Source organism: Carassius auratus, chromosome 2, assembly GCF_003368295.1.
Source record: "Carassius auratus strain Wakin chromosome 2, ASM336829v1, whole genome shotgun sequence".
NCBI classification, from domain to species: domain Eukaryota; kingdom Metazoa; phylum Chordata; class Actinopteri; order Cypriniformes; family Cyprinidae; genus Carassius; species Carassius auratus.
Window position 1 is genome coordinate 7,369,059 of NC_039244.1, and position 144,179 is coordinate 7,513,237.

General features: G+C 37.6%; 3 protein-coding genes and 2 long non-coding RNA genes across 6 annotated transcripts; 4 read left to right on the forward strand and 1 right to left on the reverse strand.

Moving 5' to 3' along the window:
• Positions 1 to 10,804: 10,804 nt before the first annotated feature.
• On the forward strand, positions 10,805 to 12,330 carry LOC113110592 (uncharacterized). The gene is made up of 3 exons (XR_003293178.1): positions 10,805 to 11,206; positions 11,326 to 11,415; positions 11,899 to 12,330. It is a non-coding gene; the product is annotated as an uncharacterized LOC113110592 (long non-coding RNA).
• Positions 12,331 to 33,105: 20,775 nt separating this feature from the next.
• LOC113114623 (adseverin-like) lies at positions 33,106 to 47,043 on the forward strand. Its single transcript, XM_026281508.1, has 17 exons — positions 33,106 to 33,251; positions 34,737 to 34,922; positions 38,649 to 38,803; positions 39,137 to 39,298; positions 39,955 to 40,104; positions 40,622 to 40,711; positions 40,954 to 41,086; positions 41,735 to 41,823; positions 42,131 to 42,346; positions 42,872 to 43,005; positions 43,101 to 43,191; positions 43,616 to 43,786; positions 43,861 to 44,035; positions 44,102 to 44,217; positions 44,315 to 44,392; positions 45,313 to 45,373; positions 46,095 to 47,043. The coding sequence occupies exons 2-17, from the start codon at positions 34,742 to 34,744 to the stop codon at positions 46,253 to 46,255; spliced, it is 2,163 nt and encodes a 720-aa protein (XP_026137293.1). The 5' UTR covers positions 33,106 to 33,251; positions 34,737 to 34,741; the 3' UTR covers positions 46,256 to 47,043.
• A 7,886-nt stretch (positions 47,044 to 54,929) lies between these two features.
• LOC113110599 (uncharacterized) lies at positions 54,930 to 61,543 on the forward strand. The gene is made up of 4 exons (XR_003293179.1): positions 54,930 to 55,022; positions 56,707 to 56,736; positions 57,917 to 58,032; positions 60,991 to 61,543. It is a non-coding gene; the product is annotated as an uncharacterized LOC113110599 (long non-coding RNA).
• A 2,022-nt stretch (positions 61,544 to 63,565) lies between these two features.
• On the forward strand, positions 63,566 to 81,732 carry LOC113114631 (guanine nucleotide-binding protein G(I)/G(S)/G(O) subunit gamma-12-like). 2 transcript variants are annotated; one of them, XM_026281528.1, is made up of 4 exons: positions 63,566 to 63,803; positions 63,910 to 64,004; positions 79,486 to 79,594; positions 80,432 to 81,732. In XM_026281528.1, exons 3-4 carry the CDS (start codon positions 79,490 to 79,492, stop codon positions 80,555 to 80,557), a joined length of 231 nt encoding a protein of 76 aa, XP_026137313.1. In that variant the 5' UTR covers positions 63,566 to 63,803; positions 63,910 to 64,004; positions 79,486 to 79,489; the 3' UTR covers positions 80,558 to 81,732. The 2 variants fall into 2 exon arrangements, with proteins under 2 accessions (XP_026137313.1, XP_026137305.1); XM_026281520.1 differs by lacking the exon at positions 63,910 to 64,004 and having other exon boundaries at positions 63,568 to 63,803.
• Positions 81,733 to 82,473: 741 nt separating this feature from the next.
• On the reverse strand, positions 82,474 to 85,060 carry LOC113114643 (growth arrest and DNA damage-inducible protein GADD45 alpha-like). Its single transcript, XM_026281541.1, has 4 exons — positions 84,903 to 85,060; positions 84,324 to 84,425; positions 84,025 to 84,241; positions 82,474 to 83,305 (listed from the first exon to the last, which is right to left on the reverse strand). Exons 1-4 carry the CDS (start codon positions 84,941 to 84,943, stop codon positions 83,192 to 83,194), a joined length of 474 nt encoding a protein of 157 aa, XP_026137326.1. The 5' UTR covers positions 84,944 to 85,060; the 3' UTR covers positions 82,474 to 83,191.
• Between the last annotated feature and the right edge of the window lie 59,119 nt (positions 85,061 to 144,179).

The window sequence follows — 144,179 nt, forward strand, 5'->3', positions numbered from 1 at the left end:
GTGCAGTTATTATAAAGTGTTATCAATGAATTTGCTAATGTTAACAAATTAGACATTATTTTACAGTGTTATCAAATCCTTAAATGACTCATAAGCATTTGTGAAAGTTCTGCTTGTATTACAGCTTAGTATTGATCTGTGAGCTGAACAGATTTACTGTTACATCCATGAGATTATGTAAATTAAAATAAATATAATGTCACAGGATGTCATAGGTCAGTATCAAATGAGTTTGAAATTATTATTTGCAGCACAAATAAGGTTTTTTTAGGATTTTTAAAAATCCCTAAAACTGTCAGAAAAAGGTTAAGGCCTAAGCTATTTCTATGTGAGTGGCTAATTTTATTTTTGTTTTTATAATTGTAATACACAAACTATGAAATTATACAAAATGTATAAAAAGATAAATAAATAAATACGCACACATTAAAAAAGCAGCCAAGTCGAATGAGTTTCCTTTTTTATATAGATTAAAATTGAAGACAGAAGCAAGTGGTAAATGTGGTCACTTTAATATTCAAATCCAGTAGATCCAGTTTATGTTCACGTGGCTGTTTTCGTTTATAGTCGCCAAGCTATTATGTATTTTGAAATAATCTTGTCCGTTATGTGTTCGTTCGTACGACGAAAGGCAGAATCCTGCAGCTCCAGAGATATGTTATTCTGCCAGTCGCGCTTTCAAATAGTCTTGCACACTTAAACAGGTCACAAACACCTGCATTTAGCTCTTGTTGTGTTACAATGGGTTTATTGTGTGCATTTGTGGTAATATTTTATTTAAAAAAGCTCTTAAACAAGAATAAATTCGTTTGTTTTGAGCTGGACACTGTACGCGCTGATCGGAGGCGGTGATTTCAGATAGGCAGCTGCAAATATTTCATTTTCACACAAACAGTTCAAAAACATCTTAATTTAGCTCTTGGTGTGTTCTAATTGGTTGATTGTGTGATATCGCTGTAATAATTTATTTTTAAAAGCTTTAAAACAGGAATAAATTCGTTTTCTCTGAGCTCTTTACTCCAGACGCTCGTGGTCACAGCGGTGATTCATCTCTCCTATTTCTCACGTATCTCTGACCAGAAATAATTTATCCATGAGCCCTGAACCGGTAATAATCAGATATGTTGGTTTAGCTTGTCAGTGTGAATTAAATCTAAGTATTTGTTTGTATTTTTAACCGATTTAAAAGTGAAAGTAAAAGTCCGGGAATTGAACCTGTAGGGGCGCAATTTCTCTCAGACAATGGAAGTCTGAAGCACATATACTCAAACAGAGGGACAGAGTGAGATGAGATGTCTGACAGTTTTTTTAATTTTCTGTTATCCATACAGTGTTGTAAAGTCGTGAAACTATGCATATTTCCTCAGAATGACTTTTTCATCTGTATGAAAAAATTCTTTGACGTGTTTGGAAGCTGCAATTTAAAAATACAATAATGATTCCCTTTGTAAGATCATTTAAAAAAATCACCACGGCAAAACCATTCAAGCTATCCAAAATCCATTCACAATTTAAGTTCCTATCAGAAATACTGATGTGTGTTCAGAGTTTTGTGAAATTCTAAGTATGTTATTTGCCTCAAAATCACCTGAGAAGTATTCCAGTTTGACATGTTGCCACGGCAACAATTTTTTAGATATCAATATCCCCCTTGCAGATTTATATCAGCTGTGTTTTAACATTATTCTGATGAAGTTTGAAGCAAATCGAGTAATAATAAGATGCTGAATTCAAATCATTTTGAAAATGACACACTTCCTTCTGCCAGTTGGTGGCGCTATAACTTTGACTCCTAATAGTCACATATATGCGATCGACATCATACAACGAATAATCTGATGAAGTTTGATTAAAATCAGGAAATGTATGTGGATGGTATTAGACACTTCCTGTTTCTAATTTCTCGCCATAATTTCAACGCCTCGCCACGAGCAAACCGTTCGAGATATCAAAAATCCCCTGGCAATTTTTCATCCCCAGTGTCTTGAGATCATGTTGACCGAGTTTGGCGGCAATCGAGAAAAAAACCTATGACAAGTATTTCAAATTCCAGAGCATGCGCTTTTTACATAACTCTAAATAGCTGACTTCCTGTTGGGTGGAGCCTATGACATGCAATACGAAAGTTGTTCGGCACGATGAGATCTATATGTGTACTGAGTTTCATATGAATATGTGCAAGTATGTGTGAGCTATACATCAAAATTTTTGACTGTGTTCCAGGGGGCGCCGTAGAGCCCCTGTGCCACGCCCGGGTCCCAGCCTCTGCAGGCTCCTAAAGGCCACAGATTCCAAAGTGTGCGCAAATTTTCAAGAGTTTTTGAGTATGTTAAGGACCCCAAAAGCCCCCACAACTTTGACGAAAAATTTGAATACTAAACCCTAAATAGCCAACTTCCTGTTGGGCGGAGCCTATGATATGCAATACAAAAGTTGTTTGGATTGATGAGATTTATATGTGTACCGAGTTTCATACATCTACGAGCAAGAATGTATGATATATGGCCCTCCATATTCCAGGGGGCGCTGTAGAGCCCCTGTGCCACGCCCGTGTATCAGTCTCTGCCCGGCCCTAATGGCCGCAGGTTCCAATCTGTGTGCCAATTTTCAAGACTTTTTAAGCACGTTAAGGGCCCCAAAAGCCCCCGAGACGTTGGAAAAAAAAAAAATAATAATAATAATAATAATAATAATAATAATAATAATAATAAAAAATAATCCTAAGGAAAACAATAGGCCTCTCGCCCTTTGGGCTTGAGCCCTAATAATAATAATAATAAAAAATAATCCTAAGGAAAACAATAGGCCTCTCGCCCTTTGGGCTTGAGCCCTAAAAATAATCCTAAGGAAAACAATAGGCCTCTCGCCCTTTGGGCTTGAGCCCTAATAATCCTTAGAAGAACAATAGGGCTCTTCGCCCCTTCGGGCTTGAGCCCTAATAAGAATAATCCTTAGAAGAACAATAGGGCTCTTCGCCCCTTCGGGCTTGAGCCCTAATAAGAATAATCCTTAGGCGATCAATAGGGCTCTTCGCCCCTTCGGGCTTGAGCCCTAATAAACAGAGCAGATACAATAGGGTCCTCACACCATCGGTGCTCGGGCCCTAATAAACGGAGCAATTCCAAGAGGGTCCTCGCACCGTCGGTGCTCGGGCCCTAATAATAAACAAAGCAGATACAAGAGGGTCCTCGCACCTCGGTGCTCGGGCCCTAATAAATGGCTGTCAACATATTTCCTCCTGACTGCTCGCTCTGCTTACTGTCTATCCGCTCCCGAGCTCTGGCTGGATCTGGTTTTCCCGTTTTGCTGAGCGGTGCAGCCCGAGTTATTTTCTGTTCATTGCCAGTTCATTCTAGGGCTGCGCGATTTCTACATGGCTTTATAGCACAATTTTCCACGGCCCTGACCTCCCGCAGTATATGCTATCAGAACCAATCAGAATGCAACAGAACAGACCGGGCATGTCTAACTCCAGGTTTATACACTGTCTGCGCCTTTTTTCCGAGCTCATGTTAACGGATCAGAGCGTTCACACTGCATGCGGTAAAAATAAAAACGTGCGAAAATAATTAATATCTAGCACGCTCGTGCATTATTTTGATGTGCTTTCGCGTTACAATAACGCACTCTCACTGCTGCTTCTGAACCGCTTACAAACGCACTGCAGAGGGAGTAGGCCTACAGTATGTGTGTACCTGTATAATGTATAACAAATCTATTTTAACACCTGAGGCACCGCTACATTTAATTAGCTCTATGAACAATGCATTGAAAAAAAATTGTTTGTTAGTTTTGTTGCCATAAGTCTATAAATTTTGTTACACCTTTACTATAGTGATTATTTTGACTTATGTCTGTTCTAGAGACGTTAAAACGTTTTGAAGAAATAAATTCAAAGAAATCGCGAGTGTTTTTTTTTTTTTTTTCATATCGCACAGCCCTAGTTCATTCAATAAATACAGTTAACAATCTAGTTTCTGAATTCTAAGTTATTAACCCAACAATAGCGGGGTCAGTTAATTTTTTTGCAGTGGGACGCGCAAACATATGTGTTTGGTTGTGTGGGCCGCGAGCTGAAAAATGTTGGGAACCACTGTTCTAGGTAGCTATTATGAAATTGCCTGAGTATTGAGAACGCAGCGGACTTGGGGGATTATAATGTAAGGCTCATTCAAATACTGAGATGCTAAACCATTCAGGGCTTTATAAGTAATAAGCAAAATTTTTAAATCCATACGATGTTTAATAGAGAGCCAGTGCAATGTTAACAGAACAGGGCTAATATGGTCATACTTCCTGGTTCTAGAAAGAACTCTAGCTGCTGTATTTTGGACTGCATGGAGTTTGTTTACCAAGCGTGCAGAACAACCACCCAATAAAGCATTGCAATAATCTAACATTGAGGTCATAAATGCATGGATTAACATTTCTGCATTTGACATTGCAGCGTAGGCTGTAATTTAGATATATTTTTGAGATGGAAAAATGCAGTTTTACAAATGTTAGAAACTTGGCTTTCTAAGGAAAGATCGCTATCAAATAGCACACCTAGGTTCCTAACTGATGACAAAGAATTGACAGAGCAGCCATCAAGTCTTTGAGAGCATTCTAGGTTATTACATGCAGACACCCACATCCCCCACTTATACGACGCCCCTGCTGCTTAGGGCACCCATTTGACCGCAACAGCCTTGGTTCAAATACATGCTGTGGTCTATGCTACCTTGTGTATATGATTCACTCTGTGTGATCCTGTCTCTGGACTTAAACACACGGTGTGTACACTGCAGACGTTTGTGTGACACTGATGTGAAACCAAGTCTTTATTCACCTCAAAGAAAATAATATTTACTCCGTAACACTAGCTTAAAGATATCCTGAAGGCTAAGATATTTATACTAAAAGCAGCAAAACTTTATTTTATGAGAACTTCAACATCTTAAGTCAGTAATCTCAGTGGTGAGTATACTTTATTTATTATTCCTGCTCTATATTGCTTTTGGATTGAGTCTGATTTGTGTGCAATTTGATCTTTTTAGTCAGATGTTTTCAACTGGTTCTTCTTAATGAACTGATAAAAATCTGTATTTTTTATAGTGGCTATCCAGTAATTACAATAAAGTATTTGAAATGTATTGGTTAGGAATGCTAACATTCATTGATGAAGATTTGTCATTTTGTTTCAAGATTTCAGTTGCTTTCAGGTTTATCTTAAAAACTATGATAAATATTGAGCAGGGATGAGCTCTTACTGACTTAGCATCCTATCATAGTACTATGCTTGAATACACTGAGCTCTTCAGAATGACTTTAAGAGACATGTCCCAATACTTTTGTCCATATAGTGTATATAATTTATTATTATTTAATGTTTTATGTTTTCAGCTGTATTATATTACAGACACTCAACAAACCTTCATATTGAGGTCACATCATTAGACTTCACATTTAGGTCAGATATATAGCGTGTATCCTGATTAGCAGAATGTTTACTGTAAATAACCTAAAACTAGCATAAATTATAATATGAGTAACTGACCAAGCACTGTATCATATATCATTTTGATCTGATAATTTTTGCATATTCTGTATTCATTCTCCTGATAAGTTTTTTTTTATGCCATCCTTATTAATACCCTATCAATAAATAATAAGAGTCATTCATGTGTTTGAAGATATTTATAACTATGCCTAAGGGTTGTTCTGCTCCAGCACAAAACAAGCTTCTTTTCCAGTAAAAAACTCTTTGTACTGAACCTCCAGGAAGTTGAGCCTATACCAAAGCATGCTTTTTGTCACATTTTAAACTTTTCATTGGTTACTCTAAACAAGTGTTTGTAGAATTACTAATATATACAGTACAGACCAAAAGTTTGGAAACATTACTATTTTTAATGTTTTTGAAAGAAGTTTCTTCTGCTCATAAAGCCTGCATTTATTTGATCAAAAATACGGAAAAAATTGTAATATTGTGAAATATTATAACAACCTAAAATAATAGTTTTCTATTTGAATATACTTAAAAAAAATAATTTATTCCTGTGATGCTAAGCTGAATTTTCAGCATCATTACTCCAGCCTTCAGTGTCACATGTAACATCCAGTCTATCACATGATCATTTAGAAATCATTCTAATATTATGATTTATTATGAGTGTTGGAAACAGTTCTGTGCAGGAAATGTCATGCTTGGGGTATGTTTTGTGCAGCAGGAGTTGGGTCTCTTGTACAGCTACATGACAGGGTGAATACAAATGTTTATCAGAACCACCTCAACAACATATGGTACCTTCCCTGCAAGTATCTCCCAATCAGCCTGCAATTTTTCACTGATCACTGATCATAATCTAGATGTGCTCTGTTTGACAGAAACCGGGCTAAAACCTGATGATTGCATTATTTTAAATGAGTCCGCCCCCACGATTACTATTATAAACATGAGCCAGATCTAAAAGGCAAAGGGGGAGGTGTTGCTTCAATTTATAAAAATGTTTTCAGGATTTCTCAGAGGGCAGGCTTCAAGTATAACTCGTTTGAGGTAATGGTGCTTCATATAACATTATCCAGAGAAACAGATGTTAATGATAAATCCCCTGTTATGTTTGTACTGGCTACTGTATACAGGCCACAAGGGCACCATACAGACTTTATTAAAGAGTTTGGTGATTTTACATCCAAGTTAGTCCTGGCTGCAGATAAAGTTTTAATAGTTGGTGATTTTAATATCCATGTTGATAATGAAAAAGATGGATTGGGATCAGCATTTATAGACATTTTGAACTCTATTGGGGTTAGACAACATGTTTCAGGACCTACTCATTGTCGAATTCATACTCTAGATTTAATACTGTCACATGGAATTGTTATTGATAGTGGTGAAATTATGCAGCCAAGTGATATCTCATTATTTAGTTTTATGCAAACTTCAAATAGCCAAAATTGTAAATTCTACTTTTTGTTACAAGTATGGAAGAACCATCACTTCTACCACAAAAGACTGCTTTTTAAGTTATTTTCCTGATGTATCCGAATTACTTAGCATATCCAAAACCTCAGAACAACTTGATTATGTAACAGAAACTATGGACTCTCTCTTTTCTAGCATTTTAAATACAGTTGCTCCTTTACGCTTAAGGAAGGTTAAGGAAACCAATATGACACCATGGTATAATGAGCATACTCGCATCCTAGAAAAGCATTAAAAACTGCTAGATCCGATTACTTTTCTTCTCTTTTAGAAGAAAACAAACATAAACCCAGGTCTTTATTCAATACAGTGGCTAAATTAACGAAAAATAAAGCCTCAACAAGTGTTGACATTTCCCAACATCACAGCAGCAATGACTTTATGAACTACTTTACTTTTAAAATCGATACTATTAGAGATAAAATTGCAACCATTCATCCGCCAGCTACAGTATCGCATCAGACAGTGCACTATAGACCCCCTGAGGAACAGTTCCACTCATTCTCTATTATAGGAAAGGAAGAATTGTATAAACTTGTTAAATCATCTAAACCAGCAACATGTATGTTAGACCCTATTCCATCTAAGCTCCTAAAAGAGGTGCTTCCAGAAGTTATAGATCGTCTTCTGACTATTATTAATTCCTTATTGTCATTAGGATATGTCCCCAAAACCTTCAAACTGGCTGTTATTAAGCCTCTCATCAAAAACTACAACTTGACCCCGAAAAACTAGTTAATTATAGACCAATCTCGAATCTCCCTTTTCTGTCTAAGATACTAGAAAAAGTGGTATCCTCACAATTATATTCTTTCTTAGAGAAAAAATGTCAGGATTTAGACCGTATCATAGTACTGAGACTGCTCTCCTTAGAGTTACAAATGACCTGCTCTTATCATCTGATCGTGGTTGTATCTCTCTTTTAGGTTTATTGGATCTTAGTGCTGGGTTTGACACAATTGACCACAACATTCTTTTGCATAGACTTGAACACTTTATGGTTTAGCACCTCAGTATTTGAATGAGCTCCTTTTACATTATAATCCTCTACGTCCGCTACGTTCTCAAAACTCAGGCAATTTGATAATACCTGGAATATCAAAATCAACTGCGGGCGGCAGATCATTTTCGTAACTGGCGCCTAAACTCTGGAATGATCTACCCAGCATTGTTCGGGAGGCAGACACACTCTTGCAGTTTAAATCTAGATTAAAGACCCATCTCTTTAACCTGGTTTACACATAACATACTAATACTGTATGCTTTTAATATCCAAATCCATTAAAGGATTTATAGGATGCATTAATTAGGTAAACCGGAACCGGGAACACTTCCCATACCACCTGATGTACTTGCTACATCATTAGAAGAATGGCATCTACGCTAATATTAGTCTGTTTCGCTCTTATTCTGAGGTCACCGTAGCCACCAGATGCAGTCTGTATCTAGATATGAGGGTCACTGCAGTCACCCGGATCCAGTACGTATCCAGACCAGATGGTGGATCAGCACCTAGAAAGGACCTCTACATCCCTGAAAGACAGCGGAGACCAGGACAACTAAAGCCCCAGATACAGATTCCCTGTAAAGACCTTGTCTCAGATGACAATCAGGACAAGACCACACAAAACAGATGATTCTTCTGCACAATCTGACTTTGCTGCAGCCTGAAATTGAACTACTGGTTTCGTCTGGTCAGAGGAGAACTGGCCCCTCAACTGAGCCTGGTTTCTCCCAAGGATTTTTTCTCCATTCTGTCACAGATGGAGTTTCGGTTCCTTGCCGCTGTTGCCTCTGGCTTGCTTAGTTGGAATCACTTCATCTACAGCGATATCGTTGACTTGATTGGAAATAAATGCACAGACACTATTTAAACTGAACAGAGATGACATCACTGAATTCAGTGATGAACTGCCTTTAACTGTCATTTTGCATTATTGACACACTGTTTCCTAATGAATGTTGTTCAGTTGCTTTGACGCAGTGTATTTTGTTTAAAGCGCTATACAGTATAAATAAAATGTGACTTGACTTTACTTTTAAGACAATGCCCCCATCTCACTGCAAAATGGATGGAGCATTTCTTGAATTTGAAAGCATTAAAATAATAAAATGGCCAGCCCAGGGTCCTGATCTCAAACCAGATGAAAATCTCTGGTATATCCATGACAACAAAGTTATGGCTGAGAATCCCACTACAGTTACCGAGCTATGGAAGAGACTGGACTGGATTATACCGACACAATGTGAGAAACTAGTGATATCCTGCGGCCGCAGATATGCTGAAGTCATTCAAAGCAGTGGCGTCTACAATTCCTGTAAAGTTTTGCAAAAAAAAAAAAAAAAAACGATGGCTGCGTCCGAAATCGCATTCTTAACGAGTAGGTACTTAATTTCAATAATTCGTTAAAGAGTACGTACTCTACAGCCAAATCTCATTGAGTATGAATGCGGTCCGCCATGTTTACATTATCATGTGACCTATGACGTTATAACAAGCACAACAACTTCAAATATATGACTGACTGCTACAGGTCAGCATACTTCCGGGTGGTATTAGGGTTACAGAATTCCACAGCCACAATAAAGAGGCTCACTAAACAGTGGAGAATACAGTGACACTAATGACAATTATTTTTTTTTTTTCTTTCTATAACTATGGTGTAAAAGGCTGCCTACTCCCAACTACAGAAGGGAACCTTTCAAATTGAGGGCAAAGTCGATCATATTCCCAAACTTTCTTCCAACGAAAATAGCCAGGTTGTCAACCACTTACAGTTAAGGGATAACCCACAGGAAGGTTACTTTTGCAACAATGGCAAATAACCATGAACCCTGGGGCTTAAATGTACACTTAAAACCATCTAACCTGGTCATGATTTCCAAAGAGCTGATCCAATTGGGCTTACTGGGATTTCAGGGAACTGGGAACAGGACCCTTTACTCAAGCTCTAAAAGGGCAACACAGGCTTCTAACAATGGTCTCCACACTACCTGACAGGAATTTAAGGGAACCATTTTGATGCTACTGAAGGAGTGGATGCCGAGTTGCCATATCCTTCATTCTGATATTAATTATATTATTACATGATTTCTTGTTTGACTATTAATCAAGTTATAGCAAGAGTGAAATGTGTAACCTTATGTGTGCTGTATTTCTTTTCCTCAAGATTAATGTCCACATATTATGTGTGTGTATCCAACCGTAATGATAAGACACTTGCCAGTGCTAGAAAGCCTTGAATTTTAGATAAGTTCTCTGTGTATGTGTGTTAGTATCTGGCTGTACAGGGAGAAGTTCAGACAGTCCCAGGACAAACAATCAACTGCCAGTGTCCAGCGTATCAGATATACGTCTTTGGAGAGTTTATCTAGGTTTTGGAACCAATCAGAAATTTGTTGACTCATGTATTGACACAATTAGTATCCTCTGTCAGGGTATAACTGTGGTTGAGTTTGATTTGTACGGGGCGGCCTGCGAACTCCTTCGAGAGTATTGAAGCTGACTTCTGCTGATGAAATTGCAAACTATTTTCTTCAAGTAAAATTATTATTATTACTTGAACTCATCTCTGACTCCTGGTCTTTATTGAGACATATCTGGTCCTTGGGTTTTAACTGTAAATTCCCCTACACTACCCACCCCCAGATGACCCTCCCACTCTCCTCAAGGCCTCAGTATGGACTTTCAACAAACTGGCAAATGGCAAATGATACTCGGTTTCAGCTCTTCATGCAAAAAGCCCTGCTACATATGCATGACTTCACACTAGACAAATGCAGCCAAGATGAATACATCTAAATATTCGGTCAAGTAATGAATGAATGCATGTGTTAATGAAACAATTAGGCTATATTTTATTTACTGACAACAACAGGAGACATGAATAAACAAGTAAAATAATAAATAAAAGTAACCGTTACAATAAATAAAATACAAGTCAACAACACATGAAACAAAACTTTATTCAGACATTGTTCTGTTTTTGAATGTTTACAGACGGTGATCCCACATCCGTCCATCACATCCCTCACTGCTGCAGTCAGACTGAATCTGATCATGATGAGAGAGGGACATCGAGTCCTTGTCTGAGTGCATAGAGAGGATGAGGAAGACCATGATGAAGACCCTGAACCACACAACCCTGAACAAGAGCAGGAGAACATGTGCGGGACGATCTGACTGCTGCTGTGTCTGCTCCAAACATTTGTGTCTGCTCACCATGAACATGACTCCCTGTAAAACATTTAAAACACTTTATATCATGTTGTCAGCATTCTATTAATTGCTGAATTTAATTTAATATTTTTACAATTCCATGTTAATTTGATATAGCTTCATTATTTCTGTGGTGTAGTGAACTGGACTGGTCAGCAGAAGGTTGCTGGATCAATCTCCACCGGTGTGTCTTTACTCCAGGTTCTCCAGAGGGATTGAGTTCAGCACTGTAAGTCACTTCAGATAAAAGTGTCTGGCCAATTAATACATGTAAATGTAAATTTTGTGAATGCTTTTTGTGTGTGTCTTGGGCAGAAAAATGCTCAATAAAGCTGCTTATTTCTTAAAGCTTTTTTTCTTCAATGTTCTACAATAATAGTAATGCATGCATACATTTAATACAGTTTCTATTTGGGGTTTTAAAGGGTCAGGTCATCTAAACATATAAATTCAGTCATAAATGACTTGCCTCCATTCTGTTCAATCCTTTACCTGAACATAAAAGGTGATTTTGGTCAAGTTTCTCCTGCTGGTTTGTGTTCATACAGTATCAGTCAATGGAGCCTGACTTTCAGATTCTTCATGACATTATTTGATGATACTTTAGAAAATTCTGAAACTCAGGCTTTATTGACTGATGTTGTATGAACAGAAACCAGCAGAACAAACTTGACCAAAATCACATCCTCAGTGTCTTTTGGTTTTTCTCTAGATGCTCTTGCTGGCTCTGGGGTCACTGAAGATGAAGAGACCACAGCAACATCTGGTCCTGATGAGAAACAAGAGGAGATGCAGTGATTCATGTGCATTTCACCCATGGCACTCCATCTTCTCCATCCTCAGTGCACACAGCTGTCTGCAGACATTTCAGATCCTGCAAAGATGCAAAAACACAAAACAAAAGCAGTCATTTTAACAGCACAGTGTCACTTCATTTGTGTATTAGAAGTAACAGAATGATCTTACTTTAGATTTTGGTTTCAGGTTTTTTCCACAGATGCTGCTGTCACCTGCTCCACCACAAAAGATCTGCATCAAATGTACAGGATCAAGAACAAGAATCAGAAAAGTGCTGTAATAACTGTTTATTAATACACTACAACTTAAGATTTAAAATATGTTTTGATGACTGTAGTGTCCTCACTCTGAGAGTCTTTGATGGCATCATTCCTTCATCAGTCTCTCTGCAGCTGATAAACATACGTGTGTCTCATCTGTCCCTGTAACATCCAGACAAGAGTCAGTCTCCTCTGTCATTATCTGTGATATACTGCATTTACATGTTGAGGTAGATGCTGATGTGTTCATTCACTTTATCCAACACAAGAGTTCCACAATTTATCAACAATACTAATGGTCAAATGAAATAGATAACTCATGTTTACTTAATGTAGATTTATTTATTTACATTACTTACATTAATCTAAAGCAAAGTAGACAGTTGATTCTACATAATAACACACACATTTTTCACTCAAATGTCTGTTCATGTGATTTGCTCTTTTGCAATTCTCTTAGAACATTTCTCTGTCTCATATTAGACAGACATTTAATCGTCTTTATGATGTATATGGTTCATGCAAATCCACTTTGGAGACGTACATGTGCTTACTGGAGATCCGGGGCTTGTACCATGAAGCTGGATTAGGTGGCTAGCCAGCTATGTTTCAGCTTAGTTTCCGCCAACCCTGGGTTTTAGGTACTATGAAAGTAGCTCGGCTTTAATGGGTGTTCGTTGCCATGGTATCTTACGCTGCACGGCTAACCTGCTTTGGGACAGGTTATGTCCTGGATTCAAGATCTCAAAATGAAGGTGAACCAATCAGATGTGAGAGAAGTGACACATGTCTGACACAAAGTCACTCCAGTTTATCTTGCTCCAAATTAAAGGTCACTTATGCTTAAAAAAAAAAAAAAAAAAAATCTGGTTTAATGATAATAACTGAGTCATTTTATGTTTTATATAATTATTGTAATTCATATTATTATTTATCTCTTACACACAAGCAATTTTAGTTTAACAGTTATTATAAATAAATAAATAAATAAATATTAATGTATACAGATCATGTAATATAAATAAGCTGTAGTATCAAAAGATTGAACTATTTTAAAAATTACAATTCTGAACTTACATGTTCAAGTCTCTATCACTATATATTTTCAAATGTATAAACTAAGTTAACAAGTTCCACTTGTGACTACACTGATGGAGCAAGATCATTTATTTTATTAGTCCTCCTTCATTTTTCATATGACATTTAAATGTGTCATATTCTTCAATCTCTTAACCTTTAGCAAAACCTTTAACCTTTAGTCCCGCGAGAAGTAAATCAAACTTGCTTTGTATTGCAATGCTCGTGATTTGCTGTTCGCTAGTGATGTCACACATTCATGTGCACGTGCTCCACAAACTCAGGATCAAAGCCTGAATTGACAAAGAAAGTTGATGATCAGCATCATGGTACCAACAAAGCGGGATTGGAGAGGTTTGGTTTTGTCAACTCAAAACTAATCTTGTAACTCTGAATTTGTTCAGCTACCATCATGGTACAGGCCCCCACTGTTCGCTTTACATAATAAAACATGTTTTGTTGTTGTTGTTGTTTTTTTTACAAATATACTTAAATGTTACTGGCTAGCATCTTTACACCTTAACAAATCAACAGTTTACTCTACAGTAGCTCAACAAATACGATTTTATCACATGGGAACCGTGTTTTGTTTTATAATACTCATCTTTGTAAACACCCTCTACGCTGCTCTCCTTCACGTTCGATGACGATTTAGCCTTTCCGCGTGGCATTCTGGGATTGAAAAGTATCCATGGCCGAACCCTTCAGTATCTTCGCTGAAGCAGTAGGACATCCGGGTATTTCTCGCCTACTGTTTTATGGTTCAAGGTTTCGAACGTACTTCTTTATTCACATACTCTTTCCCCCCTAGTAGGTGAGTAGGCATATTAGAACTCAAAATAAGTATATGTACAACTGAATCTTGCGAGAGTTATTGCAATTCTCGCCTACTCTTTTATGAACGCAAAATGTTCAAACATACTAATTTGTCACATACTGCTTTTTCCATACTATATAGTAGAGAAGTATGCGATTTAGGGCGCAGCCACTGTGTTTTGCACAAAATAAATACTTTATTTTGACATGCATGTTAGTATAACAGTGGCATACCCGTAGCTAATATGATAAGATAAAAATATTTCAGAAAAAAATCAAGAATTTGTAGATTGTTCTCTATTTTTGAACTAATTTTGAACTTCTCTATCTTTTTTTTCTCAATATTTGGTTAATTTTGACAGTCCACTTTAGACATTCTATATAAATAATTTTGCCACTGCATGTTGAATACCAGTCATTACACTTTATTTTTCAGTCATTACACTTTATTTTTCAGACATTCTACTGTTAACTTTGCACGTACATTTTAATGAAGCTAACCTGAACATAGGATTATGCATTGTTATGATGAACCTCCCCATGATAAACACAGTTTTATCTGTTTATCTGGAGGAGACACTCGATGAGACCAAAGGCCTGCTGGATAAGAAGAGTGAAATAGGTATGCAGCTCCAGTGACCACCAACAAAACAATAATGGGCATAAACTTCTGAGTTTTATGGTGAAACGTAAGCCTTTATAAAAAAAGTGAGCAGTCACTGTTGTACTGACCATGTGCTTACTTACTGCTAAATTCCGAAAAAAAAAAAAAAAACAGAATTTAGCAGAATTTAGTTGTCTCATCGAGTGTCTCCTCCATCTGACTGAGCTGAGAGGCTTTCGTGTTGCTGTCTCTCCTCAGACGCAATAGCTTGAGCTCCATGTCTGACAGCTCCACTCGACACTTACTCATCTCTGAGCTCAGAAGCCTGAAAAACACACACAGCTTAGCATTACTTTTCCTCAGTGTTTTTAGAGCTTCTGTCTGGACCAGTTTTTTTCAGTGAGATTTTTTTGGCTTACAATTTAAGAATTGTCCAATTCAGAATTTCTGGACACTTAGGGGTTTGCAATCCTCACTTTAAGAAATGCTCACCCAAAAGAGGTTTGAACCTCACTAGGGGGGCATCCATGAGCTATCTATTCTAGTCTAGTGTAGCCTAGACTAGTCCACAACCCTGATATAATAATAGTTTTATGTTGTTGTTGTTGTTGTTGTTTTTGTCTATGTGTCTCAGTAATGGACCTTGAAGAGAAGCTCCACCGCAGTGAGATGGACATGAGGAACTCACTGCAGCGGGCACAGTTGCTGGAGGGACAGTTGCACGAGGTGCGTGGCGAGCTGGTGGACACCTTGGACCACCTGCAGGAGCTCAGAGACTCGCTGCAGTGGACACAGCTGACGTCAGACCAACAGCAAGCAACTATCGATAAATTAGCTGCTGAGCTCAGGTGAGCTGCTCCACTACCTTTCTCTGACTGCTGGGAAATCATAGCAATCTGCCCATAGCTGGATACAGAGCAATTCTGAGGTTTCTTACACCCTTACTCATGGTTGGCTGAGGACAACCTAAATTGAGCACTTTGTGTTGTTGCTTGCATGCCTCGGAAAGAGATTGTGATGGATCTGTAAAGGCCTCAAAACATATGTTGTGTTTTTAGATAACCGTCATACCTTGTTCAGATGCACAGAAGGTCAAATACTTGCTTGTAAATGCCTGCTGCTTACATCCTGTTTTGTTGGTGTTTCTTTCGTTCTTCCTGATGGACATCAATGGTTAATATGTCTCAGCAGAGACCTATGAAGTCATTCCAGTTTCTTTTCATTTCCTAAACCCAATTTCTAACACTTCATACATATGCTTTATGTATAAATATAGTAAATGCACTTTGAATATGAAAACACAAATGACATTATACTGCTCTAACATCATAATTGCCTAAACCTACTGTTTTAATTATAAATAGAGCCATTAAAACATATTTATTGTAATAATGTGGTATGTATTATATTGTGATGATATAATTTATTAGTTTATTCACTAATATATATTTGTTCTCTTAGTAAATTGTTTTAACAACTTCAGGCTTTTGTACAATGAATGTTCATATAATGACATCATTCTATGTCCCTGTAGTCTACTGGATTTGTGGAGTAGAGTTAAACATTATTATATATACTTACATTTAAAAGTTTAGAGTGAGATTTATTTTTTATTAATACTTTTATTTAGCGATGTATAAAAACGTATCAAAAGTGACAATAAAATGTTTATAATGTTACACAAGATTTCCATTTAAAAAAATGTTCTTTTGAAATTTCTGTTTATCAAAATATCCTCAGTTTTCACAAAAATATTTAGCAGCATGACTTCTGAAGGGTCATGTGACACTGAAGCCTTAGAAACGTAAACACTAGTTCCATTATTCAGAATGTTATGAATCTTTGTAATCTAGTGCTTTATAACATAATTTGATATCATGAATATTAATTTTGTTGAAATGAAGCACATTTACCAACCTTCACCCATTTCAGCTTGGACAAAATCATTAAAATTACAACAATCAAATGATTTCTTCATAAATATAGCTTTATATGTAAGTTTTAATCACAGAAAATATCCACACAACTCATGCCATATGTGATTCTATATGTTCTTGTACTTTTTTTTCATATGTTTGTGAACAGTAGTATGCTGTGTGCCCCATATTACACACAGCACACAAAACAGAACTAAGCGTACACTCAGTACTCATATGATAACAATAGCAGTGGATTGTGATGTCTGTGAATGTTGGCTTGTAACAGATTTGCAATTTCAAAAGCTTATGCACATGTAGATCTGTTCTATTAGTTTTGTGCCATTACTGGTCACCAGTTAAAAACAAAGTGTGTAATTTCTGCAATTGATAAAATAATGAACATCCTCACTATCAGCCTATTTATTGTATTAAATAAATGCAGTTAAATTAAGTGCTTTCAGGCCGGACTGGATACTTACATTTATATATATGTATGGTTGTTTTTGCATATAGGATGGGGAGGGAGTATTTTAACCTAGAAAACAATCTATGCAATCTATTCTAAATCTATTGCAAAAAAATAATCAGTTTCCCTATCATTGGATGTGTTTACAGAGAGTCAGAGGGAGCTGGAGGAAAGGAACTATGAGGTGCTGGATCTGGAAAATGCTATGAAAGAAAGACAGGGAGAGCTACAGCAGAGAGCACAGCTGGTACCACATGTAAACATGAGCAATTACCTCCATGTCTCCACTCCAAGCCACAACTGAATGTGGCCATTTAGGAGCATAAGCTGGAAATGGAAAAGTACGTGTAGTATTTACAGGAAGCTCTGGAGAAGAGCCAGAAAGAACTAATAGAGAAATAACAGCAAGTGAGTCATTGAGAGTAACCATAGATTAGTTTTTTAATGGACAAATGAACTGACGAGATCTCGTTGCTTTCTGGACAGATGCAGTTCTTGAAGAAGTTTTTTTTTTTTTTTTTTTTTTTACCCTGTATTTAACGAGGTAACTCGTGAACTTACAGATCATGTCAAAAACGTGTCCAGGTCTTTTTTCAGACCCAAATCTAAATAAAACATTTCATTTTATTTTCACTTAAATTCTAAGAAGGAGATTTAAACCAGCAACCCAAAAAAAATTGAATAATAAAACATTACATGCCAAGGGGAAATAACACTGTTACATTTACGTTTACATTTACATTTAATCATTTAGCAGACACTTTTATCCAAAGCGACTTACAAATGAGAACAATAGAAACAGTCAGGTCAACAAGAGAACAACAACAGTATACAAGTGCCATGACAAGTCTCAGTTAGTCTAGTACAGAACGCATAGCCATTTTTTATTTACTAAATGAAAAGACAAGAAGGAAAAGTGCTAGTATTAGTTGGTTAATTGCTGGCAAAAAAGATGAGTTTTTGGATGTTTCTTGAAAATGAGCAAAGACTCAGCTGTACGAATTGAGATTGGGAGGTTACAACATTACAACTCTTGCTATACAGAAATTTAACAATACCGACAGGTTGTGTAACACTAATCTTCACTGGATGTTGTTCAAGTTATTTCTTCTTCATACTTTATCACGGGTGCCATGTCACTTGATGTTTACTGTACGATCTAAAAATTGCAAAAAAAAAAAAAAAAGACTAAGCCTTTCAGACAATTGCACTTTTTAGTCTCAACTTATATATGATTATGTGTGTGTGTGTGTGTGTGTGTGTGTGTGTGTGTGTGTTTCAGGGTGCTCTTGTACTTGGCCAGCAGCTGCAGGTGTATCGTGAGCAGCTCCAGAAGATGGTGCAGGAGCTACAAGAAGCAGATACATGCTCTGAATCTCTGAACAGATAGATGAAGTCACCCAGCAAGCACATAAGAAGGTGAAATGTCTGCAGTTTTAAACTCAACAGCAATGTTTTAAGGCACTCACATATTTCCATTTCATTTCAAGTTCATTTAGATTCATGTGACCAATTGGGTTTTCCGGATGGGTGAGTGGGTCTGTAATTAGCCCGTCCAGACAGATTCAGGATAATTTACAAACCTGTTTTGTTATTTTTCACACTGATGGATTGACAGTGTGATCAGCCAGTTGCTTTGATATGGTGGCATTCCTGAACTTGTGTGTTCTTTCACCTGTTATTTTGCCTTTTTGCCCTTACATTCACTGCAGAGAGAGGAGACTATGCAACCCCCTTATGCACAACTTAGCAATAGATTATATGATCTGAAAGTACACTTTTAGCATCAGTCAATCAAGCATTTTTAAACTTGAAATTAAGCAGTAAAAAAAAAAAAAAGATAACCATGTATGAATGCCTTCATGAAATCCATAACCTCTTTGTTGATTTGCTATCGGAAAAAGAAGTTCAGCAGCTGCAAGAAGAGAGGTCTGTGATGGAGAATGCTCTACAAAGGCTAAGGTCAGACTCCAGGCCACCATTACTACCCTACAACAGGAGCTTGAGCAGCAGAGATAGGAGCACCACAAAGAGGTTTGGAGAAACAGAAAGTTTGTAGGACAGTTGAGTTGGTTTGCTGGATCTGAACCTCTCTCTCTGCCTCCCAGCTTTCAGCTCTCCAGCAGACATGTGGGCAGCTGCTGAAGGTGTCAAATTGGATCTCCAGCAGCTAGCGTAACTCTCAAGAGCAGCTGAGCCAGCGGCTGCAACAGGCCCCGAGACCAGCTTGACGAGGCTAGATCTACCTCTACTCACCTACACGCTGAGTTTCACAGCAAAGAACAGCTCCTACAGAGCCCAGCCAGCAATGACATGTGGGGCCCAGATGAGGGCTTCATGGGCAGCAAATATGGGCCCCATTATGGGCTTGCACCCGGGATCCATATCGGGGCAAGCCGTGGAAGCCCAGACGTACTAAAAGTGGAACCTGTAAGGGTACTGCATGGGTCTTAATTGGGCAATTCATGTCAGACTCATTTGGGCCCCAAATGGGTCTAAAGTGGGTTTGCACCCAGGATCCAGCCGTGGATGCCCAGATGGGCTTTAAAAGGGATCTATAAGGGTGTTATGTGGGATCTTAACTGGGCAATTCATGACAGACCCATTTGGGCCCACCTGCTTAAAGGGGTTGGATGCCAAAATGGGTTTTAAGTGGGACCTGTAAGGGTCTTAACTGGGTAATTCATGTCAGACCAATTTGGGTCCCACCTGGTTTACATTTATTCATGATGCTTTTATCCAAAGCAACTTACAAGTGCTATTTATGTCAGAGGTCGAACGCCTCTAGAGTGTCTTGCTCAGGGACACATTGGTGTCTCATGGTGGATTTGAACCCGGGTCTCCCACACCAGAGGCATGTGTCTTATCCACTGCGCCAACAGAGTTTAAAGTGGCTTGCACCAGGATTCAACCGTGAATGCCCCTATGGGCTTAAAGTGGGCTCTGTAAGGATCTTTAAACCGATACCAATATTTACCGACATTGAATTTTAAAGCCAATATCGGCCAATAATATCGAGCATCCCTAGTTGTCTAAATATGTGTTTCTGGGACTGGACTATTATTAGAAGTGTTACGGTAGACCTGCAACCTTTCTGAGAGTCCACTAATCAGCATAATTCAACACAGCATAAACTTTGACCTATTTTGATGTTTTTATTTTTTATTTTTGGGAAGTTACATTTTTCATTTTCTGCATGACTAACAAAAATGACTGATGGATTGTTTTGGCAAAATATCTACATGTATGCAATGTTTGTTTCTTTGGTGACTAGCGTGACTTGATATGTATTGAGTTTTAATTACTCAATCTCAACATGCTTGATTAGCCTACATGTAGAGTTACTACAAGTTACTAAAACATGTACAGTAAGTAATTGCATAACTCAATAGGCCTACATACAGTAGATACTTTGCGCCTCTGCCATGCAGGACCCATGTGTTCCCAGTTCAAACCCAACTTAGCACATAAATATGCCATTCAAGACCCATATATGTGTTCCCAGGTCAAACCCATGCCCACTTGGACCATAAATATGCCATTCAAGACCCATATATGTGTTCCCAGTTCAAACCCATGCCCATTTGGACCATACATATGCCATTCAAGACCCATATATGTGTTCCCAGATCAAACCCATGCCCACTTGGCCCATAAATATGCTATGCAGGACCCATATATGTGTTCTCAGTTCAAACTCAATGCCCAATTGGCCCATGCCTGTCCCTTATGGGGCCTATGTAATCAGCTCATATGGGCTTCCTATGTAGGACTCATACTACAAAACCTACATGGGACCCGCTGATTTCACCCAGCCAAAGCCCATGCCCACACAGTAACCATGGAACCCGCAGTTAACCCAATTGGGCCCCACATGTCATTGCTGGCTGGGAGTGCTAATGAGTTCCTTCTTATCAAGGTGCATGACTCACTGGATGGTGTCTTACAAAACCATAACATATAACATTTATTACTTATAATATCACATTTATATTAGACATCCATACATTCTCCAAAACTGCTTGGCCTATCCCACCATTTTGGACCAACGACAGGGAAACAAACTGGCTTACAGTATATTAAAAGAGGGCTTATATTAAGTTAAAGTTAAAGTTTTTACATATAAAAACAGTTAATTTCTAGAGTTATATTGTGAGTAAAGTTTATGTATATGCAGCAGTTTGGCTGTACAATTTGGATTCAAAATAATCTAATTTATAAGCTAATTTTTTTTTTCTTCATAGATAAAAGATGTTTTTGCTGTACTTGTAGGGCTACACAATATGGGCACAAATATTTTGTAATTTTATAATATGACAAATAATAATAATAATAATAATGCATAAATATATTTAAAATTCTATTACATTTTAATGTTTCTCTGTAAATAAAATAATAAAAATGTATTACTATAATAGTATTTGAGAACAATTTTGTTTTAATAACAATTTTATAATAATAATAACAATTATAAATCTAATGAGTTGATATAATTATAAATGTGATCGATGATAATATATAATTCATTAATACTATTTATTGTTAGTATTGTTGTTTTCGTTCTTATTAAACAAAATATTAACAAAATAAGAATACTATTATAATATATATATATATATATATATATATTTTTTTTTTTTTTTTTTAATGAACAGTATTTATGAAAATAATACTAATCTTTTAATAATATTTTTATTATAAAAATATAAATATTGTTAATGCAATATTCTTCTTCTTCTTCTTCTTCTTCTTATTATTATTATTATTATTATTATTATTAATAAAATATTATCCTTTCAGGACTGAGTCTAGTTCACAGCCCAAACTGAACATTATGTCTTGAAGTGTGAACAAAGAATGGGCAGAAATAAAAGAAATATATAGTATGATAGAATTTACTCTTGTTTTGAGACTTAAAAAGGACCTATTTCTTACATAATGGGAGAAATAAACTGAATACTGCAAATGAAACAATAATCAATGTCTTTGATATAAAGGACCAAAGTACTCTAAATTAAATAATTCAATAAATATTTAATTCAGTAAAACAAGTTAAATGTACCAATTTAATCTGAAATAATTATGTAATTTTTTTTTCATAATAAAGACGATTTTAACAAGACTGTGATGATGTGTTTCAGCGGTCAGCATCTTAAAAGTTTTTTGTATTTTAATTTTATTTTTTAATGTATGTACATAAATGTATGTACATTACAATACTGTGCTTTGTATTATATGACCTTTGCATCAAATTACAAAAAACTTTGTTAAGGCTAATGCAAGGATGTTTCTAATACAGCGTCTATGGCAGTGACGGTAAATTTGACATTGTTCTCTCAACTGACTGCCAATATAAATCATGAAAACACTAACATGGAGTTTTTCTTTTGCTAATTTGAGCAAATGGGAAATCAAAAAAATATATTTGTTGTAGTCTCCCATTGACTGCTATAGAAGTTTACCCAACTATGGTCTATTGCAACCCATTCTATTGATGCATGCGTGTCAAGTGTCTGTCTGTCAATAGAAGGAAGCCACACCCTGTACAAATACATGATTCGTCAAATAGACGTCATTCATTTATTCAGCATATTATTATGAAAAATAGCTTTTTGAAAAAGCACATTTTATTGTGAAAAAGGAGATATTCAAACACCGCAGTAGAGTGTAAAAGAGGGTTATCTGAAATATTTTAAACAATAAAGGCTGTTTTCATGGAATTTTACTAAATAAATGGATATATTAAATAGTTTTATTTATTCAAATTAAATTTGTAATTATTATATAATTATTTCAGAATAATTTGTACATTTGATTATTGTTTTATTGTATTCATTATTTATTTAATTATTTCATTTAGAGTACTTTGGTCCTCCATACTTTGAATCTGTAAACCTATATTTGCCTTAAAAGCAGACTGTGACTAGGTTTTGGAACAGAACCAATTTATGATTTTTAATACCCATCCCCCAACCTCATTCCTTATACAGTACTGTGTTTTCTAAGGAGTCAGAGATCACCCGTCTTCAAGCCAAGCTCTCCCGTTTCAAAAGGGCCACAGAGCTACACAGCATCACACTTCATCACAAACCCAGCACTCCTCCCCCTCTCGCTACTCCTCTCAAAGACTATTTTCTTCACAGCTCCCCGCCCCCCTCTCACAAAAACACTTCAGCAAGTTCTAGAATGTCCGTGTGGCAGAACACCACCTCTGACACCTTCCAGACAGCTTCCAGACAGTTTGCAAGCCAGTGTACAGGCTGCAATGCTGCTGCCCCCTCTCCAGACAAGACCTGACAGGGTCTGAGCACCCATGAGGCCACCTCCACTACAGTCCTTTAATCCACTCACATACATGCTGGACCAAGAGCAACCAGAGGAACTAGAACTAGACTATCTTTTGGGTATGCTGAGGTTTGTTAACCAGACTCTGGCCCTACAAGAGCAACAACTTTTTTTTTTTTTTTGTCCATAGAGTGTGAGTAAATGAGGTCCAGTGTTGTTTTGGATCCCAGTTACTTTCATTATATATATGCAAAAATGTTGAAACATTCTGCAAAAAAAAAAAAAAAAAAAAAAAAAAAAAAAAAATGCAGTCAGTGATTTAAAAAAAGAGAAATATACACTTTAATTCAGCAAAGATGCAATAAGTTAATCAAAAGCTATAGTAAAGACATTTATAATGGTACAAATGTTTTCTATTTAAAATAAATGCTGTCATTTTTAACTTTTTATTCATCAAAGATTTATAAATGTATTATGACTGTTCACAAATGTTTTCAACATTGATAATAATAAGAAAGGTTTCTTGAGCATCAAATCAGTATATAAGAATGGTTTCCGAAGGATTATGTGACACTGAAGACCGGAGTAGAGTTATAGAGTTATAATATAGAGTTATATTAAATATATATTTATATTTTATATTTTAAATTGAAATAATATTTCACAGTATTAGACTTATGATTAGTCTGTATGTTTTATAAAATAATTGCAGTTGCGGAGAGCATAAGAAAATCTTAGTCATACATGTTTAAAACAACATGAGGATGAGTCCATTTTGAATTAACTTAATTTTGCTCTTTTGATTTGGACCTGCAAGCCATCAATTAACCACCTTAGCAACTGCATAGCAACAAACTGAAAACACTCGAAACACTAATCTTTTACTTTTTCTGCAGGAACATAATGAGGTGGCAGCTGTACAAGGTTTGTCCTTACAGGAGAATTTATCACCTATTGATATTCCTGAAGTATTTTCAAAATAACTGGATAAACGTCCAAAACCTGCTGATTCATTCATTTTGCCCTGAGCTACTATGAATATTTTATGAAGCCTAAATGTTACATTAACCTCACTTCAGTTGTGTCAGTTTGGTTTAGCTTGAAGTGTTTGAGCTTGTCTAGTAAATAATAAATAAATAACTTTAAAGAGGTGTGTGAAATATGGCAAATAGTCTAAGAGTTAATACTTGACTAAATGGGGCCCAGGTAAGGAAGCAGACAGACTGGCTAAACCGACCGTCTGCTAGCTGCCTCCCATCACAGAGGTCAGTTAATTCTCAGCACATAGAGACTCTTTCACCTAGATATCACACTATAGAGACTGTGTCTGTTCCCCGAACTAGAAAATACAAAAAACGTCCAAACCAAGTTAAGGTTAACAATTTAATTGAGGTTCAACAAATAAAAAACAAATGCAATATGGATAAACAAATGATAAAGCTTGGCTTATTGAATATCAGATCCATTTCTACGAAAACACTTTTTGTAAATAATATGACAACTGATCATAATATAGATGTGCTCTGTTTGACAGAAACCTGGCTAAAACCTGATGATTACATTATTTGAAATGAGTCCACCCCCCAAGATTACTGTTATAAACACGAGCCATGTCTAAAAGGCAAAGGGTGAGGAGTTGCTTCAATTTATAACAACGTTTTCAGGATTTCTCAGAGGGCAGGCTTCAAGTATAACTCGTTTGAAGTAATGGTGCTACATATAACATTATCCAGAGAAACAAATGTTTATGATAAATCCCCTGTTATGTTTGTACTGGCTACTGTATACAGGCCACCAGGCCACCATACAGATACAAGAGTTTGGTGTTTTTTACATCCGAGTTAATTCTGGCTGCAGATAAAGTTTTAATAGTAGGTGATTTTAATATCCATGTCAATAATGAAAACGATGTATTGGGATCAGCATTTATAGACATTCTGAACTCTATTGGTGTTAGACAACACGTTTCAGGACCTACTCATTGTCGAAATCATACTCTAGATTTAATACTGTCACATGGAATTGATGTTGATAGTGTTGAAATTATTCAGCCAAGTGATGATATCTCAGATCATTATTTAGTTCTGTGCAAACTTCATATAGCCAAAATTTTAAATTCTACTTCTTGTCACAAGTATGGAAGAACCATCACTTCTACCACAAAAGACTGCTTTTTAAGTTATCTTCCTGATGTATCCAAATTCCTTAGCATATCCAAAACCTCAGAACAACTTGATGATGTAACAGAAACTATGGACTCTCTTTTCTAGCACTTTAAATACAGTTGCTCCTTTACGCTTAAGGAAGGTTAAGGAAAACAGTTTGACACCATGGTATAATGAGCATACTCGCACCACCCTAAAGAGAGCAGCCCGAAAAATGGAGCGCAGATGGAGGAAAACAAAACTAGAGGTATTTCGTATTGCTTTGCGGGAAAGTAACATATCCTACAGAAAAGCATTTAAAGGGGGGGTGAAATGCTCGTTTTCACTCAATATCATGTTAATCTTGAGTAGTACTGCATCCTTCATAACTCTAAAAAGTATTTAGTTTTTTTATATTCATAAGAGAAAGATAGTCTGTACCGATTTTTCCCGGAAAAACACGAGTGCCTGGAGGCGTGACGTGTGGGCGGAGCTAAAGAATCACTAGCGCCAGTTGCGTTGAGAGCGTTTGGAAGCTGTGACAGCTGTGAAGGCTGAAACTGAACAAGAGCAGCAGCAGCAAGGACTCGCTCTGAGCGGGGCTCGAACCCGGGTCTCCGATGGGAGGCGGACGCACTAACAAGGAGGCAGAGATATTTTAAGCAGTTTTACTCACCGCCTGTGGTTCCAACACACAATCGTGACCCTTTTTCGTTGGGATTGTATCATCCTTAAGAAATAAACGATACGCAAATCCGTCATCAAACTGGGCTTTGTTTGTAAAACAAGCATTTTAGAAATGCAGGGAACAAACACAAATACTTGCACAACTCCGTTGATGCTCTGTAAAAATAAACTCCATCCACTGGTCCCTTAATGCTGTTTTTTCTTTGGTAATCTGTGCAGGGTTGTCTTGCCCTGGCAACCAAAAACACTCCTTTTTTGTGACATTTCGCGACTCTCTCGCTCTGATCAGTGATTGTCTGTGCACAGCCTCTCTCTGCTCTGCTATAAGGGAGCGCGCGCTCTTCCGGCAAACGTGCCCTCAGGACCCATATAAGGTAATTCCGCTCCATCTAACGTCACACAGAGCCATACTCGAAAAAAACTTTCCGAAACTTGTGACAAACCGGAAGGAGTATTTTTGGAACAGAAATACTCCTTCAAACGTACAACTTAATTTTTGAAACTTTGTCCATGTTTAGCATGGGAATCCAACTCTTTAACAGTGTAAAAAACTCAGTATGCATGAAATAGCATTTCACCCCCCCTTTAAAACTGCTAGATCTGATTACTTTTCTTCTCTTTTAGAAGAAAACAAACATAACCCCAGGTATTTATTCAATACAGTGGCTAAATTAACGAAAAATAATGCCTCAACAAGTGTTGACATTTCCCAACACCACAGCAGTAATGACTTTATGAACTACTTTACTTCTAAAATCGATACTATTAGAGATAAAATTGCAACCATTCAGCCATCAGCTACAGTATCACATCAGTGCACTATAGACCCCCTGAGGAACAGTTCCACTCATTCTCTACTATTGGAGAGGAAGAATTGTATAAACTTGTTAAATCATTTAAACCAACAACATGTATGTTAGACCCTATACCATCTAAGCTCCTAAAAGAGGTGCTTCCAGAAGTCATAGATCCTCTTCTGATCCTCAAACTGGCTGTTATTAAGCCTCTCATCAAAAACCACAACTTGACCCCAAAGAACTAGTTAATTATAGACCAATCTCGAATCTCCCTTTTCTGTCCAAGATACCAGAAAAGGTGGTATCCTCACAATTATATTCCTTCTTAGAGAAAAATGGTATATGTGAGGATTTCCAGTCAGGATTTAGACCGTATCATAGTACTGAGACTGCTCTCCTTAGAGTTACAAATGATCTGCTCTTATCATCTGATCGTGGGTGTATCTCTCTATTAGTTTTATTGGATCTTAGTGCTGCGTTTGACACAATTGACCACAGCATTCTTTTGCATAGACTTGAACACTGTTGGCATTAGTGGAATTGCATTAGCATGGTTTAAATCGTACTTATAGGCCATCAGTTCGTAGCAGTGAATGAAGATGTATCATATCAATCACAAGTGCAGTATGGAGTACCTCAAGGCTCAGTACTGGGGCCGCTGCTCTTCACGCTTTATATGTTACCCTTGGGAGATATCATCAGGAAACATGGTGTTAGCTTTCACTGTTATGCTGATGATACTCAGCTCTATATTTCTTCGCGGCTTGGTGAAACACACCAATTTGAAAAACTAATGGAATGCATAGTCGATATAAAAAACTGGATGACGAGTAATTTCTTACTTCTAAATTCAGAAAAAACAGAGGTGTTAATTATAGGACCTAAAAACTCTGCTTGTAATAACCTAGAACACTGTCATAGACTTGATGGTTGCTCTGTCAATTCTTCGTCATCAGTTAGGAACCTAGGTATGCTATTTGATCGCAATCTTTCCTTAGAAAGCCACGTTTCTAGCATTTGTAAAACTGCATTTTTCCATCTAAAAAATATATCTAAATTTTGGCCTATGCTCTCAATGTCAAATGCAGAAATGTTAATCCATGCATTTATGACCTCAAGGTTAGATTATTGTAATGCTTTATTGGGTAGTTGTTCTGCACGCTTAGTAAACAAACTACAGCTAGTCCAAAATGCAGCAGCAATAGTTCTTACTAGAACCAGGAAGTATGACCATATTAGCCCGGTCCTGTCATCGCTGCACTGGCTCCCTATCAAACATCGTATACATTTTAAAATATTGCTTATTACTTATAAAGCCCTGGTTGGTTTAGCACCTCAGTATTTGAATGAGCTCCTTTTACATTATACTCCTCTACGTCCGCTACGTTCTCAAAACTCAGGCAATTTGATAATACCTAGAATATCAAAATCAACTGCGGGTGGCAGATCCTTTTCCTATTTGGCGCCTAAACTCTGGAATAACCTAACATTGTTCGGGAGGCAGACTCACTCTTGCAGTTTAAATCTAGATTAAAGACCCATCTCTTTAACCTGGCATACACATAACATACTAATATGCTTTTAATATCCAAATCCGTTAAAGGATTTTTAGGCTGCATTAATTAGGTAAACTGGAACCGGAAACACTTCACACAACACCCTATGTACTTGCTACATCATTAGAAGAATGGCATCTATGCTAATATTTGTCTGTTTCTCTCTTGTTCCGAGGTCACCGTGGCCACCAGATCCAGTATGTGTCCAGATCAGAGGATCAATGCAGTCACCCGGATCCAGTACGTATCCAGACCAGATGGTGGATCAGCACCTAGAAAGGACCTCTACTGCCCTGAAAGACAGCGGAGACCAGGACAAACTAGAGCCCCAGATACAGATCCCCTGTAAAGACCTTGTCTCAGAGGACCACCAGGACAAGACCACAGGAAATAGATGATTCTTCTGCACAATCTGACTTTGCTGCAGCCTGGAATTGAACTACTGGTTTCATCTGGTCAGAGGAGAACTGGCCCCCCAACTGAGCCTGGTTTTCCCAAGGTTTTTTTCTCCATTCTGTCACTGATGGAGCTTCGGTTCCTTCCTGCTGTCGCCTATGGCTTGCTTAGTTGGGGTCACTTCATCTACAGAGATATCATTGACTTGATTGCAAATGAATGCACAGACACTATTTAAACTGAACAGAGATGACATAACTGAATTCAATGATGAACTGCCTTTAACTATCATTTTGCATTATTGAGACACTGTTTTCCAAATGAATGTTGTTCAGTTGCTTTGACGCAATGTATTTTGTTTAAAGCGCTGTATAAATAAAGGTGACTTTGACTTTAGTAGCATGATCAGGTTTTTGCATTTAGCTATATATATATATATATATATATATATATATAAATGTCAATGATTGATTCTTTAATAAGTCTTTAGATATTCAGAAATGTCTATTTTTATGTTAAACTGTTGTGCTAAACTTTATTAAACTTTATTAAACTATATTAAACTTTATGATTAAATTAACTAAGTTAATATGTATCAAAACATACATCCTTTTAATAATAACTGTGTGTCTTTGCAGAAGCATTTGTGTTTACATATGTGTGCACTCATGCATGTTTACACAGGTCCATTGTTTAATGATACAACAAGCAGTGTGTCGTATTTGCTGGTGGTGGAGATGTAATTTGTCTGTTTTTGTAACCAGCACACACTCCGAGTGTCCAGGTGTGTAATTTATCATTATTTAAGGAGGAAGATAAGAACTCTATTATCATTGTGTGGATACAACTAGATTAAAGAACTTGCAATGCTGAAGCAGATCTACTCAAAAGATTTCCAGATATTAAGTATATGCAAAAGCATGGTAAAAAGAAAACACTAGCAAAGCATCATTTCTTCTGTTTTCAGTGAAGGAGGCATTTGCATGCATACAAAAGGTTTCTTTTTTTGCATTGAAGAGGATGTGGTCAAAGATTGGTAATTTATAGCAGTGCGCTCACGCTATGTGCACATACTGAGAGCTCTCTTATCTGGAAACTCATTATACTGTACATTAGTTCATTTCCTGTAACAAATTTACTAAACATAGCTAGTAAGGTTAAAAAATTGTTTAAATAAAAAATGTATATGCCTATATGAGGTGGATCTAAGAGACAGGAAGGACAGAGTTGGTGGTGCTTTCTGTATTAATATTGTGGCTGATCTAGTTGCGTGTGGATTTGATAGTTCTGACGTGTTTAGAGCAGAAACCATGCACTTTCAATCCTTTCAAAGCAGGAACCTTTGGTTTTATGGCACACGACTGTTATGGTTTAATAATATGTGTACTCTTGTGAAAAAGAACTGCATATTTGTATTGAATGTCTACACTTATATACTTATCATATTCTTTTAAACCATACCTGCAGATAATTTAAGGTTAAAGAAATAAAAGGCAACATAATTCTGATGTGCTGGCTAACATCAGATATAAATGTATTTTTTATAGTGGGTTCATATATACCACAAACAGTACAAGACATGTCCACTTTTTATTTTACAGTCATAGAGGCATAAGACATGTCACAAAACAATCACAAAAAAAAGGTTTAAATAATGCAAGAGCACATGATGATGTATCAATGGCTGATGTCCTATGTATTAAAAGCTTGTATAGCTATAGGAACAAAAATATTAATAAAACTTGCCTTTCTGAACATACTGTAAGTGGCCAGAAGGAAAGGGTATGAAATACTGTTGGAGTGGGTGAGCTGGATCATTTATGGTGGATGAAGTGACAGTCTGGTAAGTTAGGGGTAGGAATACCAATAACTGTACTAGCTAAAATATTTGTCTTTGTTTGTTCCTATTAGTAACTAAACATATGAAAGAAACAAATGGCACCATACATAAAAGCTGGGCCGTTAATGATAATATAGGAAAGATGGATAGGTACATACTAAAGCATATGCAAAGTACTTGATTATAATTTAATGGTAGAGTGTTATTCAATATTATAATTGAAGTTAATATATTTAAATTTTCTAAATTGCAACTTCATCTTTACAAATGTGTACAAATATATTTAAATACATTACTTTCAATTGTGAATATAAAAGGCATTAAAAGTATATTTTAGTTTACTATAAATGCTTGTACATTAAGCAGTAAAGTTTAACCATAGTTATTTTATAATACCTTATTGTTTCCTTCTTAAGTGGGTCAGAAAAGCTCTATAAAGTTCAGCTAATTGCATTTAATATGAATTTAAGCTCTAATCATTTTCATTTAGTTGCAATTACACATTGCATTTATTTTGCACTTAAGTTATTTCTGTAATAAATACTATATTTAAAAGTATACCCAAGTCTACTTAATCACAAGAGAATGTTATAAGGGGATGTGAGCGCTAAATTATATTATAATTTTACAGTATATCAGAAAATAGATGTAGAAAAGTTTACTTTCCAAACAAGGCCATGCTTTATCATCTTGTACACTTCCTCCTAACTTTTACTTTTTACTTTTTTCAAACAGACCTTACATTATGTATAACAATTACAACATTATTTTTTATGGCCCCAAACCCACAACTCCCATGTGTGCACAGAGTTTTCTTGCTGGTACATTTGCAATAGCTAGACCACATCCTGACCTTCTGATGGGCTTGCAAGAAGATAAAAAAAATATATTCCAGTGTTTCAATTCCATAGCAGTGTCTTTCTTTTCTTGTTATCTTTCAGTGTCTTGGAAATCTCCTCTCTGAAGCCTTTGCTGGTCTTAACTTGACCTTTACAATGGAGAAGTCCCCAATGGCAGCCATGGCAACAGTTTCCATGAGACAGTAAAGGTCTCTTGTGATCCCCTCTCTTTTGTTTGACTTTTGACATTTCCACAGCTCCTTCATCTTAAATGTATACTTTTGTCACCCACCTTTTTGGGAAGATACCCACATCTGCTGTTTTCATTGGCTGGTGAGTCACAGTTACTCCAGCTTGATCACACTGCTGATGTGTTTAATCCCGGAAACCCACTACCTTTATGAGCTTTATTAGCATTAACATATGCTCTTCATCAGCTCTACTTCCAGATTCCAGTTTATGATCATGATTATAATCTGGTAAATATTACTGAATGATGTTACTAAGCAGAAAAGTTCTCAAGTTCTCATTTTATGTGGTTAACAATGAAGCTTTCACAGTATGCCTCAACCTCCAAAGTTCAGGTTGCTTTTGGTTATCAGTTACCATTTTTGACCAACATTTTTGTATGTTAAAATAGAAATTACTGTTCATGTGTTGTAGATGCATGTTTTATTTCAGGAAGTAAGAAATATAAGCCTGTAAATGTCTTTGAGTTGAAATCAATAAGATATGAGAATTTATGAAACACATTAAAAATGTCCATCTGTAATGTAATTTGTTTTAGCTCTTCTCTGAGCATTTATATTCAATAAATGCTTTGCTATTTTAAATGGCTTTACATGTCTGTGGGTTAATTGAAAGCACATGTTAGTGAGGGAGATGTTTCAAGTTTCAAGCCTCCCCACCATTTCAGTTGTAGGCAACCCACAAAAGCAGCATCTGATTCTTATTTTACATGATACTCTTTTATCTGCCATTTTGCAAGGCCCTTGTATAGAACACATATTTTAAAGCAGTGCATCCTCTATCAGAAGTTTAAAACGTATTCAAGTTTGCCGACAATGTTTCAGTAAATTTACTGTGTTTGTCATCACAGTTGCTCTTGTAACCTTATATTGAACATACTGAGTACTTTAGACGGACATAAAACAGTTCATATGGTATATTATTTAGGTAGCCTATGTTGAAATGGTGGGTGGGGGTTGGGTAAAGTAAACACAAGCTTTTAGACTCAAATATTAAGCCAAAGATCCAACGTTTCAAAACCTAGTGAGCTGTTTGTTTATTTATTTATTTTATTTTATTTTGTTTTATTTTTCTGTGTTTGTTTGTATACTGACATCATGCACACATTCATTATGAGTCTAATGCCCAAAAATGGTGTACATGTGGTCAGCTGACATCAGTTTTAAAATAGCCTACAATTGTATTGAAAGATCACTGTGTTCATACACGCCCCTGTTTTACAGACACTCCCTCCAGTTAAATCGCGGAATCGGTAAAGAAAGACTATACTTTATCTGCCAACGTATCGCTTTTTCTCGTTCACGGACAGCTTTCTGCATCTGCTACAATCTCGTAAGTTTTCTGATTTTACGTCATATCGCACTTAAAATTCACTGGATGCATAATGATAACAAAGCGAATGGAGAGTTCTTTACTGTCTCCAAGTAAAAAATATAATAGCATATAAATGTAACACTGCGCTCACACAGTAACGCAATGTTTGCTAAATATTTGTTATCCAGATGGGAACATTCTTTAATGCATGCCACGTTTCCACCATCGTAAAACAAAGTCCAAATTCGCTGTCAGTAGCCTACTAAAGTAGTAGTACAGTGAATCACTTATGCTCTGAAAGCTGACAGGCTTTGAATACAGTAAAGTACAACAGTGAAGGAAGGACTTAAATTTTTGCAGGATATATATATATATATATATATATATATATATATATATATATATATATATATATATATATATATATATATATATATATATATATGAATGCTTTTCATGTAAATGTAAAGTTTCTTGACTAGCACCAATTCAGCATGATTTTTCAAGGATCTTCTTGTGACACTGAAGACTGGAGTAATGACTGTTCAATATGCAGTTTTGCCATCACATCAATAAATTACACAATAATACTGTATTTTGCTTAAATAAATGCACACTTGAGCATAGGGGCTTCTTTTAAAAGACAAAATTGTACAATAAATTGTATATAAAACCATTGTATTACATAACAGCACAGCAGCAAAGCCTCTTTGGCTGTTAATTTGATAAGTGAAACAGGTTGAATTAATAATACAATGACATGGTCTATAAAATTTGTCAGAGAGCCATTTACACCTGCTGCAGGAAATATGTAAAATACATTTGCATTTGGAATGTGGTTTCTGTGCTTCAAAGCCATGACCTATATTTATAATATTCCAAATAGAAAACAACGAATTAAAACCCATAAGTATTTGCTGTAGATGGACTGCAATGACATGGAGGCTTATTATCTTGTATACCAGCATAAAAACGGATTAACATTAACATGACTGAATGCAGAATGTATCCTTCATTGATTTCTATATGAAAAGCATAACACTTTGTTAAATGTTTAGATTAATTTCTGAAAGATACTAATGTTGACTTCAGATAGTTCAGTTTAGGTAGCATGTAAGCCAAGTTTATCACCTTGACCATGTGTTTCTCTTCCTTATCAGCGGTGTTTTTTAATCAGCACTATGCTGACTAAGATCCTCTTTTCAAAGGCTCAGTCTTATATATCCTGTCACACAGGCACAGAGCTGTATTGTGTGGTGCATAACATTTGCATCTGAGTTTTTGCATGTGAGTAAATGGTGCAGATAGTCCCCATGCTGTGCCAGACTGTGCTTATGGGAGTCAGTGATTCCAGAATCACAGACGTCAGAAGATTCAGACTTCATAGAGTGCTCAAGCAATAACCTACAGCATTGTCAGAGGAACAGATGCTTCTTTTTTCTCATTATTGGTGCAATGACCTGATAATACATCCAAACCTTTTATTTTCTGCTTCACCTTTAGTCACTATGGTGTCCCATAAGGAGTTTGAGACTGCAGGGAAAGCTCCTGGTCTGCAGATATGGCGCATTGAGAACATGGACCTGAAGCCAGTACCTAAGAATCTCTATGGCAACTTCTATACGGGTGATGCCTATCTCCTGCTGTACACCACCACCGCACCCTCATACTATATACACATGTGGATGGGTAAGTGACACACCTGGTGGTCTGAATAGAATAGAATAATTTTAGTTACAGTATGGATGTACAATAATATGAATATATCTTTTCACACATGGTGAACCACATACATTTTTTATTTGCTATGTTTAGTAAGGAAGGATGTGGCCTGTCTGTCTTTTTCAGTTTCACACCATTTAATTTTGAATGCTGCTTTTGCCGTAAGAAAGTACTAGGATGTTTTGTTTAGCTCTTGAGAAATGAGTGTTATTTAATGTTATGTTATGTAAATTTCTTTACAAAGATATGCTTTTTTTATATTTCTGTCAGTGGCATCTGCCATAAATTTAAGCATTAATGCATTTGAATCTTTACTCCAGTGTTTAATACGTCAGTTCAGCCATAAACTAATTTGGTTGATTGGCAATTTTATGTGAATATGCAAAAGATTTCCCCATGCTTATATTACTCATATATTATCACGATCTCTAGCTGGAGTGCCCATGAACTCCACCAGAGGGCACTCCACCCCCGACTCTTGCCACATTCACAGACTACATTCCCCATAATCCTTTGCTTGGACTCAACATCACTTATTGTGTTCATCTGTATCTTGTTACCTTCATCATTCACACTTTAAAGTTTGCACTCATCCACACATGTTGCTGGTTATTAACTATGTCTCCTTCCAAAGATGCAAATTTAACTTATGCGCAAAACTGGAATATCACATAAATCATTTGCAAATATAGCACCGTTTCTATTCAATGAGTCAGAGAACAAAATTCTCACTTCCTAATAAACTGGCAATAAAAATATCTAAGAAAACTAGGAGAAGCCACTGAATATAATAATTTTCATATGTAATAAATTACTTGTGCTTCAGAGAGAGCTGACATAACACAAATTTGGTCATTGCTTTTATAGGTGCATGCCTGCTGTTTGGGAATGCAGTCATGTTAGACAGAAATTATACAGAAATAATTTGATGACAGGAACTTTTTCTTATCAGATAAAAAGTTAATCCTACTCAGTTGTGCGCATACGTTTTTTATGCGGATTTGTAGAATTTATGCGCACTTTGGTGTTTCCATCCAGCATTTTTATATGCGATAATCCAAAATGTGCATACAAATACCGTATTTTCCGGACTATAAGTCACACTTTTTTTCATAGTTTGGCTGGTCCTGCGACTTATAGTCAGGTGCGACTTATCAAAATTAATTTGACATGCACAGAGAGAAATAAACCAAGAGAAAACATTACTGTCTATAGCCACAAGAGGGAGCTCTATGCCGCTCAGTGCTCCTGTAGTCTACTACTGAGCAGCATAGAGCGCCCTCTCGGGGCTGTAGACGGTAATATTTTCTCTTGGTTCTTGGTTCTAAAGAAATGCGACTTATAGTCCAGTGCGACTTTTATATGTTTTTTTCCTCATCATGACTTATTTTTGGACTGATGCGACTTATACTCAGGTGCGACTTATAGTCCGAAAAATACGGTAGGTGGATTGAAACATAGCTATTGATAGCCTATTACATCTTTGTGTTTCCAAGTGCCTTGCATTGTCTTGCCTTGCCTTTTGACCCTGGACTGTTTACCCTGGATTACGATTGTTTGCTGCCTGCCCTGACAATTGCTTGTCTTTTAGATTACTCTTTTGTCTCTTCCTGGATTATACTTGTTTGCTGTTGAATGACCCTGCCCTTTTTTCACCACTCTTATAAATAAAGCCAGCACTTGGATTCTCAACCCTGTTTTCATGTCTCCACATTACAATTTTACCAACGGTTCATGTTGGTCACCTGAATTTGCCTCACTGACCAACAGAAAGTTGCTTTGTAGTGTACATCACTACACTATTGATGGTAGACATTAGACCATTTTTATCTTCAGTAATTTGAATATGAATATGAATGGCTTATTTAATCATTCATTCAACCGATTAATTCAAAAACACTGATTCATTGAGGGAAAAAAAAAGTCACTGGCTGCATTCTAAATCACATACTCTAAGTAAAAAATATGTTCTATATAGTATGAATTTACGTACTAATCCAGACATACTACTGTATGTTCATCATGTTGTTATTTTCATGTGACCACCCAGCATCAGTTGCCACAGCATCAGTTTTGCATTACTGACATTTACAAATCATCTGCCTTGGCCTCATTGCATCCATCATATGCACACTTCAGAATCTTGCGAATTGAAGCCAGTCCCGAAACTTTTTGTCTACTTTTATTTTTTTATGAATGCTGTGAATTCTCACGAGCTTCCACCATTAGCTCACAGAAATATAAAGAATTCTTTAAGTGCACTTTGATCAAGTACAGATGGCATACCTTAGAAGGGTAGTCACTTAAAGGGATTTTAATGGGCATTCAACTCCACAGACTAAAGCATGCCTTCACTTGTTTTCTTGGCACTGCATCAACCGTTGGCTCTCAGCCCACTTAGGTTTATGTGGTCTCTTGTTTAATTTCAGAGACTGATCAGTGAAATGCAGTTTTGGTTCTACCCAGTGAATACTTACTTGTTTTGCTCACAAGCATGCTCAAAACCATAGGAGTTCTTATCCGTTTGAATGGAGCTGTAATGTGAGAAGAAAAGGTTTATTTGAGGACACAGAGTGGAAAATCTCGCAATGTGCTCCATGTGGCTTCTTTATGGTTTTAATTTGGTTCTTATTTTGCAAAGGACAAATCCAATGCTAGTGCTGCTTGGCAAGTGAGGTCAGTTTGACTGTTCCTGTAAGCTGTTTTTTCTTTTCTAACATAATCATCTAACCTTAAACAGTTCTCACAGTTTTTTTCTTGTATGCTGCTTTTGTGTGAAATGATAGTGTAAAAATAGTGTAAAAGAAGCGAAAGAAAATTAATTTAGATTTCTGGGAAATGTGTCAATTTAATGACTCAGTCAAAAAAAAATTATATATATATATATATTTCCTTGCATATTGAATACATGAATGTATCAACATCATTTTCAAAAAAAAAAAAGAGGAAAATGCATGATGTATCATGATATTTCATGTATCAAGTATCAAATATGATTCAAGGGGAGCTGCATCACATGATATTTTACAGCCTGAACTAAACTTGGCTTGAAATTATTCTATATTTTAATTGACATATTGACCTTACTGACATAAAAGGTTGTTATTGTACGCTAAAACTATTAAAAATATTTTATTTAATTAAAATATTTTATTAAATAGAATATCAATATTATGTAAAAACTTAAAAGAAATTAATTTATTAATTAAATGTATTAATTATTAATTAATTTATTATTAAATTAAATTAATTTATTTCAATTAAAGCTAAATAGAAATATAAAGAAACATAAAATAAAAATGACAAAGCACAACAGAATTACTAAAACTAAACTAAAACTAAAATATAAAGAAATATAATCTAATTAAATTAACAGTATATAAATAATAGTGAAATAACACTGTGACACATGAAGGTCTTCGGGGGTCCTCTCTGTGATATCAGATATTGGCCGACAAAATGTTTACAAATATTTAATAAGCAGTCAAGCAGTTTTGTTAATATATTTTTATATTACATATTATATCACAAACTACTTAAGGTTTCTTCAAGCATTTTTATTCATCATATATTCATCAATATATATATATATATATATATATATATATATATATATATATATATATATATAAGATAGCACAGACAAGCAAGCCTTTTCACAAATTTTCCTGTGATTATCTCCCTCTTCTTCAGGCAATGAGTGTTCTCAAGATGAAAGTGGAGCTGCAGCTATCTTCTCCACACAGCTGGATGATTTTCTTGGAAGTGGTCCAGTTCAATTCCGTGAGGTCCAAAACAACGAGTCGCTCACCTTCCTGGGCTACTTCAAGTCTGGCATCAAGTATAAGGTAAACTCACCTTTGCTTTAATAGAAATAGCCCTTCTTAGAAGCAGAGTTAATCATTAACTTGCAATGAGAGTGCAAAAGTAGTCTTCCTGCTGCGTTTACTTTGTAGAAGCATCAGGGTAGAATCAATTATGGCTCTAAAACATCCATTTAGTCATGGCACATTTTACCTTGCAATTTGCTTAGCTCAGTAAATTTGGATGGCTCTTAGAGAAGCGCTCTGCTGAGTGGTGTGCATTTAGTTATTTGCTTGTTTTTTACTTTTTATTTTGGCAAATATCCCAGTATCATTTTATGTAAAGTAATGAGTCAACTGTCTTTTCTGACTCCTCAGCAAGGTGGGGTTGCATCTGGCTTCCATCACGTGTTGACCAATGATGTGGATGTGAAGCGTTTGCTGCACATCAAGGGCAGGAGGGCCATCAGAGCCACTGAGGTGGAGATGTCTTGGAGCAGCTTTAACAAAGGAGACTGCTTTATCGTAGACTTGGGGAAGGTACTGATAACTGACCAGACTGAAATCATTTTGTTTTATTTTTTATACTTTACTATAACAACTAGATCTGTCAATAGAACACATCTGAATAGTTTAAAATATACTAAAATATTTGAATATAATCTGTGATATACACTTCAGTTTAAAAGTTGTAAGTTAGTGTGATTTAATGTTTTTAAAAGAACTCTTTTGCTCGCTGAAAATAGTTATTTAAAATTGTAATAATATTTCACTACGATAACAATTTAAAATAGCTTTTTTTCTATTTCAGTATAAAGTGTAATTTCTTATGTGATGGCAAGTTGAATTTTCAGTAGCCATTACTCCAATCTTCAGTGTCACATGATCCTTCGGAAATGATTTAATATTCTGACTGGCTTCTGAAGACACATTTCTTATTATTATCAATGATGCTTAATATTTTTGTGAAAATTAAGTGTTTTTTTTTTAAAGATTCTATAATGAAAAGAAAGTTCAAAAGAAGTAGCATTCAATATTTATAACATTATAGGCATATTTAATGTCAATTTGTACCATTTTAATTACAAGTAATACATCCTTGCTGAATAAAAAAAAAAATTTCTTTTTTTTCTTCAAAATAAAAGTTTTACCGACGTTTGATTCATTTTATAGACACTTTTCCCATTTTCCATTAGGAAATTTATCAGTGGTGCGGCAGTGACTGCAATCGTTTTGAACGTCTAAAGGCCTCCCAGTTGGCCATTGATATCCGGGACAATGAGAGGAACGGCAGGGCCAAGCTGATCATGGTGGAGGATGGGGCTGAACCAGATGCTCTTACTAAAGTGAGTGAAAGATTTAAGCTTGACTATTCCTGTAACAATTTCCACTCAATCACCATCTGAATTAATCAGCAATATGGGTAGATATCCACTTCAAAATCACTTACAATTTATTTATCTATGTTTGCTGGTTGTTAAATGTTAAAGCAATGTTAAATGTTAAATGTTAGCTGGCACTAAGCAATATAAACATTTCTATAAAATTATATACAGAGGTACATTTTCATAGATGTTGAATAACCACACATTAGGGAATGGACACCATCAACCAAGCCTTATGTAAAACTTGGCACAATGGCTTGCTTGTTTGGGATCTGGCTCTGGCTTGTGTGTTGTGTTAATGAGAAAGCATCCATCATGGCTTTAATGAGAGAGGATGAGTTTGCGTGGCAAATATTCAGTCTGCTATTAGGTCATTCAGCATAGTGTTCAATATTCAGTCCACTTGGCATTAGATGAGTGTTGGAAATAAAGCACTGCAATTCCCATATAGCCTTAAGTCCTGTATTTCCTCTCACAGGTTCTTGGGCCCAAATCCAGCATCACCCCAGCAACTCCAGACGATGAGGAAGTGGAAACCTCCAACAAGAAGAAGGCAGCATTGTACATGGTAATAAAGACTATTATCTCTACTTATATTTTAGCTTAGTTCTGAGTATTTACCATCTTAATTATTTATGAAGGCTGTTGTACATTTACAGCTGACAGCTGTAAAGCCTAAACTACTGTCTACATTATTCACACAAGGATAAAACATTGTGTTTCTCATTATCTTAAGCTTTCATCACCTTTATTTATCTCTTTTTAATTCATGCCTGATTGCTATCTGGTGGTTCATTGTTGTTATTGTAGATTTCAGATGCCTCTGGCTCCATGAAAACATCTGTTGTGGCCCAGACTAGCCCGTTCAAGCAGGAGATGCTTTGCCTAGATGAATGCTATATCCTGGACAATGGAGTTGATAAGAATGTATTTGTTTGGAAAGGTGTGTCTCAATGTGCATGAGATGTTAACTTTAAAAACAAACATTTAAAAAATGAATCCTATTTTCTTTCCTAGCACACATTGATGCTCATATTTTGCATAGTTCATTGGTGCACATTATTCCAAAGAACTCATAAAAATGTATTAACTTACTCTACTCAAAACAACTTTACTTATTGGCTGTTGTCATCAAGAACATGCACGCAAACCTTTATGACTTACTTTCTTTTGTGAAACACACACACACAAAGTTTTTTAGAATGTTGATAACCAAACCAAAGACTTCCACAGCATGACCAAAAATACTCTGGAAGTCAATGGGACCCAAAACAGTTTGGTTACCAAAATATCTTCTTTTCTGTTCCACAAAATAAATAATGCATACAGGTTTGAAACAACATAAGGTTGAGTAAATGATGAGATTATTTTAAATAATGTTATTCAACAGCCAATTGTATCTGTTTAGACATTGAATCTGCTCTATATCAGTTTTTATATCTCTCATATCTAATGTCAGACTGATACCATCTTTTTCCATAATTCTGACATGCAATACAGATCACTAGGGCCCTTTGTTTAAACGCACCACATATTTTTCATACATAGGGAAGAGCTTCACTGAGCATATGCCTCTGCCCTTTACCAACAGGACCAAATGCTAACACATCCGAGCGCAAAGCATCCATGAAAGCAGCAGAGCAGTTCATCAAAGAGAAGAACTACTCTAGTAAAACACAGGTACATACATAATGAAGATTTTAAACAGATCATATTGACAGTCAAATAAATGGAATTGTATTTATCAGCATATTTTTGTAATTGAGTTTTTACCATTTAAATATTCTTGTATGTAGAAATCTGCATTTAGAAACTATTTAAAAAATTACAAAAAAGATTTATTTATTTAGATGTACTGATTTCATATATGATATTACATAAAATATGACTTAAGATATGTTTATTACTATTATTATTCAGGGTTTGTATATATGAAGAACTAATGACCTGTTTACTGACCCTGTTCCTTCAATAATTGATGCTATAGATCCAGGTCCTTCCTGCAGGGGGTGAGACCACCCTGTTCAAGCAGTTTTTCTCTAACTGGAAGGACAAGGACCAAACCACTGGTCCAACCAAGGCCTACACCATAGGCAAAATAGCCCATGTTGAGCAGATTCCTTTCGATGCCTCCAGCCTCCATAACAACAAGGCCATGGCAGCCCAGCACAACATGGTTGATGATGGTTCTGGAAAAGTCCAGGTAAATTTCATTTTGTTCATCAAAATTAAACTTTCACACAGTGACAGGTAGATACACTATCATTCAGAAGTTTGGGGTCGGTAAGTTTTTCTAATATTTAATTATTTATTTATTTGGACATTTCTGTTCATCAGAGAATCCTTTTTATTGTAGTTTCTTTTAAAAAATAATAATAACTTGAGGAACTTGAGTTGATGAACATGATATAGCTCTACGATAATTCTTAAATTAAATCCAAACTAATTCTAGCAAATTAAGTGGCCATCCAGCCTAAATATAATATTTTTTTCCTTATGAGAATGATATTTAGATTAGAAATCTTTTGATGTCACTTACATCAGTAAGGGTCCAAATATAAATTTTCAACTGGATTTAAACCATATATTACATTGCAGTTCATTGCAAATAGCAAATCCAATGTCTTCTTGAATTTGGCATTTAAAGAATTAAGCTGTACCCTGCTTATACATATAGGAAATTTTTTTTAATCAGTCTGTCATTAACACTCATGTTTGTCTGAGTCAGATCTGGCGTGTGGAGGGAGGGGACCGTGTCCCAGTGGATCCCTCTGCTTATGGTCAGTTCTTTGGGGGAGACTGTTACCTGATCCTCTACAGTTATAAACAGGGAACTAGGGAGCAGCATATCATCTACACCTGGTCAGTCCATATGTGTTTATAGGGCTTTATAGTATATTTTGTGTGTATTGTATGAACAAAGTGGCATTTTATTGCATAAATGTGATGTGTGACAGGCAGGGGCTGAAGAGCACTCAGGATGAGCTAGCAGCTTCTGCTTTCCTTACGGTCCAGCTTGATGACTCCATGGGAGGAGCTCCAGTTCAGGTGAGACTAATTTGTTTTTGGAAGAAAAATGCATTTTGAAAAATGCATTTTGAAAACAGAATACAATAATGTTTTTGGCTAACATGGTTAGTATGCTGTTTACTGACAAACGTATAGGGTACAGGTTTGGGTTGTATGTTTTTGCATGAACCAACTTTATGATTTCCCAATCTTGTAGGAATTATTATGTGTTCACATGCCACTTGAGTTGGGCAAGCCTATAAGAAATAAAATAAAATAAAAATGCAAGGAAGGCAAGAAATTTGCTGTGTTTTAGATAGTAACCACCAGGGTGTGATCTTGATCAGAAGAGCCATTAAATTAACCTAGTTTTCTGTTATGACTTTTATCAGATGTAGTCACATGTACCACCAGAAAAAAAATGATGCTAAAATTATTTTATTCATCTCAATAAATTGCTCAGGTGCGAGTAACACAGGGTCAAGAGCCCCCCCATCTGATGAGTCTGTTCAAGGGCAAACCTATGATCATCCATAGTGGAGGCACATCCCGCAAAGACGGCCAGACCAAGACAGGCAGTATGCGCCTCTTCCACATTCGACAGAGCTCTTCTAGAGCCACACGCGCTGTCGAGGTCAGTCACAATCTGAATACTGTCATACTTATAATGTAATGTTTCTCATTGATCACCTATAACTTCCATTTTAGGTTGAACCATCTGCTTCCAAATTAAATACCAATGATGCATTTGTGCTGAAGTCGGCAGATTGTGTGTTTGTGTGGAAAGGCGCAGGTGCCAGTGAGGAAGAAATGTTAGCTGCAAAGTATGTTGTAAGTGTGCTGGGAGGACAATCCACTGATGTGGCCGAGGGTAAAGAACCAGGTGAGAGTCTGCCATGTTTTAATTATATATTATATGAACTCCTTTCTCACATAGCTCTCTCTTCAGCTGGATTCTGGTCGGCTGTGGGTGGGAAGAAGGAGTACCAGACATCTCCAACTCTACGAAATATGGTCAAACCACCACGTCTGTTCGGCTGCTCCAATAAGACAGGCCGGCTAGTGGTAAGTGAGTCACAGAAACACACAGGCAGGCTGGAGGACAGCTGCAGTTTGTAAATATGGTGATGTCATGGGTTGAAGGCCTTGTTCGTTTTCTTAGGTTGAGGAAGTTCCAGGAGACTTCACTCAGTCAGACTTAGCTACCGATGATGTCATGTTGCTTGACACCTGGGATCAGGTAAGTTGATGCAGTACATGAATGTAGTTCAGACCAGGGGTTCTCAACCGGTGGGTCTCAGCAAACTTCTAATGGGGCTTCAAGATTACAAATTTATTTCCCAGATCTAACATGTTCCCTCATTTTTATTTATTTATTTATTATAAATAATATAATAAATATGTAATTTTTTAGATCTGGGAAAGTCATGGAAATAATAAAAACTTTAACATTTAATTTTTCATATTTGTGACTTATAAAAATATTTGTTAAAAGCCTTTAAATTCAAATGTAGAAATGTTGGAAAGGAGAAATAAATACTAATATAATTTCAATATAATTATTTTATTTTATTATTTTACTATATTAATACAGTTTGTGTTAAAAAGGTTTGAAAACAGGTTTGATTACAGCAGGGAAAAAAAAAACTAAAATATCATGTCTTGGGTTAGACTGTAGCTGTGTCCCAATTCAGGGGATGCATTCTTAGAAGGACACAGACTTCGAAGGCCATAGCTTTAAAGTCTGTGAAGGTTGAACCGTGCATTAAATGGGGAAGTCTAGCCTAAGGAGGATTGCTGTGACAACTGCAGCCGATGTGCAGCAATAACATTTGTACTGGAGTTTTATTCAAATGTTTGAGAACAAAACCGGGTAATCTGGCATTGTCTCTCAAAAAAAAACTGTCATCACTGGCGCACAATGAATCTTGGGATAATCTGGGCCATGAAGGATCCATTTGTTGTATTGTTTGTGTCCTGGGAAACGAAGGGCCCATTTCGAGGCCATAAACGCTTTTGTTGTGTCACATTGATGCATTCAGTCTCAAAAAACAGCCTTCAAAGGATGCAGACTCTGAATTGGGACACAGACTGTATTAGCTTGTACATGTACTGTATAGTTAATGGCCAGTAATGCTGAAGAACTGCTGCTTTTTCTAGATCTTCCTTTGGATTGGTAAAGAAGCCAATGAAGTTGAAAAAACGGAGTCGCCAAAAATAGGTGTGTGAGATGTTTACAAAATAATTTTTTCATGATACATTTTTTTCTGTCTTTCCTTACCTTGAGTAAAACCACACACATTATCCCCCTTCATAAAACATGTTCCGCTCCTGGATGCTGATTGGTCAATACAGAATTCCAATTTGTACTCAATATAGTTACAGAATATTCTGTTAATTGAGTGCTACAGGAATGAGTCCTAAACTTCCAGTTTAGTCATCCTGAGGTCATTGAATTTTTGGTTAACACAAGCTAAAGATATTTTTCCATTTTATTCTATGGCAGTAATATGCCACTCATGATTTTAAGGCTTGTAAAAGGCAGTTGCTAACAAATGACTAAATGGGATAAGATAGATTGTCAGGGACCTTAAACTTAATCAGGCCAAACAACTAAACTTCTCTACTCAGTAGTCTCCTTATTTTCACACTTATGCAGTCTATTCTATTTGAGAATATCTAAGTTAAAGATTTTAAGTTAACATCAGAAAAGTTGTCAGAAGCTTAATGGTAGTTACATTTAAGTCGTAGTTTGTATATAGCCTAACTTTAGCTTTTGTATTTAGGCTTCAAAATTCATAAAAGTCCAAAAGCCAATAGAAAAATATTTATTGAGGGAAACAGCAGGGTGCTAACTTACAAGTTGACTGAGAAAAATATGTCATTCCTATAGCACTCTATATTCTATATAACCCATAACTGAGTATGTTCTGTGTCTGTAGCTAAGGACTATGTGGACTCCGATCCTTCTGGACGTCATGGGCTGCCCATCACAACCATAAAGCAGGGGGCCGAACCCCCGACCTTCACAGGCTGGTTCCAAGCTTGGGATCCACATATGTGGGACACTGATCCTCTGGAGAGAATCCGAGCTCACTTTTAAACCCAGAACAGTTTCCTCTTCTTTTCTTTATATAAGCACTTCTTATTCCTGTGCCATAAATTGCAACTTTCCAAGATTTTACACAATCTAAAGATTGATGAAATGCTTAAGGGTCCACACTATATTTTTGTTTCTATTTTTATGTTTGCCATTATGCGATTCGTCTTGGATTGTAACTAGGTTTTTAGGTACAGAAGCCATTGTAGAAATAACTCATTTATTCAATAAGCAAAAGAGTCAAATAATAGGTGAGTTACTATAATAAAGTCATCCATATTTGGCTGGTCATGTTATCTTAACACGTCTGCCCTCATCAGGCAACCCACTCCATGTAAAACAAAACGGCTTATCTAGTCTTTTACAACTTGTGATCATTTTAAGCATAACCAAATGTACTTTTTCAATAAGGGGAAAATTAACATAATTAAAACTGACAGATTCCAGAGACAGATTCCAGATCCATAATTTTATTGAACTTAATCTAGTAAAATGGATTTTGTGGATGTTTAGCTGTTTTCAGGCAGAACCAGCTGTCATATTAGAAGAAATCTACCAAACTGATTAGCACTCATGATGATGGATAAGGTACAGTTTCCCTGTTAACCTTTTTTATTTTGTCAAGTCTTTTAGCTATTTAATTCTGCGATTATGGCTTCTTAACATGTTAACATTCTGAAATGTGTGGCAAACTTCATGACTATTGTTTTTACACCATTTATCTATTTTAAGCTTTTTACTATGATGCTGTTTTGTTGGACTTGAATAAATTTACATTTTGAGAAAGTTAACTCTGCATATTTACTATTTTTATACAGTTCTGAACACATCAATTACATTTTTATAACAATAAAAGTTAATGGTAAAAAAAGAAGATTAAATTAATGCTTTCATTCAGCAAGGACACATTAAATAGATCAAAATGTGTATGTATATAATGACTGTAGGTGTCTTTGGTAATGAGGCCATTCTGTGACAGCGTTGTCTGTGACAGACAGCGGTTAAAGAAGCCCATCTGGAGGTCGGTTAGATGACTTACCACTGGCGCAAACTGAGCAAGCCAAAACTAAATCGTGGACATCGCGAGCCATAAGTGGCCACCAGAATCGTTGCTTAACTAAACCCTTGGTTCAACTTATCCCTGGATGACAAGCAACATTAGAGCAGTGACCCAACTGAATAACCTCGGACCGATACTCTTCCGGCACAAATAAACGATTCGGTGGGCATCCGGGCGGAGGCGTTACCCCTTCTAAGACCTTCAATTCGACCTCCCATACGATTGCTGAGACGACTATTTTCTCAGGTAAAATACACTCGGGAGACACCGGGCATTCGGAAGGATCAAAAAGACGTGACAAAGAATCGGGTTTAACATTTTTGGAACCCGGATGGTACGACAGAGCAAAATCAAAGTGGCCGGAAAAAAAAGTGCCCACCGAGTCTGCCTGGAATTTAGTCTTTTGGCAGGTCTAATGTACTCTAAATTCTTATGATCGGTCCAAATAATGAAAGGTACCCCTGACCCTTCCAACCAGTGACGCCACTCCTCTAAAGCTAATTTGACAGCCAACAATTCTCTGTTACCAATGTCATAATTGCATTCAGCAGGAGATAAACGATGTAAAAAAATGGGCAGGGATGCATCTTATCATCCGAGGCAGCATGTTGGGAAAGAACTGCACCTACTCCCACCTCTCATGCGTCGACCTTCACCACGAACTGCCATGTAGGATCAGGGGCTACTAGGATGGGAGCCGAAACGAAGCGACTCTTGAGGTTGGTAAATGCAGTTTCGGCTGCATTAGACCACCTGAACGGAGTACTGGGGGAGGTCAAGGCGATCAGAGGTGAGACTAGTTGGCTGAAATTATGAATGAAACGTCTATAAAAATTGCCGAACTCCAGAAACCGCTGTAGGGCCTTACAGGAATCTGGATTTAGCCAATCTATCACAGCCTTAACTTTGACAGGATCCATACGTATTCCCTTGGACGAGACGATATACCCTAGGAAGGGAACAGACTGTGCATGGAATACGCATCTCTCTGCCTTGACAAAAAGACCATTCTAAAGTAATCTCTGGAGCACTCGTCTGATGTGTTGCACATGTTCCTGGAGAGATGAAGAAAAAATCAGTATGTCATCCAGGTAAACATATATAAACTGATCTACCATGTCTCTAAACACGTCATTAACGAGTGCTTGGAAAACTCCTGGCAAGTTGGAGAGCCCGAACGGCATCACCAAATATTCAAAGTGCCCTCTAGGGGTGTTAAAGGCGGTTTTCCACTCATCCCCCTTCCTGTTTCGGACCAAATGATAGGCATTACGTAAATCCAGTTTTGTGAATATGGATGCTCACTGTAACCTCTCGGAAGCTGAAGATATCAACGGTATATGATAGGTATTCTTTATCGTGATGTTGTTCAGCTCTCGGTAATCAATACAAGGTTGCAGAGAACCATCCTTTTTACCCACAAAAAATAATCCCACCCCCGCTGGAGAAGAGGAAGGGCGGATGAACCTCGATGCCAAGGAATCAGAAATGTATTTATCCATGGCCTCCCTCTCTGGAATAGAAAGAGAGTAAAGCTTGCCCTTAGGCGGAGACTTACCTGGAATTAAGTCTATAGCACAGTCACAGGGACGATGCGGAGGAAGAGATGAATTCTGAGAGTGAAGTGGTGCTCGCTACTTCGATGTTGGATGAGAGCATTCATAACGACTGGGTGAAAGGAGTGGCAGGAAGCAAGTGCAATAATGAATATTTAATAAAATAAATGACACAGTACATATAGATGAAACACAGATGATACTTGGTCGGAATACACAGTCCAGGAAGATGCATGTGAGAGAAGCATCCGAATGGCGGAGATGAATGAGAAGGGTCTGGCTGCAGACTTGCACTTGCACTCTCAGACTTGCATTCTCAGACTTGCACTCTCAGACACTTGTGCTTCCGCTAGCGACGTCACTTGCAGTCTTTATTATTATCTTTTTTCTATTTATTGATAACTTTTGTTTGAATCTTTCAACATTTTACAACAGTAGCCAGGTGGTGAAGAAAAGAAAAAAGAAACTAAATTGCAATGTCACTTGCAATCGCTACTTGCACTCTCCGCTACCTCAGACGTCACTTGCAATCAGCACGTTTGTGCATGTTGCCAATGGAAACAAGACGCTGTGGTGGTGATTAAACGATTAAAACTAAATTAGTAGGCCTACTACTATACACAAAGTCTTTCGTTAAGCGTTTTCCTCCTGTAGAAAAAAACAAACACTTAATATGGCATAATGTATTAGGATACGTTAAGTTCAATTAAAAGACCAAATTCGATATATAGTGTCACGGGAGGAGCACAAGACAGACACAGTGGGCGTGGCGTCAGGATTAACAGAAATCATAAAATAACAGGGAATAAAAGTGGCCAAAGGGGGAAAGTGTCCAAAATAACAGGGAATCTGATGTCCTCGTTGTGCTGCGGGGTTTGTGTAGGTCGGGCAGTGTTCATCGAGGAAGGGTCCAGGCAAGGGGCGGAGTCCGGCGGCCGCAAGCGCTCCCCTCTTCGGTCCGGGGCGCGAGGGGCGGCGGCTTCTCCTAGCGGCCGCGTCTCTCTCGTTGGCCGCGGCGCTGGTAGGGGATGGACGGCCCGGCATCCTGGCCCGTCGGCCGTGTATACGGGTGCGGTTCCCATCCGGATCGCGGGTCCGGCAGCTCACGTCTTGGTGCACGGGAGTCCCTCAACGCACCCTTCCTGGACCCATGAGGACACCAGTGTGCATGCACGGGGAAGAGACCGGTCTCCTGAGGAGAGGCGCGTTGGGCTTTTAAACAGCGGCGGTAATGAGGCTCCACTTCCTTCAGGTGTGCCCCATCACACGCCGCCAGCCCTGACTCGTCCAGCGCCCCTCCTCTCACACACCCACTCCAGTCGGGAGCCTGGTGAAGGGCGGCAATTTAGGACGGGGTGCCGGTGATAATCAGGGAGGAGGCAGCTGACTCGTCACAATAGTTATTATTTAATGTAAAAAGGCAAGCAGATGGCTATGAACACAATGCGAACGCTTAATGTGGCCTAATAACAGACTAAGATGATAAAGACAATTCAGCATGCATAGCCTATATGTCTTGTTGTTGACTCGTATATACAGACCAGCAAATATGAACGTGCATTATGAAATGCATTAAGATTTTAAAAGGATCAGCTCCGTACAGGCAAGCAGACGAGTACAGAACACAGTGCGTAAATTGTACATTAAATGTTTTCCTCCTATAGAAAATCATTATAAATAAAACACACAATGTAGCTTAATGGACTAAGACAGTGATATAAACAAGTTGTAGACAGTTTATTCTATATGGAAAAATGCTTAACGTGAAACTTTGCACGTTGCATTTATTTACCACCACAGCTTCTTGTCTCCATTGGCAACAAGCACGATTTGTGTCGATTGCAAGGTAGCAGAGAGTGCAAGTAGCGATTGCAAGTGACATTGTAATTTTGTTTATTTTTTTCTTGTCTTCGCCACCTGGCTACTGTTATAAAATGTTGGGAAATTCAAACAAAATGAAAAAAATAAATAAAATAAAGACTGCAAGTGACGTCACTAGTGGAAGTGCAAGTGTCTGAGAGTGCAAGTCTGAGAATGCAAGTCTGAGAGTGCAAGTGCAAGTCTGCAGCCAGACCCTCTTGGGATGAATTGGCAGCAGGAGAGGGTGACACATGAACTGCGGGGAAGCGAGCCGAAGGTAAGTGATGAGGCTGATGGTGATATGCGAAGAGTGGACGGGGTTCCGGGGAGACACGGACATCCAACGCAGAAACACACAAGAAGGCAAACATCAGACAAGGTACATGGAACAACGCTCTCACAAACACAAGACGCTAGACAGGTCAATATATAGGGTTGAGTAATGAGTGACAGCTGTAGCTGATGACAATTAGCGAAGACGCCCACTAGAACAATCAGTGCTGACACGTGACACAGACTTCACCCACACAGTGAAAAACCCTGAGATTACGGTTTACCAACCGTGACAAACGGACACAAACAATTCTGTCCATGAAGTACTGAAACGTAAACAAAGGAATTATCAAATCGTCCAGTCATTTTAAATATGTAGGCTAGTTTAAATTAATCCGAACTGAATGAATCTAAACGAGTCTTTTGAACAGAATCGCAAAATTTGAGTGAGATTAATTAAAATCCACACTATTCGCGGTAATGCTGTATCTCAGGGTTTGTTGTAGTTTGGTAATAAGAGGTAATGAACAGTAATATATCATGCACTGACATTCCAGGCCTCACATTTAGAGCTGATTCACACAAGACTTGCAATTCTTGACGCCCTTGAATTGAATCTTTTCGGAATCGACTCACTGTTCTTACCCCTCCAGCTGTTGTTTGAATTTGCGCGGGCACCAGGGTTGCCAGATTGGGCGGTTTTGAATTTGATTGTGCGGGGTAAAAATTGACTTGGGCGGGTGGACAAAATTTGGGCTGGTTTGGGTACAGTTTGGCAGGTTTCAGACATATAAATTGCATAGGCTAATTGTTTAACAAACAAGCCCAAGTATGCATGTACTGGTTCCTGTCAGTCATCACAATGTCACTACAGACACACACATAGTACACTGCAGAGGCCCTGCTGCTGATGGAAACATTGATAGCTGCACATATTTCGTGGGCTCAGCAGACAGATGTTATTCAAGAGTGACAATTCTTTAGTGTAATAAGTTATAATGTATCTGATTTTGAATGACTGTATATGTGTAAGGAAAAATTTACAGAAACATTTTCAATAAGGTATTTACCAAAGCTTAATGTTAAGTGTTGTAATGGAGGTATTTGAGTAGGTTTATGTTGTAAAATTAGTCTAGATATCTTGATAAACTGTTAACTAGTAACTTAGCAACTGCTACGTAACGTTACAACATAAACGGAGACGTTCCCTTCTCGAGGCGGTAACTCAACATTACGTCAGCTAAGATGTATATAGGAACTGTATAAAATCCCACCGTGAGAGCAGTGAAGATAAGCGCTGAACAGAGTCAATCACCCCTACACATAAGCAAGACAGTTTTAGCCAATGGCCATGTAGCTAAGAGTGCTTCGCATCTGATAGGAGGAACTAGACCAATGAGTCATCTGCTCCGACCCTAACGGAATTTGCATATCTTCATGCAATAAATGTGAAGGCTGCACTAAACATGGCAGACACAACACAAAAGGCACTCAAGCATGAGAGTTAAACACAGAGTCGACAGCCTTGCGGTGACAACTTCATAAACCGTTTAAACCATAACACAGGGTTAGCAGCCATGGTAACTATTGTATAGCAGGTTATAACAGAATTAATTCAACTTAACTTACCGAAAGTACATGTGATGCTACAGAAGGTACTTGGAAAACCTGGCGAATGTGTTCTGGGAAGAGCAGCCAGCAGCAAGACATAAATCCTGAATAGACAAACCTCTAGGCCAGGCCCAGGAGGAAACAATTGCCCTCACAGAATGAGCTTTGATGTTGAGGGGACAATCTTTCCCCTGGCATTCGTAAGCCAACGCGATAGTGTCCAAAATCCAGTGAGACAGTCTCTGTTTTGAAACAGCATGTCCCTTATTACATCCACCAAAGTACACGAACAGCTGGTCCGGCTGATGAAAGTCAGCCGAGCGATCCACATACATCCGCAAAGTCCTGACAGGGCAGACGGCGCTCTGAGCATCAGCATCACGCGAGGCTGACGGCTCAACAGATAAGGTGGGCAATGAAACAACCTGTGCTCTAAATGTTGTATTGAGAGACTTTGAAACATAACCTGGTCTCGGCTGGAGAATGACATTACAGTCGCCAGGTCCAGTATCTTCACCGGAGGAAACATTTAAAGCCTGGCTTCCGGCCAGCATGATGTCAGAGCATCTCCCGGTAGCGTGTTCTCACTTGTGGCAAACAAATCCACTTCCGCCCTCCCAAATCGATCCCAAATCATTTGAACTGATCCTGGGTGAAGCCTCCACTCTCCTTGAGGAATCCCGTTCCTTGAAAGCACAACTGTTTCCTACATATTCACACGCTGTCCCAGTGTATCCAGATGGCGGAGCAGCATTTCCACGTGACTGATTAGCACATCTCTTGAGTGGGAGCTATGTGCATGCGCACATACCCGTGGGCCTCCGCCCCATCCATGTGCGTGAACATGGCCTGCGTGGCAGAGTGGGTGCGCACCGATTGGGGTGCAGCCCACAACTTCACCACGTGCTCATTTATGTCTCGGAAGAATGGGGTTCTTCTCCTTGATGCGGCCTGGCAGCGGTTCGACTGGGGGAACCACGAGTCCAGCTTACTTTTCACAGGCTCGTCAGGTGCATTCCAGGTGAGGTCCATCTCCGTGACGCCCTTGTCGAGGAGCTCCTCCTGGAGGTCTGCAGGGCCCTCGTGGTCAGGGTGGTCCGACTGAGTCGCCCAATCCTTCTCTGACGCAGAGAGCGACATGGAGTCATCTTCCTCGCCAGCTCCAACAGCGACGAACTTCGCAATGGCTTGGGGGGGGGGGCAGAAGCTATCGTCTGCAAAGCTGATAGTGCGAACTCGTCTTGGCATGTAGAATGCCTACCCGGACTCGTATATTATTTGAAATCTGGACCCGAACTCACCGGGAAGACACAGACCAGACTGGACCTGATTGTCACATATTCCACCTTAAATTGCTATTACAAGTCAATAAACCTGTTGCGAAAAATACAACTTTTTGTCTTATTTAATTTAAGAAGCCGTAGTCTCTCTTCCTTGTACCTGACTGCCTGTGATGCATTACAATCCTCCGAAAAGAAAGTTATCCAAGTTATTCTGCTCGTTATTCCAAGTCCAAGCTTAATTCACTCATTATTTCAACTTCAAAAGTCCGCTTGATGTCACGGTGACGGATGACAAATGCAACTGTGCATTCTGACTCAAGTTAACTCGCATAATGACTTAAACCCTTTTGAACTATAAACGATTGCTCGTGCAATGCCATGACCGCTGACAATATTTATTTGCTAACATCTCTGTGCCCTCTGCTCTGCATCGAGTCTGAATCTGACCACTAAAACTTTAAGATTAAATGGTTCATTTATATTATTATAAAAATGGGAGAAAATGTAAAGCGCGATTTGGCGGTAATAGAAACATGAAACGCGCTCGAGACTGCAAATGCGTACCAGCTGTATCAACCTAAAACATGCTTTAACGCATGAGCATCATAGAAAACATTCATGTGACAGTTCACCTCAGATTGTGTTGCTGATTTGAAATATATTAGTGTGTCAATATCACCATGCGTGCACTTGCATTAACTCTGAGCGCACGATCCGGATCCATTTTCAAACCGGCAAATCCGCGTTACAGTCACATCCGTTTCAGGGCTGTAAACACGGATCCAGCACAGGTGCGGTTTCAGTGGGCGGGAACTACAGTCGCAGAGCCGTGGAAACGAGCGCGCATTTTTTTTTTCTGGAGTTCAGAACAGGAGAAGACGTCAAGACGGTCGAGGAAAATACAGACTGCTCGCTGTTATCCTCAAAAACCTCACCAAGGTATGACACACCATGCGATCAAACTGTTCTACTAATTAATTAATTTCTTATTATGCTGTGTAACTTACTCAATAACTTAAAGGTTTGGTGTTTTTGTTGATACTTAGATCTGTGTCAGACTGTATTGTTGGCGAACACTAAGGCCTATGTTATCAGAGGACTTGCTAACATGAAGAAAATGTCCAGAGGTTTGCAATTAAACATAATTAACAAATGTTTAACTTAATTACTTAATTGAACTTTTAGTTATTTTAACTCTTTCTATTAATTTTTTTAAGTGCTAATACTCAAGTTCACTTCTGAATTAAAATTTCCTTATTTTTGAGGAAAACCTTCCAGAGTTTTTCTCTATAGTGGACTTAAGTGGGGTTCAATAGGGGGAAGGTCCAAATTGCAGCTTCAGTGCAGTTTCAAAGGGCTGTACACGATCAGCCAAGGAAATGCTTGAATTTTTGATCTGTTTCCAACGGAACTGCACTGAGTATACGTGCGCATTGCAAAGCTATGCAAGCATTTGATGACAACCCCAAATAATTTTCATTCCTTTTTTTTAGGAAATGACCAAACATTTAGCTAGATAAGACCCTTCTTACTCGTCTGGGATCATGTTTTGAAGCTGCAATTTGGACCCCATTGAAGTCCACTATAAAGAGAGAAACCCTGGAATGTTTTCCTCAAGCCTTAATTTCTTTTTAAATAATTAAAGGGAGTAGATTATGTGTAAATTGAATTAGAAGTAAGCTAATACTTTAAGACTGCTTGCATTTATTTTATCAAATATAAAGTTAAAAATAAAGTTTTTGCAACATTATAAATGTTTTACTTCTATCAATTTAATGTCTATATGCTGAATGAAAACAGTAATTTCTATTTAATTACACACATATCAAACATTTGAATGGTTGTACATCATGATTTTGAATATATTAAAGAGTATAACTGTTTTAAATATTGATAATAATTAACAGAAATGTTTCTTGAGCAGCAAATCATCATATTAGAATGATTTCTGAAGATCAGGTGACACAAGACAATGCTGAAAATAAAGCTTTGATCACAGAAATAAAATTTCACAATATATTCACAAAGAAAATAAAGATTTTAACTGACAATGTCTTTTACATTTTTCATTAAAATATAATTTATTTATGTGATGCCAAAGCTGAATAAATATTTTTTTTATTCATCAGTAAATCCTAAAATAAAAAGTATCACATGCCCCCCCCCCCCAAAATAAATTTTAATTGAAAAAAATATTAAATGAAAAAATAAGCAGCACAACTGTTTCCAAAACTTTGATCAAAGCAATAAATCATATTTTGAAGTATGTTAAGATAGAAAACCATTATTTTAAATTTTAAATTTTTTAACAGTATTACAGTTGATCAAATAAATGCTGGCTTGATAAGCAAGAGACATATTTCATAAATATTAAAAATAGTAATGTGTCCAAACTTTTGACCAGCCCAGTCCCCTTATTAAGCAGACAGATCATTCTCAGGGGCAACCTGAATGATAGATACAGAGAGGGACATGTATTACATTATATTGTTTCAAGTTTGTTTGTATAGCGCTTTTTACAATACAAATCGTTACAAAGCAACTTTAAAGAAAAGTATGTTTCTACAATATTTAGTAGTACCTTATAAGTGGTGACTGTCAGTTTATGTGGTATGACAGGATTTTTCAGAAAATATGAATACAAGACGTAGTCAGCCAGACGAACATTATTAACAGCAATTGTTATATGATATGTTTTAATTTTTATATTTATAAAATCTTTGCCAAAAGATGCTTTTATTTCATTTTTGTTGAATAAATGTATTGAGAAATTGTCCAGCAACACTATATAACAATCTGTTTCAATTTCAGGTTCCAGAGCAGGGACTGTCAAATAGTAAGGTGAGTCCCCCTTTTTTCTATTTCAGTGGAGGCTGAGTTATTAAAGCTATTTGAATGCTACAGTGTATAAATGAGTATTGATAATACTGAGTGCCTGATAATGTTACAACTAGTGGTGTTCAAAACATAATGTCTGTTAGGACCGATTGTGGCTTGCGGCTTTCTGGGGAAATGCTCCTTTAAATAGCTTTACACTCAGCATCCTGAACTATATACAGGTGCATGTCAATAAATTAGAATGTCATGTAAAAGTTCATTTATTTCAGTAATTCAACTCAAATTGTGAAACTCATGCATTAAATAAATTCAATGCACACAGACTGAAAACATTGCATGATTTTCGATATCCGTTCGAATTAGATTTTTCTCAAATGTGACAGCCCTTGTCCATTCCTTGTGAAGTTCACTCAAATTCTAGAATCCAGTTTGCTTGACAATCCTCATAAGGCTGTGGTTCTCTCAGCTGGTTGTGCATCTTTTTCTTCCACACTTTTTCCTTCCACTTAACTCTCTATTAACATGCTTGGATACAGCACTCTGTGGTCAGTCAGCCTCTTTGGCAATGAATGTTTGTGGTTTACCCTCCTTGTGAAGGGTGTCAATGATTGTCTTCTGGACAACTGTCAGATCAGCCCTCTTCCCCATGATTGTGTAGCCTAGTGAACCAAACTGAGAGATAATTTTGAAGGCTCAGGAAACCTTTGCAGGTGTTTTGAGTTGATTAGCTGATTGGCATTTCACCAGATTCTAATTTGTTAAGAAAGTGAATTGGTATGTTTTTGTTAAATTTGAGTCAAAATCATCACAATTAAAAGAACCAAAGACTTAAACTACTTCAGTCTGTGTGCATTGAATTTATTTACAAGTTTCACAATTTGAGTTGAATTACTGAAATAAATGAACTTTTCCATGACATTCTAATTTATTAAGATTGACTTGTACCTGTTATGACAATCATAGTCCTATGTCAATGCAATAAGTCTGTGTGTTTAACATTTTGTAAACTTTTGACCTTATATGTGTGTATACAGTGTGTGTGTGTGTGTGTGTGTGTGTGTGTGTGTGTGTGTGTGTGTGTGTGCGCGCATGTAATGTACAGTAAGTATGCATACGTGTGTGTGTGTGTGTGTATGGCAATAACCTTTTTGTCCATGTCATTTTTTGTTTGTTTGTTTTTTAGAGACAAATGAAAAGGAAGGAACTGTCTTTAAGCTGTGGAGTCAGACGGAGGGCTCACATTTACCTCAAAAACAGCATTGCAGTGGACTCTACTAGAACCAACTCAAGCACACAATGGTGACACATTTATAAGAACATTCCCTGTGATATAAACATTTATCCTCTCCAAAATGGCACCAGGGCAAGACCAGGGTCTTCTTTGCCATGTTTCTGGACCTTGATCATGATAATTACATTGCTGTCTATGGGAGGGTCAGAGAGGTCTCAGAATTCATCAAAAATATCTTAATTTGTGTTCCAAAGATGAACGAATGGTTTATGAGTTTGAAACAACATGGGGGTGAGTAATTAATGACAGAATTTTCATTTATGGGTAATCTTACCCTTTAAGCTTAAGTGAATATTATGTACAGGAAGCACTAGAAGTAGAGACTTGCTTGGGGTAGTGTTTTATATAAATAAACGTTGAATCTTAACCTGTAAAAGGTGAGATAGCACATAATGCGCTGCACTTTCCTCAAATGCGGACAAAAGACAGATATCCTTATTCGCCAGCCAAAGACCTTGTTAACTCCATTTTAGGTTGATTTTATATAGCTTAATGTTAATTACACGTGTCTGATACAACACCAACACTGACGACGCAGTATTAATTATTGATTTTTCTGCCTTTTCTTTCTTTATCCCCCTGTATTTTAGCAGAGTGTGCCATGAAACTGTTTTATTTGTCAAAACCCATCAGACATCATATTGTTCGTATTTGGTTGCTTAAACTCAACAAACTATGAAAAATAACTCGTATATTATACTTGCGAGACGGCTTTATAGCCTACTCGCGAGCTTTGGATGTGACTGTGAGGGCACACACTGTGCTTAAACTGCCAATCTTGTTACTGTGCTAATTAATAGTGTTCTCACTATAGTTTGGATATTAATATCCATTGCAGATTTGATGTTATATGGCTATGTTATATGGATGTTCAAAGAATCGCTGGCCGTTTCAGTGATCAGCCGTGAAACAGTGATTCTGTTCGAATTCCCTTTAAAATCTTAAATGATTCCCTTTGAGCTAAATTGACGTGTTTCCCTTACAAAATTTTGGATTACTTATAGAAATTGATATTTTTATTTTATTAAATTGATCAAAAATTACTGTATAGACATTTGTAATGTTACAAAAGATTTGTTGTTCAGCACATCAGAATGATTTCTGAAGGATCATGTGACACAGAATGAAGCTAAAAATTCATCTTTGCCATTAATATATATTTAAATAAATAATAATAATAATAAATTCATTTTAAAATGTAATTTCACTCTATTGTTTTCAGTGTTTTTTATGATCAAATAAATGTGGCCTGACTTTATTCATGTATATCAACTGATCAATACATTTTTAAACAAGAGATAAATTGCATTTAAAACTGATTTTTTATTATTATTATTTATTTATTTATTTTATTTTTTATTTTTTATAAACCATGTCAATATACATGAAAAACACCTAAACTTAGATTTTGGTGAGCTTAATGGGTACACTTTCCCTAAAGGTCTTTATTTTTATGTCTGCCAGATAGCTGTAAATGCATAGAAATATGAGTGTATTTACACTACATAAGACGTTATGAGTTCACATACAAGGACCTGTTACTTACAATTAAAAACAAAGTTTTATTCAGCTGTTGACTATGAGAGATAATAAAGGTTTGGTTCCTCATGCAATAAGTGAATCATTATATCACTCACCAATCACTTATCAATAGATTGTCTATGAATGAAGGACAAATTTGAGGTTTGGCACAGAATGTTGCAAATATGTTGCCCCTATAGGATTTTGTTTACAGACGAACTGAGACTACATTTTTAGGCACACCCAAAACTGCTAAATTTTTTCCCATGAATCATGAGAAATGAATGTGTAATACACTCTAATCTAGGCCATGCTTCCTACTTGGGTTAGTCTAATTCAATATCTTGGTGTTATGCTTGAAACTTTCTGTCCCTGAATTATGTTTATTGTTATGTTAGATTAGGCCTTCCAGTGATCTTCAAACATTACCTCAGTATAGGCTTTGTTTTGTTTTTGTTTTTAAGTGCATGATGCAGAGTATTAACAAGTGTCACTCTCAGCTCTCAGGCTGAAATTTTGTATACAACAGACAATTTGTTAATAAATTGTTTAAATTGTCAGTGGTCTCAGCCTTCCTAAATTCTTCTGTTATTATATTTTGAGTAAATGTTTAAATAGAATAGGTAGAAAATGGTAGATTTTTTATTATTATTATTTATAGAAATTAATATTTTTTATTTAGCAATGTTCTGTTGAATTCATATATATATATATTAGAGACATTTGTAATTTTACAAAAGATTTGTTGTTCCAAATCAGCACATTATAATGATTTCTGAAGCATCATTTGACACTGACTGAAGACTGGAGTGATGGTTGTAAAGTAAATTATACTTCTAAATATATTAAAATTATAATTAATTAATTTTAACATGTTCACTCTATTGCTGTTTTCAGTGTTTTTCTTGTGATCAAATAAATGTGAAAAAAAGAAAGAAAATGAACCTTTTTTTTTAATAGCCGCTAATAATGGAGTGGGTTAGAAATGGTGGTGACAAGGTGCTTTCTTTCTTAGGCACCAGGCTAGGCTTCTAATCTAGACCAGGCTTCCTACTTGGGCTGGTCTAATGAAAACCATGAATATCTCATGTTTGAAACTTTCTTTATGGTTTTCTTTTCCCTAAATGGTTCTTATCGTTATTGCATATATACACCATGGTTATTTGTTCTTGACATGATTGCAAACATAGTGAATGATAATTTAGCTTTGAAAAAATAATATATATAAAATTATAGTGCATCGCACATGGTTTTCCATGTTTGTTCAGACCTTTGCTGCAACAATATTGGGGTATTTTTTGTTTGTTAAGCTGAATTCTTTATGAAGAAGATATTATCACCTTGAAACGTATGTTTCCTGCCATTCCTATCCTGTCATAATGATGTGATGTGCAAGTATCGATCAGTCACTGATATGTATTTCTATGCATTATTTTTCCATATAGCTGATCAAGCTGGAAACAGTGGTGAATACATACTGTTGACCACCACCTTCACATGTGGATAGACCTACAGAGATCTAGAAAATGACCAATAAAGGAGCTCAAGACTAACCATCACCTTTATTCAGGGTCCAACAAAAGTCTCAAAAGTTTAAACAATAAGCTTTTGTGTGTCCTTTGTGTTCCCTGTCATTTCAAACACAGCCTCACAAATATTAAGCCCCTTTTTCACTTAATGGCTTTCCATTCCACTGAGGTTCAGTCTAAAACATCTGCTTGTGCTGGGCGGTAGAAAAATGGAGTTGCACACCATCTTGTGGGTGCTTGGGAGAAATTATGAAGTGTGTCTCGACTGTGGGTTGGCAAAGGCACTGGTGTTTGAAAGGACCATTACAAAGTACTTCAAACAAGGTCATTTCTTTCAATAATGCAGCAATTGTTTGTTGTTTGTGTATTTTGTAGCTGAGATCATTGTTTTACCCCTTTGATTTCTGTAATTACAAAACGGGGGGAGGGGGGAGGGGGGCACTGTCAGGTTTTTTATTTATTTTCTTCTTTGGTTGATCCTTCCTCATATAACTTCCATAAATACTAATGTTTTCTTGACACTTTTGATTGTCTCACATGGAAATGTAGGATTTTTTTTTCATGCTTTTTTTAAGATAATTTAAATAATAATAATAATGATAATAATAATAATAATAATAAAACATTTTATATCTGTTTGATTAAAGGGACTTTGCTTAATAAAACAGTGGTGAACAGAACTGTATGATGTGCTGTATAAAGTATGTCTCAGAACTACACTTGATAATGATTGGGAGACTAAATACAATCACTGTCATTTTAAACCTCACTTATTTTACATATCAGTTTTAGCTTGTTTTTGTTGTTGTTGTAATTGAGGCACAAAATCTAAATGTTTCCTGTGTTATGAAAATGTATGGGTGGGACATGTCCCTGGGTCAGCATTGTCTCCGTCACTTTTTTGAAACATCTTGTTGCAAGGAAGTATCTAATGCATATGAAACTATATATTAATTCCGGTTAAATCACAATCACAAACAAATGCACACAAACGTGTCCCTGCTTTTTGATCTTTGATAGACTGTTTAGTAATATGAAGAATCTTAGGCTTAAAAATACATTTTTTATTATAGTGCATGTAAGAATGAAATTTTGAATGGAGCTAAATGAGTTACATGTTGATACATTAACCCACACCCATATGCACTCACTCCTGTCCCACCAACTTTTGAAACAAAGTTACACCACTGGCTATGAATTACGTTATTGTTAAAAACTGAAACTATTGAACAACAAAATTACTAACAGAAATAAAATAAAAATGAATTTATAAAAAAATATTAAAATAATAATCACAAATACAATTACTAAAATGTAAAATATCAAAATAAAAGCTAATTCAAAATAGAAAAAAGAAAAAGAAAAAAAATGATTAAAAAAAAGTATAGGAAATTTCTTTCTAGAGATCACAATTAAATAGCACACTCTAAAATGCACAATTTCATTGCTTAGTATGCTGCCATCATCTTCCTGCCCATCTCTGCAACACAGCAGCCTTTCAGTTTATCTCAGCCTCAACAATCTCCTGCTATTTTCTTGAAACAGGTGCAGACTAGTGATCCACTGACTTAATACTGATTTTCTCACAGAATGCCATTCAATATGTACGCTGTCATAATGTGTCAAATATTTAGAAAATGCAGTGACAATTTTTCACTGTGTGTATGGTGTTGCCATCTACTGATACGTCTTCTTTACAAATGAGGGTAGCCTACTTATCTTGAAATCCTAGACTATTTCCTTACTTCTTTATTTGTGTTACTGAGTTAACATGGTTGAAACAGAAAACATAATAACATTAAATGGGTAAATATGAAATAAAGACCAATCAGGATGACGACTGACTTTAAATAATTTTGTCACTGTGTTGTGTTGACAAAAATAAAAACCTTATAAAATAAATATAGCCTATTTGAGAATATGTACAATCCAAGGACAAGTGGACGGATGATGTCAGAACTTTCCTATTTTCAAAAGTAATGGCACAATGTAACTCATCAATCTTTTGAATGTGTCAGTGTTGTAATGTAAAGAGACAGCCACCATCACAACGATAGATTCCTGACAGTACTAAAATAACATGGACAATAAAATAACATTCTTTGCAATTTTGTCAGAAAGAATCACAGAAAGAGGCGGCCGAATTGAACAGAATTCATAGGGAAAGAGACAGAAAATAATCAGTGGCTTTCTTTTTGCTGAAAACTAGAACATACAGAGAAAATCCACGTAATATAAACATCAATATCAGTAACAGAAGTCACATCAACCAACAAATTAATATAATAAATAATTATAAATAAATAAATAAATAAATAAAATAGTCTTATTATAAGGCCGTTATATTGCATACAAATAATCACCAAACAGTCCAAAAGCAGAGCAAATTCGAACAGTCCATATAGCTTTATTATTGAAGATGGAGAGATGTCTCTCCCCACAGTTCGAATGCTTCGAAAGGTCGACGGTGACGTCATGTCTCGCGCGGACTGTGATTGGTCAGCGTAGGTGGAAGTGTTACAAACGGTGTCATTCACAAAGAAACACGAATACGTTACAATAGTGACAAAGAATGCAATTAACTTTAAAATAGTATTTAGATAATTTTTTCAGACAGTTGTACTCACGGACCTTATGAAGTAGGCTACACGTAAAACCAATTCTGGGGCGTATTTTCCATCTCTAAACTGATTTATCAGGAGATCACACTTCAAGAGATTGTTTTAAAGGTAAGAGTGTTCTGTCGACGGCGAATGAGTTTTACGGTTCGAATTTATTTGTATTTTACAAATAACACAATATGTGGCAACTGTACTGCTTCTTTTTGTGACCTAGGTACATTTTATGTCGAAGAGTTAAAGCTGTTGCCTTGTAAACTTTTATAGTTTGTCAAGTTGTAAACCGGATTACAAACTTTCACGAGTCTACAGGTTAGTGAATGTGAAATATTAAACTGTAAATCAATAGGTGGCCTTAAATCTAACCCATGAACTACAAAGTTAAAGTTAAGGTGAATGCCTATCTATCATCCACCCTTTGGTATGCGAGGGAAATTCCTGTACTTCTGAATCATTGATATTAGTAGGCCAAAAAGACTCTGGTAGGGTTGTTTTAAGATGAAAATACAATAAACATGTACCACATATCATTTTTTAAGTCTTTCTCAGCTTCTGTGAGATTGCCTCAGATCAAACTATACAAGTAGAACCAAGACGAATTAATTTCCTTCTGTAGTCAGTACCTTAAGTATGTACACATTAAATATGGGCTATACAGTCCAGATTTGTTTATAATGTTTTAAACGCCTAGTTTTGCCCCTCTGAAGGGGCTTGCATGCATGACTACACTGTTAATGATCCACACTCATTAGTTTGCATGTGAGCCCATTGAGGAGCCCTTCATTTCTCTTTCATCAAACTCTGTTCAAGGGCCGTCCTTGGGCCGTTTTATGGGCAACAAAACAATCTGATGTTATCGGCTTGGTAGCCACATCCATGTTGTCTTCATGTGTATGAGATCTTCATGTGTAGGAATCTAGTCTGATCTCCTTTGAAAGATGACACATGGCCCTGAGAATGTCCATGATCTCCCATAAATTTAAGTAATACAGTTTAAATAATTAGATTTCTGTTTAAATGAATACTTTACCCCAAAACAGATTGATTTATCCTCCCTGCCATTATATCTGTGTCTTTCAAGATCCAAAAATTGACAAAAAGAGGGAAAACACCATAGCAGACCATATGACTCAAGTGCTATATTCCAATCCTTTTGGAGCTATAGAATGTGTTTGTGATTAAAATATCAAAGTTTACATACAGTACATTTAGAAAGTCTTCCAGTTGTGTGGACATTCACACTAAAACCAGTCATTATAGCAGTGTTTTCTCAGTTTTCTTTCTTACTGATAAATACAGTTTTTATTTGAATTGTTATTCAGTTTGTTATTTAATCATGTATTACTGTGTATTTGGAAGGCTCTTGTCTTTCAAACATATTAACATGCACATATTCACATTATTCTTTATTTACGTGTAATGCAGGGATTTACAAACTTTTTTTTTTTTTTTTTGTCAGCCAAACCACTTTCAACTAATATATTTATTTGACGTACCCCTGAGAGTTTAAGGAAATCATGAATCTCAGACGTTTTTTAATGGTCACATGACATGGAGTTAAACAAAGAAAATCCCATTAATGCAAGTAACTAATCTTTTTTTCTTTCTTTTAGTCATCCAAAATGACAAAAACAAAAGTTAACTGCCCCCAACCCACAAGCTGTTAAATATTTGGCTGCAATATGACATATTAGACTTTCAAAACCTGCAAACATTGTTTTTTTTCCTCTTACTCAAGGAAATGTAATTGTACTGCTTACTGTGAAAACTATGTGCAGTTTCTCCTTAGTTTAGTTTTCTTCTATTTAATTTTTGGTTATGTTGTACAGTGCATTTAGCCAATGTTCGTACTTGTTGCAGTAGTTTACCCTTTGTCAATTTGATTGTGAAACTAAGTGTTGCACCATTTTGGTTTCCTCAGAAGCCACATTACGATTTGTTGTATCGCACCATCATATATATGTCAGCACCACTCTCACTTAAAGCTAGAGATAATGGAAAAAGCACTTAAAGTTAAAAAAAACTAAAATTTAAATATGAAAATTAAAACTAATGTAAAATATTGATAATGTATAAATAATTCCCACACTAGCCCGTCCATAGGCAATGTGAGTTTGAATAACTCATAAACTGTATTCTCACTCCTGTGATTTCACAGAAAAATGTCTTTGCCAAGATCAGGCACGTGCAGTCATTTTCATCCTCTGATACCTTTAAAAACATTTTATCTTTTTTTTTTTTTTTTTTTTTTTTATAGAGCTGCTGAGAGCATGACTTCAGAACTACACTGAAAGGACTGTATTTTGGAAGATTTAAGTTATGCAAGAATTACAAGATCATGTGCCATTTTAGTCAATGGTTTCCTAGTTCTGATGTCAAATGTAAAAACTGTTATCCAAGCACCTAAAATGATTTCTTCGTGTTTCTCATTGGTTTTCCTTGACCTGCTCAGTTAACCATTTTAGTTACACGTTATTGCAGTAATTATGATATACAAAATCATGATTGGTGAAATGATGGCCATGAGGTTTTTAAGAATTTGTGGATTCCACTTAATGTCTGCCAACCATTCACCTCCGTCCCAATCTGATGAATGGATTTATTGTATTACCCTTGTCAAAATCATCATACGCTTCCACTGTTAGGCATGTTTATGACAACCTCAAATACCATCCATAACAGTTTGAATTAGTCTGTGAATAAGGAGCTGATAATAAAATCTGCCGAATGTGCATGAAAGTTCAGTTTAGTATAAAGCTGTAGTATTTATTCAGCTGTATTTTATCACAAATTTTGAGCAAGGCTTATTCTATGTAGTATATAGAGTGTGATATGCTGTTCTTCATCTAAAACTATTTTATGTAATATTATTTATTGTTGTTTGGTAAGTTGTTTTGTTAGTATTGTTGTAGTATTTGTAGCAGTAATTTATTCTACATTATACTAGTTAGTAGTAGCAATTTATTCTCCATCATATTTGTGTGTATAATATATATAATATATATATATTTTTATATATATTTTTATGTAATGTTATATAATTGATTTCAATAATTATAAGATTTATTATTATTATGTAAGTAATTATTTTCTAACAGTAATTATTAGTTATTACTAACAGTGTTTTTTTTATGTAGAATATTGGAAAATTTGTGCTGTTAACATAAAAAAATGACAGATTATGTGTCAGCTGTAGCTAAATTCAAACTCTGCATGCTAGGATGCCTTCTACTGATAATATGTATCTGGTAGTGATTTTTATGTTGTAATGATGGTCTGTGACCACAAAGACGTTGTTTTGGCACCTAAATCCCTGCACTACCATTTATCTCCAAATGATGGCATACATGACTCAAATTTGATTCTATGCTTTTAAGTTTGTGGATGAAATCCAATTAGGCCATAGTTGGAAAAAAAATCCAACTCAGAATGAGCTTTATTGCCAGGTATGCTTACACATACAAATAATTTGTTTTTGTGACAGAAACAAAAAGAAGAAAAAGAAAAGCAAAAAATCCTGCCTTTTGACATGATTTTCCATTTTTAAAGTTTGGTTGGGGTCAGGTCCATGGTGAGAGTCAAGTCAAGTCACCTTTATTTATATAGCGATGTCTTTAAACAAAATAAATTGCATCAAAGCAACTGAACAACGTTCATTAGGAAAACAGTGTGTCAATAATGACAGTTAAAGGCAGTTCAAGTCAACAATATCGCTGTAGATGAAGTGACCCCAACTAAGCAAGCCAGAGGCAACAGTGGCAAAATTATGTGTGAGACACAGTATAAACATGACAGATGGTCAGAATGATACATCCCCCTTTTAGCTTGACCAAGACCAGCTGGACAAACTTCACATTTCCTTGCTATCTGACATCAACATTAAGAGTGATTAATGCTATTATCTATTCATTAACTCCAACTGTTAGGAACTATTCTAAAATTCACCTTAGAAGTCTTTTTCACTAATCAATGGGGCACAACATTACCATAAATGGAAGTAAACACAAGATTATGGTTTTGTTACTCTATAACCTGTCCCCATTCTTTTTGATGTGCTGCTTTATTTGGTAGGGACACAATTTGTCTTTATAATATATAGTAGCATAAAAATGTTGTCACTGCTTTTATTACAATTATATAATTTAATGGCAGATTACATCAGTTATGTATTTCCCAATTGTTTGTTGGAGTAATAAGAAAGTGCTGACATTAAGTCATGTCTTTCCTGTCTAGGAATATAGTTTGCCATGACCTTTCAGTATTAAATCTATGCATTTGCTAGATGCCTTTCCCCATAAAATAAAATGCAATGCATTAAAAGTTAATATTTTGCCAGTATGTGTTTCCTCAGGGAATCAAACACACAGCTACCTATTCTTATTTGGACAACTTCTTTAGGAATAGGAATTTGCCAAAACTATCTTCCTGATGGGAAAGTAGTGAGAGCATGGCTTCTTCCTGAGAGTAGAGATGGGCAAGATTCAGGGAAATAGCTTCCATGAGGCAACTGAATGAATGGAAGTTATTGATCCAGCGAGGTGTCAATTGCTGTAAACTGAGAATAGTGTCTGTTGCAATGAGCAGCCTCAGGTGGTTGAGACGATGTGTGTTGAGGAAACAAAGCTCTGTGAGAGTCCAAGGGGAAGTTCATTGTCAGGGGGAACAAAGCAGCAATTATGAAAAGTTTGGGAAGCTTCCTCAAAGACCTGAGGTTGGCTTTTGGGGGACTTGTGAAGGGAGTTTTGTTAGAGAGGTTCTATGTGGGAGAAGCTCATTCTCAGGGTGGCCATAGGGCCCCAAAGTGTTTTGTCCCACAGTTCTTCTCTTAAAGAATGATGTATGCAGGTGGCATGAGGCTATAAAAGGGCGCTCTATGTTCATACAACAATCGTACTTTATCTTTTTGAGCGCAATATCCCCAATTGGAGTTAATGTTAAAAAATGAAGCGTGTCTTAATTTTAGATTCAAAGTAATTTGATCAACCAGGATTAATGATTAAAAGTGAGACTGTTATTCACAAAAAAATAGTATTTATTTGTTTTTGTTTTATTTCCTGGGAATGCCATATTTTTTTTATTATTATTATGTTGGACAGACATGGTGTCTGAAGATTATTGCTTCTAAAGTTCTCAGTGTTTTTTTCTCCCATATTTGGTATTCCTTTTTTGATCTCAATAGTTCATAATACTCCTTCACAAAGCTGCGTATTGAACATCAAATATGTCCTGTTTTCACCAAGTGTGTCATGTCATGCACAATGGCAAGAAACATTTTTCTATTGAATTGTACTCACAGGCTATATGCAAAAAACAAGCGTACAATGTGAACAAGTGTCCGATTCATGAATGATTGACACTTATGAGTTGGTTCTTTTTGAATCAGACACAAACATTACATTGATTTAAGTCTAATTCTTGAACGAATGTCTCTTCTGAGTCAGTCTGACTGGAATTTGACTATTTTGATGAAGACATTTAAAATGAAAACATATAGGCTAGTTCAGGAAAAGTTTTTAATTCAGTGGTTAAAAGAAGTTGTGGGCCTTTTTGCCCTTTATACCTCTAGCAAGCTGCAAGATAACTCTCATTGGTAATTGAACATAACAAATTTAAACCAGTTTTCTCTATGGGGTTTCCAAAGGAAAGCCTGCCATATGCTGTTGATTGTTTTCTTGTCATGCTTGTCAGTGCTTTCTTTTTCCCTTCACTCTGTATAAAGGTGCTTTCTCTGAAGTCTCTTTCTTTGTATTTTTCTCCTTCCCCAGTCACATGCTCTATGTGCATTTGTGACTTACTCTACTCACCTGTAACTAAAGTGTGTTTTGGGTCACTTTCTTTCTCTCTCTACTGGGCACAAAATTATTGTGACCTTGTGACGCAACGGTAGCATGTCTGACACCAGATCAGAAGATTTCACGTTCAAATCATGTCAAGGTCAAATTTGTATTTATTTATTTTTAATAAATTCTAAAGAAGCAAGGCACAGACATTTACCTTTTTTTTTGAAGTATTGTGTTTTGCCAGTCAGGTCAAGTTCATTGTGGACTAAACTGTTCATCTGGAACAGTTTGTGTCATGATGTTCTGAGCTCCTGTTTGGTTCAGAATAACTTCCATGAAATGCTTATGATTTTGTGACTATAAATACTCTCTTTAAGGTGTTATGTGCCTGCTGTGTCTCCTCTTCAGCCAGTCAGTGTGCAAATATCATACACAGATCTTGATTATGTGTTATATGGTTATATATGTTTAGAAATAATGAAACTTGTACAGTTTTGGAAATGCATCTGCATCAGCCAGTGTGTGTTCTTTCTGCAAGATCACAGCATTACTAGTGCCAAGCTTGTGGTTAATGAGGAAAGCATCGCTACAAGTATAGCTTATATTTTTAATTTTCACAGGGCGAAAGTCATTTATAATTCAATGAGTTCTGGAATTTTGCGTGAGGGCAAATATGTCCCTCCACAGATTTTACATAAGATTTATTGGGCCCTGTAAAATTTTGCCTACAAAAGTTTCACAGTAATATCACTGATGTGGCAGTACCCTTAGTGTTAATGTATTAAACATTCTCTGCAAGAGCTTTTGGCACCTAAAAACAAACAGACAAACAAAAAAAGGTTATTGTAACTTTGTTTTGCAATTGCAACTAAATTTCAAGTAATTGCTTATTTATATATCCATATTGCAACATAAAACTTCACTTGGGTCCCTAAACAACCACTCAGAACACATTTTCAACCACACAGCAACATACTGAAAAGCACCTAGAACACCTTAGAAACTGCGTAGCAACACTTTAGTATTACGAGTTTTGCACATACAAACACCTTAAATTCCACAAAATGTACACATCTAGTTTTAGTCTATAGTATTTCTGGGGGTGGAGTTTGTAAAATGTCTACTTTGCAAATGAAATATATATTTGTGTGTGTGTGTGTGTTAAATTGCCACGTTTTAGTGATGCAGAACAATGGCGTTTATGAGATCCTGTCACAAAGTGGTTTTTCCCCATATTATAGGTGGCTCTATGACCAAACCTTTCACAATATCCTCAAGGCTTTATTACATTAGTGAAAATCCTCAATCCTGTGGAGACGGTTGACCAATATAAAATATGGGTGTTATCATGCGCAGATGACTTCATGAAAAGGATCTTTTGATCCCATGATGATACATTAGTTCATGTGACATTCAGAAAATCTGGAGGCGTTAATGTTTGCAATTCTTTTCCGTTTGTGAATGGAGGCTGGATTGACAGGGTTTCTTTTAAACCCAAACATGCGTTGTTTGTCATTCGAGGCATAGAGATTTTTTATTTCTAATTTATTATCATCAGATTTCTGTACAAATGTGAATGTTAGTGTGCTCATTGCTACAGGTTCACATATACTTCTCTGAATATGAATGGTTAATGCAAAACATATCTTGCTTGTCATACTCCTTTTTTTCTGTTTCTCATTTTAAGACTTAGCTTGTTTCATTTTTCGTAAGATGCTTTATCTTGCACCGTATATTGATGTTCCTCGTCATTCCCATGCATTCTCTTGTTCTCATTTTTCATGAAAACATTTGCATTTCATACACAACCCTGTCCTGGAAACTATGCCACTCAGCCATGTGTAGAGTCGGGAGAACACTGTTGTCACTGGAGCATTACTCATTAATGGTGCTTGATGGGACTGGAACAAACCCTAACCCAAAATATTAAACTTTGGCTTGTAACTCATCCAGCAAAATAATGCTTCAGATAATAATAATGCTTCAGATGTGCAGAAAATCCTGTGTGCTTACACTGAAGGAGAGACCAGAGAAACACTCCAGCCTGTGATTAAAATGATAAACCAGTCATGTTTAAATTCCATTGGTGGTAGTTGAGAAAAATGTGCGTATATTAACATATAGTTTAGTTAGATATCATTTTATGAGGTAGCGTTATGTCTGGGTGTGCTCCATTTTATTCTGAATGCTACTACATTGAAAACAACACAAGTTATCATCTCCAATTTGTAAATGAATTACACTTGTGAACCAGTTTATTTTAATAAGTCTGTCAAAATGATTCATAAGCCAGTTTTAAACTTGCTCAAAATTTTTATTATAATTTAAATTGAATAACAATATATGCTGCTGGTCTGCAACTGCTTTATCTTTGATGACTAGTAAAGCGGGGTACATTCAGTTAAAGGGGGGGGGGGGGTTGAAATGCTCGTTTTCACTCAATATCCTGTTAATCTTGAGTACCTATAGAGTAGTACTGCATCCTTCATAACTCCAAAAAGTCTTTAGTTTTATTATATTCATAAGAGAAAGATAGTCTGTACCGATTTTTCCCGGAAAAACACGACCGACTGGAGGTGTGACGTGTGGGCGGAGCTAAAAAATCTAGAGCGCCAGTAGGCTTTTGCGTTGAGCGTTTGGAAGCTGTGACATTATCGTGAGGACAAAACCATCATCCAAAACAAACCATGGCTAACAGTCAGATTCAGCCATTTATTTATGATCCAGAATCAGATCCCGAGGCTGAAAACTGAACAAGAGCAGCAGCAGCAACGACTCGCTCGAACCCCGGTCTCCGGCATGGGAGGCGGACGCACTAACAAGGAGGCAGAGATATTTTAAGCAGTTTTACTCACCGCCTGTGGTTCCAACACACGATCGTGACCCTTTTTTGTTGGGATTGCATCATTCTTAAGAAATAAACGATATGCAAATCCATCGTCAAACTGGGCCTTGTTTGTAAAACAAGCATCTTCGAAATGCAGGGAACAAACAAAAACACTTGCACAACTTCGTTGATGCTCTGTAAAAATAAACTCTGTCCACTGGTCCCTTAATGCTGTTTTTTCTTTGGTAATCTGTGCAGGGTTGTCTTGCCCTGGCAACCAAAAACACACTTCTTTTGTGACATTTCGCGACGCTCTCGCTCTGATCAGTGTGCTCTGCTATACGGCAGCGCGCGCTCTTCCGGCAGATGTGCCCTTAGGACCCATATAAGGAAATTCCGCTCCATCTAACGTCACACAGAGCCATACTCGAAAAAAACTTTCCGAAACTTGTGGCAAACCGGAAGGAGTATTTTTGGAACAGAAATACTCTTTCAAACGTACAACTTAATTTTTGAAACTTTGTCCATGTTTAGCATGGGAATCCAACTCTGTAACAGTGTAAAAAACTCAGTATGCATGAAATAGCATTTCACCCCCCCTTTAAAGGATTATGAGGTCGAAATGCAACACTGTTATCCACATTCTGTACTTGTACAGTGTGTACGGCCCAGCTTATGTTATGGCTTCAAATAAATACTTCAGATTATTATAATAAGAAGTTACAATGGATAAATAATAGCGAAAAAAGCGAAAAAGAGGGAAAAATAGACAAAAATGCTCTTGCTTCACTGTCAACAAATCGTTAAGAGCGGAGGTGTAAAGAGTACCTGAAAACAATTCTTGATATACTTTATAGTGAAAATTACTCCATTGCAAGTTACAAGTCATCATTTCTAAAACAACATAAGTAAAAGTCTTAGAGTATCTGATATTAACAGTACTTAAGTATTTTACTTATACCAAACATAGGCTCAAAGATGCACGAATCAAAGAGACATATCTGTGAAAAACTAGGAAGAGTTGATATGTGAGGGGAACAATCATTTATTTTGTAAAACCAAAACTGCACAAAAAAAAAAAAAAAAAAAAAAAAGCCACAAAACAATCGATAGCTTTTACCGAACACTCTCTTTAGTATAATGGATAGATAAAATAATGTTAAGTAAAATTAAGTCAAATCTTTCTTGCACAGGATGTGCTGGTTTCTGCCTCATTGCCTGCTGAAATAATGTCCTCATCTCATATATATACAGTAAAACACCTGTGATTCATACGTGCTAAGAAACTCACAATCATGTAAAGTAGTGTTTGTGACAAATTTGGAGGAGTAAAGGCAAAATGCACAAGATATAGTACTTGGTTGGCGATATCACTTACTTTGTAGCAGAAATAAACTGCTGTAGAAAACCTAAGGTGCCATGCAAAATGCAATGTGTGATAGCAACACTCATTACAAATGTAGTGGAGTCAAGAGTACAGATATTAACTAAAAAATGTAGTGAAGTAGAGAGTAAAGTTGCTAATATCTTTGATACTCTGTAAAACTACAGAGTATCCAAAAAGATACTTCAGTACAGTAATGAATTACATTGACTCAAATACTTTACACCTTCAAAGCTCTTAATGTGTTAACAACTGACTTCTTAACTGAACCGTTTTTTTTTCAGTTATGTATGAATTTAAATAAACTAGGAACTCTTTTTTTTGTAACTGAAGATTCATATTCATCAGAGATTTGTTGTAATAAATGTTTCCATATGTACTATTTCAGAAAAACTATAATTGTTTAGCCAAGCGTCTCCTGATTGTAATGTTTATTAATCATGTTAAATAGTGTTCCTTTAGCTCAATTGGTAGAGCATCAAGCGCAAAGTTGGGGGTTTGATTCCCCGGGAACAAATGATAGGTAAAATTTGATATCCTTTATGCACTGTAAGTCGCTTTGGATAAAAGCGTCTGCTAAATGCATACATTTTAAATTTTTTTAATTAAATTTTAATTTTAATCAGTTGTAAGGCAAACTTGTATGGGAGTAAACTGGCACTTGGATGACCTTTTGAAACCATTAGGAACACAGTTTGACATTTATTTTTTCGAAGGAGCATAAATATTCTTAAAAAAATAAAAGTGAGACTTTTAACTGCTAAATGTTTAATTTTAGGACTGTCTAGTCATATTTGTTAGAATTGAATTCTGGAATGGAGCAATATCTAATGACTGAAATATCATAAAAATTTGGGAGAGGCAAAAAACTTTGCTACAAAAAAAAAAACAAAAACAAAAAAAACCTTGCAACTGCATACAGTAGCAACTCACTACAAAATACCTTGCAACTACAGACCAACACCTGGGCAACTGACTACAACAGCCTACCCAACATGGTGGTCCGAAAATGTAAGCATCTATTTGCAGCTTATATAAGTGTATCAAAAACAATTCATGCAATATTTACTCACCTTCATGTTGTTCCAAACCTATATGACTTTATTTCTTCTGTGAAACCCAAAACAAAAAAAACAAAAACAAAAAAAAACTAGAAAGTCATACATGCTTGGAACGACCTGAAGGTGCATACGTGGACTTTTTTGGATCTCTTTTAAGGATTATTTATTTTCTATAAACTCACAGCAAGTTATTCTTTCATTCTACATTTGCTTGTTTTCTTGTCTCACTTTTCCCATAGTGGAGCCCCTCAGCACAAAGACCCTCCCTGTAAAATCCCAAACCCAGTTACTGCTGTGTGACTTTACTGTGTTTTCACTGTTATTGAGCCATCCAGTATATTAAATAGGAGGAGCCAAGTGCAGACCTTTGGCCTCAGATAGCGATATATAATCTGATGTACTCATACAGAGTGGAGCTGCTAGTGACTGGGGCTTCATAAACTCTCCTTTGTTTTAGGGTTGTAGCCTAATTGCAGAGCTCTGCTGGGGTGAATTTGTTGTTCGAGGTTGAATGGTTGTGCGTTTCTCAGCTGCTGAGATGAATGGGGGCATTAAGAGGAGAGTGACAGGCAGATAACACAATGGACGGAGGTTTTATTGCACCTCTGTTGCACCAGCATATCTGGCATGTTGCCCACAGATATATGCACAACCTCCCTTTCACAGCTGCATCCTCTCTCTCACTCTTTTTCTCTCTAATACCCTCTTAAACCACAACAAAGAACAAAAATGCAATTCTTTCACTGTAGATTGTTCCAGGTCCTAGAATTTTTCCAGGGTTGCCTGACTTGGCACAGGTTCATCCCCTCATGACAGAGTTATTCGTTTTCTAAGGGGTGAAACCTCGACATACAGCTCTTGGTTATCAGGTTGCACACATGCTGACTTACTTGAGACATTATCTCCAAGAGCTGCTTTTTGTTTAGGCCCCAGGCGTTGACTGATAATGGCCCATTATTGTAGCCTTGGTCCTGTGTTGTTCAGTGTGGATTGACTCGTTTTTGTGGACTAGTTCACATATTCCCATCTGCTGGAAGTCTATGCACAGTGGTTATTTTTGACTTGGCCACTAATACTGCATGATGCTTGGGCAAGTGCATGATGTCATTGTCACATTTATACTTCAACCTGCTGGTTGCAAATCAGTTTACAGTTGTTAAATACTAAAGCAAACCGGCCTCATTGTGCTACAGTGCTTTTAATGATTTAAGACTTTCATAAAATTCCTAATTAGTTTGCAGAAATCCTTTGCTTGAATATGGTGGAAATAACTTTTTTTTTGTGTAAACTAGGAAAGAACAATAAATCTGTATCATTTCAGTAATATAATTTTTTTTTTTAATCTAATAATTTCAGTCAAAATTAGATATTTACTTGCTATTTAAATATAATACTTAGCATTAGTCAATCTCAAAATAATTATCCATTTTCAGGCTGTAAATTATAGTTGTGATGCCTAAACTCACTTGTAGCATTTAAAATGGCAAAAGTTTTGTCTGCACAACACGGTCTCATTCTGGACATACTGAATTCTGCTGGACTGCATGCTTATTAGATAAGAGTACACATTCATTCAGTGGAATACTTATGCCATGTAGTTTTGATAGATGTTGACACATCCTTTTCATGATAAAAATATCTAGGCCAGGAATAGTTCCTGGAGTGCTGTTGTCCTGCAAAGTTTAGCTCCCATCAAAATCAAACACCTGATCAAGCTAATCGATGTTTTTAGGATTACTTATGCTGCGTTCCATTCAGAAGGGGACATCCCTATGCCCTAATCCCTTCAAAGGGTTTAACCTCCAGAGTGAGAGCTTTGAGGGGTGTAGGAGACCGAACAACTATTTCTTGAAATGCCCTTCTGTGTCACATAATCAAGTGCCCAAATGGAGGCGTCGTCATCATGTAAAGAATCTGCTCAAAGAATCATGGGAGCCCAAAGTGTCTATCAGTTGTACCCTTTGAAATCTTTAATTCTGAAGGGCCCTTTGAAGTGGACAGTTTTGAGCACTTCGGTTTGGAACGACCCTTAATTATGTTTGATTTCACTGATTGTTTCAGTGCCCTTCGAAGGGTGATATATCCCATTTGGAATGCACCAAAAGACCACAGGCAACTGGTATTTGTTCAGGGTTGGAGATAAACTCTGAAAGACAGCAGCACTCCAGGACCAAAGTTGCCTATTCCTGGTCTAGGCTTACTTCTGTTGGGTAATAACCCTGTTTGCAAGAGAGTAGCATGCACTGTCAGATGTGAAGTGTTTTTGAGAGTGGTTTCTATAGAACTGGACCCTGGGGCTCAACGGACTGCTTTCTGTAGAAATGGCCTCTGACCTACCTAATAAAATTTCCATAAAGTCGTTAAAACATCCTGGAGAAAGAGAGATGTTTATCAGATATTAGACCGTTTATCAGCCTGGTAGCCCATTCATTTCATAGTGTGATGGGTGTCATCAGAATGGGAGTTCAAACAGATAATAAAACATCACAATAATCCACTTCATCGGTTGTCTTGTGAAGCAAAAAGTGCATGCTTTTTTTTTTCTCCTCAAGACACAAATCCATCAAGGTGATTTTAAAAATCCATCCCCTGTTGTCCTCTCATAATCCACCAAAATATTTTGCAACATTTTTGAAAAATCTTTACTTGCAAATTGTGCTTTTTCTGTGCATATTTCTCTCCTCAGTAAGACAAGATGTGTTTTTCACTGGAGAAAGCAATATTATGGACAGAGGACAAAACATTCTTAATGATGGATTTGTTTCTTACAAACCTGCAGCTTTCTGCTTTTTCATTCTGACGGCACCCATTCATTGCAGAGGATCCTAAATTCTTCAAAAACTGTTCAGATGAACAAACAAACTCATTTACATCTTGGATGGCCTTAGAGTGAATAAACTTTCAGAAAGTTTTTGGGTTGAACTGTTCCTATAATACATCTAATAAAAACCTCCTGGTTGAGAAGTATTGCCCTAAATATCTACTAATTAGTATTCTTGACTTTCTTAGACTTTTTGCATATTAACTGCAATTTGTCTTTTCTTCCTAACACCACACCTTTAATGCTCAGTACCTTAGCATAAAATGAAAACGTTTACACTATTCTTTTGCTGCCTTTAGGTGATGCAAGTCCAAATGTGCTGAGTAGTCACAGTAGTGTATGCTGAGTGAGAATTAATTGCATTACTACGGCTGGTTGATCAGGGAGTGCTGGTGTCACTGTGAGATCATGTAGCGAATGGCTAGAACTGATAACATCTGCTGAATGAATGTGTCTAGGGGGCAGCAGTTGGTGACCTCAGGGTTAACTGAGACAGTTACACCTCTACACACATCAGTATGCAGTGTCAGTATCATAAAGTCATCAGCACATTTTCTTTGATTGAGGTGTAGACATACTGTACACTCAATCTTTAAAGACTGTCTTCCTGTAAAATTCAATTTACTTGTATTATCTTCTGCACACTGTATCTTCTATTGCTATATTTAGCCTAAAGATTCCATTGTTTTATTTAGATGGCATAATAAATTTAGTAATGTTCCTTAATGATTCTTAAGAGCAATAGGAAATGGCCCAAGGATTTTTGATCACGCATTCACAGTATGATCACATAACTTTTAATCAAAAGTAAAGGCATTAATGTTACTAAATAATTCTGTTTCAAATAAATGCTGATCACACAATCCTGGAAAGTGTATTATGGTTTACATCAGGGGTAGGCAAATCCGGTCCTAGAGAGCCGCAGAGTTCAGCTTCAACCCTAATCAAACACACCTGAACAAGCTCATCAATCCATTCAGGATTACTAAGGTACAGGCAGGTGAGGTTTTTTTTTTTTCAGGGTTGGAGCTGAACTGTGCAGGACTGCGGCTCTCTAGGACTGAACTTGCCTACCCCTGGTTTACACAAAAAATATAAAGTTTTCAGCATTGATAATAATAATAAATATTTCACTAAATCAGCATGTTTAGTAGGCCATTTTTACCATATTTTTGATCAAATAAATGCAGCCTTGGTGAACACAAGACTTCAAAAACATAAGTTTCACTGACCATTATATTATAGTGTACATTCATAGAATGTTCAGCTTTCAAAATGTAATAGTTGCATGTTAAATTGCAATTGCACTTCTTTCTTGCATCTTTTTTTAATTATTTGGCATAACTGAATTTGAATAGCTTAGGATATTTTGGATATTTTTTGTAGTGCAGACTGTCTGTTGACTGGCACCTGGATATTATGGAAGGGCATTTGCTATTATGTAACCTTTCCCCATAGAGAGCACTGTAACACTGTCCAGGTTTTGTAAGTGTGTGACATCATGCCACTGCCAAACTTCCTCAAGCCAGGTAAAGTAGGACATGTCCTATGTGAAAAAAAATGTTTTGTCTTTGAGGACTAGTAACCTAAAACACCACCAGAGGGAAAAAATGCTACAATATTTCCTCTTCCTTTAACCAGAAGTCTTTTGTTAAAGTATGTTTTGAGTGACAATAGATGCTGTTTTTCTACGTCATTGTACTGTACTCATGAGGAATTCAAGTTGTCTTAAATTGAGAGAATGCAGGAACCTGGAAATAAATAATACATTACAGGAACTTTTGAATTTGTTATGCATTATAACAAATAAACTTTTTGGCCATCATATCCAAATTGTGGATGCTGTTCTCTTATTGTGTCTTATTGTGATTGTTTCATGATATTTGTAGATTAATATTACATTTTGTTTTGTTTTTGCAGTTATATGGTTTCAAAAATGTCCTCTAAAATGGTGGGCTCAAACAACCTGGCACATGCTAGGAGGATGGTACAGCAACTTAGAGTCGAGGCCAGTATTGAGAGGATAAAGGTAAATTAACCCTCTAAATTTACTGTGAACAGATCTTTAAAAGCCATTTTATCCATTATTGTTATTGTGTATTTTTTACATTTGTAACAAAATAGCAAACAAATAATTATGCTTCCTAGTAAAAAAAATAATGTCCTTTTAAAACTATCCTTAAAAAAAAATCATGATTTCCATAAAAACATTATGCAGCACAACTCTTCATTCTTTTACGTTTAATCACTGATAATCGTTCTGTCATCATTTCCTTACCTTCAAGTTGTTTCAAACCTGTATTAATGTATTTCTTCTGCTGAACGAAAAAGGATATATTTTCAACCAAAGTTTCATTTTTTTTTTTTCACTATAGGAGTCAGTGTGTACCAGCAGCTCTTAAAAATTTTATTTTTTATGTTCAGCTGAAGAAAGAAACTCATACAGGTTTGGAACAACTGGGTGTGTAAAAAAAAAAAAGGATGACAGAATTAAAACTTTTGGTTGAACTATCCTAACTACCAAAAACTGCATATTCAAAGGATTTCTGAAGCATCATAATGGCTAATGGCTTCTGAAAATGTATTTATGTGTGTGTACACACACATTTATTTTGTTATTTTGAATTTTTACTGTTTAACTGTATTTTTTAATCAAATAAGTGCAGCATAAGAATGAGTTTTATTTTGAAAACATTTAAAAACATCTTAATGACCCCAAACTATTGAACAGTAGTGTATATTATTATCTTAAACCATACGCAATGTTTTTTTTTAGATTGAATCATTCAATCATCAAAGGGTAAAACAAATAAAACAAAAACATGCAAGAACGTTACATTTTCACATTCTGGCTTGTCTCATCTAGGTATCCAAGGCCTCTGCTGACCTCATGCGTTACTGTGGAGAACACGCCAAATACGACCCCCTTCTCATGGGCATTCCTGCCTCAGAAAACCCCTTCAAGGACAAAAAACCCTGCATTATATTGTAGTGTACCAAGCACTAATCTTATTTAATTACTTCTACTCAACTTTGCCTTAAGTCCAGCTCTAGCTCCTTAGTATAACTTTGTGCCATGTCTTAACTGTATTTAGCTCTTACAGTATTTATTACTGTAAATAAACTTCAATCAGTACTAATGAATTGCTATTTTTGTAATGATTAGCATTGCATCTCATCTTTACCAGCATCACTTGTCTTTTTTTTTTTTTTTTTTTTGGCCAAACTGAAGTAATTTCAGGAAATTATCCTATGAATCAAGCTGTTTAGAAATTTTAAAATTGGCTCAAGTTCTTTCTTTTTTTTTCAACTAAATGATAGTTACGCTTTGTGCTTGAAATAGGGAAGTAGCACATCATATTATGATATATTTGCAATTTACTTGATTAATTCTCACTTAATGTCTGATAAGCAGACGTGTTATATACATGAATAATATCGCAAAGGGACTGACTAAAATAAATGGAATTCAAAGATCCATATTTTGATTTGGATAATGAATTTTATGTGACTTCTGCAATCATCATTGTTTAAGTGCATGCTGGGTAAACAAAACAATATAGTAAATCTCACATCACACAAATAACTATTTGTTCTGATGAAAGGCAGTACCACTATGTGAAAATCCATTAGTGACAAGTTTCTAGTGTGGTTTGTAAGAAAAGAGAACTGATTACCCTGGACTTTCAAACCCTTGTACCTTAGGTTGTTCAAAGTAGTGCTCACTTATTTTATCTGTTGACATTGGCTAACGTTTCTGTTTTGTTTAGATTTAAAGTGCCTTTTCCTTCTGATTTAAATATATTTTTCCTGTGTCAAGCACACTTGTAAAAAAAAAAGACCACTTTTGTTTGATATTTTCTATGAATTGAATGGATTTTTCCCAAAAAGGGCAGTCATGAAACATTCACACCTTTAATGGGCAAGCATTCATATATTGATGCTGCAACATCTATTATTTTGTAGACTTTAGAGAAGTTATGCAGTATTTGAGATTCACAACCAAATTCCTGTGACCTCAGTATCTCTGTGAAGAAACGAGTTTCCTTTTGTTCATTTTGGTGTTTTTTTTTTTTTTTCTGTTCTAATTTCTGTATTTTTGCAAGCCTTCATAACGTGTACTGAACCTTGATAGAAAGATTTTATTAAAATTGTGAAACAGTAAAACTAAGTGCATTGTATATCTATGTCAAATAGTTTGTACTATATCAGTGTATCATATGAAAATTTGTCATATGTAAAAGCTGATTTTTATTATTATTATTATTATGTTAAAGTGCAACTTGGACATTTTGCTAAATATCTCTATTTGTGTTCCAAAGAAGAAATATATTCATATGGGTTTGGAATGATACTAAGGCAAGTAAATGATGACAGATTTTTTTAAGAGATATATTTTAAGAGATATTTACCTGCCTTGCATCAGCCTAAAAACATTCTCACCTTGTTTCATCACCTTTGAATAGGGAAGTGGTGGGTTAAACGATTGATTTACTGGTATGTAGTATCTGGAAACCTGACCTAATGTGTGCCAGTCATGTGATCGCGGCTGCGCTTTCTGAACACTTCCAAACATGTCCCTAGACACTTCCGTTCTCCAGCCGGGCTTGTATAATGGGTTACATTCTTACCACACATTGACTTTTAACCTACATAGGATCGGTTTGTCAAGCATAGCACAATTAAGAGCAGCTTGATTTATGACAGCTAGTTTGACATTGACGCAAGCAAGCGTACATTAAACTGAACCTGAGCAATGCATTTCAGCTGAAAAAGGAATCTGATGAATAGATGCAATGGTCACGCGAACTAAACAGGACAAAAGGTAGGCTTGGATGGCTTTTGTTGGTCTGTAACAGGGAGTCACGAAGGCCACTGAGTCCAGCGTGACCCTGCTGATCTGAGAGGTGTATGGTGTTGTCAGGTCAATTCTACTAGTCCACTTTGCTTTTCCAGAAAGCTCTAACAGAATAACCCGCATGACTAGCATGTTGTGTTTAAAAATACTTTTATTACAACACAAAATTCATTTGGCATTTGAATATAATAGTATAAAATATTTCACATAAATACTTATTTAATATAAATAATTTAAAGACCACAAAAGAACAATTAACTTATGTAAAAAAAAAAAAAAAAAAAGTTCTTACAGGATACTATGGTCATTGGTTTGGAGTAGTAGTCCCTTTAAAATAATATATATTTTCAACATTATTAACTACTAATAGTATACAATTAAAAAAATGATAGCAAAAAAATAAAATGAACAGGGCAGCCTCTTTGAAAAATATCACCTCTGATATTGTGTTGCCTGAGAAATATTTCATCCTGTAATTAACTGAAGTGCTTTATGACACCCCACCAATAAACTATCTCACAAGACACTCAGGTGCTCACTTCCATTCACAATTAGCTTCCTGTGACGTCCTCAAAAAGTCCCACAAGCAAAGCCAAAACTGCTGAATCATCTCGGATTGCAAAAGGGTGCTCCTCCTCCAGTTTATTCTGTAGCTTAGTCCCTAGTTCCTCCAGTCTGGACTATCAGTGCTTTTGTGATCACCTTTTTCAGCTTTCATGATTTTTACTAGATATTTTTATCCATGTTTTCCCTTGTCTTTAGCTGTCCTCATCGTTCTGGAAGGTTAATAATGGGCACCCACTGATCCATACAGCGACTCTCTCTGCAGAAGCGGTTCACTTTTCCCATAGCTGGGTTCTTCCATGTGGATGCATGTGGAACCTGTGAACATCAGAAGAAGAGATGGGATTACATTCGGTTTGTGTTTGCTAAAACATGTCCTGCTGAGTTATTTCTAAAGCATTAAGTATGGTATTTTACAGTCAAACTTGTCTTTAAATGGCGCACATATGATTTCAAATATTTTGTCAAACATTGTATCAGCCATCATCACCCTGATCTCTGCATTATCTGTATTGGCCATTAATAAGTCTGACACCTTGATTTCCTAAACCGTGAATACATCCTCTTTTTCCTAGACATGCCCTGGCCAGGATTTCTAAATCAAACAATTTAGAAATCCCAACCAGGACATGTCCAGGAAAAAGAGGACCTATGGTCACTGTGAGTGAGTATGAAAGTAAAACTGCAGTATATGGCCATGAATTTGAATGTCCTAATGGATTTTGAGAGTTTGCAAATCTTATTGAATGCATTCTATGGAATATATCAAATCTTTTGAAAGCTTATAAGCATGATGAATACTGAAGCACCTGTTCATTTGATTCAAATGGAGCAAAATGAATGCAAATAGGAGCCTATTTGCATTAGAATAAGTACAGAGCAGGATGTGCATGTGGGTGTTATGCAATTGAAGTTACACCTGGACATGTCCTGACAAGTTACTAAAAGACATGGCTCACATGCTGATTACTGGCCTGTTGGCTTTGGATTCATATTTAGATTCTAATCACAGGTATAAATTAACTGTTAACACTTACAGTGACCAGGATGCAGTGCAGATCCATCTGCTCGCTGCCGTGCATGCCCGCGCCCCCGAGGATGTGCGCGAGGCGACGAGTGTTGTTGACGCGCAGGATGTTGATGTCGTTCTCGCAGCAAAAAGCCTGAATAAGAGTGAAGTGAATCTGAAGCGCCACATCTTTCACATCATCGTCGTCCGTGGCCAGGATGCACAGCACAACGTTATCAGGGTCCCTAAAAAGAAGAGTTGAAAATTTAGTTCGTTTCACAGCAACTGTTGCAATGACATTGAAAACCAGTTAACACTGGAACTTACACATTGAGTGACTTCGCAGCCTCGTAGACCCCAACTGTAATACATCCCTGCGGCAATGTGGAGCGCAGGACCTCCTCCAGAGCTTTAATCACAGAATCCATCCTGTAAAAATCACAATTTAGATAAATAATCAAGTAATAAAACATTAATAGAGTCCAGAACGGATTTTTGAGGGCAACGGCTCGTGCACAGATTTAGACTATGGCGGTTGAACACTATTACAGTAATTAATGTTTTAAGTGATTAACTTATATAAGCAGATAAATTGTAAAACTTTTTCAGTAAAACCTTTATAGACCTTAGACCGTTAAAATTCTGTTGTTTAATGGCACGTCACAGCGCGCAAAGGGTCTCGTGAGCAGATGCAGCCGATACGGCTACCCGGTAACTTATGTGTTTGCTATCTCTGTCTTTATTTAATTTGTTCCACAATAAACTGAAATATAACTATACATTACAAAAATCGCTTTTTCGGACTTGAAAATGATTTGCTTATTGGTAAAATTACTATAATATTGTTAACGTTAGGCCTATATGGTTTATTTTTCGAATAAAAACATATTCGCATATTTAATTTACCTTTCAACAGAGTAATCTTCATTGAGTTCCTCAAATGTCATGTTGCACGTAAAATCCAGCACGGTTTTGAATAACTTTACTTTAAAAACAAGAGTACATCCACAAATGTTCTTGAAAGTCCTCTTTCTCTGGTTGTCACCGGGTAAGACTGACGTTACGAGGAGTTACATTAGATTTAATTTCCCCGAGAGCTGTAAAGAGAGACACAATAATCCTTATTGGACACATGCAAATCAAGATAAGTAAAAACATTGTGATTGGCTATCACTCTGTACTGGGAAAAGTCGGCCATCCTCATTCGTCCGTCTAAAGTTTGCAGGGGCAGGACGTAGCCCGTCACTTTGGGTGACGTTGTTTTTAACCTTGTTGGCAAACTTTGCAGTGTCATGTTAGAGCAAAGGGAAGCAGTAAATTTACCCAACAGATATTCAACCACAATAAGTATGCAACATGTAAAAGAAATAATACAATTATACATAAATGCATAAACACACCATCACATTTCCCAAAAATGCATTTGAAACAGTTAAAGCCGCAGCACAAGCAAAATCATGTTAGTAGATCATCAGTATAGACATTTCTGGGGTTTTCTGTTAGTACAGTTGCAAACAGTTTCATTAATGTGTACCTCAATGACAGTACAAACCGCAATTTTCTGTGCTATATAAAACCTTTGCTACAACTTCTGTCTGGTGTGATCTCTAACTCAACAGTGACATCCTGAGGACAAATCAACACATTACTTCAACATTAACTTCAGTGTTTCTAATGAAGGTATAAAACAGTCTTCTGATTTGAAAAGATAAACCTAATATATATATATATATATATATATATATATATATATATATATATATATATATATATATATATCGAGTAACACACTGAGCTACAATAAAGACCAAATCATAAAGTGAAGTGTGTCAGCATGATTCCAGACCAGTAAGACACGATTTTCCGGGGTACATTTAATTCACGATAAATCAGCGATGTTTAAATTTTAATCAAAGAAACACAAGAATGTTAGTAAGTAATACACTATGTCCTACTGTTTGGTCAACCAATGGGCCTACAAATGTAAAAAGGCCAAGACCACGAAGAGACATCAGAAAATCCTTCTTATTAGGATACACGTATGGATTTATTATATATTTTTTTAATTTGATTTTGTATAACACTCTGAATACTCTGTCTGTTTTGGAGTATAAATAGATTTGAAACTATATTGAAACATTTTGTGTCCTGAACCACCACCATCTGCCTGGATGATGTGACGGCCGGCACAGTACAATGTCAAGTCAAGTCAAGTCACCTTTATTTATATAGCGCTTTAAACAAAATACATTGCATCAAAGCAACAGAACAACGTTCATTAGGAAAACAGAGTCTCAATAATGCAAAATGACAGTTAAAGGCAGTTCATCATTGAATTCAGGGATGTCATCTCTGTTCAGTTTAAATACTGTATGTGCATTTATTTACAATCAAGTCAACGATATCGCTGTAGATGAAGTGACCCTAACTAAGCAAGCCAGAGGCGACAGCGGCAAGGAACCGAAACTCCATCTGTGACAGAATGGAGAAAAAAACCTTGGGAGAAACCAGGCTCAGTTGGGGGGCCAGTTCTCCTCTGACCAGCCGAAACCAGTAGTTCAATTCCAGGCTGCAGCAAAGTCAGATTGTGCAGAAGAATCATCTGTTTCCTGTGGTCTTGTCCTGGTGCTCCTCTGAGACAAGGTCTTTACAGGGGATCTGTATCTGGGGATCTAGTTGTCCTGGTCTCAACTGTCTTTCAGGGATGTAGCGGTCCTTTCTAGGTGCTGATCCACCATCTGGTCTGGATACGTACTGGATCCGGGCGACTGCAGTGATCCTCTGATCTGGATACAGACTGGATCTGGTGGCTACGGTGACCTCGGAATAAGAGAGAAACAGACTAATATTAGCGTAGATGCCATTTTTCTAATGATGTAGCAAGTACATCGGGTGGTATGGGAAGTGTTCCCGTTTTACCTAATTAATGCAGCCTAAAAATCCTTTAACGGATTTGGATATTAAAGTGAAAGTGACATGACATTCAGTCAAGTGTGGTGACCCATACTCAGAATTTGTGCTCTGCATTTAACCCATCCAAAGTGCACACACACACACAGAGCAATGAAAACACACACACACTGTGAACACACACCCGGAGCAATGGGCAGCCAATTATGCTGCGGCGCCCGGGGAGCAGTTGGGGTTTCGATGCCTTGCTCAAGGGCACCTAAGACGTGTTATTGTATGTGTAAGCCAGGTTAAAGAGATGGGTCTTTAATCTAGATTTAAACTGCAAGAGTGTGTCTGCCTCCCGAACAAGGTTAGGTAGGTTATTCCAGAGTTTAGGCGCCAAATAGGAAAAGGATCTGCCGGACTAACTGTAGTGCCACAATGGCGCCACTATGCTCACCACACACCAGCTACAGGTGGAGAAGAGAGAGAGAGAGTCATAGAACCCATTAAGTTAATGGGGATTATTAGAAGACCATGATTGACAAGGGCCAGAGGAGGGTATTTAGCCAGGACTTCCTTGCAAGAAGTGCCATGGGATTTTTAAATGACCAGTTAGGACCTTGGTTAACTTCTCATCCAAAGGATGGTGCTTTTTGACAGTAGTGTCCCCATCACTATACTAGGGCATAAGGACCCACACATACCACCTCTTCCAACAGCAAGCTAGTTTTAGAGGTCTCCCATCCAGGTACTAATCAGATCATACTGGGTCAACTCTGGGCATGTGTGTGTGTGTGTTTTAATTTTTAATTTGTATTTCTTATTTTTATTGTCAGGGTATACTTTTGTAGTAATGTTTGTAGCTAATTTCACAGAATAATGTTGTTACTTGTTTTAAATAATTAATTGTTCATAAATTACCTCTATTAACTGATTAAGTTAGCAGAACTGAATCTAGTGTTGAGTTGTCTGCTTAAGTTATTTCAATGAAACAATTACTGAGAATAACTGGTTGACGCCTGCAATTTTACAATTTAACAGAAGATGGCGTCAAAACCTAACCAAATGAATAGATAACGTTTGAGCATTGTCTGAGCACGCTGAAAAGAAGAGAATCGGGACATATGAAGGTCTTTAACGTGCATTTTTGTCAGACTGAGTGAATTTTGCCTGTTTCCCAACATGATCACTGATGTGACATCAGACATGACATCTCATCAATTGAATAATATTCTAAAAGAAAGACAGAAAAGAAGAAGAGAAAGGCTAATAAATTTACCAAATTATCTATTCATTTGTGTAACTATATCTAGAACTAATAATTCATATAACTAATATATTATAACTAATACTAATATAACAAATAATTAATATTGTGTGGACTTTACCAGGCATGATTTTGTATCAGGATTTTCTGTTTGTATTTTACAAATAATGGGTTTTCTTTGTAATATATATCTTAACAGATAAAACAGCTATGAACCTTATTTAGAAATGCATTATTATATTTACATGTTATTATTTACTGTAGTTACAATAACATTTTAGAAATTAAATCAAATGCATTACCAACATGATGTGTAATAATTTTACTTAGTCATTCACTATCACATAAAAAGCCTAAATCTTCTGCCTAAAAACTGTTCTGCAAATAACTTGTTTTATTTATTCATCAATGTATTTTAGGCTGAACTTTTGTTACATACAAAACCCTGTTGAAATGATAAAACAAAGGGTACAAGGGTACAATGATATTTGAAATGGCCTGTGCTATAGTTCGATAAAAACGTCTTAATACCATTTATGGTATTACAATATTTATTCAGACATATTGGATACAGAGATGCTTAATTGTTTCTCCTGGTTGTTTAAATAATTTAGTGAACAGACATATGTGTCAGATCAAGTTTAAATTTACTCAAGTTCATAATAAAGTGTTGTCATCATGATGATTAGGGCGGTAGATGGTGCTCAAGAGAAGGTGGTGATGAATCCTTGTCAAATAGAGTGAATGTACAGAAGGTGACAGACAATACTGATACCCCACTGAGAGAAACAACAAGAAACCAACTGCTGAGTATGATACAGTGTGAGGTTGATAAATGTGGCCACTGAACAATGCCATCTAAGATATGTCTTTGTAATGGACTGATTGCTCAACTAATTCACAAGCTCACCCTGCGCCATGCTCTTTAATATAGAGTCATATTTCCTCTAAGATTAGTATAGACACTGGTTGACACAATGCTCTGCTCAAGGTATTTGACCAGCATAATTCATTCATAATGCCACAATGCAACCCATCTATCATTTTATTTCCTTTCCCCTGCCAGTTGTGTCCCTCTCCAATTCATGTCTTGGCTCCTGGCTCTTTAAAGGGGGGGGGGGGGGGGGGGGGCATGCTGCTGGGCCAAAAGTGCATGTGTGTGTGAGCATGTGCGCTTGTTTTGGTGCAGTGGTAGAGTTGTTGGATAAGGTTGGGAGGTCAGCACTGTTTTGCTTGCTGATGTATTAGCTGCATATGCAAGTGATAAATTACCAACCGAAGGGAGTCAATTATCCATCGCTTAAAGAATCAGGGGTTTGGTGCTCCAGTGGCCTTAGGGTCCTTTTTTTCAATTGAGAGGCAGTGCCTGGCAGTGTAGAAAAAGGGGATACTCGTGGAGAAGAGGAGGAGTGGGATGAAGATTACACTGGGAAATGATGTGTGTCTATCTCCACTTTGCATGTTTTTAAACGTTCATCACGGAATGACTTCTGAAAATGGGAGAATTGTGATTGGCACGTGTTAGATCTGCAATAATCACTTGAGATTTAGCATCCCTTTGTCTCTTCCTCCTTAAACTGGTTATAATAGTTTACAAGATATCATGATTAACCTAATAGGTGCAGTAGTAAAACTGGGGACATCAGAACATGTGGGCTCAAGTCCCAAGCCACTGTGCTTTGTCATTTTCCACCACCAAATGATTTCTAAGAACTTTTTTCCACCCTTTTCTTTTCTGAAAAAAGGAGGATGGTGGATGTCCCGTAACTGTGTGATACTACTTTGAGCGCCGGCCATTGCAAGTGGCCCCAGTGCTGAGTGGCATGGGTCACACTTAGGGAAATGAGGTCATTAGATGGAATTACAGAGGGTTATGATAGCTCTGTAATGGGTTTTAATGCTAGAATTTAACATACAGTGCCACTAGGGACAGACGGCAAAAACAGGCAGACAGGTCATTTAATAAAGAGAAGGAGAGAGACCTCACTTCTGTGGAGCATGCTTGAGAACAGGGACTGTGTGTGTTGAGGTGGGAGTCTAAAAATAAAATAGGCTTTTGCACCAAGCTCTGAATCAGAAAACTCTGGGAAATAGGAGTTTCTGAAAAAGGCAACTGGCCTATTTCATTCATCCGTCTTCCTCAGTGTTCCAAAACTTAAACACAAAATCTCTTAAATTCACCAAACTGAGAATAATTTGCAAGTGTGTTTTTAATTTTTATCCTTTTTGTAGGATCATGTCCAAGTGTTGTTAGGGTTTTAGAGCAGTGATTAGGTTCAACTGATTGTTCAGTGGATGTCCCCTCCTGCCACAAAGAATTCCATGATGTTTTCTGCCCTCACAAAGCCTTACAACTACCTCCTTACCAACCCTGGGATTGTGTGATCTGATTCTGGGTGAGCCAGTGCCTCGCGGTAAGATATATGACAATGAATATCCTCTTTCATAGTTACCTGCATTGACTCCTTTAACTTACCCCTTGACTTACCTCTTCTCCAGCGAGATTATCTGTACAAAGATTTCTACCGTCAATCTCTCTCTCCAATCCCCATATCCTGCGCATCAAGGATTCACTCACCTGCATCTCTCCTACTGCCACACTCACTACCTGTTTCAATAAACTCTTACATTATACTTACCTTCTGTATTCGAGTCAGTTTGTTACAAGTGATCCCTAACTTCTGCATGTATGTGCATATACAATTTATACAATACAAATTGTCAGTTCATATCAATAACTGTGAAGTTAATCAAAAAGCTATAAGCAGTTCTAATAAAAGCAGCAATGTAGTATTCACCTAAGTCTGTTAAATGTTGAATCAGTTCAGTTCAATGTTTTGAGAGATGCGATTCAGCCATAAAGCAGCTCTACAGTAAACAACAGTGCCATCATCAAGTTTTATTCTTATCTGATGGGGTCAGTCAATGCGGTCATATTGATAATTAACAAGTTAATTGTCATTTAGACCCCACACAAGCAAGCCAGATATTTGGCCAGCTGCTATAAAGTACTACAGAGCATCTTGTTCTCATGGACTTCACCAGATTTGATTTGACAGTTTTTGCTGTGAGATGTTCCGTCACTTTTTCACCATGGCATTTGGTTACACATGGTCACTCTTCCACCTAGGGACATATGGTTACATGTGTTTTGCCACTGCATAGACAATTAGCTGTTGTTCCTGTCTCCCTGTAGCACAACAAGTATTGTAATATTTCACAATATTATTGTTTTATTATATTTTTGATCAAGTAGCTGCACCCTTGCTGAGAATCTTTTCATAAACACTGAAAATATTACTGACTAAAAACTTTTGAATGGTAAAATAATTGCTTTATTCAGTCTACAATCACAAACTGGCATTAGATCTAGGGTTTGATTGTATATTTTAGAAGTGGAGTGTAATTTCTCCAAACATAATTGTTTACATAATTGTAATAAAACATCATAAATATTGCAGGCATGACTGTTTTGCACAGTTTTCCTGTATCTGCTATCGGTCTCTCATGCAATTTGTAGAGCCAGTGTTGTGGAGTCAGAGCAACCTTTTCAGTGCCACAATGTTTATATTTTGCTTACAACAAAATGGCTTAAGCATTTTATAACAACAACAACAACAAATACACAAATAGGCTTAATACCTTATTAAACCTTATTAATAATACTTGGAAAAAAAAATGTTCATGATTTATCTTCAGTTTATGAAACCTGACACTATGACCTGTTATAATCCCATTAAAAGTTAAATGACAAGACTGAGGATCCCTTCATTGGCACAAAACTCAATTAAAGGTTTGGATACACAAGAAGTGACACAATTTTCCTCATCCATGGTTTTTCTGACTCTCAGAGCAGCAGTAAGCTTGGAGACAGCTAGACTCAGAACAGATCCAGTCACTAAGCTGTGGAGAGCAGTGACTGTAATGGTTTGTTGAGCTGCTGAGGCCTGTAGCAGCCATATTTCAGAGAGTATCGATCAGACTCTGCCTATCGCCCCCAGCCCTCCCTCCCTTCTGTTCTTGATCCTGTAAAGTAATAACTGAACTCATGTCAGGGAGGTAATTATCATTGATCTGCTGGAAAAGGTGACAAATTTTGCTGTCGTAACAGTGCATGATTCATGCTTGAGCGTTGGACTTAGGTGAGGGTTCCACGACTAAACAGTCTCCTCCAGCTAATATAAGCAACCTTTATCTAGCTGAGGAATGAGAGAACTAATCTTCTGACCGGACCCTCAGCTAAAGACAGCTGTAAACATTTCTTACTCAAGCTGGCTGTGTAAGCTCAAGGAATGATTAGCATCAAATCACCTTTATGGCTCCTGAGAAACTTTTCTCCCTCTCTGAACATTGATCAGTCTGAGGTTTATGGCTTCCTCAACACTGAAACTGCAATTGAGAGTTTGTAGATTATTGCAGGATGGCTCCAACGACAGTTCACAACAGAATAACTTTGTATCATCGACACAACAAAAACAAAAATAATTGGCAGCCTCTCTCCAACAAATATAGAGTTCTCATCCTACTTAGCTTGTGGTCCCTACAGGCAAGAATGGAGCGGAAAGCAGCCGACATGTCAGGTCATAACAAATGAGTTGGACAGGGCAAGGGGCTGTAAGATTGCCACATTCATCATGAGACAAATGGATGGCATCAGGTGCTTGTAACGCATACTGCCAGGACTGAGGCTGGAAAGGCAAACTAAGCTTCAGATTCCTTTTAATGTCCTCTTGATTACATGCTATAAAAGACACAGACTGCAAAGATTAAAGTCTCTGCAAGATTTCATTTTATAGAATTAAAATTGTTTTCATTTTCAAATAAAATGTAATGTGAAGTCACACATAGCCATGTGACTTTTTCTGTTAAGTGTATTTGAATATGCCTTGAACTAGGAATGGGCGATTTGGCAAAAATATCATATCACAATTTTTTTGAGGAAAATAACAATTCACAATTTTATCACTATTCTTTATCATGTTGGTTTTACTCATTTACAAGTTGTCTGAGCAGTACAGCCAAACGAATTTCCCTCTTTTAAAAACAAAGCCTTAAAAAAACTTTATTTTAACTTTCATTTATAAATAATTAACAAACATATTATGCTTAACAGCTCATTAGTTCAAATACATTCTCATAGCTAGAAAAATGAGATAATGTTCCTGTTAATGTTTACTAATGAACTTACTTAACATTACTTAATGATTAACATATGATTATTTAATATAAATCGAAATGGTTACAAATGTCAGAAACTTTCAGTACATCATATCTTTATCTGCTGGTCTTTGTTGTTGGATAGACCTCTGTTTACACATCTTAATAATCTATTAATTATTTGTTTATGTTTTTGCAGCACCCAATCTGAAGTTGAAGCTGGTCATCATTTGCAAATATTTGTAAACGTTTACTAATCATTAATAGCTTTATGAGCAGTCATCTCAAAGGCAAAAATTGTCCCAAAATGTATTCACGCATCTTTACTAATTCATCAATCCTCTGCGTTCTCAAAACTCTGGCGATTTGATAATACCTTGAATATCAAACTCAACTGCGGGCGGCAGATCCTTTTCCTACTTAGCTCCCACCATTTTTTTCAGCGATTTCATTGACTTGATTGCACAGATACTATTTAAACTGAACTGAGCTGGATAATGACATCATTGAAGTCAATGATGAACTGCCTTTTTGCATTATTGACACACTATTTACCTATTTAATTCTGTTCAGTTGCTTTGTTGCAATCTGAATTTTTAAAAACACTATCTAAATAAAGATGACATGACTTGACTAGACTTGACTAAAGACATAACATTTTACCTCACTCACCTTAGTATACTACTCTTCAGTGTATCATTATACATGATATTCCTTGAATCATAAATAAACAGGGGAAAACAATTCACTTATTCATTTATCAAAACAATATAATATAAACAGATTTAACCATGTTTCCTTAAAGTAATCAAATTGACCCCTGCAAACTGTTGACCCTTTAACCAATCCTTAAACCTACCCAAAACCTGTCCCTAACATGACGAATATCACACCTCAATAGCAGCAGAAGTGTTGTGCATTAACACAAGCTTTTAATCATTTTATAAGATATGTTAAAATCATTTGAATTTTTTCAATAAGTGTTTGATCATATGGAATTTAAAGTTTAATGAGGTTTGTAAAAATGTTAATGTAAAATAAAAGTAAAAACTCAAACTCAGAGTACAGGGGATGATCACTGGCTGCTAAAATGGAGTAGGCTTACTGCATCACCTGTCTAATATCACCTTTATTTATATAGCGCTTTAAACAAAATACATTGTGTCAAAGCAACTGAACAACTTTCATTAGGAAAACAGTGTGTCAATAATGCAAAATGATAGTTAAAGGCAGTTCATCATTGAATTCAGTGATGTCATCTCTGTTCAGTTTAAATAGTGTCTGTGCATTAATTTGCAATCAAGTCAATGATATCGCTGTAGATGAAGTGACCCCAACTAAGCAAGACAGAGATGACAGCGGCAAGGAACCAAAACTCCATCAGTGACAAAATGGAGAAAAAAACCTTGGGAGAAACCAGGCTCAGTTGGGGGGTCAGTTCTCCTCTGACCAGCCGAAACCAGAAGTTCAATTTCAGGCTGCAGCAAAGTCAGATTGTGCAGAAGAATCATCTGTTTCCTGTGGTCTTGTCCTGGTGGTCCTCTGAGACAAGGTCTTTACAGGGGATCTGTATCTGGGGCTCTAGTTGTCCTGGTCTCCGCTGTCTTTCAGGGCAGTAGAGGTCCTTTCTAGGTGCTGATCCACCATTTGGTCTGGATACGTACTGGATCCGGGTGACTGCAGTGACCCTCTGATCTGGATACAGACTGGATCTGGTGGCCACGGTGACCTCGGAATAAGAGAGAAACAGACTAATATTAGCGTAGATGCCATTCTTCTAATGATGTAGCAAGTACATCGGGTGTTATGGAAAGTGTTCCCAGTTCCGGTTTACCTAATTAATGCAGCCTAAAAATCCTTTAATGGATTTGGATTTTAAAATCATATTAGTATGTTATGTGTAAACCAGATTAAAGAGATAGGTCTTTAATCTAGATTTAAACTGCAAGAGTGTGTCTGCCTCCCGAACAATGTTAGGTAGGTTATTCCAGAGTTTAGGCACCAAATAGGAAAAGGATCTGCCACCCGCAGTTGATTTTGATATTCTAGGTATTATCAAATTGCCTGAGTTTTGAGAACGTAGCGGAAGTATAGGGTTATAATCTAAAAGGAGCTCATTCAAATACTGAGGTGCTAAACCATTCAGGGCTTTATAAGTAATAAGCAATATTTTAAAATCTATACGATGTTTGATAGGGAGCCAGTGCAGTGTTGACAGGACCGGGCTAATATGGTGATACTTCCTGGTTCTAGTAAGAACTCTTGCTGCTGCATTTTGGACTAGCTGTAGCTTGTTTACTAAGCGTGCAGAACAACCACCTAATAAAGCATTACAGTAATCTAACCTTGAGGTCATAAATGCATGGATTAACATTTCTGCATTTGCATTTACCATCTCTGCATTGGCTACAAATTTCAACTTATTATCAACTGCCAAGATACTTCTAAGATTCCACAACTTCAATTGCCTGTCCCTTAATAACAGTATTCTGAATAACAGAAGATTTATGTCTAAAATCAGTGAGCATTTCTTTTGTCTCTGCAGACTTGACATTTAGCTCTATCAAACCAATGAGCAAAATCATTGACAAGACCGTGACCATTTTCCTCGGAGTGAAGAAGACTAACTGTAACAGAATCATCAGCATATTTTAAAATAAACCTGTTATCATGTTGACTGCGATTATCAGACGGTCACATGGTCCATGTCAATTTGATAAGAGACCTAGCAATTAGTGCAGATCTTTACAATTGTGCTAAATTTGGTCACTTTTGACAGCATCTTTAACAATTCAATACGGTACACACTTAAACTAACACACGCTCACTTGGTGACTTTACTTTCTTGTTAACGGACCCCCCCGCTCTCCATTTTCTCTCTCTCTCTCTCTCTCTCTCTCTCTCTTTCTGTCACAAAATTTTGATAGATGACTGATTGCCGAGCTGTGCAGGAAGATTTATTAGTGTTTATCCAGCACTCAGTGATCACCTGCGGCTTAGAAACCTGGGCCCTGTGCACCACGATCAGGGAGAATGTGTGTGCATGTGTCATTGCGCTTATATGTACAAATCTGCAGTACATTATTACCTGTGTGTGTGTGTGTGTGTGTGTGTGTGTTTGTGTGTGTACACTTGTGGCATGTATGAGCAACACAGGCTATGTATTAAATTTTTTTGGCTACTTAGATGTCTCGGAATGCCAAACCGAACTCTGGCTAATGGAAAAAACAAACTTGTGGAAAGCTTAATAGAGGTGACTTATCGCTAAAACTTGCTCATACAGTCAGCCACAAATCTTACACATAACCCCCGACCTGTGATTATGGGTTAAGTGGGGTGAGGTTTGGCCATGTACTGTAAATGTTATAGGTTTATTATTAGTTTAACACTGTTCTCTGGCCTCACATGCACTAGAAGAAGCTATTGGGGATTTAAAGACAAGGATGAAGAATTAAATCTTATGTACACATTCGAAATGCTTTCTGTGATCCATGAGTTGGTCTTTCAGTTATGGGATATATAAATTGCATGTTGTGTTTCCCTGTTTTTGGTCAAAAGATCCAAGTCCACAAACGATCACCATCAAATTGAACTGAACTTGAGCAGTTCTGAAAAGAAGAGTGGGCAAATATTGCAAAATCTAGATGTGCGCAGTTTGTAGAGACATATCCCAACAGACTAAAGGCTTTAATTAAAGCAAAATGTTGTTAAACAAAAAATGTACACAAGCGGCTGATCCTTCCTCCAACTATGTAATTCTGAGGGTTTTTTTTCTTTCGCTGGCATGTTGGTCTTATACCTTTCACTTGAAAGTTTTGAGTTGTATAATTGTTATCTATTATGATGAAATGGTCAAAATAGTATGTTGGGAAACATAACTTAAAAAAAAAAAATAACACATTGCAAAAATAACACACTATGCAATATTATTTTCCTCATTACGAAAAGTAACTAATATGCTAAATCATGAAGAACCCATAAACAGCTTTTCTTACAACTGCTTTTTTTCTCACCATGAGATGCACCTAAAATACTAAAATACTATAGACTAACAATGAGTATGAATTTATGTATTACATTTATTTTCATATACTAGCAATAATTTGAAATTGTTAAAATCTAAATCATGAGATGAGATGACAGTAAAAACTCCAAAGGTGTATGCTCACACATACCACTACTTATTGAAAAATTTTAGTTTGTTATGGGTAAAAAATTATCTGATTGTGTTACTCCCAGCAATGGTGTTAATTATGTATGATTCATATTCTTCCAGTTCAGATGAAAACAGGAGTGTCACACTGCGACTGATGTATAGATTTCGTCTGGTATGGGTACATCAAACAAGAACAAATGAAGTTGTGGAAGTGTTTAATATCGGATGCATGTCTCAGACAGTGATATTACCTCTCTGTCATCTGAGATAGCAATTTCCATCAGTCATAGTGTATCTACATGACTGTGTGTGTGTGTGTGTGTGTGTGTGTGTGTGTGTGTGTGTGTGTGTGCCCCTCTGCACATTCTGTATTGTAAAACAGTGGCCCAAAGCAGCTACGTACATGGTCCTCCTGTAACCTTTCCAGTGTGTTGCAGTTATGCTTGATGAGTGAGTGAGATGGAGAGGAGAAGAGGGAAGGCGAGGGGTGAGAAAGACAGGCAATAATTTCTCTCTTTGAGGGCAGTGGAGCGGGGAGGCGTGCAGATGAAACCCCATTTTCCTCTGATTAAGTCCTCTGAAAATATTCCATTTGTCAGTGCCAGCATCTTGACGGCTGGCCCCCTCACAGTCAGCCGAGTGTGTCTGTTGACTGTGTATCGCTGTGATTTACATCGGTCACTGACAACATCATCTACTCACTAATGTCCTCCACTTCTGTCTGCTCCCCTCTTGCCAAACCTCCTCTACCTGCTCCTCCCTCTCCCTCTCTTTCTCTCAGCCTATTTTAGCTTGATCTGCCCTCATTGCAAGGTTGGCTGCTGTGATTTCCTCAAAAAAGAGAAAAGAATAAAAGGTCTGTCTCTGTCATAGTCACTCTCAATGTCATCAATTTCAATTTCCAATCTCCTCTCCTTTTTTTCTCACTTCCACCTTAGCCAGCCTTTCCTGCATCCTTTCTCTCAGGAAATATTTCTCATTCTTCTTTTTCTTTCTCCCTCACGTTCTCTGCCCCACAGCCTTCACCTCCGTTCTTTTCTCTACACATATTACCCATTACCTAGACCCGTGTTTTCTTAGGCTTTGTGTAATAGAATGCAATTTCTCCTTGCGCGCCTTTTGATGAGAGCCAAATGAAAGATCATTAATATTTTAAGAAAGAAAGAAAAAAAAATTGCCTCTTGTATGTTGTTGTTTTTCCCCTCCTGCTTTCCTCATCATTACACTCTCTTACATCTTCTGCATTAATTTTACACTTTCGTCTAATAATTGACCCTGCCTCTGTTCCCTCCTGCACTGAAATAGACAACAAAAACTCTGCCTGCTCGGACGTGTAAAGGGTTTTAAGATTGAAATGAAGCCGGCAGCAGAGATGGAAAGAGGAACATTAGCAGCCCCAGACAAACCGTACTATGTCTTGGTTTGTAATTTATGAGGTTGTGAGAGGTGGGTGAGGTGTTTAACTAGCATGTTTTGAGTAATAGATTTCTTCCTTACAATGTCCACTGAACAGTCTTGAATATCTTTCCAGTTTCAGGACTTGAGGAAATAACAATCAGACATCTGAAACTATAAGTACAATTAACAAATGCATGTTTGAGAGAGAATGTGATAGTAAATAACAGAAAAAAAGTTGTGAAATTTAATTTGGAAATCAATTAGTATTCATTAGCCCACAGGGGATTCATTCACTCCTCCCTGAATCCCACACTTTCTCGCGCTCATTCCCTCGCTAACAAAACATTTCTCCACTCAGCATGGCACCAGTCGTACTCACTGCTCACCCAGCCATTTCCTGCTTCCTCGCTGCCTCGCTCTCTAACCAAACTTTACCCACCGCCTGCCTACCCCTCAGCCCTCATTAGCATTCCATTAGCATTTCATTTGAATGGCCTTTTTTAGAACTTCCCTGGTTTGCTTTAATTATTAAAAAAAAAAATTCGCGTTTGAGGAGAGTATCAGAAGGGAAATTCCAGGGAAGGATTTTTTTTTTGTGGAGACTGTGATCCATTTTTTTCAGCATTCTTTCATGAAAAAGTTCAAAATAACAGCATTTAATTGAAATAGAAATCTTATGTAACAATGTATAAAACTGTAATGCATGCATGTTAAATAGAAATATACATTTTTTCTTCCATTTAAAAAAATCTTACTGACACCAACCATTTGAATGTTAGTGCACGTTTTATCAATAATCCATTAAAAAGAGAGAGATTTATATATATATTATATATTATATATACTTTTTTATACTTGATTTTGAAAAAAAAATCACCGATTTCTACAGAATTTTGTCTATAATGCCTTTTTTCTGTGACTAAACTTGCTTATGAGTGATTCTTTCTCTCTCCCTCACACACACACACACACACACACACACACACCACACACTCTCAGAGGGTGTAATTAGCAGGCTGTCAAGGAAGGAGGTAGGGTCACACAGGCAATTAAGAGTGTGACAGCTTTGTGGAGCGTGTGGTGCAGTGTAAGGCCTCTGCTGTCAGACTGAGGGCTTTGCTTTCACCAATGTGTGAGCAACCACACACACATGGATGGTAGAAACATCTTTAATTGATTAATAATTTATCTAATTTACAGCCGTCTTTTACCAACACAAAAGCAGCAATGATAACAACAAAACAATATAACAACAACAACAATAATTTCTCTCAGAGATTGTAAAGAGAGATTTGTCCATGAATCAATTTTAAAGTTAGATTTAACAACAGTGAGGGGTTCTGACTCTTTATCTCGCTGCTTTGTAGGCATGGTTACATACTGTGTGGTAATGCCATTGTAATTTGCCAGTCATTGGCTGCAATCTCAAAGACACTTATTTCAAGCTCACAACACCATCAAAGACCCAGCAAAGAATCAGCCACCGAACGATTGAAAAATCGCACATTTTTAATCGCTTCCCTATAATTTTGAATATCATTAGTCAAGAGCATTCCATTTTGCATGCTTGCCAGCTCAAGCCCCAGAGAGATATGGCAGAGAAAGAGACGGAGTTGGAGAGAAAGAGAAATAGGAAGGGGAGAGTGAACACGAGCACGCGAGAGAGGGAGATATCCAAAAGTCTGGTGATTTATGGAAGTGTGTCTGAAGGCCAGTTCTGTGGCAACATTAGTAGCTGATGAGAAGAACATGTTGGGGGATATTAGCAGTCGGTTATCATTTCCAATCACACACACAAACACACCTCCCCCAACCTCCAGCGCCCCCATAAGCATGTGTGACAGGCAGCGAGTCGACGCTCTCTCCTGATGACTGAATTCGATCACCTGTGACAGTTTTGATTTGATGTCACTTCTTCCCCCCGCACACCGTTTGTCTGAGCGGTTAAAAGGTAATTGTGTGACATTAGCATGGAGAAGGGACTCTCGCTTTGTCTGCGAATGCGGCGCAAGTTGGGACGGGGGTGGGTGCGTATGCGGCAGTTATAAATGGCCTCCATTTCCCAAACCGCTCTGTTCTCCATTGTGGAACGCGTCGCCGTGGGGCAGATAGGGGGTGTGTGTGTAACTGGAGCTGAGAGAGGGGCTCTCTCTCTGGGGACACATGGTGACAACACAGGTAGTCTGGTATCAGTCAGAAATATGAACATCTTCTCATCATTATCTGTTGGTATGTGAGTGACTTTATGTCTGTGTATGTGTCAGTGCTATCTTGTTTTTTTCATAAGTGTGCTCTGCTTTGCAATGCGTACTACACACACAAGTTGCTGAAGAGAATTGTTCATTCCATGCGGTGTTAAAGGGTTAGTTCGCCCAAAAATGAAAAGGATGTCATGAATAACTCACCCTTATGCTGTTCCAAACATGTAAGACCTCCTTTTATCTTCGGGACACGGTTTAAGATATTTTAGATTTAGTCTGAGAGCTCTCAGTCCCTCCATTGAAGCTGTGTGTACGGTATACTGTCCATGTCCAGAAAGGTAAGAAAAACATCATCAAAGTAGTCCATGTGACATCAGAGCGTCAGTTAGAATTTTGTGAAGCATCGAAAATACATTTTTGTCCAAAAATAGCAAAAACAACGACTTTATTCAGCATTGTCTTCTCTTCCGTGTCTGTGTGAGAGATAGTTCAAATCAAAGCAGTCTGGATATCCAGTTCGCGAACGATTCATTCAGTTCACCAAATCGAACTGAATCGTTTTAAACGGTTCGCGTCTCTAATGCGCATTAATCCACAAATGAATTAAGCTGTTAACTTTTTTAATGTGGCTGACACTCCCTCTAAGTTCAAACAAACCAATATCTCGGAGTAATTCATGTACTCAAATGGTACATTGACTGAACTGCTGTGAAGAGAGAACTGAAGATGAACACCGAGCCGAGCCAGATAACGAACAAAACATTGACTCGTTCACGAGTCAAGAACCGTTTCTGTCAGACGCGTCCGATTCGTGAACCGAGGAGCTGATTATACTGTGCATGTGTGATTCAGCGTGAAGCAGACCGACACACAGAGCGTCTGAACTGAACTGATTCTTTTGGTGATTGATTCTGAACTGATTCTGTGCTAGTGTTATGGGTCCGAAGGCTTGAATCAAGGGCAATCATCGCAAATGACAGCAGCAGTTCAGTCAGTGTACTGTTTGAGTTCATGCATTATTCCGGGATATTGGTTTGTTTGAACTCAGAGGGAGTGTCAGCCACATTAAAAAAAGTGAACAGCTTAAGTCATTTGTGGATTAATGCGTATTAGAGACGCGAATCGTTTAAAACGATTCAGTTCGATTTGGTGAACTTAATGATTCGTTCGCGAACCGGATATCCTGCTTTGATTTGAACTCTCTCTCACAACAGACATGGAAGAGAAGACAATGCTGAATAAAGTCATTGTTTTTGCTATTTTTGGACCAAAATGTATTTTCGATGCTTCAAAAAATTCCAACGGATCTTCTGATGTCACATGGACTACTTTGATGATGTTTCTCTTACCTTTCTGGACATGGACAGTATACCGTACACACAGCTTCAATGGAGGGACTGAGAGCTCTCAGACTAAATCTAAAATATCTTAAACTGTGTTCCGAAGATAAAAGGAGGTCTTACATGTTTGGAACAGCATAAGGGTGAGTTATTAATGACATAATTTTCATTTTTGGGCGAACTAACCCTTTAACAACATCATGCACTCTCTGCAAACATAAAACAAAACTATACAAAAAGGCATCAGATTAGATGTCTACCCAAGGCCCAACCTTCTGGAGCAGTGGTCTTCAACAGGGAGCCTGCGGAAGTGCTGTGGCCAGACCACCAAATTATTGTTTGAATTTTGTCAAAAAATAAAATGCAATTCAAAATGCACTATTAGTAATAGCTTGTGATTCTGTCATCATTTACACACTTATGTTTTTCCAATTAGTTTGACTTGCTTTGCTTGACTTTCTTTAAGACAGATTATGTTTTAAATACATATAATGAAAGTCGTTAGGGTTCAGTTTTGTTTGTACCTTCATTTGTGCACCACAAATTTTAAATGTAAAACTGATAAATTTAACACTTTAATTACAATCAAATGTAAAACATATGTATATAATATGACCCCAAATTTTATTTTTTTAATAAGTCCCTTACTCACCAAGACTGCATTTATCTGTTATATTGTTTATAATATTTTGACAATTTAAAATTGCTGTTTTTGATTTACTTTTAAATGTAAAAATAAAAAAAGATATTTCTGTGATGGTGAAGTTAAATTTAATCAACCTTTTCTCCAGTCCTCAATCTCACATGGTCCTTCAGAAATAATTATAATATGCTCATTTGATGTACAACACACACACACACACACACACACACACACACACACACACACACACACACACACACACACACACACACACACACACATTATTAACAATGTTGTGCTCCTTAATGTTTTTATTTTATTATTATCATTATTATTATGTTAACTGATACATTGTTTTTCAGGATTCTTTGATGAATAGGAAGTTTAAACTAACTGCATTTATTAAAAATATAAATGTTTTGAAACATCATAAAGTCTTTACTGTCAGTTTTGAACAATTTACTGCATTCCAACTGAATGAAGTATTAAATTCTTTCAATAACATCTTACTAACCTCAAACTTTTTTATGAAATGATATGACTTTCTATGTCAAATAAATCATACCATTACATTTATACATTTTAACATGTAAAAGGGACTCTGATTCTCTATCCACCAAAGGGTCCTTAACCTGAAAAATGTTATAGACCCAAGAGTCTTCACAGGCAAGGAGATGCTAAAATGCCTAACACCATTTGTGCTTGTGTTGGAAATCCAGGTTAGATTATTTCTCAAGGACGCAAGAAAAGGGCCTCATGTGAGATGTTAACCTAAAATGAGTACTCAAAAGCAAGCCTCTAAACTCATACACAGCTTGGAAAGAGCCATAGAGGCTTGCATAGGAACCTGCTATGACGTGGATACAACAAATTGGATGTTTTGTCTGTGCTAACATTAACAGGCATCTCTCACAATCTGAAACTCACAGTGTGCTCTACCACCAAATCGTTCTTCTGACTTTAGGACACAAGCTTCTTAAATATTGATGAATTCCAATAGGCTTCTCCTCTCAGCTTCAGGCAGATGGGTGATAAACTGTCAGCCATTAAACACACCATGCAGAGTGTGAACAAACATCTCTAATCACAGCCTCTTAAAGATACTTAATGAGCTGATGTAATTAGCCAGCACAGAGTAAATCTTTTCTGTCCCGATCTGTTTGCCAGGCTAATTTGTCTGGTATAGATTAGTGGATGAGAGGAGTGCTGATGGGGCTGTTTGTGTGTGTGTGTATGTTGCCAGTTATTTTACTCTTATTGATCTGTTAGAGATGCAGCCGTGATGATTCCTGGGTCAGAAACCACACTTTTCTCTATCATGACATGCGATACAAAAACATCAGCATGTTAGCAAACAGCAGAGAAAATCGCTGGCCCTCTGTGCTGGAAAACATTTACTATCCATCCCAACCCTCTCATGCAAATCTGATAAGAGTAATAGTTCTATTGTGAGACGATTTCCTGCTCAAGTCCAGCCTTAATCCTGAATATGTCCTCTTCTCCTCCACTGGTGTGGATTGTGGTGGAATAAGCCACAATCCTCCTTTCTGTTGGAAAAAAAAGAGAGAGAAAGGAAAAATCCAAGAGGATCAAGAGCCTAGAGTGCAGCCGGAGAATCGGATCTGGCGGCAAGAAGAGTTAACGAGTGGCCTGTCCTATTTCTGACTGCATTCCCTTGTCTGGCCACAGAGCCGTGCTAGCACCTCAGGCTGCTGGGAACACATTCCTCTACATGATGGGGTCTTCCATTAATTTTTTTTCTTTTCAACTCAATCCTGGATTTAGGGAGATACAAAGCTGATTAGGCAACAAAAGCATATGGGAAGATAAAGGACACTTAGGTAATGGGTTTAACAGCCTCTTTGGTATGGCAAAAAACACTCATCCTCTTTTTCTTGCTTTGCTCCAAATATGTTTGTTATTCTGTTTCTTTGCCAACTACATTTGAGGTGGTTAGGATTGGGGGAATGAGAATACGATAGAAGTTTGTGAATACATCGTATCAAAAAGTCTATAAAGTCAGTAACATGGTATAAAATAAAGGACTGGGAATGATAGTATCTCCTATAATTCTTTCAACTGAAAAAAACAAAAAAAAAACAGTATTCAATTATGAACTATATGTGCCATTTCAATACATTGTCAAAAAATGTATGTTGTAACTAATTAAATATGGTTTTCTCTTTATTATTTAAAAAAGGCCCAAAGTGTGCCAATACAATATCTCCCACACCATTACACCACCACCACCAGCCTGAACCGTTTAGAAAAGGCAGGGTGAATCCATGCTTTCATGTTCTTTATACCAAATTCTGAACCTATCATCTGAATGTCGCAGCAGAAATAGAGACTCATCAGACAATGCAACGTTTTTTCAATCTTCTATTGTTCAGTTTTGGTGAGCCTGTGGGAATTGTAGCCTCCATTTCCTGTTCTTAGCTGACAGGAGGAGCACCCAGTGTGGTCTTCTGCTGCTGTAACCCATCTGCTTCAGGGTTCGACGTGTTGTGCGTTCAGAGACGGTGTTCTGCATGCCTTGGTTGTAACGAATTGTCATTTGAGTTACTGTTGCCTTTCTATCATCTCTAACCAATCTGCACCTTTTCCTCTGACCTCTGACATCAACAAAGCATTTTCATCCATACAACTGCCGCTCACTGGATATTTTCTCTTTTTCTGACCTTTCTCTGTAAACCCTAGAAATGGTTTTGTTTGAAAATCCCAGTAGATCAGCAGTTTTTGAAATACTCAGACCAGACCATCTGGCTTTCTCAAATTTTTCAATCACTGCTGCATAATCTCTTAAAGATTTTAAATTATTATTATTATTTTTTAATAATAAGTTTAAATAACCCTATGTCAGTGTAAATAAAAGCATTCAGAATTTTTTTTATATTAATTTACCTGATATAAATTTGAATTGCTGATACTAAGACAGAACAGCATCTTAAATTTAATTCACTCCACCAAATCAGACAAACATCTTCTTAAAGACCACATGGTCAGTAATAAGGCTCTTGTCAACTCCAACTAATGCTATAGATTTGTGGCTTTGAAAAAAACAAAACAAACAAAACATATTTATCTTATTTCTCCATATACATAGAGCTTGTTGAAAATAATAACCCCTGGAAGATGCTTAGTCAAGATAGGGAGCAAGATCACAGAATGTGGATTAGAGCACTGGGGTGATTAGGACTGTTTATGTCAGTGTTTGTGTGTGAGTGGAGTGGATGGAAGCCAGGGTGGGTAACTCCGACTATAGGAGTGAGGGAGTATTAATCCGCACTCAGTGGGAGCAGGACCTCGGCAAACAGCTCAAGCAGACAGAGCTTAAGGAAGGCCTAGCCTGAGAGAAAGTCCTAAATCTTCACATTAGCTCCCCGTGTTTCTTCTGGTGAAGTCATAAGCTCTTTTTCTAAAGGAGAGCACAAACAAATCACAACACAACCCCCCGCCCCTCCCCACCGTGGCTGCCAGCTCCAGCCCATGAGAAGGCACGCCACCCTAAAGTCGACCCAACGCCTGACACCCCCTTCCAGAAGCTAGCGAGAGTCATGAAATCGAAGGGATTTGAAACGAGATTGCACTTGGTCTCTAAACCTCTAGAGCAGGAGAAAGTGGGAGGGAGGCACTTTAGATCTCTAAGAGTCCTCTTCCAAAACGACGACACTCCTTGAAATCGCATCATGACTTTCTAAGCTCTGGCCCACTTTACATATGAGTTAAATCTAAGTTCAGGTGATTTTACAGTGAGACGGCCTGACCTTCAGTCTTTGAAGAGAAAAAGATGCAGCATGTGACAACAGATCCAGAGTCAAGACTTGTTTAAATTTTCTTCTATAATTCCCAGAATATTATAAAAAAAAAAAAAAAAAACTTCCTGTGTTTTAATCACAAGGTATCATATATTTAACTATTTTACATGTTGTTAAAGTAAGTATTAGGCTAAGTGGCACAACAATATGGAATGATCACATTGCTGCCTTGCAGAATCGAAATATAAATCAGATTATGGCTTCGGTTGTGGGAAAGTCATGGCTCATTGAATGCATTTCACAATGAATGTTGTTTTTTCACCTTTTAATGAGATGTATTAGGCACGGAGGCATCTCAAATTAAAATTTTCAGCACCTATTGTTTTACTGTATACCATTTAAATTTGAAACATTTTATGTGCACCAAAAACTAATAATTAATAGTGCACTCATTACAACTATGAAGGACATTTAAGGAAGTAAATTACAATGATCCCAATATAAGATTTGATGATATCAAATTTTTTTATGATATTAAATCTAGTTGGATTAAGGAACACTGAAGAAAACAAAAATCCTGTAGAAACAGTTTTCACTCAGAATGTCTAGTACATTTCACAAATAATTGCAAAGATAGCAAGTAACATTATGTTAAGTTAAACATCAAGTTGCAAGAAGACTTTCTTGCAAAACATCATTGCTTTATATACAAATTAGAAAAAATAATATTTTACAGTAAATGAGTGTATCTCAGCCCCGTAAAATCTCTCCTGGCCAGACTAAATCATTACTAAATAATGAGCTTCCATTCTGAGTCCATGAGGAGTATTCAAATGCTATCAATAATCTAATCTGCTGAGGTGATCGCCGACATCGCCTCCTGATATTGATCACAGAGTGAGGGCAAATGAGGCAGAGGGTTGAAATAAGTTTCTTTAAGGATGGAAATGACTCCACTCATGAGAGGAGGAGGAGGGGGAAAGGAGATGGAGAGAGGATGACACTGGAAGAAGGACGAGGACAACGTCGGGCTGAAATGAAGGGAATCCATAGAGATTGTGCTGTCTATCTGCTCATAGCCCTGGGCGACCGGGGGAGTAAAGTTGCTAATGATCTCATCGATGTCAAATCTACTGTATGTGATGTCAAAAGGCAAGGAGTTCCATCAGGGAAATGAGACATTGGACACCATACGTCCTGAGGTGCCAAAGGGTCCAAAGTTACTTTACAGCCAGCCAGGCAGCCAGATTAAATAGAGACAGAGCAGATTCTCTCAGGATGCACAGGTCCCTTACACCAGCACTGGCTCATTCAGCTGATGCTAATAACTAATGAACTGCATGATAATGACATGACAGTGTAAGTAAAATGAGGGCTGTTTAAAACAGGACATAAATGTAGCCTTTTTTTTTTTTTTTTTACTTTTCTCAACAAAGAACAGTAGGGTATAAAAATCTGAGACCAGTGAAAATTATTTTCCCTTGTATTCAAATTATATGATCAGCAGTACAATATTACACTGTAAAACCCAACAAGTTAAGGTAATTCAATTCATTTCAGGAAACCAATTACCTTGAAAAGTTACCTTTTAGGTTACAAAAATATACTTATTCAAATTTATTCAATTTGAATCCATACAAAGACTATTTCTTAATATTAAATTAAACTATAAATCCACTTAAATACTAAGTAGCTGAATCTAATTAAATTGCATATATAATATATTAAAATCAGAAACATTATCTCCAATGTCTTGCAGTTTATTGCAAGCTAAACCACAAGCACACACTAATGTACTTTGCAAAGAGACACTTTGTTACTGTCTCACTTTGCGGTTTAGGTAACAGTGTGAGATGATCACGTGATTTGATAATATGAGCATCTTCCATCTTCAGTGGAAACAAGAACATCTGACCATCAAAGGAATTTATATGATTAATGTGGCAAGTTTACTTTGATTAGTGACCTAGAAATAGTGCAACAAGTTTATGTCTTGTTCGTTTTATGTTAATTTGTTTTGATATATTTATTGTAATAAAATGATCTGTTCAGTTTCGAGTCCAAACATTTAGACCACACTGTATATGCATGAAGTAATTTTAATTCTTAAAACTGACTTCCTTTATTATGTGGCATAAAGTAAATATTTGTTTATGCAAAACAAATGTGTTTTTCTCATGAGGATTAGTATGGTACAGCGCAGTCAAACACCAAATGACAGAGATCAGTTTCAGAAAACATCCAGATGGACGAGAGAAAATTAGTTCTATATCAGTGGTCATCAACATCTTTCCTCATAACATGTTTCTCTAAACAGATACTTAGCCATGATGACTCTAATCTCCTATGTGTTGTGTTTAAAAGGAGAGTTTATAGAGATTAACAGAGTGAGAGTGAGGAAAAAAACACTATATACACACAAATTCCCACATTGGAGCTGTAGTACAGTCTAAATAACACTTCTACCATTTTATAATTCATCTGAAATAAAAAAAATAAAATAACGAATGTGAACACTCAAAGTTATTTGCATGTAAATTTTAGCACATCAGAGCAATTTGTAGCGGCCAGGTCCTCAAATTCCTATCCATTTCATTGAAATGATATTTATTTATGCACAGTCTTATGATGAACATATTTTTTTCCTCTTTGCATCCTAAGGAGTTTTTCAGCATAAAGCTCAGTTCTGAAAATATTTTTATGGCCTATATTTATTCACAAAGCAGAAAATTCCACTCTGGGCCTATAAATAAATAAATAAATAAACAGACGCTCTAAATAAATGGATGCCTTAATAAGGTTAACTATTTTGGCTTTTGAGAGGCTTCTCATATTTTTCCAAGGGCATGGCCAAATTAATGACAGTAGATCTAATGCCATTGCAGTACTTGGGAGTGTGTCCAATACTTTAAGGCACGCCGTTAATATAGACTTTGAAAGAGATTGATTTGAACATCAAACACTACCTTATAGGCCGGCCTCTTTCAAGCTGGTGGGGTTTAAAGTTCTGGTGTCAGCACTGGAGCACAACCTGCTGTGTAGATAAACATAATTATTCTCGGAACAATTCTGTGGGATAGTAACCATAACGACCCATCCCTGAGTATAAGATTGGGAAGAGGCCTGACCATATGTCTCAAGGATACAAAAATTATGATTACCTAATAAATAAAATGCTATGGAATCAATGTTTTAAGCAAACTAGTTTTGCACAATGAAATGTTTTTGCAGCATTTAAATTTTTTCGTTAATTGAACAAGAGTCTATCTTTTTCAATTTTGTTCCGATTTTTGTCTGATTACAATTTTATCTCCCAACTGTTTGTTATCAATAGATCGCTTTTATTTTAGAAGTAAGTGTCGTTAAACGTGAAAGGCAGGATGTCATTAACCCCTGACAAACAAATGAAAGACCTTCCAAACCTATGAGGCCAACCTATAAATAGCTACTCTAACTTAAATTAGTTTGGGATGATTTAGGACAAAACTAGAATTAATCATTACTAAATGTATTTCACAAAGAGACAAATATTCTGATCTACAGTATAAAGTCATGCACTGAAGGTTGCCAGAACTGGACACAGGACAAGTCTCATATGTCAAGCTTGTGAAATAATGAGAAACAGGCACAAAACATAGTGTATTACCCCTAAGACTGTCGTTTGAGTTATGATGAATGTGAAATTTCTGTACTGCATAAGAGACATGATGATCCAGCCATTTTTAGAGGCTCAGATGAAGCATGTAATCAATATTCACCAAAACCAAACTGATCACAGCTAATCCTATTGAAGATTTCACTGTGAAAGTTAAAAAAATGGACACATTCAAATATTCTCCACAGATTCTAGTGTCAGATTTTGATTCTGATTCTCCTGCTGGTTACCCTTAAACATTCCCTCCTCCATCCACTGGGCTCACAGCTGCTCCTCAGCATTGCTCCGGCCTCAGGCAGTGGTGGGTTGAGCCAGCCCTCCGCGGCTAATCACCCTTTCCCAAAACACTACTCATCAAGACAACCTTTACAACAGATCAATCTTCTCCTGACAGTTCATTTAGACTGAATTAATTTGGAATTAGAGGCCATTACTGCAATTGGCAGCCACTGATATTCCCAGGACTCTGTCTGTTATCCTTTCTGTATAGGAATAGGCTTTTGAATTGAGTAGATAAGGTTATTTTCTTTTCTTAAGTGCTGGCTTACAGCAGAGTGAAGAATTAGATTTTTTTTTTACCAAGTCATAATTATGCTAAATACACTATAGGTGTTCTGTTCTTTTGTTTTATTTCAGTTATAATTTATTTATTTATTTATTTACACTGATGACAATAATGGTCACAGAAAATGTTAATAGAAATGCAGCTGTAGTCTGAAAAAAAAAAAAAAAAAACTAATAATATAATAAAATCATAACATAGAGGTTATTCCACAATAAAACTGAAATACATAACAAAATATGCAGTTCAACTGCTTTGATTGCATGATTGTTAAGATCGCCAATATATTTTATGTAAATGTTCAATTGAATTTTCTCTTCATGTACTTTCTTTATTCTCTTCATCTGAGGTGTGCAGCTCTGGTTCATGAACTCAACATGAGTTTATCATTGCATGCTGGTAGTCCACAGGGTTCATGGTCAGTGACCCAGCATGGCGATACCTCTTTAAAGAGCTTAAAGCTCAACGGCATCCTTAATCTCTTTTCAGCGCTAACCTAGGGAATCCCTTTTCCCTTAAAACGGGACAAGGAGAAGTTCATTTTGAAAATCTCAGCCACCATATTAAATGGAAGGTCTCAGAGATAAAAAAAAAAAAAAGCCATAGTGTGTAACAATAATCAAACCAAGTCAGATCAGTGTGTACTTCTTCCTTTCTCCATGAGGAGGTATAAGGATGACACAAGGAACTATAGATACAATCTGACTAATGTCCATATGTGTTTTATATATTCTAAAATTAATTTATACAGCTTTTTAATGACAATATTTGGTGGCAAACCCTGGATATATGAGGTAGCTTAATTTTACATTTGTGTGATTTCTAGACCTGGAAAAATCATGTAGACTAATAACATTTTAAAACACCATACAATGAAAAGCTTATACAAGCTCACTCAAATAAATAAATTAATCAATCAATAAATCAATAAATATTTTTTAACAGTACAGCAATTATAAAACTTAATTCATGAAACAACAAAAGTTTAACCAGTAACATAAATATGAAACCACTGTTTTCCAAGTGTTAGGGAACCCTGTGTTTTATTTTATTTTTTATTTATTTTTTATTATTATTTTATTTCAATGGGAACTGAGTAGAAGGAGATTTTTAGCCATTTTTGCTTATTTTAAGGATTTTTTGACATCATGATGAGGCCCCCTAGTCGACCCTTGCCCTCAAACTTTCCCATATAATCTGAAACCATTACTATTATACTATTATAGTACCATTAGGCCATATTATCACATAAGGTCAACATGTATTTAATGAACTGTATCTTATTCTATGTTAAATCTAACCTGAGAACTATTCCCAGGAGTAAAAAAAATATGCTCTGTTTTTCTCTGTATAGTTGTTCACGTCGTAAAGCTTGTGATTACAGCACCTGATTGAGGTAAGAGAAGTGTGAGAATGATAGAGAAGGTGAGAGTCTCTCAGCTCCTCAGAACAGGTACTGTAAATATTAACATTGACACAACATTCTCAGACTGTTGTGCAGGTGAGCTTAAAAGGGGAAAACTGAGATGTGCCCCTCTACTTCCAGCAGCACCTGATGATAGCTTCCGTCAGCATGTACTCAAGATACTTGCAAGACAAACAATCCAAGCCTCGTGTCTAACTTATAGCCCTCTTTGTGCAGACACAAACAGTGCCAGAGTGCCGCTGAGCCAGAGAATATGTAATGGATGCCAAAAAGATACCCAGTCACCCCATCTTGACCTCTACAGAGGTCCTTTCTGTAGATTAAACTTGGAAGAATTTTGTGGTGATGGTAAATGAAGGTGAATGGTACAATTAGAGCTATTTGCATTTTTACTATTCTGGTCTACCGTATTGGACCATGAGTATTTCCCCACTTCATTTAAACATTTATGCCTGTATTATGCACATTTGTAAGTAATCAACACATTTCAGATAAAATAAAGAGATACATTAATTCAAACAAAGGCAAAGGGGTGAACTTTACCTGCACCTCTGCTTTTTAAGTTACCTTCCTGATTTATCTGAATTCCTTAGCATATCCAAAACCTCAGAACAACTTGATGATGTAACAGAAACTATGGACTCTATCTTTTCTAGCATTTTAAATACAGTTGCTCCTTTACGCTTAAGGAAGGTTAAGGAAACCAGTATGACACCATGGTGACACCATAATGAGCATACTCACACCTTAAAGAGAGCAGCCCGAAAAGAGTGCAGCTGGAGGAAAACAAAACTAGAGGTATTTCGTATTGCTTGGTGGGAAAGAAACCTATCCTGCAGAAAAGGATTAAAAACTGCTAGATCTGATTACGTTTCTTCTCTTTTAGAAGAAAAAAAAAAAAACATAACCCCAGGTATTTATTGAATACAATGGCTAAATTTACGAAAAATAAAGCCTCAACAAGTGCTGATTTTTCCCAACATCACAGCAGTAATGACTTTATGAACTACTTTACTTCTAAAATCGATACTATTAGAAATAAAATTGTAACCATTCAGCCGTCAGCTACAGTATCGCATCAGACAGTGCACTATAGACCCCCTGAGGAACAGTTCCACTCTTTCTCTACCATAGGAGAGGAAGAATTGTATAAACTTGTTAAACCATCTAAACCAACAACATGTATGTTAGACCCTATACCATCTAAGCTCCTAAAAGTGGTGCTTCCAGAAGTCATAGATCCCTCTTCTGACTATTATTAATTCCTCATTGTCATTAGGAAATGTCCCCCAAATCCTTCAAACTGGCTGTTATTAAGCCTCTCATCAAAAAAAATAAAAAAAAAAAATAAAAAAAAAAGATACTTGAAAAAGTGATATCCTCACAATTACATTCCTTCTTAGAGAAAAATGCTATATGTGAGGATTTCCAGTAAGGATTTAGACCGTATCATAGTACTGAGACTGCACTCCTTAGAGTTACAAATTACCTGCTCTTATCATCTGATCGTGATTGTATCTCTCTATTAGTTTTATTGGATCTTAGTGCTGTGTTTGACACAATTGACCACAACATTCTTTTGCATAGACTTGAACACTTTGTTGGCATTAATGGAAGTGCATTAGCATGGTTTAAATCATACTTATATGACCGCCATCACTTCGTAGCAGTGAATGAAGAGGTATCATATCGATCACAAGTGCAGTATGGAGTACCTCAAGGCTCAGTACTAGGGCCGCTACTCTTCACGCTTTATATGTTACCCTTGGGAGATATCATCAGGAATCATGGTGTTAGCTTTCACTATTATGCTGATAATACTCAGCTCTATATTTCTTCGCGGCCCGGTGAAACACACCAATTTGAAAAACTAACATAATGCATAGTCGATATAAAAAACTGGATGACAAGTAATTTCTCACTGCTAAATTCTGCAAAAAACAGAGGTGTTAATTATAGGACCTAAAAACACTGCATGTAAGAACCTAGAACACTGTCTAAGTCTTGATGGCTGCTCTGTCAATTCTTCGTCATCAGTTAGGAACCTAGGTATGATATTTGATCGCAATCTTTCCTTAGAAAGCCATGTTTCTAGCATTTGTAAAACTGCATTTTTCCATCTCAAAAATATATCTAAATTATGGCCTATGCTCTCAATGTCAAATGCTGAAATATTAATCCATGCATTTATGACCTCAAGGTTAGACTATTGTAATGCTTTATTGGGTGATTGTTCTGCATGGCTGGTAAACAAACTCCAGGTAGTCCAAAATGCAGCAGCTAGAGTTCTTACTAGAACCAGAAAGTTTGACCATATTAGCCCTGTGCTGTGCACACTGCACTGGCTCCCTATTAAACAGTGTATAGATTTTAAAATCCTGCTTATTACTTATAAAGTCCTGAAAGGTTTAACACCTCAGTATTTGAGTGAGCTCCTTTTACATTATAATCCTCTACGTCCACTACGTTCTCAAAACTCAGGCAATTTGATAATACCTAGAATATCAAAATCAACTGCGGGCGGCAGATCATTTTCCTATTTGTCACCCAAATTCTGGAATAAGCGAACTAACATTGTTCGGGAGGCAGACACACTCTTGCAGTTTAAATCAGAATCAGAATCAGAATCAGAAATCAGAATCAGAAAGAGCTTTATTGCCAAGTATGCTTACGCATACAAGGAATTTGTTTTAGTGACATAAACTTCCAGTACACAGAGACAACAACACACAGAAAAAAAAAAAAATAATAAAATAAAAAAGAGATGTACAAATTGGCAAATAAATGAGTGTATAAACAATTGTGCTATAAATGATAATGAAATAGGATTGAGTGAGATGCATGAATGCATTTAACATTTAACTGTTCATGAGGTAGATTGCCTGGGGGAAGAAACTGTTCTTGTGCCTTGCTGTTCTGGTGTTTGCGGCTCTGAGGCGCCGGCCAGATGGCAAAAGTTCAAAGATGGGGTGACTTGGATGTGAGGGATCCAGAGTGATTTTCTGAGCCCTTTTCCTCACTCTGGATGTATACAGTTCTTGAAGGGTGGGCAGGGGAGCACCAATAATCCTTTCAGCTGTCCGAACAGTTCTCTGTAGTCTTCTGATGTCTGATTTTGTTGCTGAACCAACCCAGACAGTTATTGAAGTACAGAGGACAGACTCAATGACTGCCGAGTAGAACTGTTTTAGCAGCTCCTGTGGGAGGTTAAACTTCCTCAGCTGGCGAAGGAAATACAACCTTTGCTGGGCCTTTTTAACAATGGAGTCAATGTGATTGTCCTACTTCAGGTCCTGAGAGATGGTGGTTCCCAGGAATCTGAATGACTCCACTGCAGTCACAGTGCTGTTCATGATGGTGAGTGGGGAAAGTGCAGGTGGGTTTCTCCTAAAGTCCACGATCATCTCCACTGTTTTGAGCGTGTTCAGCTCCAGGTTGTTAAGACTGCACCAGACAGCCAGCTGCTCAACCTCTTGTCTGTAAGCAGACTCATCACCGTCCTGGATGAGGCCGATGACTGTAGTGTCGTCTGCAAACTTTAGGAGCTTGACAGAGGGGTCTTTAGAGGTGCAGTCATTGGTGTACAGGGAGAAGAGCAGAGGGGAGAGAACACATCCCTGAGGAGCACCAGTGTTGGTGGAGCAGCTGTTTGATGTGTATTTCCCCAGTCTCACTAACTGTTGCCTATCTGTCAGAAAGCTGGTGATCCACTGACAGATAGAGCTAGGAACAGAGAGCTGGGTCAGTTTGGTCTGAAGGGCTGTTGGGATGATGGTGTTGAATGCCGAACTAAAGTCCACAAATAGGATCCTCACATAAGTCACTGTTTTGTCCAGATGTTGCAGGATGAAGTGCAATCCCATGTTGATTGCATCATCCACGGACCTGTTTGCTCGGTAAGCAAACTGGAGGGGGTCCAGTAAGGGTCCAGTGATGTCCTTCAAATAAGCCAGAACCAGTTTTTCAAACGACTTCATGACGACAGACGTTAGAGCCACAGGTCTGTAGTCGTTAAGTTCTGCTATATTGGGTTTCTTTGGGATGGGGATGATGGTGGAGCGTTTGAAGCAGGAAGGCACTTCACACAACTCCAGGGATCTGTTGAAGATCTGTGAAAAGATGGGGGCCAGCTGGTCAGCACAGATTTTCAGACAGGCTGGTGTAACACCATCTGGGCCTGGTGCTTTTCTTCTTTTGTTCTTCTTGAAGACCTGGCGCACATCATCTTCACAGATTTGAAGAGCAGGAGGTGTGGAGGATGTGTTAATGGTTGTGTAGGGAGATGGTCAGAATGGGTGATGGCGGTTTCAAATCTGCAATAAAACTCATTCAGGTCGTTAGCAAGTCGTTGATTAGCCTCAGTGCAAGGGGATGGTGTCTTGTAGTTTGTGATGGCTCTTAGACCTCTCCACACTGAAGTTGAGTCTTTGGAAGTAAACTGGTCTTCCAACTTTTTAGCATAGGTCTTTTTAGCCGCTCTAATCTCTTTGATCAGTGTGTTCCTGGCCTGATTGTACAAGACCCTGTCCCCATTTCTGTAGGCATCCTCTTTGGCCTGACGAAGATGTCTGAGTTTTACTGTAAACCATGGCTTATCATTGTTGAATGTTAAATAAGTCCTGGTAGGAATGCATATATCCTCACAGAAACTAATATAGGATGTTACGGTCTCTGTGAGTTCGTCCAGATCGGTGGTAGCAGCTTCAAAAACACTCCAATCAGTGAGGTCAAAACAAGATTGTAAATCCTGCTCTGTTTCGCTGGTCCAGCTCTTCACAGTCCTTACTACAGGTTTAGCAGATTAAAGTTTTTGCTTGTAGGACGGTATAAGATGAACCAGGCAGTGATCGGAACGTCCCAAAGCTGCTTGTGGAACAGAGTGATATGCATCCTTTATTGTGGTGTAACAGTGATCCAATATATTACTGTCTCTGGTGGGACATGTAACATGCTGTCTGTATTTTGGCAGTTCACGGGAGAGATTGGCTTTGTTAAAGTCCCCAAGAATGATTAAAGCAGAGTCCGGGTGCTGTTGTTCTGTGTCTGTGATCTGATCAGCGAGTTTCTGTAAAGCTGAGCTCACATGCGCTTGCGGAGGGATGTAAACACTGACCAGAATGAACGAGTGAAACTCCCGCAGCGAATAGAACGGCTTGCTGTTGACAAACTGCATTTCTAGATCAGGACAGCACATCTTCTTTAACACAGTTACATCTGTACACCACCGTTCATTGATGTAAAAGCATGTCCCGCCGCCGCGCGATTTCCCAGTTGATTCTGATTCGCGATCCGCTCTGAACAGCTGAAAGTCCGGCAGATGGAGCGCGCTGTCCGGTATGGCGTCATTCAGCCAGGTTTCCGTGAAACACAGAGCAGCAGAGTAAGAGAAATCCTTATTTGTCCGAGAGAGCAGAAGCAGTTCGTCTGTTTTGTTGGGTAGAGAGCGGAGATTTGCGAGATGGATGCTAGGCAACGGCGTTCGAAATCCGCGCTTCCTGAGTCTGACGAGCGTTCCCGCTCGCTTTCCCCGTCTGCGTGTCCTGAAGCGATTGATCAGCGCCGCCGCTCCTCCGATAACAACTTTCAGTAAAACGTCTGAATAATTTAAATCCGGTAAAAGATCTTTTGGTGTGTTCTGCCGAATGTTCAGCAGTTCATCCCTGGTGAAACTGATCGTGTTTGTTAAACAAAAAACAGGAAAAACGAACAAAAACAGCACAAACACTGGAGAGCCAAGCACTGAAGCAGCCATCTGCGGCGCCATCGAGTCAGCTATAATCTAGATTAAAGACCCATCTCTTTAACCTGGCTTACACATTACATACTAATATGCTTTTAATATCCAAATCCGTTAAATGATTTTTTTTGTTGCGTACAGGAACACAGGAGACGGAAGATCCAAGTGCAGTGTGAGATTTATTGGGGTAACCTAAATCAGAGTCAAAAAACAAGCCGGGGTCGTAACAGAACATCAATCCAACAGCAACAAACAAACAAACAAACAAGATCAAGAACAGGAACTCAAAGATTTGGAAATGCGAGGAAACTAGGTGACGGAAAGTAAGGACTCCATCGCAAAAATTCAATTCAATTCAATTCAAGTTTATTCGCAGAGCGCTTTTTACAATACAAATCGTTACAAAACAACTCTACAGAAAATTATGTTTCTACAATATTTAGTAGTAGCTAGTAGTTTGTGCACGTTTGACAGGATTTTAGAAAAAACAAAAAAAAATAATAATAATACAAGACGTAGTCAGCTAGACGATGAACTATCAATATTATTAATTAATAGTTATTATATGATGCAGTCACACATGTAGCAATAATTGTTAGTTCTGTTTGTTGATTTAAAGGTTAGCATCATCTGGGGTCCTCTGAGGGTCAGCATCATCTCTTCTCAGGTGTTCTGGATCCAGACTGGAGCTTGTGTAAATCCTAGTTACCACGGGATGTAAATCCCGTGGCAAAACATAGAAACAAAATAGAGACATCATTAGAATAGCTGCTGATCAAACAAAGTAAAAATAAGTTTAACCCAAGCTAATGAATAAAAATGCACATTTGATCAGATGCAACATTATTTGTATGCTTGGCAAAAGAGATTTTTTAATCTAGATTTAAACAGAGAGAGTGTGTCTGAACCCCCGAACATTATCAGGAAGGCTATTCCAGAGTTTGGGAGCCAAATGTGAGAAAGCTCTACCTGCTTTAGTGGACTTTGCTATCCTAGGAACTACCAGCGTTTTGTGACCTTAGGGTGCGTGATGGGTTGTAGCGTGGTAGAAGGCTATTTAGGTACGCAGGAGCTAAACCATTTAGGGCCTTATAGGTAAGTAATGATAATTTGTAACTGATACAGAACTTAATAGGTAGCCAGTGCAGAGACTGTAAAACTGGGGTAATATGATCATATTTTCTTGACCTCGTAAGGACTCTAGCTGCTGCATTTTGGACTACCTGTAGCTTGTTTATTGACGAAGCAGGACAACCACCTAGAAGTGCCTTACAATAGTCCAGTCTAGAGGTCATGAATGCATGAACTAGCTTTTCTGCATCAGAAACAGATAACATGTTTCGTAACTTGGCAATGTTTCTAAGGTGGAAGAATGCAGTTTTTGTAACATTGGAAATATGATTTTCAAAAGACAAATTGCTGTCTAATATAACACCCAGATTTCTGACTGTAGAGGAAGTAACAGTACACCCGTCTAGTTGCAGATTGTAATCTACAAGATTCTGTGTAGTGTTTTTTGGTCCAATAATTAATATCTCTGTCTTATCCGAATTTAATTGGAGAAAATTATTTGAGATTTACCTGAGTGCAATTAACAGGTGTGCAATTACCGTGATGAAGGGACAAGGCTTCAAGTGGGAATTGTAGTGCCTGCGGTGAGGTGCCTATGAGGAAGTGAGACCACTAGTGGACACCCAGGGAAACAGAGACCAGACAGCGTGACATTACCCCCTCCTCCATGGAGCAGCTATCAGATGCTCCACCCGAAACCAAGAAGAGACCAAGGAACACAGAGACCAGGAGGGAGTTGGAGCGGCGGAGGACCAGGTAAAAATGGGGAAACAGAGACAAGAAGTGCAAAACAAAAACAGGGAGGGAGGTGGACAGGCAGAGGATCAGGGGGAGGGATGGAGGGCCAGGGCCAATAGAGGGAAACAGAGAGAAGAGGGCAAAAAACAAAACAAAACAAAAACAAAACACAAATCCAGGAAGGACAGAAAGTTCAGTGGCCCCGGGCAGAACCGACAGGGCAGTAATCCAGGGTGGAGCAAGGTGGAACTGGAGCCATGCGGTTGAGTCAGAAGCCCACCAGGGCGGTGCAGAAGACCACCACAGCCGTGCGGTCGAGGCAGAACCCCACCAGGGCAGCGCAGAAGACCACCACAGCCGTACGGTCGAGACAGGAGCCCACCAGGGCAGCGCAGAAGACCACCACATCCGTGCGGTCGAGACAGAAGCCCACCATGGTGGCGCAGAAGACCACCACAGCCGTGCGGTCTAGACAGGAGCCCAACAGGGCGGCACAGAGGACCACCACAGTGGGATCGATAATACATGAGAGCAAGTCTGGATAGGCAAGTCTGAAACAGAGAACATGAACAAGTTAAGGGTGGCCTCCGTGGCCACGACAGGATCAGTCGAGTGCTCAGAGAGTTCGGCTGAGACATGGAGAGACTCTGGTAGTTCAGCAGAGACATGGAGAGGCTTTGTTAGTTCAGCAGAGACATGGAGAAGCTCTGGTAATTCCACAGAGTTTAGACTGGATTCAGTAAGATCAATGGTGACTTGACTCTGCTCATGAAGATCATTGGTGACTTGACTATGCTCATGAGGATCATTGGGGACCTGACTCTGCTCATGAGGATCATTGGTGACCTTACTCTGCTCATGAAGATCAATGGTGACTTGCATTTGCTCATGAAGATCAATGGTGACTTGACCTTGCCTATGAAGAACACTGGTGAATTGACTTTGCACATGAAGATATCCATTCCTTGCAGTCTGCAGATCTACCAGTTAATACTCCTAGGTTCTCTGGCATTCCTTTATCCAAATTTACTTTATTACATCCTGAGATGCTCTCCAACCAGGTTTCTGGTATGAAAGCTAACACTTGCATACTTGATCCCATGCCTGGTAGCAGGTTTAAATCCTGTTTTGGTCCTTTATGTCCCTCAGTTCTTGCTATAATAAATGACTCTTTGTCAACTGGGGAGGTGCCAGCAGCACTTAAAACTGCTGCGGTTACTCCCGTTTTAAAAAAGCAAAACTCTGATGTGAAAAATCTGTCAAATTATCGCCCAATCTCAAATCTATCATTTCTATCTAAAATCTTGGAGGGTGTGGTTGCTAGAGCTGTAGTCAAGTCCGGCTTTGTCGAGTCCAAGTCAAGTCCAAGTCCAGGACTAGTCGAGACCGAGTCAAGACCGAGTCCAAAGAGGTTCGAGTCCAAGTCAAGTCCAAGTCCAAAAGTTTCGAGTCCAAGTCCAAGTCCAAGACCGAGTCCAAATAAAAGAAAAAAGGGTCCTCTTCAAGACCACATACTGAACTACTGATAATGTTTGTGATGCGAGAGAAAGCATACCTCTTATTCTCAGAAAATCATTTTACATTATTATTTGTAATGATCAAAAAGCATGTGCAAAGTAACAACTCTGTAGGACAGGGGTCTCCAAACTAGATCCTGGATGGCCAATGTCGTGAAAAGTTTAGCTCCAACTGGCCTTAAAACACCTGGAAGATTAGTGTTTCTAGTAAGAGCTTGATTAGGTTCAAGTGTGTATAATTAGGGTTAAAGCTAACAGGGGCGTTAAACAAGATCCTGGGCCCTATGCATAGGCAGTCCTGATGGGCCCCCATGCCCCCCACCCATGAAAATATCCAGGTAAAAAATATATATTTCAGATTCATACTTTTCAAGGTCCCTCTCTTCCTTTGGGGCCTTGCTAATGAGTACTGGTTTTACCCCCAGTCCGACCCTGGGAGCTAAACTTGGATAAACAAACAAAGTTTGGAACTGTAAGGTCAAATAATTTTTATGTACTTTATTTTTTGTTGACATTATATCTGTGGTCAAAAATGTATATGACTATGCCTAATTGGCACAGTGCACAGACACACGCAAAGCTCGGGATATATGACAAATGCGCGCAGCAAGGCTAGAATGGATACGTTTGGCTCTACTGGACATGCGCACATAAATACAGCGAAATTTTTGTCATACTGTACTAGGGCTTGCATAGACTAGTCGAGCTCTGTCGGAAACAATCGACTACTCCAGCATGCATTAACCATAATGCATACAAAGTGTTTGCAAGTACGACGTGAATTTTAGAATTACAATATTGCGTGGAGCTGTTACTATATGACCTTATCTATGTTGCATGTAAAAATAAAATATGTAATGTAATAATTAGGGTTGTGCCTGAAGCCGAATACCTTATTCGGAATGTCACGGATAATGGCTTAAAAAACGAATAACGGACAAGGAATAATTCTGCCTGAATACTCGGCTAAAGCTGACAGAGTCTGGTGTTTGCTAGATAACAGGTGAGCCAGGGCATCAGCGCCAGAAGTGAATGAATGTAAACTTTATGAGTGAAAAGAGCGCAAATCAAACACCGCATTGTTGTCGCCTCTCTGCGCATCTCTCAGAAATCAGAGCATTGCAAGAGTAATTGTACCTATAATAATACATCATAGCTACATGTTATATTATTTGTATATATTTAAAAGGCAAATATTGAAAGCTTAGGCTACCATGATACGAATGAATGGAATAAGCACAGCGCGCTCACCAATCAAACAGCCGCGCTGCGCGTCTCAGTCTCTAAAACCAAATCAGTTCTCTCTCAAGAGTAGGCTAATAATCAGCTTTGATACGGATACATTGTCTACTTGTCCTACATGTTTGCATATTTACCTTTTGCTAGTTTGCGCGGAACACACACATCTGTTTAGTGAAGTTCATGAACATTAAGACTCGCTCAAAGTGTTCTGCATAATGAGAATGTGTGCATTGAATGGATTCAGTCGTGTTCAAATGATCACTAAACGTTTGTCATGACATCTCTCTGCTTGCATGATAAATATTATTTTAGAAATTAATAATTATTTCAGTTTAACACGACATACTTGTTCAGTGATAACTACGAAAAAATATATAAAAAGTCATAACAGTCTTATCAAGTAACTGTGTACGATGTTGTATCCGAATGCAGATAGGAAAAATGTTGTGATTGTTACAGATACAAATACTGGCTGTTACATGAAAATGTAAATATGTAATGTCATATATAAAGTTTTTAAAATTTACATATGTAATTGTTGCATAAGGCTATACATTAATACGCGTTTATTGATAAAAAAAAGGCTATCTAGGTGTAGACGTAAATAAAACACAATCTAACAGGTAGAAAATTAAATTAGAAACATCTAAACTTTTCAGGTCGCAGTAAGTGCACCACTGGTCATGAACATCCTTTCCCGGAACAATACTGAAAGCTAAGGCAAGATGGAGAAACAGATGATCATAGTTGTACAAGGATAGCCTAGCTTTTTTCACACGTTTTCAGTCGCGACATAATGCAAATGTGGTTTTGTTTTGAAGGAGAAATTTTTTATTTTATTTTTTTGCTGGACTCGGTCGAGACCAACTAGAAGACTTGGCGAGTCCAATGGCCAAGTCCGAGACAAGTCCGAGTGCAAATTCAACGAGTCCGAGACAAGTCCGAGACGACAGAAAAATGTTTCGAGTCCAGACTCGAGTCCAAGACCGGACTCGAGTACTACAGCCATAGTGGTTGCAGCTCAATTAAACAAACACTTAATTGAAAATAAACTATTTGAGCCACATCAATCAGGTTTTCGAAAATTACACAGCACTGAAACTGCGTTGGTGAAAGTCACTAATGACTTACTAATTGCCTCCGACTCCGGCTCCACGTCCATTCTCATTCTCTTGGATCTCAGTTCAGCCTTCGACACTATTGACCATGCCCTACTACTTAATCGCCATGAACATGTATTTGGCTTGTCAGAGACTGTTCTTGACTGGTTCAAGTCCTATTTCTCTGACCGTAGTCAATTTGTTTTTATGGGTGGTTATAGGTCCAAGGTTGGTTCTGTTCATATGGGTGTTCCACAAGGTTCAGTCTTGGGTCCTCTACTCTTTAGTATGTACATCTTTCCACTTGGTCAATTACTACAATCTCTCAACCTTAACTATCACTTTTATGCTGATGATACACAGATTTATATCCATACTAGACCGGGTCAGCAAGTGAACGTTGGGCATCTTTCTAACTGTATTGCTGAGATAAAGATTTGGATGTCCAATAATTTTCTGTCTCTAAACGGCTCAAAAACAGAAGTCATGCTCCTTGGACCTCCACATTAACTGCAAAAGGTTGGGTCTCCTACTCTGTCTGTTGATGGCGTTGCACTGGAGTTTAAGTCCAAATTAAAGAATTTGGGTGTCATATTTGACGCCACACTGTCATTTGAGCCTTTTGTCCAGAATACAGTTAAGACATCGTTTTATCACCTCAGAAATATAGCCCGGCTACGTCCTATGTTATCCTTTTCGGTAGCTAAGAAGTTGATTAACTCTTTTGTCTTTTCGCGCATTGACTACTGCAATGGTCTTCTAGCTGGGGTATCTAAATCATCACTGGATAAATTGCAATATCTTCAAAATTCAGCTGCTAGAGTACTATCTGGGGTCAAGACCAGGGACCATATAACTCCAGTCTTGGAGTCCCTGCACTGGCTACCTGTTAGGTACCGTATTGATTTTAAAATCCTTATGTTGGCCTATAAATCTCTACACAATCTGGCACCTGAGTATTTGACTGACTTATTAATCCCCTACACACCACGTCGCAATCTGAGCTCCTCTCAGAGTGGTCTATTGGTTGTTCCGAAGACACGGCTTCATATGTGGGGTGACCGAGCATTCTCTTGTCTATGCTTCTAAGCTCTGGAATTCTCTCCCGGCCGACATCAGGGAAGCAAATTCATTAGTGACTTTTAAATCTCTTCTTAAAACATTTTATTTTAGGATTGCTTTTACATGAACTTGATTTTATCAGTTTATTTTCTTGTACTTACATTGTGTTTATTCATTTGCTGTTATGTTTGTATGTAAAGTGCTTTGAGAAAGCTACTTTTAAAGGCGCTATACAAAATAAATATATTATTATTATTATTATTATTAAGATCATTGGTGACTTGACTTTGCCCATGAAGATCATTGGTGACTTGACTTTGTCCATGAAGATCACTGGTGACTTGCCTTTGCACATGAAGATCAATGGTGACTTGAATTTGCCCATGAAGAACACCGGTGACTTGACTCTGTCCTTGAAGATCACCAGTGACTTGACTTGACTCCTGAGGTCTAACTGTGGTAGTGCTTAACTCATGAGTGTCAGCGGTGACTTGACCTGACTCTGGAGTATCAACAGTGACTTGACCTGACTCTGGAGGGTCATCTGTGACTTGCCCTGACTCTGGAGGGTCATCGGTGACTTGACCTGACTCTGGAGGGTCATCTGTGACTTGACCTGACTCTGGGGGGTCAACGGGAACCTGACTCGACTCTGGAGCGTCAACAGGAACCTGACTCGACTCTGGAGGGTCAACTGTGGCTGTCATCCCGTGTAGAGGCGCTGGACAAGCGGCCATCTTGTGCCATGACTCAGGACCGGCGGCCATCCTGGGCAGTGGCGCTGGGCCGGCGGCCATCCTGGGTAGTGGCGCTGGATCGGTGGCCATCTTGGGCAGTGGTGCTGGGCTGGCGGTCATATTGTGCAGTGGTGCTGGGCTGGTGGTCCTACTGTCTGTAGACCCCGGTCTAGAGTCGGCCATCCCACCGAGAGAGACTGGTGTGGCTGAGTCATCCCACCAAGATCGATGCTGTAGGTAACTGGTGAACCCCCAAAAGTCCAGTATCTCGAGCCCCTTCATCTCCCACCCAGGTAAAGGGTCATCCAGGCAGTCGTTGAAAAGGTCCTTCAGGGCCTCATCGTTATATCCCATCCCCACTGCCATTATCCAGAACATTTGTACCAAGGCCCCCACCTCACTCCCCTTTTGATGGAGAGTGGTTAGGTTAGAAAGTCTCCCCATCCGCTCCTTTATGGTGGCTGGGGAACGTATACGAAATCCCACACTGCTGGATCTTAGCATGTTGGAGTCCTTCTTTCACGTATGGGAACACAGAAGATGGAAGATCCAAGTGCAGTGTGAGATTTATTGGGGTAATCCAAATCAGAGTCAAAAAACAAGCCGGGGCCGTAACAAAACATCAATCCAACAGAAACAAACAAACAAACAAACAAACAAGATCACATAATTCGCATTTGCCAAAACACACAAGGAAACACGTTGTGAAATAAAATATCACCGGTAATCACAGGCATTCGGACTGGATTAGTTTTCTCAGAGGATCACTGAGTTTGCTGAAAAACAGTAGGTAATTTGCTCTGGAATTATCACAGAGGTTGTGTGAGAAAAACACAGACGTGGCAGATTCGGACGGAATTAAAATCACCAAGTACGTCTGTGAAACACAGATTTCTCTAACGACCCCCTGTAAAACTAGTCCAGTCCAAATAGGGCTTTATTCCAAGGTCACCGTAGCCACCAGATCCAGTACGTATCCAGACCAGATGGTAGATCATCACCTAGAAAGGACCTCTACATTCCTGAAAGTCAGCGGAGACCAGGACAACTAGAGCCCCAGATACAGATCCCTTGTAAAGACCTTGTCTCAGATGACCACCAAGACAAGAACACAAGAAACAGATGATTCTTCTGCGCAATCTGACTTGTCTGCAGCCTTGAATTGAACTGCTGGTTTCGTCTGGTCAGAAGAGAACTGGCCCCCCAACTGAGCCTGGTTTCTCCCAAGGATTTTTTCTCCATTCTGTCACAGATGGAGTTTCGGTTCCTTGCCGCCGTCGCCTCTGGCTTCACTGTAAAACCCGACAAGTTACTCAACTCAAATCGTTTGAGTAAACCGATAGCCTTGACTGTACCTGACAAGTTAACTTAACTCAAACGGTTTGAGTAAACAGATATCCTTAAGTTATGTTAACTCAAACCATTTGATGATAATTACTCATTATTATTCACAGTTATTGATCTGTATGGAGTCTAATCTCTGATGAAGTAGGTGTTGTGTAATTCGTAGAAGTGGACCCAGTAAAAATGACACTAACAGCCAGTGGTTCTGTGATAATCAGTAAATATAAAAATGACTTCATAAACATTTTGTACACATAAATTTTTCTTCTATGCCAGTAGTTGGTCAAACACACACATTAATAATCAGAATATGAACCTCTACAATGGTGACAAAAAAAAAAAAAAAACATGCTGCAATGCATGCTGGGTACTATTGTAGTACAGAACTCATTCATGGCTCCCAGCATCCTCTGCAGCATTTTTTTATTTTTATTTTATGGTCACCATTGTTGAGGTTCATATTCTGATTATTGATGTCTGTGTGTGACAAGTTGACACCATAGAAGACCACACTGTTTGAAAAGTCTTTGTATTAACTGATTATTACAGGACCACTTGCTCTTAGAATCAATTTTACTATAATCAATCAAATTACACAACACTTATTTCATCAGAGATTAGACTCCATATGATATAAAGCATAACAATCTACCCCTAGGTACAGGTTAACACCTGATGGCGTTTCTTCTGGGCTATTGAGTTACAATAAATGTGTTTTAGAAACACACGGTTATAACAGCCAGAGAAAAGACTAAGACAGAAATCAAGGGTCAAGAGCCCAACTAATACAAACACTGATCTCTAATATGGTTACTTCAAATGAAACAATAAATCAACAACTAAACCTTAGTTCATTCTCAATAAGATCTTCTGTAGACGTCTGACAGAAATAAAGTCAGTCTGGTTATTAATAAGTGGAGCTGGTGATGCTGTTTGTGAGGTTGTTTAATCAGATCTTGAGAGATTTCATGTATTTTATTTCAGTTGATTTCATCTAAGTCTGTGTCTGAAGTCAGTTGTAGTAGTTCTTGTGTTTCTCTTTTCTTCAGTGATTCTGTTTGTTAACAGCAGCTGTTCATCACTAATTCACAATCAGCACTTAGTTAATCACTTAATTACTTGAATGCAAAGTTTTAAAACTTACATTGCTTAAATCAAGGCAATCTGTTTACTCAAACGGTTTGAGTTAAGTTAACATGTCGGGTTTTACAGTGTTGCTTAGTTGGGGTCACTTCATCTACAGCGATATCATTGACTTGATTGCAAATAAATGCACAGACACTATTTAAACTGAACAGAGATGACATCACTGAATTCATTGATGATCTGCCTTTAACTGTCATTTTGCATTATTGACGCACTGTTTTCCTAATGTTGGTCAGTTGCTTTGATGCAATGTATTTTGTTTAAAGCGCTATATAAATAAAGGTAACTTGACTTGACTTGACCTCGACTGATTCAGAGTGTACATTGTAGAAGAAAGAAGTACGTTGCCATTGTACTCATTATTTTCCAGAGAAAGGGGAATTTTTCAAGGGTTTGTGAAATTGTAGAGTATTTCCAGTGGATCCTTTAATGTGTGGTGCCTGTGTGTGAGATCTTCTGTAATGTACACATTTGTCTGACAGTGAGCAGACAGTAAGGCATTGCAATGAAGTTCATTGGAAGCACAAGTGGCACAATTTGACATAGACTTGATAATAAATGAGTCAACACACAGTATATTGGTTTAGAGAGGATGTATATAAGGAATCTACATTGGAAGATTTAAGGAGAGCTACAAAACTGCTTTTACAGCATGATTCTACGAAGTGATTACATTATTAACCCTGCAAAGCCTGATATATGAAATAATATTTGATGCATCAGGCTTATGTATAGGAGAATATGGAGCTCATAATCAAGGAGGGAAAAAAACAACACACCTTATTTATATGAAAAATTAAGGCCCAGAATGAGCAAAAAATAAATAAAAATGCAATTTGGTGGAGTTGCTTAAAATGAGATTTATTATTTTATTAGTTCTGCAGTATTTTATCACAGGGGACAACACACATAATGCAAATTACTCAAAAGCCTGATGAACTGTATCATATTTGATACTCAAAATGAACATTCCTCTAAAAAATGTATTATGGATAATCAAGTAAACCTAAGTTGCTTAGTCCAGAAAGTCATATCTTGAAATATTACTAACAAAATATGATTAATTTCAAAAATTCTGTATATATTTTACAGCAAAAATAGACATGTTTACCACAAAAGTCATATGGCAGAAGATATGTAGCAGATTGTGTACAACAGGTTTTTAAGCAAAGTTTTGATCATGCTGATAATTAAGAGGACTTAGAAGTTTGCTGTCAAATATCTTACAGTATTTGCAGGGTTAAAATTTTACTATTATACTTATCTTTGGTGTCAACGGACCTTTAGAATTAATGATGTGACGTGGAATATCAGACTTACATTCACTGGATATACAGCATGTTGAATCTCAGTAAAGGCTACCTAATTTTAAGCAATTTTAGGCAATACCAATAGCAATTATCAGCTCATATTAAAAACAGGCCGCATTGGAAAAACAGCTTGACCGGGGTTTTTCAAATTCAGCACATTTGCGAAAGGCTTTCTCTATTTTGTGCATTCATACCAAAGCCTCAGAAAAGCTACCAGATAAACCAGGATTTAAGACTTATTCATCATTAATACCCAAGATTCATGGGAATTTGTCAGGATTATCACAGTTTTTAGTCAGGAAAACACAGTGTTTATCTTTTCTAATGATAAAATCTCCCCAGAGGGAGTGAGTGTGTAACGCTCACAATTTAACCCCTTTACTTCCATCCACATGAACATGCTAGACCCTGATTTTACTAATCAAATCTAATCTAATCTAATCTAAATAATCTAATTAAAACCTCTCCCCGGAGGTTATCAGCTGAGAAGCGACACATAATCACATAATAATAGTCATCTGACGATTGACAATAAATATACAGCTATTTAACTAATTGGCATCTGCTCTGACAAATGATTAAGTCTCATCAATCAGTCGCTATAACTTTTAGTTAAGACTTAAGTTTTAAGACGTGATGGAAATATAATATTATAATTGTATAATATATTTATATAATATTTATTTGTCAAAGTTTATGATTTATATTAAGTTTGGACTAATTTCACATAAGGATGACTTGAAAAACTATATCCAGAACAGTCAATACAGGAGTTCTAGAGAGCAGGCACGTGCACAGGTAGGGCTCAACCTGTGCAGAGCACATGCCCTTTTTGCCCTTACACTCCGAAGTGCCCTTTTTTTGGTGGTGTTTTTAAAAAAAATTTTATCAATGCTATTGGTCACCCTTTACATCTGTCTGTCTGTTTTACAAATATTTAGCAAATGAAAGTTCTTAAAACGAGCTTGTGTAAATCTTATTCGATCCTCAAGCTGTCAGTAAGCTGATAACTCCGCCCCCTCTATATTCATTGAATCAACTGAAGTTCCACAGCAGCCGCACAGTAGACAACAGCTGAGCTGAACAAAGTTTTGCGAAGGGTAAATAAATATCTTGTTGTTTAGATAAGTACTACTGAACACTATGTCTGTAAAGGCTCATATTTTATTTATTTGATGTCTGACTGACTGACTGACTGAGACATGTGGGACGTCGCCTGAGAGAGGGGGCTAGCATTTGCCATCTAGTCATAGCCAATACATAGCCAACACTTAAATGGCCTGTGCATACAGTAGCATTTAATCATTTATAAAATGCGATTTTGGCCAAATGCATTTTACCACAGGAAAAACTGAGCGCTCCGTCTATATAGCTACAAAAACTAGTTTGTAACCTGTAGATGAAAATGTAATGTGATGCCCGCAGCGGCAGGCGCCGTCGCCGTTTTAATGACGGACAGAAAAAAATTCACATTTGCACACATTCGCTGGTCAAAAACTATATATTGATAAGTAATACAACAACATATAATTTGTTTTTACCATCGGAAAATCATAACAGGTGCGCCCCCGCGCTGTTTCGTGCTGGAACTTACACAAAGCGACGAGTGATCCTCGTCACCTAGATAACATATATAAAATATATTTCTAAAAAATGTCTTCTTTGATTTATGATTGCTGATACACTTAATTTATTAACATTTAAGCTAATCATGTTTTGGTATACTCTCCGTTTGTCCTCACATGTATAAAATGTAGTAAAACATGGTAGGCGGATGTTGGATATGTTATAGTAACGGTATGGCTATAGTTTCTTATAATCTGGAATTGAGTTGGACATAATTAAATTATATTTCAAAAAAGTTTGTCAAAAATACTTGACTCATTGCTCACCTTCCCCTCTTCTCAATGTCATTCATAATCATGTAAACCAAATAATACAAATTAGCTTATAAAACCAAACAGAATAGCTAAAAAAGAGAATATATATATATATATATATATATATATATATATATATATTTTTTTTTTTTTTTTTTTTTTTTCTTTTTTTTTTTTTTTCTTTGCAAAGTTCATAAAAAAGTGCATAAAGTTCAATAAAAAAAAGATTTTGGTTTCTGTTTGGTGTTATAAGCTAATTTGTATTATTTGTTTAACATGTTTATGTATGAGTCAAGTATTTTTTTTCTCTATAAATGCAATTTAAAAAAAGAGGGAGTACACAAGAGCTGTTGTAATTAGGTTTAAAGAAGCCCTTAAAACCCTGTTTATCTATATTATCTAATTATCTAATATTATTATTATGGTTGTTATTAATCGTGAATAAATCTAAAGCTTTTGAGACTATTATTTGGTGTTAATGAATTTGTCATGAAGATGTGACCATTTCTTCCTGTTATGCAGGCTTACTAAATAATCTTGATATAAAAAAGGGAGGGGGGTGCCCTTTTTCAGTTTCAGCACATGCCCCTCAAAAGGTCTGTGCACGTCCCTGCTAGAGAGTACTAAACAGAGAACAGAGTACTAAATATGAAGTGGTCCTAAATCAGGGGATTTAGTAGTGATGCATTTAAGAGATGCATTTGACAGATGCAATAATGTAGTAATAGGGCATTATATATATATATTTTTTTTTTTTTTTTTTTTTTTGCAGCAAAAATATTAAGAAAAAAACTGTAGTTTTAATTTAGAAAATTATGAAAAGTTGAATTTTAAGTACATATATCCTTTCACTCTTAAAATAAATGTTTCAAAGGGGGTTCTTCATGGAACCATCAATGCCAAAAAAATAACTTTTTGTTTTGTAAAATATGCTTGAAGTGAATGGCATGTCAAACCTAGCCATTTTTTTTTTAAATTTGTAGCTGGTCTAAAGAGGTCTATCAGGACAAGCCTGTTTCTTTATTGATCAAGGACTATATAGTTATAGTTTAGTTGTGACTGGACGTTTTATCAGGCACATAGTGTAACTAGGCTAAAAAAGAGGCTGTGTTTTTGTTTTGAGCTCAAAGTTAAATGGCAATAAAGTCGAAGTTAAGGGGGGTGGGTGAAATGCTATTTCATGCATACTGAGTTTTTTACACTGTTAAAGAGTTGGATTCTCATGCTAAACATGGACAAAGTTTCAAAAATTAAGTTGTACGTTTGAAGGAGAATTTTTGGTCCAAAAATACTCCTTCCGGTTTGTCACAAGTTTCGGAAAGTTTTTTTCGAGTATGGGTCTGTGTGATGTTAGATGGAGCGGAATTTCCTTATATGGGTCCTAAAGGCACTTCTCCCGGAAGAGTGCGCGCTCCCGTATAGCAGAGCAGAGATATTCACTGATCAGAGCGAGAGACCGAAATGTCACAAAAGAAATGTGTTTTTGGTTGCCAGGGCAAGACAATCTTGCACAGATTACCAAAAAAAAAAAAAAAAAAAAAAAAAAAAACCAGCATTAAGGGACCAGTGGATGGAGTTTATTTTTACAGAGCATCAACGGAGTTGTGCAAGTGTTTTTGTTTGTTCCCTGCTTTTCGAAGATGCTTGTTTTACAAACAAGGCCCAGTTTGACGCCGGGTTTGCATATCGTTTATTTCTTAAGGATAATGCAGTCCCAACGAAAAAGGGTCACGATCGTGTGTTGGAACCACAGGCGGTGATAAAACTGCTTCAAATATCTCTGTGTTGTTAACTTAGCTATCGGCGCATAAGCACATCAAGTAAACAACATGCGATGTTGTCATCAAACTGCACTTTACATGTACACCTTAAAAAAGGGGACCATGTGATTGTCCCAGGCTTAAAAAAATTGTGGAGGAATTTCAATGTATAAGTAACTAAAAATGACACATTCACCCATCAGTCTCAGAGGCCATAAACCAGTGTCTGATGGGAGTGAACTGGAATACATCAGCCATAACCCCCATTAGTTCTCAAAGTTGCCGTTCAGTTCAGCACATGCAAACTGGGTGTTTCTGAATTAGACACAGGGGCTTTTATAATTGCTGCATTGAAATCTATTTGATTCTCAAGCCATTGGAGACGGGGCCACAGAGAACACCCAACTCTCAGTGGAAATCCCAGCCTGACTCAATTACATAAATATCAATTAGCAGGGAACTGGGGGATTTGGCTTGATCTGCCCCTAGAGAGGGTTGGAGAGTGTAGGGAGCAGTAAAGGAAGGGGAAAGAGTGGGGCATTAGGGAGGAGACAGCACTTCCATTTAAAACAATCAGCTGTCACATTCAATTTACACACTTTAGTTTGCAGCAACGCTTTGAATATGATTAAGACATTATACTGTTGCAAAAAATGTAAAATTTAATTAACCAGTAGATATAACTGAACATAAAATACATGGTGACATGACTTAATTAAATTTATCCGAGGATGTAGGAAGAGAGCAGAATCATAAGCAATTCATGTCAAATGTCTCTCAGAGGGACTGTGACACAACTGTCAAAATGGAAGTCTAACATTTTTAATAAAAATGTACACCATGGCAGTGAAGATTTACTCCAACTGGTAGGCCCTCTTTCATGTCTAATGGGACGATTGGTTAATAAGGCTGACAGCTAAGAGGATTGTGATCAGTTTTGGGCCGTGCCTGATAGTGCATTAACCATGTGATAGAATCCCCCCGTTCTGTCAGGGCTCATATACTCAAAACTTATCAACACTATATAGGGTCTTTATAATTCACAGCTTGATGGATTTGGCCTCTGGATCACTCTAATGAGGGCCAATAGGACGAGGGCCTTTTTTGATATCAGTATTGAGTGTCAGTGGGGGTCTCTTCTTTTGTGACATGTCTGTGAGGTGTGAGGAAATCCAGGGCCCATTAATCCACTGCTCTGGGTGGGTGAGATTGCAGAATCCAGTCACAGCTGGGATGAGTGTAGAGGTGTGAGGACTGGTTTATGGAACGAATCATGAGGAAGGGAGGCATTTCTCCATACATAAAACTGCTCTATCAGTTCACGCTCAGGGATTTGGAGATATTAGGGTCTCTGCTAAGTATATGTAGCGTGCTTTAGACTTCTCTCTGGGAATTTCATGGAGTTCAGAGACTACACTTCATTGGATGTCACACATATGCTGTTTGAAAACATTTACTGCATGGTCAGGGCCTCCCCATTTATTTTCTGCAATTATGCAATCCAAATCTGAAGTTCAAATTTCCTTGGACATAATATATGGTATTAGGTTAAAAATAAATCTTAGGGCAACTGTCGTAGGATGGTCGAATTTAGGAGTCAAGAGGTAGATGTTTCAGCACATTCAAGAACGAGGAGAATCCACATTCAAAGATGATGGGATCTTTATTTTCCCAAATAAGGCCAAAAGCAAGACAAAAATCCATAATAAGACATAATAAACGACTAAACTGGAGAAACCAAAAACAAACTGACATGTGAGTCAAAAAAAAAAATATAAATAAAAATAAAAATAACAAAAAAAATCTTTCAAAATTATAATATACAAAGTTGGCTTCTTTCTAGCCAGTACAAAGTCACTCAGGTGACAAAGACAAATTACAGCCGTCCGCTTGCATGCCCATCCCCTTTAATACTGAACGGCCTTCTTAAATAGCGTCAACTCCCGCCACTCAAATTGGCCTAAACCATTACATCATCATCAGGGGGGTTATACAAATTAATAAAGTCTGGAAAAAAAATACTAAAGATAACAAATTACTACAATCCGAGGGTTTAAACCACACAAAGTGAGACTTACAAATTTACCCTCTTCAAATAAACCTATAATGGAAGCAAAAAAAAAAAAAAAACAACAGCAATCAGTGAATTCATAACAAATACTCTTTTCAAGCAGCAAGTATATACATAGGTACTCACTAGGGGCGCGCTTCCGCAGTGAGACCCAAGAACAACTAACCGCGAAGAAGAGATCAGGGTAAGCCGATGTAATCATGTTAACCAATGCCTATCAAATAAATGAAACTTTACAAAATAGAAAACGGTTTGAAGAGTGGTTATTTGGACAGATGAAACTTTACACTTTAACTGATTAACACATGTAATTCATAGAGAGTTTAACATTGTGTTCTCCCTGCAGCTCACTCTATTTAATTGGTGCACACAATCAAACAAAGGCATAACTGCATGAGCATTACGAAATACATTGTGTATACATACATTTCAAATAACAACTGTCCCTTCAAAGTAAAGATAAATGTCCAAGTACCATAAAAATGTTTTAATTCATGACAATAATGATCCATTGTCCATTGGCAGAAATGTCTGCCGTGACGGAGCATAATCTGTCCCGTCACATTCCCTCCCCCTTACGGAAATTACTCCACATAGCGGCGGGATAAAAAGTCTGCAAGCACATTGTCCTTTCCTGCCCGAAACTTTACCACAAACTTGTAGGGCTGAAGAGACAGATGCCACCTGGTGATTCTAGCATTACTATCTCTCATTCGATGCAGCCACTGCAAGGCTCGATGATCTGTCTCCAGAACAAATTCCTTCCCCAAGAGATAATATTTCAAAGTATCTAATGCCCATTTCATGGCCAGACACTCTTTTTCCACTGTGGAATATCTAGTCTCACGAGGAAACAGTTTACGGCTAATGTACTGGACGGGCTTTCTGTCCACACCTTCCCCTTGCAATAATACCGCCCCCAAACCAACTCCTGACGCATCAGTTTGAACAGTAAACGGTAGTTCAAAGTCGGGACTTTGTAGGACAGGCCCTTGGCACATACTCTCCTTTAAGTCCTGGAAAGCTTGATCACACTTTTCAGTCCAGACTACTTTGTTAGGACTTGACTTCTTTGTCAACTCAGATAGTGCCGTGGCTCTGCTAGAAAAATGGGGAATAAATCGACGATACCACCCCACTAAACCCAAGAAAGAACGTACTCCCCTTTTTGTAGTGGGTGGTCGACAGTCACGGATTGCACTCACTTTACTGACTTGGGGCTTGATGGTACCTCCTCCCAAGATATATCCCAAGTAATACACTTCAGCCTGAGCCAATTGGCACTTACTTGCATTGACTACAAGCCCCGCCTGCCGAATCCGTCTGAAGACCTCCCTCAGATGTCTTATATGCTCCTCCCAAGAAGTGCTAAAGATGACAACATCATCAATGTAAGCTGCAGAAAATTCTTCAGCTCCCCTCAAGACCTGGTCCATAAGACGTTGAAAAGTAGCTGCGGCCCCATGAAGGCCAAACGGCATAACGTTAAAATGGAATAGCCCACTTGGTGCACGGAAAGCCGTTAGCTCTCGAGCCTCTGGAGCCAAGGGGACTTGCCAATACCCTTTACATAAATCAAGAGTACTGAGGTACCGTGCCTTTCCTAGTCGTTCGACTAACTCATCCACCCTGGGCATTGGATAGGAATCGAAGGCAGAGATGCTGTTAAGTTTGGAAAAATCCACACAGAAGCGTAGTCCCCCATCCTTTTTTGGGACCAGGACCACCTGGCTACACCACTCACTATGGGAAGGTTCAATGATCCCCATCTCCAACATGACTTGCACTTCCTGCTTCAGGGCAGGTATGAGACGTGCCGGTACCCTACAAGTAGTCTGTCGGATGGGTCCAGCAGATTTCAGTCGAATGTCATGGGTAATGAGCTCTGTTCTTCCCGGTTCTTCCCGGAACAACGCCTTGGGAATAATATGCAGCAGCTCCTTCTGATGTTCAGATGACAGGTGAGCAACTGAGGGAGAGACACTTTTACCTTTGGTGGTAGGGAAATACTGTTCTTTGAGTTCTTCTTCCTCCTCCACTACACAGGCCCATCTCTGCTCATTAAAAGGTACAGAACGCTCATTCCATTGCTTTAATAGGTTCACATGGAAGACTTGCTGTGGTTGACGTCGTCCCGGCATGGCAATTTCGTAGGTGACCTGCCCCAACTTACGAAGCACCTCAAAGGGGCCTTGCCACTTTGCCAACAAGCTACTCTCAGAAGAAGGCAACAATAGGAGCACCTTTTGCCCAGGTTGAAAGGTGCGGAGACGGGCATTACGGTCATACCAGGTTTTCTGGCGGGACTGTGACCGAATTTGATTGTCATGAGCTAAAGTACTGAGCTGGTCCAGTTTCTCCCTCATCTTTAAAACATAGCTTACAATGTTCGTTTGCTGTTGGGGGGCGTCTCCCTCCCAGCTCTCGCGCAGAACATCCAGTGGACCTCTTACTTCTCGTCCATAAAGCAACTCGAAGGGGGAGTAACCAGTAGATGCCTGCGGAACTTCTCGGTAAGAGAATAGCAGATATGGGAGCCACTGGTCCCAATCAGCACCAGAATCACTAACAAACTTCCTTAGCATGGATTTAAGGGTCTGATTGAATCTTTCAACCATGCCATCCGTCTGCGGGTGATATGGAGTGGTCTTAATGCCATGAATTCCTAACAATGTGTAAACCTGTTTCAGGAATTTGGAATTGAAATTGGTCCCTTGATCGGTCAAAATCTCCTTTGGAATCCCTACCCTAGAAAATAGCTGTAGAAGACAATTAGCTACTTGCCTAGCCTTAATATGCCTAAGGGGGAAAGCCTCTGGATAGCGAGTAGCATAATCACATACTACCAGAATGTAGCGGTGTCCTCCTCTGCTTTTTTCTAATGGGCCTACTACATCCATAGCTATGGGAGTGAAAGGTATATCAATAACTGGTAGATTGATCAAAGGAGCTTTCATCCCTCTCTTGGAGCGAACTACAAGTTGGCATTCAGGGCACGACTTACAGTACTCCACCACAGCTCTATGCAACCCTGGCCAGTAAAATCTGCTACCTATCCGTTCTTCAGTTTTCTCTTGACCAAGATGACCTGCCCAGGGAATACTGTGTCCTAAGTGCAAGACTCGGGTCCTAAGAATCTCAGGGACTACCAACTGTTCTGTATCACCACTCACCCTTACCAGTTTGCCATTCTTCATTGCAAAACATACATTCCCATCTTCTTTCTCCCTAAGCGCTTCCTCGTAGGTTTTGACATCTTTATAACAAGAACCAAGAGTAATGTCTTCCCTTTGCAACTTTGCAATATCCACTACCTCTATGTCACTATCATTCAAGGGTGGATACATCAACTGCTCTTGAAATGACGTTCCTCTGACTTTGTCCCTACGCTTTTGAGATTTCGTCTTCTTTACTCTCTCCCTAGTCTGTTCACAAGCATATGGCAATACTCCCCATGACTGATCCAAATTCTCTCTAGCCTGAGCTCGAGTTGTCACATAGCTCTGAGCGGTAACCTCACATCCCTGCAACAGCTCTGCTAACACCGGAACATCCTGCCCTAAAATAACTGGATAGGGGCAAGTATCCATTACACCAACAGTCAACAGGTACTTTTGTCCCTGAATTTCTATTGTAGTACTTACAGTAGGGTACTCGATCTCATCACCATGAATACACCTGACTCTTATTTTGCCTATATGAGTGACTTCTTCTGGGAACAAACATGCTCTACGGATGAAGGTCTGACTACTACCAGAATCAATAAGAGCCTGCCAAGTTTTCCCCTTCACCTTTACAGGAACTATGGCGTCAGTAGACATCACTGATCTAACATCCCTAGAACCTGGACAAAATAACAGTCTAGAGTCTGTAATCTTATTAACTGGACATTCAGGCTTAATATGGCCAGGTTGGCCACAACTGTGACAAATAACCTTAGGTCTTACAGCAGCACTATTCTGGGAAGGGAAACTATTGGACCGATTAAACACCCTAGCCTCACCCGCAGACTTACCGTATGATGGCTTCTTGGTGTCTCGTGGTGGACCTTGGGGTTTCCCTCCACTACCTTGAGTACCCAGCTGGTAACCTTTGCTGGTTCGACGAGCTGCAATGAATGTCTCCTCTAAGTCTGCGGCTTCTTTAGAGGTTTGAGGATTGTGTTCTTTTACCCAGACTCTTAACTCTGGATTTAACATCCGCAAAAACTGCTCCAGAATAATTTGTTCGCCAATTTCCTCTTTGGATTTTTGTTTGGGATTGAGCCATTTCTCATACAAATCTTTAAGTCTGCTTTGCAGCTCTCTTGCAGTCTCCCCCTCCCGAACTGACATGGATCGGAACCCGAGGCGATACGTTTCAGTATTAACCTCCATCTTTCTCAGAATGGCCTGTTTAACTTTTACATAGTCTCTGCTATCAATAATGTCCATCGCCACATATGCAGCACGGGCTTTACCTCTAAGCAGAGGCACTAGATAAAGAGCCCACATGTCCATTGGCCATTGGCTAGCCAATGCAATTCTTTCGAATGTGGTTAAATAATGTTCAATATCATCCTCCTCATCAAACGAAGGCATCTTAGGTGCAGTCCATCCCATATGTACAGGTGGGAAAGGTGTACCTTGACTAGGAATATCAGGAACAGGACTATTAGAATCATGCCTGGACAAAAAGGGTACTTCAGTACTGTGCGTCGGTGAAACAGGATCCTGCAACTGGGCAGAGGTTTGTCCAGATGGTGTTTGATCAGGTCGTTTGGTGCTCACCAAAGTCTGTAACTGTTGAAACTGATGAGAGAGTGTCTTCCACCTTTGTTCTTGTCGCTGAGTTTCTGCTTCCCATCGGTCCTGCTGCTTTTGCTGTGAATGCATAAAGGATCTCAATGTCGCCTCCAGGCTGTCTGTACGCTCTTCCAGAGCTGTTGACGGTGGCCTACTGGCATCGGGTTGCACTGCAGCCGTAGTATTTTCCGCATCCTGCACAGTAGATGGCACCTTAGGGGTCTCAGGCACTTTTGTAGGATCGCCTTTTGGTTGACCACGCCCTCGTGTTGCCATATCATTTACAAGAATGTGCGACCTCTTAACCACTGGATCCCACCGCTGCCACCATATGTCGTAGGATGGTCGAATTTAGGAGTCAAGAGGTAGATGTTTCAGCACATTCAAGAACGAGGAGAATCCACATTCAAAGATGATGGGATCTTTATTTTCCCAAATAAGGCCAAAAGCAAGACAAAAATCCATAATAAGACATAATAAACGACTAAACTGGAGAAACCAAAAACAAACTGACATGTGAGTCAAAAAAAAAAAAAATATAAATAAAAATAAAAATAACAAAAAAAATCTTTCAAAATTATCATATACAAAGTTGGCTTCTTTCTAGCCAGTACAAAGTCACTCAGGTGACAAACACAAATTACAGCCGTCCGCTTGCATGCCCATCCCCTTTAATACTGAACGGCCTTCTTAAATAGCGTCAACTCCCGCCACTCAAATTGGCCTAAACCATTACATCATCATCAGGGGGGTTATACAAATTAATAAAGTCTGGAAAAAAAATACTAAAGATAACAAATTACTACAATCCGAGGGTTTAAACCACACAAAGTGAGACTTACAAATTTACCCTCTTCAAATAAACCTATAATGGAAGCAAAAAAAAAACAAAACAAACAACAGCAATCAGTGAATTCATAACAAATACTCTTTTCAAGCAGCAAGTATATACATAGGTACTCACTAGGGGCGCGCTTCCGCAGTGAGACCCAAGAACAACTAACCGCGAAGAAGAGATCAGGGTAAGCCGATGTAATCATGTTAACCAATGCCTATCAAATAAATGAAACTTTACAAAATAGAAAACGGTTTGAAGAGTGGTTATTTGGACAGATGAAACTTTACACTTTAACTGATTAACACATGTAATTCATAGAGAGTTTAACATTGTGTTCTCCCTGCAGCTCACTCTATTTAATTGGTGCACACAATCAAACAAAGGCATAACTGCATGAGCATTACGAAATACATTGTGTATACATACATTTCAAATAACAACTGTCCCTTCAAAGTAAAGATAAATGTCCAAGTACCATAAAAATGTTTTAATTCATGACAATAATGATCCATTGTCCATTGGCAGAAATGTCTGCCGTGACGGAGCATAATCTGTCCCGTCACAGCAACATTGGGTCATTCAACACTGGCTTTTGCGAATTGGCAGTTTGGTTAGTTAAGAAACATGAACCTACTCTTGAATTTGATTGGCTTATGCCAACAACAATAAATTGTGGACTGTGAATGACTCCTCTTCCAGATGCGCATGTGGATTGATGCACGTGAGATGCACAGGATGCCAAGATGATGCTCATCTTCCAGATGCACATTAATTCAGCTGCTCTGTGTCTATAAGGTACTAAACAGCTATTTTAAACTTTCACTTGAAAAGAAAACCTTTTGTTTGTGTGTGTGTGTGTGTGTGTGAATATGTAGTATTTCAAATAAATGTTGTTCTTTTGAACTTCCTATTTGTGAAATCCCAAATACAGTCTCTCAAAAATATTATGCAGCACAACTGCTTTGCAAACACAGGAGTAGATGCTTTTACGTAGTTTTATAGTGTATATAATTTCTTTTCTTTCAAAATTTTTTTATGAATAAAATACATATTTATGCATTAATTTCATCCATTTTTAAATTAAAAATGTTCATATTTTCTTGTCTATTATTCTCTTTATTATGCCAAAGCATTTTAAATATTTTGTGCAAAAATTATTTACAAATAAATTTGCCTTATTAAAATGACTGATCAGCTAATAATAATAATACAAATATCCTTTAAAATGATTATGTGTATCTTTGTCACCGGCCAGCGCTTTAGCCAATCACAAGCCAGGTCAGGTGAAGAGAAGCCAAACCAGGCTGCGTGTAACCCTCATCACACAGACATACTGTGAGTATCTCCTCCATGTGGACATGGTCAGTCTGTGCCGCAGGTTGTCTGGGCACTGTGGCAAGGTGGTAAATATGAGCTCAGAGAAAGTGCGATATGACACTAATCAGCTTGTGCGGTGCATTTCCCTGGCATACGTTTCCAGGCGAGTCCACGCTCTCCAAGAAGTGCCATGACAAACTTTATTTAGCTGAGCAGGTTGCCATGACGATTGAGCCATGTGACTGAAGGAGGTGGCCCGTGATTCAACAAGTGCACACTGAGGGAGAGCAATGTAAGATTTGTGCTTCATGGGAGGCTTTTGCACATTCACTTATGAAAAACAGTTGGTATTGTGGATCTGTATTTCCCCCACGTAACATGTTTATTCACAGGGTTTAATAGCAGCTTATTGTTGTTGAAATGACTGACCTTTTGACCAAGGCAAAGACTGGATCTTAGATATTCAACCCTGCTTTTGGTTGTCCACTGGCTGAAGTCCTGCTCTGTTAATGCTTATCTGTCATGCCTCAAGCTTTTTCTACCTGTCTACATTTCTTTCCGCTGCTGTAAGCTCAAAATAACTCGGCATCGATCGCCCCATATCCTCTGAGTCCCTTCTGTCTCACTCACTAATTCTCCCTTTTGCCCCTTTCATCCGGATTGAGCAAGATGAGGTGGCGAAAAAAAAAAAAAATCAATAATAGGGCCAAGTGGGAGAGGCCAAAGTTCAACAGGGTTCCTGACGGATGTGTCAGGAAGGGCTGGACTTTGAAACAAGAAGCAAAGGGAGAGGCCACGGCTTGCGCCCAGCGGCAGGCTTGATGGAGATCAAATTTACAGGCTTCGATCGGACTTGTGTGTGTTGGTGAAGGGATATTAGAGGAGGGTTTACAGGGTTATCAGATCAGTCTCATTAGAGTGCATGAGGGACGGCTTTATCTGGCTCAGGGCCAACATATGACTGAGATGGGGGCCAAGTGACAGTGTCGGAAAAAACACCTGACATGCACTGATGACTGACTCACAGCCTCTGGACGACCAACATTGGGAGATGACTCTATGGATGAGGACCCAGTCTGTGATATAGATGTGTTGGTCAATAAGCAAAGATCCCTTGTCTCTTTGTGAGGTCGATTAGCATGTTTCCCTAAACGCTGAGGGTTTGAAATATCTCATTAGAAACATATTATTATTTAACCACATTTTAACAACTAAAACTACACTCTGCTTCTGCCATTCTTAAATTTAATTACACCCATTCTTTACATTCCTTGAAATGTACCTTTTATTGTTTGGTTCAAATATTCATAGAAAAAGCATATGCATCATGTAATTATAGCATGTGTTACAACGGCTATTGATTGTTCATTTTGTTAGAAGAACAGTATTAAATGGAAGTATAATATAAATACTTAACATATTTAACAATAAACACACACACACACACACACACACACACACATATATATATATATATATATATATATATATATATATATATATATATATATATAACATAAACATCAAACATTTCTAGTGTAGTCAGTAATTAAAAAAATGTATATTTTTATTCAGCAAGGATGCATTGAATTGTCAAAATATTTATTCAATATAAATGATGTTCTTTTGAATTTGTGTCATCAAATAATCCTGAAAAAATATTTATGGTTCCCACAAAAATATTAATCAGCAACTGTTTTTAACATTGATAAAAAAAAGGGCTTCTTGAGCAGCATATCAGCATTTAAGAAGGATTTCTAAAGGACCATGAGTGACAATGAAAACTGAAGCAATGACTGCTGAAAATTCAGCTTTGCCATCCCAGAAATAAATTACATTTTAATATATATTAAAATGTGTTTTTTAATATGTATTAAAAGGTGATTTTTAATATATATTAAAATGTGTTTTTTAATATATATATTAAAATGTGAGCATTAATTTAAAATTGAAAGTGAAAGTGAAGTGACATTCAGCCAAGTATGGTGACCCATACTCAGAATTTGTGCTCTGCATTTAACCCATCCGAAATGCACACACACAGAGCAGTGAACACACACACACACTGTGA

Bases quoted from the DNA above. Each gene is read 5' to 3' on its own strand.
- LOC113114643 (XM_026281541.1), bottom strand. From the start codon at position 84,943: ATGACATTTGAGGAACTCAATGAAGATTACTCTGTTGAAAG. The intron at 84,426-84,902 runs GTAAATTAAATA...TGATTTTTACAG, and splicing joins GAAGATTACTCTGTTGAAAG to GATGGATTCTGTGATTAAAG. The intron at 83,306-84,024 runs GTAAGTGTTAAC...TGATGTTCACAG, and splicing joins TGCACTGCATCCTGGTCACT to GTTCCACATGCATCCACATG.
- LOC113114623 (XM_026281508.1), top strand. From the start codon at position 34,742: ATGGTGTCCCATAAGGAGTTTGAGACTGCAGGGAAAGCTCCTGGTCTG. The intron at 39,299-39,954 runs GTACTGATAACT...ATTTTCCATTAG, and splicing joins TTATCGTAGACTTGGGGAAG to GAAATTTATCAGTGGTGCGG. The intron at 45,374-46,094 runs GTGTGTGAGATG...CTGTGTCTGTAG, and splicing joins AACGGAGTCGCCAAAAATAG to CTAAGGACTATGTGGACTCC.
- LOC113114631 (XM_026281528.1), top strand. From the start codon at position 79,490: ATGGTTTCAAAAATGTCCTCTAAAATGGTGGGCTCAAACAACCTGGCA. The intron at 79,595-80,431 runs GTAAATTAACCC...TGTCTCATCTAG, and splicing joins CCAGTATTGAGAGGATAAAG to GTATCCAAGGCCTCTGCTGA.